Source organism: Nilaparvata lugens, chromosome 3 (assembly GCF_014356525.2).
Source record: "Nilaparvata lugens isolate BPH chromosome 3, ASM1435652v1, whole genome shotgun sequence".
Lineage (NCBI taxonomy): Eukaryota > Metazoa > Arthropoda > Insecta > Hemiptera > Delphacidae > Nilaparvata > Nilaparvata lugens.
In genome coordinates, this window is record NC_052506.1 from 78,411,248 (window position 1) to 78,533,143 (window position 121,896).

Here is a 121,896-nt window from a genome sequence, read left to right on the forward strand (position 1 = left end):
TATGTTATGTGTATATAGCATTAAACAAAGTACAAATTACTGTTTGTAATATAAACTAATATTACAAAAATTGATAAGCAATTACCAGCAAGTACCGGTAGGGTACTCGACCAAGGAGTTTTAATGAGATTCACGTTATAAAGTCAATGGAAATACGGTACTGATAAGACGGAATTTTCTTCAAATCATTGCAAGTGATCAGATGTTGTAGATGTTCATGTAGAGATTTAGGAAATCAATTGAGTTTACTGAACATTCAAATAATCTTGAGTTCATAACGGGAATAATATTATTGAGGTTAATATTATTGCAATAATTTTTGTATCTTCATGATGTTTGAATGAATATGGATAAAAATGTTTTACTAAATATTTTAACAGTTTTAACCATAATGTGTGTATATTTATTTATCATTTCATTTTATTCATATATATTTTGATTTGTTTCAAGTGAATATTTATCATTTTAGATGTCATCCCATATTATATTTATTTTAAAATTCAAAAAACTAGTACAGTACATGTAACATGAGAATCATTGAAAAACCACAGATCATTCATCATCCATGGACCATTCATTGGAATTATTCACAATGCATATGATAATAATTTCTTAAAATGTATGTATTCAGGGCTAATTAGTTTTTTATAAAAGCACTTTTTGATTGGAATGTGTAATTTGATCTGTTATTTTATATCAATAACTTTTCAAAAAAGGGTACTATAATGTTATTTTATAAATAGCTCTTATTTATATATTTTTGGACGAAAATCATAATATAATATGATTTGTAATCGTATCCACTAAAATTAGTAAATAATAGAATCAGAAAAAATATGTATAAGTAGATTAATATAATCTGAGATTAGTTAGGGCTGACCTATTATTATTAGATTTATTTCGAAATTCTATTTTTGTTCATTCTCCCCACAGAATTAATAATAGCATATAATAATTATAGGAGTTTTCTCTGATTCTCCCGATATTGTTGTTACAAGCTCGAAACGGATGTTCAAAAAAAGTCGACCCTGCCAGGATTCGAACCTGGAATCTTCTGATCCGTAGTCAGACGCGTTATCCGTTGCGCCACAGGGCCTCTGAAAAGCATTTCGAAACTCACCCTAGATCCGCTTTACAAACATTTTGAAAACCGGTATTTCAACCTGAATGGAAGATGCGCGGCAGTCGACAGTATTATAGAAATTCAAATGAACGGGGAAAAAACAAAGAATTCCAATGAGAAAATTATAATGGTTATCATCATTAATTTTCTCTAAGATTGACCTTCAGTTCTCAACAACTGTTTCAGAATGAGCTGATAAAAAATTAACTCGGGTGAAGTCGTATAGAAATTAAACTTGAATATTTTTCTTATAAAGTTCAATTGTAAAATAATTATTCTCCTTCCAAGAAAGGATGAAAGAATTATTTATCCTGCTTCAACTCAATAGAAAGTCATAAGTAGAATATTTGTTGTCGAATTCAATTGACCTCTTCAATACATATATAACTACAATAATTATCTCTTCAATTATTATAAGTTCTTTTTCAAATTATGTAGAAATATTCTTTCGAAATAATAACATTAAAAATAATAAATATTTATGAATTTATTCTAACTGAAAGTTGAAAAAGGACTCAGCGCCCGAAAGCGCTCCACAAACGTGACTAGAAGCTAATAACTTTTAATCATAAAAATCAGACTGCCACATTGTAATTTAAGTATTGAAAGGTAATCATTAACAAGCAGTTTGCAATGGGAAGTGAAATATAATAATAAAATGCCTTATTATTGTATCACACAGCAAAAAGCAAAGACAATAAAATTATAAATCTGAGTACCTTTTTTAATTTTTTTTTGTGACGAAATAATTTTTAAAGGGTTCTCAGATTTATATTTTTATTAATATTCAAAAGTAGCCCTAAAGAAAAAATACAATAACATTATAAATAAAAATATAAATCTCAGTAGGTACCCTTTTTAATTTCTTCTTGTGACGAAATAATTTAAAAAGGGTTCTCAGATTTATAACATTTTTATTGATTATCAGAAATAGACTTGAAGAAAAAATACAATAAAATTATTCTAAAGTCTCTTACAACGACATTATTTTGGGGTAATGAAATGCTGTGTCCAAAGAGAGACAAAAATGTATTTGCAATTCATTTAATCTACAAAAATAGGTAATCTTTTCGTCATAGTTTGAAATGAAATGTATCCATAGAGAGGCAATAAATGTTATCGCCCATTACTCTAACAATGTAATTTTGTTAAATGATAAAATATATTTATATGAAAGTCACCAGACTCATTATAATATAATATATAATATAATACATTATTATATAATAATATTCATGTCAGGCGAGGTAGACCTCTCCTAAAATTAACTTCCTAAGCAATACGAAGTACAGTAATACAAATAAATAAAAATATAATACAATTATTTACTCACAAAATGTTTCGGCTATATATTATACATTGGCCCATATGAATAAAACCAGAGCAAATGCTCATGAGCAAGAGCATGGAGTATAAGGTTTTGCTCATGAGCGAAAGGTAGAAGCAAAAGCATTTGCTCATTTTTATATTATGAATAAGCTTTACCTTATGCTCCTGAACTCTGTAGTAAATGCTCACGTATTTTAGAGTTTTTCATCAGCTGATTCGCTTTTGTAGCCTTAGTTTGTTTTTATAGCTCATGGAAGCGCTAAATATGCAAGTAGGGTGCACCGCTTGTGTTTGCGTAGTCTGCTCTGTTTTCTATTTATGAATGGAGTTTTAGGTTAGTTGAGTTTAGAATTTTGAAATAATAGCGTGAAAAAATGTCATCTCTATAATAATCTTCAGCTTATTCTTATAATATCAATAGCCTTCTTATAATCGTCCACACTCTCATCTTCTTAAATGCCTATCTCCTATTTTGTGATGGCTATCTTTATAACAGGTAGCTATCTTTTGTATTTATTCTTTTGTAGAATAATGGTGATATATATCATGGTTGAATCTAATAAGAGTTTTATAGTTCTCAACTATTGGTTGTGATCGTATCTGGTATAGTTTCCTCTTCCTCATACGGATTAGTTGAGCCATTTTACTATGAGAAAAAGGTGATAAGCTGCTCTAGACTAGACTCACCTTTTTTGAAGCATTTGCTTCAAAAGTTGAGCAAATGCTCTAGTTTATTCATACAATTTTGAGCAAAAGCTTTTACTTTTGAGCAAATGCTCAAACTATTTTTTTGATGAGCATGAGCAAAAGGTTTTGCTCACGTTTATTCATAGAAAATGAAGCAAATGCTCCATATTTTAGAAGTATAAGTAAATTCTCAACTTTATTCATATGGCCCATTATCAAGTGAATTACTTGTTGTGAGTAAATATTTTTTAAAAGGGAACGTATTTGGGTTTTCATTCCGTTGTAAAATTGTGAATAAATGAATGAATATGTGAATGTTTGCAGCATACACGGAGCCGAAAGCTGAATATGATAACAACAGAGTTACATGTGACTTTGACAACTACCCGCCTGAGGGTAAAGTGTGTAAGGTGGACATCAGCAAGTGGGCACCCTGTACAAGCAGCGAGGGTTACAGCTACCCTAGTGGGCACCCTTGTATTTTCCTCAAACTCAACAAGGTAAGTTAGCATAATATATGCTAATATATTTTTTTTTAGAATAATAAAAAAGCACCGAGCTCTAATCTATCTTTATTATTTATTGGTTCATACAATAAGTTAATATATTTTTTTAGAATAATAAAAAAGCACCAAGCTCCAATCTATCTTATTATTTATTGGTTCATACAATAAGTTAATATATTTTTTTAGAATAATAAAAAAGCACCAAGCTCCAATCTATCTTTATTATTTATTGGTTCATACAATAAGTTAATATATTTTTTAGAATAATAAAAAAGCACCAAGCTCCAATCTATCTTTATTATTTATTGGTTCATACAATAAGTTAATATATTTTTTAGAATAATAAAAAAGCACCAAGCTCCAACCTATCTTTATTATTTATTGGTTCATACAATACGTACATCATAAAAATTATGAGGAAAGAAAAAAATAAAGTAACCTTGTGCTATTCCTCTCCCAAATTTAGATGAGGTTACATATATCTAATCCAACATCTATTGCATTTCACCTTAATAATAGATGAAAGCCTTAAAGAGTGTCCCAAGAGAGGTATAACAGACGACGACCATGGATTTTACATGAAATTTAGAACATAAATGTCTAGTAAAATTTTCTAATACGTTATCATGTTTTCTGAAATTCATCTAGCTTGCCAATATTGAAACATATTGGCCTATAATAACTTAATAGATTCATATATTCTCCTTCTAATCTAGCCTGCCAATATTGAAACATATTATAACTTAATAAATTATTATAAATTAATAAATCCCTATTGTTACTTAATGAATTCAGATGAATAAATTCATATAGGCCTATTCTCCATTCCAATCTTATCTGCCAATGTTGAAACATATTGGCCTATTGTAACTTAATAAATCCAGATGGATAAATTCATATTTTATTCTCCTTCTAATCTAGCCTGCCAATATTTCAATATTGTCCTGTCGAACCTAATTCATGACTATAATTGATTTATTCATTTATTTGAAAATGACCATTAATATTTTCTTCAATATGTGAATATTTCCTATTTTAGTGACAATGATGTGAAATATTTCTTTTATGTTTGGTGTTGGAGCATCTAAATTTAAAAATCTACTTTGTGAAGATAATTAAGGACTGAAAATTTTGTGAAGTGAACAACAACAAGGCTTAACCTATTTTGGACTATGTGTAATCTTATTTAAATTTGGGAGAGGAATAGCACAAGGTTACCTTATTTTTTCTCTCCCTATCATTGATGTAGGCTACTTATTGTATGAATCAATAAAAGAATAATAATATTCATTTATGATTATTGATTTATTCTTGTGGCTGAGGATAGAGTATTCTGTAAGTCTGGTTACACACCCATATATTTTTGTCGTCCTTATAAGGACTCCTTATGCTGTCCTTATAAATAATCGTCCTATTATAAGGACGAGTTTTTGCCTTCCTTATAATTATATTGCCGTCCAAACATAAACAATTCAATACATTATAATAAGTTATTAAGCGTAACTCGACAATCATATTATATGTGATGAAGTGTTTGTCAAGTTCCATTGATCTGGTAGAATCTATGAGGACGGAAAAAGTTGTACGTCCAAAAATTGATTAGTGTGTAACCGGCTTAACAAGAACACATGAGTTGAAAAAATGTCATTCCAAGTATCGTTCATTTGTTCATTTAATTGTTCTGAGTGGTCTATAAAAATTTCGAATGATTGTTTTTTTCTTTAGGGCTACTGTTGAATATAAATTTAATAAAAACAGAAATCTAAGTAGGCTAAGGTACCCTTTTTGAAATTGTTTAGTCACAACATGATTCGGCTATATGATGCCATTATATCAAGTGATTGGAAAATAATTTTTTTTTTAATTTGTGAATGAACAATATTAAAAAGGGTATTCCGATTTCTATTTTTATTTATATTTTAAATGATGTTTGCTAGATCTAAAATTCTTGCGTGGAAACATTTTTACATCGACTATATAAATGTTTTGTGATTACTATTGTATTTACAATAGTGTTTATTTTGTTCCCATTTAGCATTTGTTCCCAAATTACTAGTGTTTGGGAATTGTAAATTATTAATAATTTTACCTTCCTCAGATCTTCAACTGGAAACCGGAATACTACAACGACTCCTCCAATCTTCCTGAAAAAATGCCAGAGGAACTCAAAAATCACATAAGAAGTGAGAACGAGCACAATAAGAAAGCGGTCAGTTGATATCAAATTCTATAATTTTATAAACAATTTAATAGAATACCTATATTGTAATTTAGAGAACAAATTCTATAATTTTATAAACAATTTAATGGAATACCTATATTGTAATTTAGAGAGCAAATTCTATAATTTTATAAACAATTTAATAGAATATAATTCTAGCAGTTTTATAATTCTATAATTCTAAACAATTTTATAAAATACCTATATTGTAATTTAGAGAGATATGTAACTAATGGTTTGGAGGGTTTTATTGAATACATGGTTAACAAAACATATAGAACAATTTATCTATTTATACATTGATATATATTATGACTAGCAGGTAACCCGTGCACCGCAAGGATCTAATTATTAAGAACTTGCAGACTCAAAACTTTACCTACCTACTATAATCTTGAATAATTCAAAATAGGCCTATCATATAGGATTATTATATTACTGGCTAGGTAACCCGTGCATCGCAAGGGTCTAATCAAGAACTTGAACTGCTGAAATATTGAAGAATTCAAAAAAGGCATATAACCATCCTCGGTAAATTAGGAATCAATGTACAAAATTTCAAGTTTATCAGTTAAGTAGTTCAGACGTGATGATGCGTCAATCGTGAATTTCCTATCCCGCACGTGTATAGGCAAGTTCTCTCATTTCGTATATTACTAGCAAGGTAACCCGTGCTTCGTAAGGGTGTGAATAAAAACTTGACAAACTAAAAACTTGACTTACTGTATTCTTGAAGAATTTAAAATTGGCCTATAACCATCCTCAGTAAATTAGGAATCAATACACAAAATTTCAAGTTAATTAGTTGAGTAGTTCAGACGTGATGATGCCTCTTTCGTGTTTTTCCTATCCCGTACATGTATAGGCACTACCTTCGTAAACAAAGCCGTAACGCATCTGTGTGACGTCAGCACAGGTAGGGCTCCTACATCAATAAAAATTCGTTGATTTCAGCTAGTGTTTTTATTGGTGTTGGAGCCCTACCTGTGCTGACGTCACACGAATGCACTACGACTTTGTTTACGGAGGTACCTTAGTGGTATAGGTCAGTTCCTTCTTTTATTATAGTATAGATTCCATAGTATAGAGGTCCATACTATAATGGCAGTGGAGAAAGATACAAGAACAACGTTGCCGATCCTCTGTTGAGTAACAACACAGTTGAATTCGGTTCTATAATTTTTAATTGAGAACTGAACCTGCACGTGGAGCTCAACAAGAGTTCTATAGTGAGGTCCACGTTATAATGGCAGTGGAGAAAGATAGGAGAGCAACGTTGCCGATCCTCTGTCTTGTCAATCAATGCCTTCTATAGATGTGAGCTGATACAGATTTATTAATGTAATATTAACTGTCCATCATCGTTTAAAATACGGTAATCAATTGAATTTTATTAAGCAAGAAATTTTATTTTTCAATAATTTCATAATAATTCTCATAATTAAGATGAAATAGGTATTTTGTTATTTTATTATAAATTCTACATTGTTAAAAGACGACCTGGCAACAGAGCAAAGCGAGAAAGAGATAGCGCTATCCGCTTTGTTGAATGATAGACAAGGATAGCAATACTATTGCTAATCAAACACTGCCATTATACATATTACACTGCATAGCGGCTTAGCGCAAGATCGTTTACAATATTTATTATATGTGATTGTAAACCAATCATTTCCTTTATTATGTTATGGATCGATCACATTTGAACTGTTGCAAAAAACTTTTTATAATAAAAAAAATTATCATATGTGAGTGTAAGCCAATTATTTCCTTCATTAAGTTATAGATCACATTTGAACTGTTGCAAAAAACATTTTACAATCAAATATTCAAGAAAAAGTGTAATTTTGTTGCAGTTGAACACAGTGTGGGTAAGCTGTGAAGGAGAGAACCCGGCAGACGTTGAGAACATTGGTTCGATCCAGTACATTCCCCGCCGTGGATTCCCCGGCTACTTCTTCCCCTACAACAACGTCGAAGGCTATCTCAGTCCCATCATCGCTATATGGTTCGAGAAGCCTGCCTGTGAGTATATCTGTATATCTACAATGTGATATTTATTTGAATAAAAACGCAAATATGTTGTCAAATTCTACACACAGTTGAACTGTGTAGAATTTCACAACATATTTGTGTTTTTATTCAATTATGGAACGGTTCTACAATATTGACAATGACTCAGTCGAATTGATATTTATTTATTTATTATTGTATAAACAATAAAAACACAATATAGGCCTAATTGATTGATTCATACTATAATTACATCATCAAAATGATAGGAAAAGAAAAAATAAGGTAACCTTGTGCTATTCCTCTCCTAAATCTAGATAAGGTTACACATAGTCCGAGATAGGTTAAGTCTTGTAGTTGTTCACTTCACAAAATTTCAGTCCTTAATATCTGTGGCTTGGTGCAAAAACTACCATTGTCAATTTTTCCCAAAAATGAGTTTAATACACTAATACATCACTAATATCGGTTATTTTCAGTTCCAGAAGTGACAATGTCCTATCTCAAGCAATAAAAAGTTATAAAATTTATACTACCAATGTCATGATTTAGTAAGTTAGTTTTAGTATTTAGTAATTCCACTCTCAGAGTGTGAAAACTACCAATGGAGACATTTGTTTTTAGATTGTCATTCATACTCCGTGCTAGAACTACCAATGTCGACTTCTGCACTTCTAGCACTCGTATCTCCGTATCGAAATGCCGTAGTTCGAAAAAGCAAGGTGAACTTTCAAGATGATTTGTGAGAAAGTTGATATTTTGACATAGGTAGTTCTTGCAACAAGCTACAGAATTATTTTCACAAAGTAGATTTTTAAATTTAGATGCTTCAAAACCAAACATGAAAGAAATATTTCACACTATTATCATCACTAGAATAGGAAATATTCAGATAATAAATAAATAATTTCAACAATGAAAAATATGATTTTCATTCGCATAATTATTAACTAATTTTAATTATTACCGTGGAGGAAAACCTAGACTAAGCCCGTGTACCATTTCTCTCCCAAATTTTGAAAGAAAGTCAAGGGTGGGCACACACCAGTTAGTCAAGACAAGACTAGTCACGATTAGTCACAATACTTCACACAGTTGCTTATGAAGCAACACACACCGATTAGTCATTGCAATTAGACATGTCTTCATAAGCAACTATGTGAAGTATTGTGACTAAACGTGTCTTGTCTTTTCTTGACTAACTGGTGTGTGCCTAGCCTAATGTTGCCCAATGTTGTCTAATATTAGGTTGTGAAATCATACATCACAGATTCGCCACTTAATTTTCAATCCAGGAATGGTTCTCAATAGTTGTCTGTATATCCATAATGTGACAGTGTAATATAGCATACATTTTATTCCTCATAAGAAACACTATAGATTCCAAAAAAATTCCATGGCAGGAGAGGCCTGCCTGTAAATATATCTGACAATATCTGATATGATTGCATTTTATTTCTGACAAGGAACATTCCAAAAATATTTCAAGGCAGGAGAGGCCTGCCTGTAGGAATATCTGTACATCTACAAAGAGACAATGTTTAATTGAAGATGAATTAAAAAAAAAATTGGTCCATTTTATCAATATAGTTTTGAATTCATGTGAAGAATTGCATGATTACAGTGGTATTCTTCGATTTATTAACCAATTTTTCATTTATTTTTCAGCCGGAGTCCTGATCAACATCGAGTGTAAGGCCTGGGCACACAATATCATCCACGACCGCGCCGAGCGACGAGGCTCCGTTCACTTCGAGCTGATGGTCGACTAAACAGCAGTGAGCTAAAGCTCAGTGAGCAAAAGCTCGCCCGCTAGTTCCCAAGCTCATTAGAACATATTTAACGTCGTATAGTACTTACCTACGTTTCTTTCATTTCGCCCAAGCAGTATCGTACTCACACACCGCGTGATCTAATTATCTCGGAAAATGAAATTTGAAGCACGAAAATTAAACTGAAAATAATGCTGAAGTCTTGAAAAATCAGTTACAACACACAGTGATCAATGGAAATGATGCTGAGATATGTAATTAAATAATGTTGAGGTCTCAAAAATTGAAAAAATCAGTTACAACACGCTGTGATTAATTGAAATGTTGCAGGAATATGCAATTAAAATTGAAGTTAAGCACAGAAATTAGACTAAAACTTAAAATTACCGTGAGGCTCCTAAAAATAAACATATTGATGGAAATAATTTATGTAAAACGATACACAAAAAATAAAAAGAAGTTATCACAAAGAAATTATTTTCAATTGAAATACGGTAATTCAAAAAAAAAACGAATAATGTTACACTATTTAAAAATTACGCTTCGCAGCCGACGACTCTTAAATATGTTCCAATAATTGGAATTGTTAAATTGTCTAGAATTTTAAGTCAATATTGGTTGCTAGAGTTGATGAGATCTGAGGTATGGTTTTGAAATTCTGGCTCAAATTGATAAATTATACCAAATTACTTTATTACAGTGATTTGGGTTCATCACAACCTAGTTTTATACCCAATTGGGTGTGATCCACTCTGATCAAAAATTTGGGATTTGAAATTTGAATTTTATTTTTAGATTTAAAATTTTGTTCTTGATTCTTGGATTCATTGAATCAACTAGGAAATTTCTTTCAAGTGTAGCCCAGGCCTATTCTCTCAAGGTCCCCTACTTGAGAGAATAGGCCTAGGCTACACTTGAAAGAAATTGAAATCCAAGTAGTTATTATTATGACGGGAAGACTTTTATCATTCCAAAATAAATCTGACTCTTCATCTGGTGGAAAATCAGTGGCTCTTGTGTACCACTAGACTACTATTTATAGTGAATTAAAAAGGAACTTCAGCCATGTTCAAATTATATCGTTCTTAGATCTATCTAGTCATGATGTTGAATGTAATTTCTGAACAAACGATTACCAGGATGCTTAAAAGCTGCCATTAATTTAGATGTGTTCTGTTCCGAGAGAAAAATTGTACTAGAAGGGCGACTGAGTCCAGTAATTCCAAGAAACTATCAAGCACCAGTATAAAGTGCTTCATTAAAGTAGAAGATATGTGATAGATATTTTCGTTTTAACACTAAATATTAAATCTTTACAATACTAATTTGTTATATTTAGAATATATAAATAGTTATAAGCACATGTGCTATTAAATAGCGAGTGTGGAATTGAGGTATTTTATGTTCTTTCACTGTAAATAATAATTTAAAACATAGGTAATGTATGTGTAGTTAATAATGTATTTTATTCAACAGCCTTTCATTTCAGCAGCTGTTACTCACAAAATTATTGAAACAAGTTACATATTTAAAGACTATTTCATTGAAACACCATACCTTCAGATAATTACTATCATGCTTCTGTAAAACGAATACTCTGTAGATTAGAATAATACTATCACAAAATGACTTATCAGTTGAATGATCAAAACTATCTTAACTAGTCGTATCTATAACAAAGGAATTAAAACATAGGAATAATAGTTTTGAAACATAGGCAAAAGAAGTACAGTAGTTTTCACATGGCTGTAAACATTATTTTAGTTGGCAGCAATTTGATGATTTATCAAAACTGATTGCAGTACTTGATTGTAAACATCTTAAAATGTAATGAGTCATATTGAGAATTGATATCAGTTAATTATTGTCCAGCGTCTATCGAAGTCCTATAATATTATGCTAAAATTGGACAATGAACTTTCAACTCCATTCTACTTTCGACTCTAACGGTCTGTGGTTATTTGAAATTCAAATAGCTTATTTATTGGATTGAGATTGTTATAGGCATATGAAATTAGCCTAATCCTAAATTAGCATACCTTGTAGCCTATTTGGGATATAGTTTCAACTCTTTAATCAGACAGTAAGATAAAATTATAAATTTTCTAGGTACATTTGATTGATAAATTTGACGGTTTTGTAACACAGAAAGACCAGTCGGCATTTCAATAATAAATATACTGCAGATTCAAAATTTCAGGATAATTTTATCTTGAAATATACATAGCAAACTGTAGCATAAATTGCATAGTATAATTATATTGCAGTAAATATACTCATCCTCATAGTTTCATCTCAAAATTCACACTATTAATCTGGAAAATGAGACTTTTGATAGTGAATAAAATTAAAATAAAGCCGATTTCAATTTTTTTATCGAATCACCAAGATACGCGCATGTTACTTTGTGAAACGTGGCATACTGAAGAATTGAAATCCTTATTATACTTCATTCAATAGAAGATGAAATTGTAATAGCCTAGATTGAATTATTGGAGAACATCGGAAGTTTCTCTTTCAGTGTTTATCATAATATTATTCAAAGTGAAATACAAAAATATTCTTAGAGCAAGTGGTGAAGAAATTCGAAAAGCTTTAGATTTTTTTACTTTAAGTATTGTACCAGTATTTCTCAAGTATTTTAGATACTATCTCACCTAATAGGAATTTGTGTTTAAAACTATTTTTTAATTGAAAAGTTATTTATGTTTGTGATTAAAATTAATTGATTACTGTATTAATTATAATAATAATATATAGTACCTATGCTATGTAATTGATGAACTCTGTGTAATTTGAAGATTACATAGATCAATAATTTAAAAATATAAGTTGATGTAGTTAAATCCTGCTATAATAGTATTCATATTTGAAATATTGTTGTGGTAGAAGTGCGATAAGAGTTGATTTGGAAAATTTGAAGAATAGCTGAATAAGATTTCAGATAATATATTTATGTGGAGAAGGTTTTGGAAGTGCTATATATGAGAAGAAATTGAGAAGAATGAAGAATTCATAAGTAACTGAATTTATTACCTTTCCGGAAGCCATGTGTAACGGATTTATCCACTCAATCACACGATCAGTCGCGTGTTGTAATTTTTACAACATCCTATTTTTCATGTGTTATGTACTCTGTTTACTGCCAAAACATATTGAATAATGGTATAATTAATATTTCCATCTCATTGGATTATTTGACAACTATGAGAATTTGCATGATTACCTTTTCGTAGCCCAATAAGGTACACCAAGCATAGCCAACTATTCTGTGTTATTGGTTCGTTGGCAGTCTCTTTCCCTATCATATGCACTGACGCGACTAAATGGAACCATTGCTCGGTTGATACTGCAACTCAGTGCAGTGATGGGGAGAAAGTTTTGGAATGCATTGGTGACTCATTCACTGACACCACCCCATTCAATAGTTTTGTGCAGTAAAAAAGTGACACTGTTGTACTTTTCACAACAGCGCGACTGCTGGAAGGTTAATTAGTTGAAAAATTATTAATCAAGAAGGATTTTGAATTGAGAAAAGATTTTTGCAATGGTAAAAATGGGTTGAAAGTGATAAAAATTATGGAAAACTGTTAAAATAGGTGGTAGGAGGAATTTGAAGGCTATAATGTAATAAGGAGAGTCAAGGATACTGTATGGTACCTTAATCAAAACCTTGAAGGGCTGCATATAGAATGCCACACTTGGCAGAAGAGAGAATGTTTGAAATGATTCTGGCTCAATATCCATCTTCAAATGACCAAAAGCTCCAGTAGAAGATTGATGTGTATCTCTGCTAGCATTATGGATATAATCAATTCAAATTGAGAGTAGTACACAGCTTGATTACAATTATATTGAAAGTAGAGCGCCATCTGTTGAGGCTAGTTTAGTGTACCATACACACTGGTTTGAAGAACTTCTAGTGCCACAATAGTATTTCATTGTTGTTTTCACATGTATTGTTTGTAAAGTTGGGTTCTTAAATAAATCTTATTGATTGTTTAACCACTGATGTCTATTTATTTTGACTTCAATATCCTTATGAACCAAGATTTTGGAGAAATTCATTGTTGAAGAGTTAAAAATATTTCAGAATGTATCAGAATATGTCTAATTATTCATTGAATACTACTATATCTAAATGAATCATTGTTACAGAGATTGCAAAGAGTGTTGCAAAATAGTATAGACCATCATTTCACAAGAGAAATGGAATCTTAGCATACATTCATGGTGATTGATGCACAAGATAGTACCAAGGTACAGTAGCTTACATGATATAGAATAAAAAATATATTACTAAGAATATCCTATGAGTCTAATGTGTAGATAAGTTTCAATTATGTGTATGAAATGATATTCTATCCTTTTTCAACAATTCAGTAAAGTTGCATACAACACAAGATTGTACAATTTTAAATAATAATTACAAAATGAATGTGACATAGAATATTTATATTTTGCTGATTTACAATATTTTAGAGCTTTATTTATGGTCAACCCCAAGCACCAACAAATAATTCAGCACTGACATCTTTGTCAGATGTATAGGCCTATGATTCTAAGGTAGATTGGATAAAGTTTGATCAACTTTTTATTCACATCAAAATATACCTATCCACTTTCTTGAAGAGAATGAATTGTTCTATAGTGAGGTCCACGATATAATGGCAGTGTGTGATTTTCAAAGGTGTTGCTATCCTTGTCTATCATTCAACAAGGCAGATGGCTCTATCTCTTTCACGCCTTGCGATGTTGCCACATCGTTTATCAACAATGTAGAAATTCAATTAATTGACAATATATTCAATCTTAATCATGAAAACTTATTATTACATCTTTAAAAAATATCTTTTTGACAAATAAAATATGATCAACTATTTTCAACAATAATGAACAGTTGAATTCATCAGATATACCAGTATCTGATGTTTGGGTGGCGAGGCTGAGATCATTATAACGTGGACCTCACTATAGTTTCAATCTTCATTTGTAGGACCATTGGCCAGCCAGATGAGCTGGGTAGGTCATCACGTCAATATACAATTTCACACAAAAGATTTTGACACCACTGTCACGTCAAAAAATAAAACATATTAAATTAATGGCATAGATGGCTAAACACGGTGATGGCCGCTAAATGTCAACTATAGACTCCTGAAAAAATTCACTCAATGAGTAGTATGATCTGGCACGCAGCCAGGACTTGAGTCTCCTCTTAAACTCACTGTCACTCAAATGACGCACAGATGGAGGTAGCATAAAACATTTTAATAGCGATATTTGGATAACAGTTTTGAGCCTTACTCAGCCTACATCGAGGAACATTGATTTCGAGGGCATTTCGAAGTGAGTAGGCACTCTGCAACCCCCTCAGATGCACTGTCAGATTGATATTCCTAATACCAACCAGGGAAGCAAAGATAAACTGGCTAAAAACTGTGAGAATCCCGAGTCTGGTGAAGAGTGGCCTACACCATTGCCTTCTTGTGTTTGTTGTAGCTGGAACTCGGCAAAGTGAGACTACTTGGTAATTAATCCAGCTCTGTTGCAGCCTCACTTTGTCAGCTCTATAGAGCAGCCTCTCTCTTTCGTCTTCACACTAGGACTTCGTCCATGGCATGTTGCATTTTCATCAGAAATCACAAAAATGATTGAATGTATCATATTAAACATCCAGAAAATTCAAATCCCATTGAATTCGCTTATCGATTGAAAAGTAATATATTTCAATCTCACTGATATTTTTGATCATCACTGCTCATAGGTAAGGTTGGCACTACTTTCCAGAGAACCAATCAGAAAATAGAATTACGTTTATTTTGCAAAACAGTCTCATAGCAGCCATCATTGCAGTAGGTTATAATACTGAAAAGCGCATTTCCGCATCCGTTGTCAGTAAAGTCAGTGTTTTGTTCAGATATTTTACCAATTGAAAACTAATTTTTAGTCTACAGCTTCAAGACATTCTTTTCACAATCATGGCGATCGCAAGACAGTGCTTGCTTGTCACTATTTTTATTGTTGCTACACTTTTTACCGGTGAGTATTTAGTTTTCAATTGAGAGCAATTTTGATGCATTGTTTGCAGCTTATTGATGATATGTTAACTGCGTCTTATTTTATTAAAGACACAACCAACATACCTATTAGTTCATTCTATTTTTATTTAAATTTCCAGCTTTCTCAGTTTTAACTTGTTTATAAAACATAATAGCTAGATTGCATTTCTTAGTTTGCTATTTATGGTTCATTGTTACGCAATAAGTTTTTTGTGTTGTGTGTATTGTTCTATGATTGAACTAAACACGCATTCATTTCATTTTATGTCCTTTTGAGATTGCTGATAGTATTAATTGAGTAAAAGTAAAGAAAAAAAATCCTGATCATCAAAATTTAGTTTTGATGTGAGTTTTCATAATCTTTTTCCCTGTTGAAATTTCCTGTAGACTTTTAAATTCTCTTCACTTTCATGAATGCAATTCTTGATTTCATGGAATGTATAATATATAAAATTGTAAAATAATATCACATAGATCTACTGTAGGCCTACTTAAGTAATGTTAACATCAGCTCATTACCATTGATTTCTAATATATTTCTGCAAGGTTTCCTTGTTACAAGGAAAATCCTTATTTTAATACTACTTCCTTATACATCCTCTGTGAAACTGAATAAACTAACCTACGTTATACATTGTGTGCATTTACATTGGAAACGATGGTTTAATTTTTATTAATGTATAATTGCTATTAAGGCAATAGGTATTCATAATTAATTTAAATTATGTAACCTGGAAAATATAAATTTTATTTTCAAGAAATAATGTGCATGATCATGACGCTTCGGTGTTCAGTTCAAGTCAAGCAATTCTAGTATACTTTTTTAAGTTTACAATTGTCAATTTTAGCCTAATCTAATTGTACAGTTATGCTATAATCTATAGTGAATAGCAATCTGCTAAGATAAAATTTAAGATGCGAGATTCAAGAAGATTAAATTTACTTAATTTAAAAATCTGGTGTGGCGCAATCACACAACTTTCCTTACCGTTATGGAAATTGATCACGTGACGCTAGTGTTCCCGCGCATCTCAAGTCTACTATTCAAAGATTTGAGCCAGCTGGTGACAGGGCAATAACGCTGGAGACACGAGGTCTGCTATCTCTTCATAGTGAATCATTTAATAGAATCAACAGTTGCCAACAGTTTGCAATTGGATAATCACATTTTCTCGAATTTTCAAGCTTATTTTTAATTTTAGGTGAAAATGTTACTGAACATTAATTGTAGAGATTCTCATGCTCAATCTTTTCCACTCGAAATTTTTTGTTTAAATTGTATCTGAAGCCTGATAATTGAGAATCTAAAATCAAACTTTGCATAGATGGGGCGGAGCTCCTGAAATTTTTACAGATGATAGAGCTTATCAATTAGGCTACAATTTTTGGTATGAGTTTGATCAAAATCGTTGGAGCCGTTTTCGAGAAAATCGCGAAAACCCTGTTTTTGACAACATTTTCGCCATTTTAGTTGCCATCTTGAATCGCATTTGATCGAAATTATTCGTGTCGGATCCTTATATTGTAATGACCTTACGTTCCAAATTTCAAGTCATTCCGTTAATTGGGAGATGAGATATCGTGTACACAGACGCACATACACTCATATACACACACACACACACACACAAACACACACATACATACAGACCAATACCGAAAAAACTCTTTTTTGGACTCAGGGGACCTTGAAACTTATAGAAATTTAGAAATTGGGGTAGCTTAATTTTTTCAGAAAGCAATACTTTCTTTACCTATGGTAATAGGGCAAGGTAAGTAAAAAATTAATTTAGCATCAATCAGTAATTGACAAAATGTCCCACTCTTCTTCGAGCATTACAAAATATTTTTTTTTGGGAAGAGTAAATAAATAGATTTTTAATAAAAAGCTTTGAAAACTACTAATTATTGTTTTAAAGTTCTATAAATATTCCACTCATGCCATCAATCATCATGCTTACGCTCTGTGTTTATAAATTTATGATAATCAAGTTGAATTAAATGTCTTTCATTGATATTATTGATCATAAGATACTCTGCCGGATGACAAAAATAATTTGCTTCCATTTTCGACCTTGCTCAACATTAAACTGGGTCAATGTGGTGATACATTTTCAATCTACATCGAGTTGCGTTTTTATTTATAACTGAAGGCCTGCATGAATGAAACTGAATATTGTTTTCATGCAATAATATTGGCAATGACAATTGATTGCATACTGCTTATGAATTCAAGTTGTGCTTGTTATAGGTCTATTCTTGTTAAACAAAGTAGTAGCTTTTTCTTCAAACAAGTAATTATTTTAAGGTGTGACTACATCATTTTGGAAGATAATGAATTTGATTATAAACTCTGTAGTGATAAAATTTTTTGTATCGATTTTTTCAGTCAAGTTATCTGTTTAACCGAATGATAGTTCAGTTTATGAGTGTTTAGAGTAAACCTTGTTTTTCAAAAGATGATTTCTGTTCTATTTTTTTTAATGAGTAACACATGGCTCTGACTCTGTTGATCTATAGTAAGGTCCACATTATAATAGTAGTGGAGAAAGATTGGAGATCAACGTTGCCGATCGTATGTCTTGTCAATGCCTTTTATAGACGCTAGCTGATGACGGTTTATTGATGTATTATTATCTGTTCATTCTCATTTAAAGTAATGAGTTATATTTTATTAAACTAGAAATTTTATTTTTATTTTCATAATTAGGATGAAATATTTTGTTAATAATTAATTCTACATTGTTGAAAGACGATCTGGCAACAAAGCAAAGCGGAAAGAGATAGCGCTATCCGCCTCGTTGAATGATAGACAAGGATAGCAATACCATTGTCAATCAAACACTGCCATTATAATGTGGACCTCACTATAGTTTTACTCATTGTGTGAGTAGCGGCTGGGCAGAAATAAATACCATTGGTTCTTATGGTGACGTTTACATTCTTTAACTCTGCCAATGTATACACTCCCATTAGAATGAATGCTTTTCTTTCCTCTCAGCAGAGCACATACTTTTATTGTGCATTTACTGATGTGTGAGCACCTGTGTAATAGGCAATGGTTGCTTTTTCTCTATAGTCAGGTCCTCGTTATAATGACAATATTTGATTAGCATTGGTGTTGCTATCCTTGTTTATCATTCGACAAAGCAGATAGCGCTATCCTTTCCTTCCAGATCGGTTTTCAACAATGTCGAAATAAAATGAACGGAATAGCCTATTCAATCTAAATCATTATGAAAATTATTTTATAATTGAAAAATATTATATTTTCTTGAAGAATGAAATATAATTTTGAGAATAAAATATGAAAGAATGAACAGTTAATATTACATCAGATATCCTCTATAGAAGGCAGTGGCAAGGTAGAGAATCGGCAAACCTGTTCTCCTGTCCTTCTCTACTGCCATTATAACGTGGAACTAACTATAATAATTTTGTTGTAATTTGGTTGAGTAGAAGATGGAGACAACCTTGATTTATACAAAAATATACTTACACGTGGAATCCGACATCCGGCTTTCCTTGTCGATTTGAGCAAACATATGCTGAACATAAAACCATAGCAAAGATTTCATAAGAAAATGCAAATTACGCCTTCAATCATCACAGCGTTATAGCCTGGTTTTCATTAGAGTTAGTGGTAGAGTTACATGGGCAAGTACTAACTATCTTGTGAACTCTCCCAATGAAAACGTTCATTGTAGAGTACTAGTTTTTAGTAGAGTAGAGTGAGATAGTACTCTACCACCTGCCTTCCCCCACCACCACTTCCCACTCAACTCTACCACTACTAAGTTAATGAAAACAGTCTCGAGCTAGTAGAGTAGAGTAGAGTATCGACATTTCAAGGTTAGTTTTGTTTACTAGACAACATACTTTACCTACTATTCTCAATTGTAGTGAAAACAGTTACTCGTCCAAGTAAGTAGAGTGGAGTTAGCTCGGTAGAGTTAGTATGCCAGTTACTCGACCACTAACTCTACTAGTGAAAACCAGGCTTATGTGATAGTAGTGAGCTCAAAGATGGCGGCCTGAAAAATATTGTTTCGGCGGCCTGAAAAAATCATCACGTTTTGGGAACTAAGGTCTATAGTGAGGTCCACGTTATAATGGCAGTGTAGGAAGATAGGAGAAAAGGGTTGCCAGATCTCAGCCTTGCCACCCAAACAGCTGATACTGGTATATCTGATGAATTTAAATGTTCATTATTGTTGAAAATAGTTAATCATATTTTATTTGTCAAAAAAAAAAAATTCGCCACACTGCACAGAAAGCAGCTGTTTTCCATTCCCTACGTAGATCTGAAAGACATTGTTTGCAGACGACTCTCGTCTGACGTCAGAACAGGTTTCTTTCCGGCCTAGGCCGTAAAGAGTACCCTTCCCAGCCGCTAACATGGAACTAAGAAAGGTGATCAAAAAACTTTTCATTATTTGTGTTCATTATTCAATAATTAAAACATTTATAGACTAATAATATCATCTTATTGTCATTTGAAAGAATAAAAAGTATAAACTCAACCTCCCACATAATTGAACATCATCTTTTAGGTTATTTAGACAAATCAGAATAAGAAATAAATACTTGGACAATTTCCTGATATTCAAATTACCTCAGATTTGCTAGAGCTATCACCTTCCACTTTTGCTTTCGGAAGTGCTTAGTAAACAACTATTCTCATATATATATATATATATATATATATATATATATAATATATATATATATATATTGTTTATTTTTATGTGTGGCGAAAAATAGCGTTTGCACCACGGGCAAAAATGTTTTTCGGCTCTCAATCTTTTCTAGTCCTCGGCCTACGGCCTCGGACTTGAAAACTGATTTCCTGCCGGAAAAATCTCATTTTCTGCTCTAGGTGCGAAATATACTATTTCAAAGATGTGATAATAAATTTTCATGATTGAGATTAAATATTTTGTCAATTAGTTGAATTTCTATAATGTTGATAAACGATGTGGCAACATCGCAATGCGTGAAAGAGATAGCGCCATCTGCTTTGTTGAACAATAGACAAAGATAGCAACACCATTGCAAATCACACACTGCCATTATAACGTGGACCTCACTATACAATAGGTTGCCTGAGTCAATAAAAGGTTATCCAGTCTTTTTGTTCAGCAAAAGTAAGCTATTTGATCTTCTGCGTGCAAACCCCTTCTATTCTTTGGAGGAGTTTTTCACACATTATTTTTAATAAATTAAATCTCAAGTGTTATGAATATTTTATTGACGTTATGACTGTATGGTCCGATAACAAAAGAATTAAATCTATCTTCGTCTACAATTTTTTTTCTTTACTGTTTCTTCATCCCATATTATACATAAATTTTATGTAATATTTATATTTATTATTATTTGCAGGTGCTATACAAGGCGCTGAACCAATCCCAGATTCCAAGACCCCCCCAACAACCCCCTCTACTAGCACAGTGACCACCTCGACAGCTGCACCTGACACAACAACAATCTCAACCCCCGGACCCGACACCACCACCACATCAACCACCGCCAAACCCGACACCACGACCCCTCCGTCCACCACCGCGGCACCTTCCACCACCACTGTGGCACCGTCGACCACCACTTTGGCACCTTCCACCACCCCCGCACCACCCCAGCCAGCCGTCGGCAACTGGACCATCCACCAGGACAACCACACTTGTGCCATCTTCAGGGCCGCCATTACAGTCAAACTTGCCTTCGACGATAAGGCTAACAAGGTAGGTGAAATTGAAACTAGTTAAGAGAACAGTTAGCATAAGAAGATATCCCTTGCTGTTGTGTATCAAGTTGAGACGATACTGTATCATGTGTGGTGATACTGTATCATATTGAGTTGATACTGTATCATATTAAGTTGATACTGTACCATATGTTGTTGATACTGTACCATGTGTGGTGATACTGTATCACATTGTGTTGATACTATACCATGTGTGTTGATACTGTATAATATTCTGTTGATACTGTACCATGTGTGGTGATACTGTATCATACTGTGTTGATACTGTACCATATTGTGTTGTGTTGATACTGTATCATGTGTGGTGATACTTGCTCATACTGTGTTGATACTGTACCATATTGTGTTGATACTGTATCATATTGAGTTGATACTGTACCATGTGTGGTCATACTGTATCATATTGTGTGGTGATACTGTATCATATTGTGTTGATACTGTACCATGTGCGCTGATACTGTATCATGTGAGATTATACTGTATCATATGTTGTTGATACTGTACACATTGTGTGCTGATACTGTATCATTCATGGTGATACCATAGAGAAAAATCTGGTGTGGTACACTCACACGACTTTCCTTGCTCATTGAACTGTAAGCCCCATTCTTAAAGGAGAATAATTTAGGGGAATAACATAATTACGATTGGCAGAAACATATTTGAAACTACGATAAGAGGATATCACATGGTACCGTATAGGTCTTTAACCTTCCGGCAGTCGCGCTGTTGTATAAAGTACAACAGTGTCAGTTTTGTTTTGCTGCACAAAACTATTGAATGGGGTGGTGTCAGTGAATGAGTCACCTATGCATTCAAAAACTTTCTCCCCATCACTCCACTGATTTGCAGTATCAACCGAGAAATAGTTTAGGTGCCATTTAGGGCCGGCTTCCGAGCTCGGGATTTAGCTAAGTCCTAGACTTTAAACAGCTGGAGTCAGAAAATTGGCTTTCCAAAACGGGGCGTAGTCGTAGCTTTTATAAGAGTAGTTGTAGTTTTTATTTTCTCATTTCTATAAATTGAAAACGTTTTTCCTTGACGAAATTAGACATTCCTTAATCATTCAAAATAGCTGAAACTTTACACTATTTTCTCTTTATTTTATTTTGTGTTCAATTTTCTAGTTTTTCGAAATTTAATTCAAACCTGTCTATGACAATGACTGCGACTACGCCCCGTTTTGGAAAACAAATTTTCTGACTCCAGCTGTTTAAAGTCTAGGACTTGGCTAAATCCCGAGCTCGGAAACCGGCACTAAGTCGTGGCAGTGCATGAGTAGTGCATATGATAGGGAAAGAGATTGCCAACGAACCAATATCACAGAATTTTTGGCTTTGCTTGGTGTACCTTATTGGGCTACGAAAAGGTAATCATGCAAATGTTCATAGGCGTAAAATAATCCAATGGGATGGAAATATTAATTATACAATTAGCCTAATAATTATGTTTTGACAGTAGAGTATATAACACATAAAAAATAGGATGTTGTAAAAATTGCAACACGTGACTGATCGTGTGATTGAGTAGGGCGCGACTTCCGGAAGGTTAATGTTGCAAATTCCAAGCCGATTACTGTCTATTATTACTGTTTTCTTGAGGTGAAAGTGTAAGAACGTCACTGTATGAGAGACTACCAGCCTCACATAATTTCACCAAAAACAGCTACTAAGGACTATTGTCCTATAATATTAAGCAAGCAATTTCTGTTTATATATATATTTGTATGTCACCGGATCTCACACGAAATTTGGAACAAAGTAGGTTTATTATATAGAAATTCGATTGCACTAGGTCGTCTCATCCCTGGGTTAACTCGCTGAAGGACATTAAAAGGATTTCATCCTTTGAAAAACAGCTGAAAATTTCGTCGTCTGTCGATAATAGAAGTGAGTGAGCGAGTGCGTAAGTGTGAGTGAGACCAAATTATGCCTCAGCTGTTGAACTATTCCATCCAATCCGCTGGTCTCAAGAGAAAAAAATCTCGTGTGGCGCACGCACACTACTTTCCTTGCCGTTATGAAAATTGATCACGTGACGCTAGTGTTCACGCGCATTAGAGTCTACTATTCAAAGATTTGAGCCAGCTGGTGATAGGATAATAACGCTGGAGACACACGATGTGTGCTATCTCTTCATAGTGAATGATTTAAGAGAATCAACAGTTGCCAACAGTTTGCAATTGAGTAATCACATTTTCTCGAATTTCGAGCTTATTTTCAATTTTAGGTGAAAATGTTACTGATGATTAATCGTAGAGATTTTCATGCTGAATCTTTTCCACTTGAATTTTTCTGTTTGAATTGTATCTGAAGCCTGATAATTGGGAATCTAAAATCAAACTTTGCATAGATGGAGCGGAGCTCCTGAAATTTTTACAGATATGGGACTTGTGGCAGTTAATACAGCTTATCAATGACTATTTTGGTTTTAAATTTGATCAAAATCGTTGGAGCCGTTTTTGAGAAAATCGCGAAAAACCCTGTTTTTCACAACATTTTTGTCATTTTAGCCGCCATCTTGAATTGCATTTGATCGAAATTGTTCGTGTCTGATCCTTATACTGTAAGGACCTTAAGTTCACACACACACACACACCACACACACACACACACACACACACACACACACACACACACACACACACACACATACAGACCAATACCCAAAACCCACTTTTTTGGACTCAGGGGACCTTGAAACGTATAGAAATTAAGAAATTGGGGTACCTTAATTTTTTTCGGAAAGCTCGGAAATACTTTCCTTACCTATGGTAATAGGGCAAGGAAAGTAAAAATACTAGTAGTTCTGTGAACAGTAGACCTCACGCAGTATTCTCATCCACAAGTATCTGATTGAAACTATAGACCCTTCGGAAATACATCAATAGACTGGCTTCTCCACACATCTGTGTAATCACTTGTCAGCTGATTTATGATTAATAATTCTATAGTCTGATTTTTACTCTAATATTGGCGTATGAAGGAGGCTCCTTTTCCCTTTTATATTATCCTTGAAATGCAAAATTTCCAAAAACCTTGTATATACATCGACGCGCAATTAAAAAAGGAACATAGGCTACCTGTCAAATTTCATGAAAATTACCGCGTTTCGCCGTAAATGCGCAACATATAAACATTTAAACATTAAGAGAAATGCCAAGCCGTCTACTTGAGTCTTAGACCTCACTTCGCTCGGTCAATTATCCGGCAAGAAATTATCGATGAGAGTTAATTTAGACCAATTGTCAAGTTAATCGATAAGTGTCAAGTTGGACCATTGCGGAGCACGGGTTATCTGCCAATCAACAATAAATAAAACAGTGTAAAAACCTCCGGGTAGCAAGTCGTTATTTTCAAACTTGTTTTCGTGTCATAAATATATTGTTTTTTAAACTGCATGCCATATGCTTCTATGAGCAACATTAACGAAAATCGTATGAGTTTTCATTTCCCCTTGTATAATATTGCGCAATGTTGTAGGAGGACTTGTGAAACCTTGCTTTCTTTTCTTGTTGTGGGGCTTCTCTGTGTCATTGAATCCATTCACAAGTTGTGCCGTAATTTGAGCCGGTTGACGTTTCGTGTGAAAGAACTCTGTTATCGATATTTGAATTTCTTTATTTGTTTTGTCTCATACAATCCGAACAAACAAACTCAGTGAGATAATTCTCTTCTCTTTTTCAATGAATTTATTGTAGATAGTAAACTAGTTTTTATCAATAAGTAGCATTTAGGATCAAAACATATTGGAGCGGTGTAGGTAGAGTTTATCAGAAATGGTAAATGAGAGTGTTGAAATAATGAATATTTATCTTAACGTCTCAGCTCTCTTCCACCTTCTACCCTACCTTCGCCGCTCCACTATGTTGTGACTCATTTGAATGTATGCGTTATATTTAACAGTCTCAGCTACCTTCTCTGATACACTATATCAGGCGCTCCGCAACTGTTATCCAATAACTACAATCGGAGGATTGTAATCCACAAACAAACAATTCAGAAGCTATTTTACGACTTGAATAAGGAAATAAAAAAAGAGTTTTATTCCAAACCAACCGCTTTATCTTGACCAAATACAAAAACCTCTAATCTAAGCTGGAGTAACATCAGAGTTGAACTCTGTTCTCTGATGTTCAATAAAAGAAACTCGCACATGGAATTAGGCTTTTTTTTATTGAATAGTGTTTAATTGAAAAGAAACAGCACATAAATTATGGCGACAATGTTAACTTTGAGAATAGAAACAAGTTTTGGACCAGTAGACTTTTGAACCTTTCATATTAGGCTGGTCACACACCGATTAGTCAAGACAAGACTAGACACGTTCAGTCACAATCCTTCACACTGATTAGTCATTGCAATTAGACATGACTCCATAAGCAACTATGTAAAGTATTGTGACTAAACGTGACTAGTCTTGTCTTGACTAATCGTTGTGTGACCAGCCTTAATGTGTATTATTATTAGCACTGATGAATGAAAAAAATTATAATTTAAAGATAACTAATAGTGATTTATCCAATCACAAGATCAAAAACTGCTGTATAATTGACCGAGCGAAGTGAGATCTAATATTCAAGTCGACGGTTTGGCATTTCTCTTAATGTTTAAATGTTTATATGCTTTTATGTTGCGCATTTACGGCGTAACGCGGTAATAGATTTTCATGAAATTTGACAAGTATGTTCGTTTTTAAATTGCGCGTCGACGTATATACAAGGTTTTTGGAAATTTTGCATTTCAAGGATAATATAAAAGGAAAAAGGAGCCTCCCTCATACGCTTATAAGAAGCGTAAAGGTAAATGTACCGTAAAAATCAAACTATAGAATTATTCATCACAGATCAGCTGTCTAGTTGACTATAATACTACCCGTTCAAAAACATCAAACATCTTGAAAATTGTATCTTTCCATCCATCAACGTTGTAGACAGTTGCAGCCAGACAACAGCACTCACACTCACAATCCGGGACGACACGTCACGGTACGATGTAGGACAGAAAGCTCTATGTTTATTTAGGATTTTTTCTAGACATTTTCAATTGATAAATTATTTATTAATTTCTGAGAAAACATAACAACAGGTCAATGTAACTCACTGAGCGCGAGGTCTACTGTTTACAGAACTACTAGTATTAATAGATAGATACAGATCTAAATTTGGAAAGTTGAAGAGAGGAGTGCCGCAGGGAACAATTATTGCCCCGATATTGTTCTCATTATACATCAACGATCTCCCAAGCAATATAGAAGGAGCCAGCAGTGTTATGTTCGCCGACGATGCCAATTTCCTCATTATAGGAGATACTAATCAGGAGTTACAACATCGAGGAGAACAGGTAGTAGATGGCATCCACAATTGGTGTGAAGCAAATGCTCTTAAGGTGAATATCAAGAAGACATGCTACCTCAGCTTCTCCATAACTCATCTCAACACACCAGTCATCTTTGATTTTGGAATTGATCTCCAACAGATCGAACCGGCAAATGTCTGCAACTTCTTGGGAATAAAAATGGATTCTGGATTGAAATGGAATGACCACATTCACAACTTAATGAAGAAACTCAGTAAGGCCACATTTGCAATCTCTAGACTGTCAAAAACAATGCACCAGCAAATAGTATTTTCGGCGTACTACGGTTACTTCCAGCCTCTCCTTACCTATGGGTTGCTGTTTTGGGGCACGTCACCAGAAATGATCAGAGTGTTCAGAGCGCAAAAAAGAGTACTTAGAATAATGCTGAAGAAACCACCTAGAACATCATGCAGAGCATTATTCCGAGCAACAGGGATACTCACTTTGCCTTCTCTGTATATTCTCGAATCCGCGGCTTTCGGCCTCAAACACGCATCATCGTGGTCAAGAGGTGCCGACCTCCACAACTACAACACCCGATCGAGAAACTCATACAGGATACAACAACACAGGACGGCGTTTTATGAAAAAAATCCTAGTCACATCAGTAAGAAGATACTCAACTCCCTGCCTCAACACCTTAAACATATGGACAATTCAGTGAATTTGAAAAGTAGACTGAAAGAATGGTTGAAAGAAAAATGCTTCTATAATTTAAATGAACTAATAGCTTTAAACAATGTATAAAATTTTATTATGTAATTGACGATTGCCATACAATTTTATTGTACATGCAGTGATGGAATAAATTCAAAATTCAAATATTTATTATTTAGTAACAGTCTCATTTCCAATTTAAAGAATAATTAGTAGAAAATGAATCAAACTTTGTGTGACTACCAAGTTATTCTTGTTTTTTCATTCTATTTTTTTGTTTCAATTGATTTATCTGTTTTTTTTTAAACCGTCGACGTAAAACCCGCGATTCAAGGAAACTGGTTGATAACTTTGGTTTTGATTTCCTGTCTAGTGAAGGCGAAAGCATAAATTGGCAGCTATTAATGGCGAAGTCTGAGAAAGCGGCGCTTACTTTTTAATATCACTAGTAAAACAATGCAAAACTCATAATTTTTCATTGATTTTGTAGTGTGAAGTAATGGAAACAGATCAGCTTTAATCAAGATTGAGGCAGAGTAGGTTTTTGCTGTAGTGAGATTCAGGTTTGAGTGTCAGTATTACGTATAAATATGATAGCATAGATTCTCATTCAACCAAAGACCTTGAAGAGGTATAGACCCACAATGCCTATGCCTTCTCAATGATAGCTCTTACTTGAAATTGAAGGCCGCCATTGGGGTATTTTAGCACGAGATATTATATAGTATTCATTTGTAATACTATAGATCACAAAGCCATTGGTGGCATTGGTATGTAATAATCTTAGAGCCTTGTACACACGTCCGTACAGATTCGCGCGAACAATCGTATGTACACATGCCTCGGCATTCACTATACGTCCTTGTGGACGCGTTCCACGTATGCCACGGCATTCAAAAAGCTATCTGATTTGCAGACGACACAATGACATGGTAGATGTGAATTTTCCACAACATGACAACAATGGCGTCATTGCATCATTGAAGATAATTATCACAAAATGCAGCTGTATCATTTTATTTTAATGACTTATAGAATAAAATCGAAAATAAAACTTAACAAACGATGTTATTGGGTTGAACGATTGTAGGTTGAAGTAAGGAAATAAATTGCTACATGACATACGATATGAGATTGACAATTCAAACTTTATTAGGATGTCAAAACATTATCTTGTTAATATACTGAATCTAATTCAACTAGTTATCCAAACAAATGATACCATCATGAGGGAAGCAATAACTTTACAAGAACGATTGGCTCTAACTTGAGATTCTTGGCATTAGGCGATTTATTTGTTGGTTTCCAATATCTATTCTGAATCTCAAAAAACAAGAAAATTTCCTACAATAATTCCAGAAGTTTTGATGACCTAATCAAAGCACTTAACACTGTCCCACAAAAATTGACAGTCTTCCTTAACGAAATTAGCCATAAATTGAATCAAATACTAAATTGCTGCCCATTTTAAACTAACTCTGCTCATACACATGACAAAACAAGATTCTCCAAAAGATTAGCTTCAAGATTTACCTTCAAGGAATACTAGTTCAAAGTTTGAATAAATCTCTCTATAGATAGCCTAGCTATCTAAAACGTATAATATCATATTGAAGATTACAACTTTAACAACTCTGATTGATAACATAAAGCAAACGAAAGATGATTTGATAGCCACACTAAAATAATATGTGAGCTATACTTTTTTGTAGAAACCCTGTAGAGAAGCTATTTTTACTCAAATTATGCAGTTTCTAAATTTGTTAATCATGATACAAATTATATACTCCATGCATGTTTCTTTTTAAATATTTGACAATCCACATATCCTACAAAATTACAAAAATCCTGCAATTCACATTTAGTTATTGGATCACAATTTGATTTGTCATTCATTAACCTAATTCAATGGAATTAGGTTATGACGTCTTCAATGTTTACGTTTTGCCTCACCCGTATGGCAAAAACGCCCACACGTACATTCAATGCTCGCCCGAGGCGCCTTTGAGCACGCCAAAATACCGACAGGGTTCCGGTTCGCCCACATGCCTCAGCGAACAGTGTCCAGACGTACGAATGCAAGCCTATACACGTATGCTCACCCGAGGCAAACGTACGTGTGTACACCGTTTATGGGTTGCCCCCTCAATGGCGGATTTCAATTCCAAGTACGACACTAGCGCTGCATGTGAGTCTATGCATCTTTAAGGTCTTTGCATTCAACCGATGATACTAGATGCGGCTGGGCTTTTCCAAACTTTTCTAGGTTACGATACGATAGTAGATTTTCTTCAATGAAATATAAGCGGTGTAGAAATTTCTTCTTATCTTGCTCTTCTCCTTGTATTTTTTTCTATATTCCTCTTTATCATCTTCTATTTCTTCTGTTATCTCTTGAACCAATTCGTGTTCCTTTTTCGGGTTTCTCATACATATTTTCCTCTTATCTTCTCCGTTTCTCTTATTCTATACTAGCAGGTAACCCATGCTTCGCAAGGGTCAAATTGAGAGCTTGACAAACTGAAAACTTGACCAACTGGAATTTTGAAGAATTGAAATTAGGCCTTTAACCATCCTCGGTAGAATGAGAATCTATATGCAAAATTTCAAGTTAATCAGTTGAGTAGTTCAGATGTGATGATGCGTCATTCGTGTATTTCCTATCCCCAACGTGTATAAGTCAATTCTTTCCTTCATTATATTATAGATCTGATAAAACACTTATTGAAATGGGCTGCTTTTAAATTAATAAAACAAAATAAAACTTGTAGCACCCTTTATTTATTTTAAGTTTTTTAATAAATAAAGGGTGCTACAAGTTTTATTTTGTTTTATTAATTATAGATCTGCTATCGTATGGACATGTATAGTTCTTCTATAGGGATTAACAAATTTTATTAACAAATATCCATATTATCATAGAGAAATAATATCGTAAATAGATATCCCATGGTATAGGACGTTTATGTCGCAACTTTTACTGTTATCTCAAGCCGATAGTCCACATAGTTCTTTCCCGTGAAGCTGTGTGACGCTCGTAGTCTCTTATACTGTGCCGTTCATACACTCTCACCCCAACAAAGCAGTAAAAATCGACAGTAATCGGCTTGAGATAACAGTAAAAATTGCAACATGAACGCCCTATACCATGGGATATCTACTTACGCTATTGTTTCTCTATGATATTTTACAAAACAGTGTGATTCAAGTTATAAAAGTCAGTGAAAATGATAAGACATCATAGTTCCCGTTTTTCTTTTTCCACCGCCTTCTATAGTAGGTTGCTGTGATTAAAGTCATCCGGGTGAATCTGATTTGAATATTAATCAATGTTGATTCTTCTTATTAAATAAATGTTGATGATTAATTTTATCTCAAATGCCAAGAAAATATATCTTCAATATTAACTCGTAATGATAATCCGGGTATGTCTGGTCTGAATATTAATTATTGTTTATTCCTCTCAATAAATAGACTGTAATGTTACAGTTTGTCTGATACATTATCAGACATTATGACATATGTAACATTACAAGATAGATGAATAATAATAATAACTAATTATATCTCAAATACCAAGCAAACATATCTTTCCAATATTAACTCGTAATGATAGATATTCATAATTGAGATTAAATATTTGGTTAGTTCATTATATTTCTACATAGTCTAAAAAACAATTTGTTAATTGTTTGGATTTGGAAAAGGATGTAGTCATCTGCTATGTCAAATGATAGATGAGGATACCAAACTAATATTAATCAGGTCCTGACTTTATAACGTGAAACACATTGTAGGAAAATGGTTTTTGAGATAAAGGTGAATTCCTAAAGATAGTTTATCGTTGCTATAGTGAGGTCCACGTTATAATGGCAGTGGAGAAGGATAGGAGAGCAACGTTGCCGATCCTCTGTCTTGTCAATGCCTTCTATAGACGGTAGCTGATTTAAGTTTATTGATGTAATATTAACTGTTCGTTCTCATTTAAAATACTCAATTATATTTTTATTTAAGCAAGAAGTTATATTTTTCAATAATTTCGTAATGAATTTGCATAATTAAGTTGAAATATTTTGTTAATTGATTATTAATTCTACATTGTTAAAAAACTGAGTTAAAAACGGTTCATTCTTATTTAAAATACTCAATTATATTTTACAATAATTTCATAATGAATTTGCACAATTAAGATGAAATTTTTTGTTAATTATTAATTCTACATTGTTAAAAAACGATCAGGCAACTGAGCAAAGCGAGAAAGAGATAGCGCTATTCGCTTTGATGAATTATATCATATGGAATACAAATTCAAACGTGAACTGAGTTTGTCAACATTTAAAACAAGTGGCATCAGGTACTTGTGGATGAGAATACTGCGTGAGGTCTACTGTTCACAGAACCACTAGTTACTGTCTATTTTTACTGATTTCTTGGGGTGAGAGTGTGAGAACGGCACAGTATAAGAGACTACCAGTGTCACATAGCTTCATGAGAATAACTACTAGGACTATCGGCTTGAGTTGAGAGTGAAATTTGGAACATAAATCCCCTATACCGTGGGATATATTCTTATGGTATCTTTCACTTATGATACAACGTACAAGTATAACTTAGTCCTCGTCTTTTTCTTTAGGGCTACTCTTGAATATAAATAAAAATATAAATCAAATAACGTTATAATCATGTCTGATTTTAGAAGATATTAACAGGATTAACCAATAACATTTCCTGTCCCGTATTTTGATTGATAAATTAGTTCAAGTGAGGTTATGCTTCCATTTCTTACAATTAACACATTCATAAATACCTACATCGTAATTCAATAATTTATTTATTCAATCATTCAACATAACATAGCACAACTTACAGAAAAGTACCAAAGTCTCAAGCCTAGAACGGTACCAATAATAATATAATAATTAATATCGGGGCACCGAGCTTCGCTCGTTATCCTATTATATTAAGCGAGCAACTTCTGTATATCTGTTTATATTTTTTATCTGGTTATTTATGTTCAACGGATCTCGAAAACGGCTCTAACGATTTTCACGAAATTTGGAACATAGTAGGTTTATGATATAAAATTCGATTGTACTAGGTATCATCCTTGGGAAAACTCGCTGAAGGGCATTAAAAGGATAATTCATCCTTGGCTGAAACAGCTGAGACTTTCGTCGTCTGTAGATAGTAAAAAGTGAGCGAGTAATTCTGTGGAAAATCAAAATATCGCATCCCCGAAATTCATAAACTGACGTATATAGCCAGCTGTAAAATGTAAACACGACCTAAAAGATACAGAAACCTTAATGGTTTGAAAGGTAAAATTATCCATAATTGATCAAAAAATAATTATTATATATTTAAAATAAAAACGTATTTTCGCGTTGTTTCCAAATTCATCAAAATTCAGGGGAGAAACAGTTTTGGGCTGTGCATGTTAGTCCTAATAAGTTAATTTTAATTAATAATTTTAATATGTTAATGAAAATGTTAATTAATTTTAATATGTTAATTTTAAAGAATTATGTTTTGCTCATCAATAAATGAATAACGAGCGATGCTCGGTGCCCCGATATTAAATATAAATAACCAAATATAAAAATTTATACAGAAATTGCTCGCTTAATATAATAGGCTATAATAATAGCAAGATAGCTAGTCGGTAACCCAAGTGAAATCGGTAGTAATGAAATGAAAGCTATTTATGGAGCGAGAAATTCATCATTAGAATAACGTGGGATCTGACTATTGAAGTGACATGGATGAAAATATTGGATTAAATGGATTTCTAATGTTGTATTTGATTCAAGAAATATCAATATTGAGAACTGTGTTGTCTAGAATCTAATAATTGTATTCTTCAATCATCTACAAACTTCTAACACTGTAGGTTTGTTTGATTAATTAAATTAAATTCTGAGTATATGTTTAAGATTTAAAATGTTCAATAATTAATACAGTATTTTCCAGTTATCAATTTATTATTTATTTATACATTGATACATATACAATATAATTCTCAACTATGAATGATTGGGGAAGGAACAACAGGCTTAAAGCCCAAAACTGCTCCTTTCCCAAATTTGGATAGAAATTGTCCAAAAATAGGTTATGTTTACTTACACTTTATGATTTTTGTCCAATTTTGAGTCCCAAATATTCATAAACTAGGAATTTAGAAAAGATGAAAACCAAATTAAATAAGAATACTTCACTTAATCACCACTGATAACAATCAATGATGGTTTAGTGAAATTTTTATTTAATTTGAGTTTCAACATATTTAAATTCTAAATTCCTAGTTCATATTAATAATTTGAATTCAAAATTGGACAAAACTTTTGAAGTGATGATATTTTTGGAAAATTTCTATCCAAATTTGGGAAAGGAACAGTTTTGGGCTTTAAGTATGTTGTTCCTTTCCCAATCATTCATAGTTGAGAATTATATTGTATCTATCAATGTATAAATAAATAATTAAAAATTAATAAATATGAATCGAGAACTGTGTTGTTACTACCATAGGTAAGGAATGTATTGCTTTCCAAAAAATTAAGGTACCCTGATTTCAAGTTTTCTATACGTTTCAAGGTCCCCTGAGTCCAAAAACATGATTTTTGGGTGTTGGTCTGTGTGTGTGTGTGTGTGTGTATGTCTATGAACACGATAACTCCATTCCTAATCAACCGATTGACTTGAAATTCTAAACTTAAGGTCCTTATACCATAAGAATTCGACAATAAGAAATTCAATAAAATTGAATTCAAAATGGCGGATAATTACTAAAAAAACATGTTTTCACGGTTTTCTCGAAAACGGCTCTAACGATTTTCTTCTAATTCATACCATGGATAGCTATTTATAATCCCTATCAACTGACATGAGTCTCATTTCTGGGAAAATTGCAGGAGCTCCGTAATATTCTTGAGAAAAATGGCGGATGATTACTAAAAAACCGTGTTTTTCACGATTTTCTCAAAAATGACGACCGATTTTTTTCAAATTCATACCCTGTATAGTTATTTATCAGCTCTATCAACTGGCATGAGTCTCCTTTCTGGGAAACTAATGGGGGGTCCACCCCATCCTTGAGAAATGGACTTTGTAACCTCCTTCTCGTGTAGTTCATAAAAAGAACACATAGACGAGATAGATTTCATCTGTAGAACAGCTGTTTCGACGACTTTGAAAAAAATCATCAAATTTACACAAAGGAAAAAGTACTCTGAAAACAATATTATATATACACATAATATACAGAAGTCTGATCGTAGTTTCAAATATGTTGCCGCCAATCGTCATTATGTTATTCCCCTGAATTATTCTCGTTTAAGAATGGGGCTTACAGTTCAATGAGCAATGAAAGTTGTGTGAGTGTACCACACCAGATTTTTTAGAATCGTATTATAATATTTCATCACCAGCTAACAGAATCAAACTTAGTGCAATGAATAGGGAAAGTAATGAATATTTTATTTTACGGAAGATATGTTTGAAAATAGATGATAATCTTGACCTGTCTCGACCTTGACCTGATCGAATGGAATTTAGTTGGTCGAAACGGCGTTAAAATTGCCATAATCGTAATAATTACAATGATAACCCATACTGCCAACTAGCTATTCACTTTCAACTGTCAGAGATTTGCTTCACAGAAGCTGTTGGTTCTATTTATGAATAACGTCATCATCTTCATTGCTTTCCATTCTATAATGTGACGTTAATGAATTAATAATTAATTCACAAAATATTTCATCTTAATTATGTAAATTAATTATTGACCAAGAATGGACCAAGAGCTGTTGATGTTGGATGTCTACGAGTGAGGTCCACGTTATAATGGCAGTGTTTGATTAGCAATGCTATTGCTATCCTTGTAAAACCTTAAAACCATATTACAAAAAACCAGCGTTTTCCCACCAATCTACTATTCAATATATTTCCAGTAATGAATGTTAAGCAGATTTTCATAAAAACTTTGGTAATTTACATTTTCAATAATGACACCTTTTTCAGAGAGATTCAACACAGTCATCTAACCAGAAACCAAACAATGTCACGTTTATTTAATCCTACCATTAGTATCAGTTTGCAAAGGCACAATTCATTTTATATTTCGCAATGGCTGTATAGAAACCTTCCTCCAGAAATAGTTGAGGCTGGAGCGGGCCGAGTCACTGTAGTGTTAAAGCACAGAATTTCTGAATGGTTAATGTATGTTGGATGGCAGGATGCAGAGAATTTAATCAAATCACCTTATGTTTGAAATTCAAATTTTAATCTGTTTTTCTTACCAAATACATTTTGCAAAAAGAGATTCCGGCTGTTCTGGTGTGATGAAAATAATGATTATTAATAAATTATAAAAATAGGTATTATTACAAGCCGATTGTCTAATTTTCTTCCAATGGATCTATCTTTCTTCATTCTCAAATTCAAATTGATTTTTTTTATATAATTAATCCTAAAAATATATTAAATATGATCTATTTTTATTTCATTTACCGTATGTATCTTATACTTATAGCCCAATATTTTTTATTGTAACACAACTAATCTTAAGAACTGCTCCCACACACGGACGTAATAGTCTATGTGGGTTCTAATATTCATTTTATAATTGTAATTGTGTTGTTAAAATTGTATGATACGTGAATAAAAAATAAATTGAAATTGAAAATAAATTTGTCTATCATTCAACAAAGCGGATAGCACTATCTCTTTCTCGTTTTGCTCTGTTACCAGATAGTCTTTTAACAATGTAGAATTAATAATCAATTAACAAAATATTTCATCTTAGTTATGAAAATTCATTATGAAATAATTGAAAATATAATTTCTTGCTTAATAAAATATAATTGATTTTTTTCAATGAGAATGAACAGTTAATATTACATCAATGAACCTGTATCAGCTACCGTCTATAGAAGACATTGACAAGACAGAGGATCGGCAACGTTGTTCTGTATCTTTCTCCACTGCCATTATAACGTGGACCTCACTATAGAACTCTTGTTGAGCTCCACGTGCAGGTTCAGTTCTCAATTGAAAATTATAGAACCGAATACAACTGTGTTGTTACACAACAGAGGATCGGCAACGTTGTTCTCGTATCTTTCTCCACTGCCATTATAACGTGGACCTCACTATATCAATGCTGACAACTTGACACTTTATCTGTGGTCTGAAATTGTTGGCTCCAATCTTAACTGAGTTTTGAACAAAGCCAATAAACGATGATTGTATTTAGAAACAGGCGGTTTGGTATTTTAGTTGACTGATAACAGATTTTTTTAAGTAGAGAAACAGAATTTGATGTGAAAATGGGTGCTGGCTGATTGTTTGGCTGCTGCCAGTTATCAGTGAGCCTATAATAAAATTGAAGATAATAGCGTTTAGGCTTGTGCGGGTTGAACAATAGAATCAATAAAGCAAGAAGAGCAGCTACTGTATTTGATTTTTACTGTTCTATAGAGAGGTCTACGTTATAACGACAGTGGAGAAAGATACGAGAACAACGTTGCCGATTCTCTGTCTTGTCAATGTCTTCCATAGACGGTCGCTGATACAGCTGAAACAGCTTTATTGATGTAATATTAACTGTTCATTCTCGTTTAAAATTATCAATTATATTTTACCAAGCAAGAAATCATATTTTTCAATGATTTCATAATGAATTTACATAATCAAGTTGAAATATTTTGTTAATTGATTATTATTTCTCCTGAGCGCGGACGAAAATTTTATATTTTTTTGCGCTCAGTAAAATTTGTCAAATCATTTTTTAAATTATAAGTATTATTGTATACATTTATATATATATTTTCCCATTTATACATTCTTGATAAACTAAGCTCATGTTATATGATTAATTCTATTTCATTTTTTGTTTATTAAGGATTTTTCTGATTATATTTTCTGTGATGTATACTATTTTCTTTGAAATTGTAATTGTTTTGATTGACAAAATAAATTTGAATTTGAATTTGGACGGTCGCTGATACAGCTGATACAGCTTTATTGATGTAATATTAACTGTTCATTCTCGTTTAAAATAATCAATTATATTTTACCAAGCAAGAAATCATATTTTTCAATGATTTCATAATGAATTTTCATGATTAAGATGAAATATTTTGTTAAATAGTTATTAATTCTACATTGTTAAAAGACGATCTGGCAACAGAGCAGAGTGAGAAAGAGTTAGCGCTATCCGCTTTGTTGAATGATAGACAAGGATGGCAATACCATTGCTAATCAAACACTGCCATTATAACGTGGACCTCACTATTGATTGATTCACTTTATAGTGTCAGTGTGCCTTATGAATAACGTCAATGCTTGTCGTTAAACCAACGCTGACATTTGAAAGTTTGAGAGCTCTTATGAAACTTTTAAGTATGCTTTGTAGTATTGGGAAGTTTTATCTCCAATATGTCGAGTCTGTGGTGTGAAAGATGGATGAAAACATAATAATAAATAAAAATACTAAGAAATTGTCTAAACCACAGATTTATTGATACTTAGACCGATTTCGGTTGTTACACCATTGTCAATCTCTGATAAACTCCGTTTCTCTGTTTAATCAGAGATTGACAATGGTGTAACAACCGAAACCGGTCTTTCTAAGTATCAATAAATCGGTGGTTTTGACAATTTCTTAATATTTTTATTTAATATGAATAATTACCACAATATCAACTTCTCAACTACACAAAAAATGAAAACATAACTTTTGAAAGATGGATGAAAACATGGCTTTTGATTTTATGGTTCTTGGAATCGGTTTGATGGTCTCACAATACGTTTTTTTGTTTCAAAACTAGTATATATAAATCTACAAATTTCAACCCGTGGGACTTGCGGCTGGTTTCCGAGCTCGGGTTTAAACTCTAAACAGCTGGAGTCAGATAATTGGCTTTGCAAAACTGGGCGTAGTCGCAGTTTTTATGATAATCTTTATTTCCTCATTTCTAATATCGGGGCACCGAGCTTTGCTCGTTATTTTTATTTATTGATAACATAACACAATTCTTAAAAATGATCGTGTTTATATTTTACAGCTTGCTATACGTCAGCTACGTACGACGAAAGTCTCAGCTGTGTCATCCAAGGATGAATATTATCCTTTTAATGTCGTTCAGCAAGTTTTCCCAGGGATGAGACCTAGTGCAATCGAATTTTTATATCATAAACCTACTATGTTCCAAATTTCGTGAAAATCGTTAGAGCCGTTTTCGAGATCCGTTGAACATAAATAACCATATGAATAGCCAGATAACCAGATATAAATAAATATATATATATATATATATATATATATATATATATATATATATATATACAGAAATTGCTCGCTTAATATAAGAGGATAGCTGAAACTTTACATCATTTTCCCTTTATTTTATTTTGTGTTCAATTTTCCAGTTTTTCGAAATTTAATTTAAACGTGACTATGACAATGACTACGACTACGCCCCGTTTCGGAAAGCCAATTTTCTGACTCCAGCTGTTTAAAGTCTAGAACCTAGCTAAATGCCGAGCTCGGCAACCGACCTTCAGACATCATGCGACATGAGACATGATATAATATTGGGTTTCCCTGTTCTAAAAGCTGAATTACTGGTAGTTTCCACTATTATTTTCACCAACCCGAATTGAGAATCTCTGATCAAGAACAATAATTTATTTTCACTGATTAATAATTGATTCATGCGCGAATCTATCCGCTGTTATTTGTGGGTAGCTATCTTGAGACAAGGAAAGGTCATATCTTTATGAACAATAAAAAAGCCAATTTCCCCGGTTTGGATGCGTAATCTGACATTTTTTGAATAACTGTCATTGAAGCAATAGTGTCATTTGTGATTAATTTATCGAGAACAATTGGAATTTTATACATGGTACGACAATGGAACGTTGTTCTAGATTATATCAGTTGTCATGGTGTATGATATAAACAAAAAATCAATTTTAGGGCCGGTTTGATCAAACATTGCCATTATAACGTGGACCTCATTATAGTCTAAAAAATGAACTAATTTTTCTTTCCTAACATACTACTTGTAAAATGAAACAGCAAATTTCTCATTAGATACCCTTACTTCTATTGTTGAATTGGAATGTTACTAAAAATATTTTTTCCTACAGTTACGTTGAAAAGTGGCCATTGCTGCACTGATTACAGAACGCAAAGAATCACTTTTCCGCTCTAGTGCGGGAAAAATTTTTCTGCACTCCAGATTTGCAACATGGCAACACAAAATACTTAGTAGGTTATATGGAGCAACAGTGCGGCAAAATCCAAATGAAGTTGGTAACAGTGACTGGGCTGCTATACTGAGCAGAGGTGCAACGAAGCACAACGCGCAAATTATTAAGTAGATATTATAACCAAGGACAACATTTTTATTCAATTTGACAATAAATTAAGGTTTTTATCAATAATAAAATTACACAGAAAAACATTTGATGGATTTCAGGCAATTTTACCCATAATTACCCACTTTTCATATTCAATGGTAACTGTAGGAAAAACTTAATGTGAAATACGTGCGCAAAGTTCCTCTGCTGCACTCAAGAAACCATTCCGCCCTCGCCTACGGCTCGGGCGTAAACGTTTCTTTCGGTGCAGCAAACTGTCACTTTGCGCACTAGTTGCACAAATAACTATTTTTTGTCAGTCATTCAATTCCAGCTGTTTTCCATACATGAAATCAATCCGGTAAACAGCTGTTTGCAGAACAAATGAACATATGAATCTCATTACAGCATACTCTACTGTGATGAAACCTTATGTTTTCTTTACAGTCGAGTATGTTTCCCAGTTCTGAAATAGGAATAGCAAAACTACTACATAAAACCACCTTCAGCGCTCCAGGTGGAATGTTTTGTCAACTTCCAAATTCCTAATTTGTAAACTAGGTTATGTTTATAGAATGTATGTACTGACGTCACAGCACAAGGAGATGATGTTTTCTATATCTCAATTATTCTTCATCTTTGGATTATTATGACAATAGTAGTTTACGTAACAAGTCCGGTAACGATAATTTACCGTATAAGTATGATTGTTTCTGCCCGAAACGTAGTTGAGGGCAGAATTATCATACGAATGCGGTAAATACGTTACCGTACAAGTTACGTACAACATTTTTTGTCATACTTATCTGAGAAAGAATAATATTGCTGAGAAACAGAAACCATTACCTGCTGCTGCTCGAGCTACTGCATTCTATAAACATGACCTAGCCCGTAGCGCCTAGTTAATAACAGACAGACCCTTCAAGCTCAAATAGAATAATAAAGGCCTAAATTATAAGATTTCAGATGAGTTCTGATAACTTGAAAATCCTTGAATGAGTTCTTTAATTATTTGAGTTGGTATATTAATTACTCAGATGTTAATAGGAATATGTAGAGTCCTAACATACTCGACTGTAAAGAGAACATATGATCTCTTTACAGTATAGTATGCTGTAATGAAAATCACATGTTTTCTTGATCTGCAAACAGCTGTTTACCGGCTTGATTTAATGCATGGAAAACAGCTGCAATTGAGCAAGTATGACAAAAAAATAGTGTACGTTACTTGGACGTGAATGTCTTTAGCAGTGCTCGAATAAAATTTGAGACATAATTCTCGTCTGCAAAAGACCCCTTGCTGTCCTTGTGACGCAAGATACTATTACAAGCTATAATGGGACTATTCCTTATTTAACCAGGCCGAGAGAGTATGAATAGTCTTATTAGCACTTATTGGAATAATATTTTCAGTGTACTATATATTAATATGTGTACACTTATTTTATTTTTTGGACATGTTATTCAGTATCAAAATTTTGAAATAGAATAGTTTTGGGCGAAACCTGTTCTTTCCCAATCATATTTACATGATTTGTAATTGTATGAATAAATGAATATCCAGCATTAAAACTGGAGAATGGTGTACCTACCACACTCATCAAACTTTAAAACAATTGAAAAAGTATCAACTTCATGTTTGTTGAGTTGGAAATGTTGTGCTAATTTCTTCAATGGTTCCAAATTTTCTGAACTTAATATTATTCGTTACAAGTGGTAATTGAGTGGAATATTTCTAATCAATTTATTAATTCAAGCCATCTAAATTCAAAATTTATAGTTTCCATGTTTATTCTGCTCTAGAATTTTATAAAAAATTGTACACGTGAAATTCTAACCTTATCTTGTACTTTGTCACCTTTTAATTTGGAAAAAAAAATAGCACAAGGACTACTGTACCATTTTATTTTATGTTATTACATTAGTGTCATTTGCATTGTAAATAAAAATAAATAAAAAATGTTTGACGGTTGTGTTGCAGACTCAGCACTTTGACATTAAGGTGCCTTACAATGCAACGGTGGGTGACCCCAAGTGCGGCCAGTCGGCCAATGAGAGCATCTCTTTCAGCCTGGAGTTCCCAGCCGGACATGTGGCCATGACCTTCAAGCAGAACCACTCCCAATACTATTTGCAGGAAGTTCACAGCTGGATCAACGCCACGGCTCTGCCTGATTTGGCCAAGCAGACTAGTAAGTTTTTGAATTTATTAAACAAATCAAAGTCCAGGTCCTGTAGCTTTGTCTATCGGCGCAGGGCTACTAGCCTACAATACTACCCGTTCAATAGTATGGAACATTTTTGAATATGTATCTTTCCATATGCAACAGATGCTCTTTTGTATCTTCTCAAAAGCAACGCGTTGCAACCGAAAAGATACACAAATGTATCTTTCCATAAGCAACAGATGCTCTTTTGTATCTTCTCAAAAGCAATGCGTTGCATCCGAAAAGATTCACAAATGCATCTTCCCTTAAGTAACAGATGCTCTATTGTATCTTCTCAGAAGCGACGCGTTGCATCCGAAAAAATGCACAAGCAGCTTTAATGTATCTTTCCATAAGCATCAGATGCTCTTTTGTATCTTCTCAAAAGCAACGTTTGTCATCCGAAAAGATACACAAGGAGCTTTAATGTATCCTACACAAGGAGCTTTGATGTATCCTTCGATGAGCAACATATGCCCTTTTGTATCTTCTCAGAAGCAACGTATTGCAACCGAAAAGATACACAAGAAGCTTCAATGTATCTTCCCATAAGCAACAGATTCTCTTTTGTATCTTCTCAAAAACAATGCGTTGCAACCGAAAAGATACAGAAGGAGCTTCAATTATTTATTTTTCCATAAGCAACATATGCGCTTTTGTATCTTCTCAAAAGCAACGTGTTGCATCCGAAAAGATACACAAATGTATCTTTCCATAAGCATCAGATGCTCTTCAGTATCTTCTCAAAAGTAACGTGTTTCATCCGAAAAGATGCACTAAGAGCTTCAATGTATCTTCCCATAAGCAACAGATTCTCTTTTGTATTTTCTCAAAAGCAATGCGTTGCATCCGAAAAGATACACAAGGAGTTTTTTGGAGTTACGTCCTTTTAACACACAACACAGCCTGTCAGCTGACATTATTTGTTCAACATGCTCTTTCCGTTGTTGGTGATACGTTGCAACTCTCTCATTCATTAAGAATCTCTGTGTGTAGAGAGCTTCCTCCATCTAGGGATCTAGGGCCTCTGAAGCCTGATGTTTTTGAAAATCCCGAATTTCTCCGTGGAATGAGCTGATGCACCGTCATGCTGAACGTAAAGGGACACTTGTTCATGACGGTGCACCAGCTCATTCCACGGAGAAATTCGGGATTTTCTAGACAATTGCTTTCAACTTGGCATGGGCACCTCGCTCACCGGTTTTAACACCGATGCATTTATTCCTGTGGTGTTTCATTAAGGATAAGATTTATATTATAAAATAACACCCACACCTTAAACTTGAAGTGTTTGTAACAAAATGGCTCCTTTCTCAATTCTGTAAGTAATTTCGATAAATATTTATGTTCTTTCAAAGTTGTAAAGTCATTTTATAATCATCCTGTATTTTTGTGTGTTGTGAATAAATTGAAATTGAAAGTCCTGTTGATTCTCTCAAGTGTATTTGTAAATAAAAAGAGAATTAATCAATGTAATAATAATTGTGATTGTTTGTCTAGATGCGACCAACTTCACACTGACATACACAGCTGGGGCGGCGGCCAGCAACCTGCCACTGGAGGCCAGTGTGGGGCGGAGCTATGTGTGTGGCGCCCCAGCCGCTCTGGCCCTCAACAACGGCTCCACCCTGGCGCTCGCCTCCGTCACCTACCAGGCCTACCTCAGCGATGGCAAGCTCGGACCAGGTAAGAACGTCATTTAATCGTTACGACACTCACAATGTCGTTCGATTGGCTATTATTTTTTGAATTTTCAGCTTTTATGGTGTAGCTTGTGCTTATTTGTAAATTTTCGGCTAAAAATGTTTCTAATCCAATATCATTGAAATTATTGAGCTTCCAATTGTTTTTTCGGCTTTCTTAAGGTAGGCGTACACAGATCGTTATCGGACGGACTGCACGGATCGGACGATAAGATTTGATGCCAATTGTTTTCAATTGGAGTGCGCATACCTATCCGCATCGTAAGCATCGTAGATCGGAAATGCCGTCACGAATCCCGAGAGGAGCATTGAAGCCGTTCGGATTGAATGACTCAATGGATCAATCGCACGGCGATAAGTGGTGTTCAGTTTATGTTGTCTGAGGAGTGAGGACATTCAAAAGCTCAAAAAAAATTACTTGCGACATGCGGAAGTAGCTAAAAAATATTACTTCGTCTTCAATTAAATCAGGAAACATATGATTAAATTCTCCGTATTCTATCATTTTCTGATTAATTCTATGGATCCACATTTTTCGTTTTCTCTTCCTACGTCGCTGTACCTCTTCTTCATCTTCGGCTAACAAACAAGTAACAATTATAACTTCTTCGCTACTGCTATCCATCACTTATATACTGTAATATTGTTTATTAAATTCCTAATTCGCACACGACTCGACATACGTCGCAATGAACTAAAATGCCAATGCTCCGATGACGACTAGTGTGTGGAGCACCTAAAAAAAGTACGATCGGTGTGCCGTCCGTCCGATGACGATCTGTGTGCGCCTACCCTAATGGTGAAATTCCTTAGAGACGTGTCGAGACGCGCGCGGCTATAAACAGGCACATTTTTGGTCGGAGAATACTTCAAGGGATAGCAATTTTGGATTTAGGAATATTGTCAAGGTGCAATTCCTTAGAGGTGTCTCGAGAAGCGCACCTATAAGCAGACGTGTCGAGACGAACGCGGCTATAAGTGCTATAAGCAGGCAGCTCGAGACGCGTCGTTAGAGACGTGACGGCTAGCGCACATAAATGCAATAAACATAATATTTATTATCAATTTGTTATATAGACATAATGTTTTATTAGGCTACCCAGCAATCCTGATCAGAATATTTTATTTCGTTTTGTCGCCCGATCAGCTGGATTGAACCTTTAACATTTGTGAGGTTAGTTTATTGTCGTAGTGTATTGAAGTCAACAATAAGACAAGCGCACGATCATCTTGCGAACATGTTGCGAACCTTTCGCGTAACGTCTCGTATAACGTTCGTTGTTTGTTCGTGGCGCGTATATCTACGCTCCCGAAGTTGCAGATTCAAAATTGTTAATCATTTGTCAATTATTCTCAAGGCGTATTCTCGGACCGGAAATGTGAAGTGCGTTGCGTGACATATAGCCTACAAAACATTACTTTACTTTACATTTTGGGCTTCATTACAATTAAAATTTGAAAAGGAATAGTACAAGCTGAGCTTAGTTCTCCACTTTCCATGAGGGTGGAAATGTGTCCCTTCCCCTCTCACTCTGCATTCAAACGGCTAGTATAGGCATTGTTTGAAACGAGGGTACCGGCTGCCGAGAACAAACTAACAAAACGCGTACCCCCAGCCTATAAAAATCAGATTCGAGTTATTGAGTATCATGTGGTGAAAGTCGAAGGCTCATGTTAAGATGCTTACAGGCTTGAGTGCTAGGAACACGCACATTCAAATTTTCATTAGATGATGCTACACTCAATATATCTTGTATCTTAGTGTTTTTGTACAAATACAGCTGTTATAATCAGATGATAAACTAGTGAAATGCGCGTGTGTTCTTGGCGCACAAGTATGTACGCAGCTTTATATCTCGCGGCCTTTCCTGATAAAATGGGAGTCCAGCTTTATCAATTACGGAACGGCTTCTCTACTCCAACATTCGTTGAACTTTTACAAACCTTACAAGACGCATCATCACGTCTGAAGTACTGGACTGATTAAGTTGAAATTTTGTCAATAATTCAGGGCTACTTTTTTGAATTTTTTTATATAGATTCTTAATTTACCACGGATGGTTATATGCCTATTTTAAGTAGATTTCAGTAGGTCAAGTTCTCAGTTTGTCAAGTTTTTAATTAGACCTTTGCGGAGCACGGGTTGTCTGCTAGTTTCTAATAAATCTTGTACAGTATTTTTGAAATGGTTCCTCTGTTGATGGCAATTGAAATTCCTGGCCAGTATTTCTGATTTCTGTCATGTTTTTTGTTGCAGAACAAAACTGCGTGACCGATTCATCCCCAGACATGATCCCAATGCTGGTTGCCGGAGGTCTCATCTTGTTTGTCGTCTTGATTTTGGTCGCTTACATTGTCACTCGTCAGCGTCAAGCCCGCGGTTACCACAGCATGTAAGCTTACAACACAGCATGTAAGCTAGCAGTAACCAGCGCTATCAACATTGTGTTGCTCATCTACAATGTACTTTTGATTTTCCATCTAAGAGTTTGAATCTATTGCAATTATTTGTCTACCATATACTTGTCGAAATTATGTTAGTTGATGGCAATTAGGTTAGGAGAGACTGATCAACTTTGTGATTGTGTTGGAAATCTATGATATTGATTGGAAATTTATTATATTATCTAGTGTAATTGATTAATACAGTACTCTCGTTTCATGTATTTAGTCGTAAGTTCAAGGTCTATATTTTGTTTTTCCAGTTTGATTTCTCTGTAGGCTAGTTAGTAATTGAGGATGGATATAAATATTGTTTCATTTAGTGTTAGTTTATTAAATGTTTATAGATCGCAGATGTATTTCCTTGGTTTTTTATGCATTTATTATTGTCAAATTGTTGCTCAACTGCAGTGGGATTATGTTGATAAATTAGCCGACGTCACAGCAAGACGGATTTGTAGGAAGATGTAGTGCGCGAAATCTATGATAAAATCTAATGCAGTTTATGACGGCAGAGTTGAATGAAATGCAACAAATGGATGAAAAGTTTTTTTGGATGAAATGCCCAAGCGGGGAGTACCAACATTGTCTCATAGAACTGTTATATGAATAAATATAAATGAACTGTTCATCAACTAGATCCAGTCTTCTTGACTTGTTAAGAAAACATGAATCTTTGCTTGCAGTTTGAATAGTTTAGAATTGCTTGCCGTCTTTCAAATTAAATTAGTATTCTCAATAGAAATATACAATTTGAATTAGTATCAATCTGGAATAAGCCATACAATTTTTGTGTATCAAATCTTCACTGGTTTTTTTACGGCTGAATTGAATCTATCTTAGTAACTTGCAATTTTATTGGCTATCATCAATAATTATTCAAACAACTAATTGAGAGTTATTGAGAATTAATACTAATTAATACAACTAATTGAGAATTATTTGCAGATTATAGATGATGATTGTGTAATTTATATAAATTTCGCTAAAAATGGTAATCTGTTTTGAAAAAAAGGAGTTTGATTGGATTTTCATTATTAAGGTGGTTGACAGTATTGAGAAACACCATTTTTATTGTATGGGACAAAAAGTGTGACCAGTTTCAATGACAAACCTTTCTGAGGGTAATCATTAGATTTCGAATAAGCAGACAGTGTTGGTTACAATCTCTTATTGATGAGCTTTTCCTCTTATTACTGAAAAGTTTGTGATAATTTTATCTAGTACTGTTTAATCAAATGTGATCATATTATAATAAATGAATAAAAATATTGTTTGTCAACTTTATATTATTTGTGTCTTTCTATGTGCTTCTACCAATCAGTCTTGAACAACCCAAGGCTAGGCGCACCAGTTCGTCAAGAGAAGACTAGTCACGTTTAGTCACAATACTTCACATGGTTGCTTATGACGCGACACACACTGATTAGTCATTGCAATTAGACATGTCTTCATAAGCAACTATGTGAAGTATTGTGTCTGATCATGTCTTGTCTTGACTAACTGGTGTGTGCCTAGCCTAAGACAAGACTAGTCACGTTTAGTCACAATACTTCACATGGTTGCTTATGACGCAACACACACTGATGAGTCATTGCAATTAGACATGTCTTCATAAGCAACTATGTGAAGTATTGTGTCTGATCATGTCTTGTCTTGCTTGACTAACTGGTGTGTGCCTAGCCTAAAACAATACTAGTCACGTTTAGTCACAGTACTTCACATGGTTGCTTATGACGCAACTCACACTGATTAGTCATTGCAATTAGACATGTCTTCATAAGCAACTATGTGAAGTATTGTGACTAAACGTGACTAGTCTTGTCTTAGGCTAGGCACACACCAGTTAGTCAAGACAAGACATGATCAGACACAATATTTCACATAGTTGCTTATGAAGACATGTCTAATTGCAATGTCTAAACAGTGTGTGTTGCGTCATAAGCAACTATGTGAAGTATTGTGACTAAACGTGTCTTGTCTTGTCTTGACTAACTGGTGTGTGCCTAGCATAACCGGTGTACAACCAGCCTTATCTCGATCTAATGAGGTTCACGTTATAATGGCAGTATTTGATTTACATTTGTATTGTTATCCTTGTTTATCATTCGATAAAGCAGATACCGCTATCCCTTTCTATCTCTGCGACATTGCCAGATCGCTTTTTAACAATGTAGAAATATAATTAACAAAATATTCAATCTCAATTATGAAAATTTATTATTCAATCATTGAGAAAATATATTTTCCTACAGATACCCTGAAAAGTGACCATTTGTGCACTGATTGCAGGCTGCAAACAATCACTTTTCTGCACTAGTGCGCAAAGTGAGTACTTTGCGTACTCCAGATTTGCTGCAGGCTGCAAAGAATCACTTTTCTGCACTAGTGCGCAAAGTGAGTACTTTGCGTACTCCAGATTTGCAGCATGACAACGCAAAATAGTTAGTAGGTTATATGGAGCACCAGTGCAGCAAAATCAAAATTAAGTTGGTAACAGTGAGTGGGCTGCTATAGTGAGCAGAGGTGCAACGAAGCACAACGCGCTAATTATTAAGTAGATATTATAACCAAGGACAACGACAGCACAGTGCCACCACAGCACACACCACACAGCCGCCTCGCCATTCAAACACTACTACATTATTCAGGCAATTTTACCCATAATTACCCACTTTTCATATTCAATGGTAACTGTAGGAAAAATTTAATGTGAAATACGTGCGCAAAGTTCGTTTACTGCACTCAAGAAACCATTCCGCCCTCGCCTACGGCTCGGGCGTAAACGTTTCTTTTGATGCAGCAAACTGTCACTTTGCGCACTAGTTGCACAAATAACTATTCTGTTGTAAATAGTCGCTAGACGATTGAAAGTAATTTAGTAAGTAAAAATTTCTAATTATTCACTTAATAATTGACTGCATGTCGTGTTTAAATACATAAAAAGTGTGTTAATAGTTATTTGTGCAACTAGTGCGCAAAGTGACAGTTTGCTGCACCGAAAGAAACGTTTACGCCCGAGCCGTAGGCGAGGGCGGAATGGCTTCTTGAGTGCAGCAGAGGAACTTTGCTCACGTATTTCACATTAAACTTTTCCTACAGTTACCATTGAATATGAAAAATGAATAATTATGGGTAAAATGATGGCTGAAATCCATCAAATGTTTGTGTGTGTGATGCTGTTATTAATAACAATATTAATTCATTTAAAAATTAATAATCCAATTGAAGTTGAAAATTCTCAGCCAAAATTCTCATTTTTATTCATTCAAGAATCAGAAAAAATACAGATAGAACAAAAAATTCACATTCAACATACACGCCAGCAGCTTGTTGGCTGAACCGAGCTGCAAAATGGCTGAACACAACAAGATGGCTGAACCGACAAGCGCGCGACCTAGCGGAAAGAATCGTACCTAAGTTTGTTTCATCCAGCTAAAAATTACTGAAACACGATTCAGAAATTTAGACTTTTGCTCAAATTACCGAGAAAAATGCTCAATGTAAACTGAGAAATATTTATAAAAAATAACATAGACAACAGTGAATATTTATTGTAGTATTGTTATGTTTTTTATTATTTCTATTCATATGAATATCGAACGGTAATCATTTAACCTCAAAATTCGAATTTATAATGTATATTTGCTACTTTTCTCATTTCTTGCAGTTGAAATAATTATCAATAATAATTATTATCAATAGAAAAGCACTATTATTTATTATTAAATGATGAGAATTCATAAATGATGATTATTTAATTATGATTTAGATGAACATTATTCTTGTTTTGGATTTCTAGATTGGGATTTTATCATAAATGTAGGGTAGCCATTGAAATGATTCTCATCTAAATCTAACCACAGTCATTGTTACCAACTTAATTTTTGTTTTCGTGCACTAATCCTCCATTTAACCCACCAACTATTTTGTGTTGCCATGTTGCAAATCTGGAGTGCAGAAAAGATTTTTCCCGCACTAGAGCGGAAAAGTGAATCTTTGCGTTCTGTAATCAGTGCAGGAATTGTCACTTTTCAAGGTAACTGTAGGAAAAATATCTTTTCGCCACACTTGGATGTAATGAGCTGGTTTATGTGCGTCTTATGGAGGCCGAAAGTGATTGTTTTCCGACCAGGCCGGTAAAACTTTACGGCCCTAGGGCTGTAAAATGACCTTGAATAACAGCTGATCGTGTCCGATCTCACAAAAATCATAGAGATAATCTCATAACGACTGTAATAATCTATATAATTATGTATCGTGAATCGCGGTATCATGTCTATAATATATTTTATGAATTACTGTTTCATAATTTAATCTTTATTATTGTGTTTTTGATATCAAACAATAGAATACGATGATATCTCCATAGCCTCAACAATATAATGTTAGCTGCATTGTCCATTGTCAGAAAGGTACTTATCGCAAGTATTTAAAAGTGAAGAATCGAATTTGAAATCAGAGTACAATAATTGTATCAATATTTAAAAGTGAGGTAGAGTAATAATTGTTTCTTTTTTATTATCGAATTCCACTTTTTAATGCAATACAATCAACAATAATAATAGGAAAATACAGCAGAGATCTAAAGTTTAAGGTAAGCCTACTGGTGAAACTCAGCCTTGACTGAAAAATTCCTAGTAATTTTTCCGTAATTCATTATTAAAACTTTTAGATAATTTTTCTTCAATATCAAACCATATAGAGAAAACATTAGGCCCATTCAAGATTGAATCTTCGAATGTTTTCTCTATGATTTAACTATTTTCAGAGCAATATTTTGTTGTGAAAATGCCGGCAAACCGGCTTTAAGTTTGCCGCTATACACTATATTATAGTAGCCTACATACGTTACCTGACTTACAGGACTCTTCGATCAAGAATATTCAATGGCCGAGAGCGTAAAGGCGTAATACATCAGAACTCAAAGTTCAGTGAATTACAAACATGATCTAGGTTCGAACCTCAGTCAGTGACATTTTTTTTTATGATTTCGACTTTTATTAGCTATTTTTTATATTAGTTACCGTAATTTAAATTTCAATCAATTTTTAGATATATTTTGAGACAAAACTGTGAAATATGCAATTATATTAATTTTTAATCACATTATTCCAAAATAGTAATGAAAATTCTATTCATCCATCTATCCATGAGATATTGCACCAGGCGCAAAGCATGAGCTATAAAAATTCAAACAATTATTTGAAATATTAATAGTATAAAAATATTGTCACTATTGTAAATTATTAATTAGTAATATTAAATTAATTGACAGTGAAAGTTGTCATAACCAAGATTCAAACTATCAAAATAGGCTGTTTGAATTTTATTTATTTTTTAATTATATATTGGGAAGTTTTTTTGGTGTGGCGAAAAATAGTGTTTGCGTCATAAGCAACAATGTGAAGTATTGTGACTAGTCTTGTCTTAGGCTAGGCATACACCAGTTAGTCAAGACAAGACATGATCAGACACAATATTTCACATAGTTGCTTATGAAGACATGTCTAATTGCAATGACTAATCAGTGTGTGTTGCGTCATAAGCAACTATGTGAGTATTGTGTCTGATTATGTCTTGTCTTGTCTTGTCTTGACTAACTGGTGTGTGCCTAACTCAAGTCAGACAACACTAGTCACGTTTAGTCACAATACTTCACATAGTAGCTTATGAAGCAGCACACACCGATTAGTCATTGCAATTAGACATGTCTTCATAAGCAACTATGTGAAGTATTGTGACTAAACGTGTCTTGTCTTGTCTTGACTAACTGGTGTGTGCCTAGCCTAAGACAAGACTATCCACGTTTAGTCACAATACTTCACATAGTTGCTTATGCCGCAACTCACACTGATTAGTCATTGCAATTAGACATGTCTTCATAAGCAACTATGTGAAGTATTGTGACTAAACGTGACTAGTCTTGTCTTAGGCTAGGCACACACCAGTTAGTCAAGACAAGACTAGTCACGTTTACTCACAATACTTTACATAGTTGCTTATGAAGACATGTCTAATTGCAATGTCTAATCAGTGTGTTGCGTCATAAGCAACCATGTGAAGTATTGTGTCTGATCAACAATGTGAAATATTGTGACTAAACGTGACTAGTCTTGTCTTAGGCTAGGCACACACCAGTTAGTCAAGACAAGACTAGTCACGTTTAGTCACAATACTTCACATAGTTGCTTATGGAGTCATGTCTAATTGCAATGTCTAATCAGTGTGTTGCGTCATAAGCAACTATGTGAAGTATTGTGTCTGATTATGTCTTGTCTTGTCTTGACTGACTGGTGTGTGCCTAACTCAAGTCAAGACAACACTAGTCACGTTTAGTCACAATACTTCACATAGTTGCTTATGACGCAACACTCACTTATCACTCATTGTAATTAGACATGTCTTCATAAGCAACTATGTGAAGTATTGTGACTAAACGTGACTAGTGTTGTCTTGACTTGAGTTAGGCACACACTAGTCAGTCAAGACAAGACATAATCAGACACAATACTTCACATAGTTGCTTATGAAGACATGTCTAATTGCAATGACTAATCAGTGTGTGTTGCGTCATAAGCAACTATGTGAAGTATTGTGTCTGATCAACAATGTGAAATATTGTGACTAAACGTGTCTTGTCTTGTCTTGTCTTGACTAACTGGTGTGTGCCTAGCCTAAGACAAGACTAGTCACGTTTAGTCACAATACTTCACATAGTTTCTTATGACGCAACACACACTGTTTAGACATTGCAATTAGACATGTCTTCATAAGCAACTATGTGAAGTATTGTGACTAGTCTTGTCTTAGGCTAGGCACACACCAGTTAGTCAAGACAAGACAAGACATGATCAGACACAATACTTCACATAGTTGCTTATGAAGACATGTCTAATTGCAATGTCTAAACAGTGTGAGTTGCATCATAAGCAACTATGTGAAGTATTGTGACTAGTCTTGTCTTAGGCTAGGCACACACCAGTTGTTAGTCATGACAAGACAAGACATGATCAGACACAATACTTCACATAGTTGCTTATGAAGACATGTCTAATTGCAATGACTAATCAGTGTGTGTTGCGTCATAAGCAACAATGTGAAGTATTGTGACTAAACGTGTCTTGTCTTGTCTTGACTAACTGGTGTGTGCTAGCATAACCGGTGTACACTCAGCCTTATCTCGATCTAATGAGGTTCACGTTATAATGGCAGTATTTGATATACATTGGTATTGTTATCCTTGTCTATCATTCAACAAAGCAGATACGGTACCGCTATCCCTTTCTATCTCTGCGACATTGCCAGATCGCTTTTTAACAATGTAGAAATATAATTAACAAAATATTCAATCTCAATTATGAACATTATTATTCAATCATTGAGAAAATATCTTTCTGTTGTGAATAATCGCTAGACGATTGAAAGTAATTCAGTCAGTAAGTAAAAATTTTTAATAATTTACTGCATGTCGTGTTTAAATACATAAAAAAGTGTGTTAAAATATCTTTCTCTTGAATAAAAGCTAATTTATTATTTTAAAGAAGAATGAATAGTTTATATTACATCAGATATACCGGTATTAGCTATCCTCTATAGATGACAGTGACAAGGTAGAGATTTGACAAAGCTGTTCTACTATCTTTCTCTTCTGCCATTATAAACTGGACCTCACTATAGTCTTATTAATCAATAATCTTGTAGACCCTGCCAGCTTATCACCCGGTTGCATCAGTTAAAATTCAACCGCAGTAAAACAATTTTTGCAAAAATCCATGATGTTTTTTTATTCATGGGTTTCAAGAAATGCAAATCTCCCAGATTTGGTTGATATTCGGGCTATGGATAGAGGTTGACCTAACAAGTGTTGTGCTATAATATGAGACGTTTCGCTACAATACAGGCTGAGTTATTCACTCAAACATAAAATCTCACCTCCACTCTCAGATCAGAGAAATCACTCATCTTCAAATGCTTTATAATTCAAGAATAGGAGTGAATTTTGCTTTTGCCAATATGAAGACATATTATTGTTCCTCTCGTTAAGTACTATCATTTCTGAGAGATTGAGCGATTTTAATTCTTGACCATTTTTGCAAAAATCCGTTGTTTTATTCAAAATGAATTGAAAGATTTCATGAAACTGCAAATCTCCCAGATTATATATATATATTTTTTAAACTCAGAAATGATAGTACTTGAGAGGAACAATAACTATGTCATCACATTGGCGAAATTCACTCATATTCTTGAATTTTAAGCATTTGAAGATTAGTGATTTCTCTGATCATTTTTTGGCCAGGAGAGCGAATCTGACAATATTATGTCATTTTACGGCGGTTAAATTAGAGACGTACGTGCTACCAGGCTATTAATCTTAAAACGTTCGGTGATGAGTGATCATACTCAAGAAAAAACAAAGCATCAATATTCAACACAATACAGATTTATTAATAAACTTTCATAACTAATCTAAGAACTAAGAATTCTGTCTGGATGATTTCAGCAAGGATTTTGTTCGTTTTTCTATCAGTCGCTGAGCGTTGGCTCGTTCTTTCCTGAAATATAAAATTGAAAAATCTTAACTGGCTTTCAAGAAAAAACATACAGATGAAATATAAAGTATTAAATACAGACAAATATTACTCCAAGATGAGAGAATAAATACATACTTAGTGCCGGTTACACAAAAGCCAGTAAAATTTTAACCGTGATTAATATCACGTGGAATTAATCACGGTCAATATTTAACCGGCTTTTGTGCAACCGGGCCACAGCGAGTTGAAACACAGTACAATGAATCTCAATTGAATATTACGATATTTCCACTATCGATATTCAAATTCAATTTTATTAAGCCAAAACACTTTACAACTGGCCATGTCAACAGGTACCGTATTGAAAAATACAGAAAATAAATGAATAGAATAGAACGTCACATAAATAAAAACATTCTTCTACACTTTACATACAGTACAAATAACTGTAATTTTACAGTTGAACAAATTATAACACCCTATCATTTAAAACTTCTTCAACGCCCTAATATTCCTTGTCAACCAGAGATGCATACACATCTTTCTTAACGTTAGGCCTAGTTGACCTTGACAAATTTTTAGGCAGCTTCCTGAAAAGTTGCAAGCCATAAACAATCAGACTCTTATTGTCACATTATAATTTTCTGTATCACAGTTGTTTATGGATCCCTCCCTGATTTATGTTATGATAATCAGAAAACCGATTTATGTTGAGGATAGTCAGGAAACTAATTCTGTAAAATGATTCACATGTACAGTTAGTGGGGTGGGGTTTCACACCAAAGCTGGGCCGGGCCAAGCCGAGAGGAATCCGCTTGCGCGCTAACTATGCAGGATTTAGTCAAGCATTCAAATCAACGCCGGGCCGAGCCGAGCGGATTTGTGCAGTCGGTTTGACGGCCAACTCGAGCGTTTCCTGCCAAGCGGATTCTGCCTTCTTTCAGTTTAGTTCGATCTTCATACGTAGTGAGTTGCGCAGAATTTTGTAATTTCAACTTGAAAAATGTCTTAAAAAGCGAATCGGCATTCGGCTTCAGTGCGAACGCAGGCAGATTCCGCTCGGCACGGCATCGCATGGCTCGGCTCGGCCCAGCTTTGGTGTGGTATCTGTCATATATAATACTCGTGATGCAGCCGATTTGGAGATATCGTACAGCAGGCTTCAAATGAGCTGCTATCACCTCATAAAGAAGAAGAAGAAGAAGAAGAATTATCGGTAGAGAAGATTAGATTTTACAACTGACTCCCAAAGTAAGTGAGAAATGCTCCTATAGTGAGGTCCAGGTTATAATGGCAGTGTTTGATTAGCAATGATATTGCTATCCTTGTCTATCATTCAACAAAGCGGATAGCGCTATCTCTTTCTCGCTTTGCTCTGTTGCCAGATCGTCGTTTAACAATGTTAATTAATAATTAATCAACAAAATAATTCATCTTAATCATGAAAATTCTCTATGAAATTATTGAAAATATAATTTCTTGCTTAATAAAATATAATTGAATATTTTAAACGAGAATGAAAAGTTAATATTACATCAATAAACCTGTAACAGCTACTACCGTCTATAGAAGGCATTGACAAGATAGAAGATCCTCAACGTTGTTCTCCTATCTTTCTCCACTGCCATTATAAAGTGGACCTCACTATTGTACATTATTCTGCTTTCTTGTCAAACACAAATTGTTCAATAGACCAATCTATCCATCGACTGATGAACTACTGAACCACTATTTTATTCTAACAGTCTGGAATTCTTCGACACAATCAAGGACGACATCATGATATTATGATGAAATAAAAATATCATTATAATGATATGAATGAAAACAGTAATAAAGGTACGTTTTCGTTTGTGCAAATCCGCGTTCGGCTGCGTATGCGTATAATCAAAATAGCAACTTTTAAGAGTGCCGATTTGTGTTCGTGAGCTGGAGTATAGGAAAATTTTGTAGGCTGGTACATGAGAAACTCATCAACTACCCTCTGTACTCACCGAGAGATGATGAAACCAGTGGACTTGTGGAACAGTTAGAGACTGTTTCATAGTTTAGAATTGCAGTCCATCTACTGAGCCACATGCAACGAACTGTCTGCAGCCATCTTAAGTTATTTGTGTTTTAATTGTTTCAAACTTTGACGATCGAAGTCTGTCTGGCGAATGCCAGTCATGGACTGAATATACTGAATTACCTATAGTGAGTTCCACGTTATAATGGCAGTGAAGAAAGATAGGAGGAAAACGTTGCCGATCCTCTGTCTTGTCAATGCCTTCTATAGACAGTAGCTGATAAAGGTTGATTGATGTTAATATTAACTGTTCATCCTCGTTTAAAATAATCCATTATATTTTGTTAAGCAAGAAATTATATTTCTCAATGATTTCATAATTAAGATGGAATATTTTGTGAATTAATTATTAATTCTACATTGTTGAAAGACGATCTGTCAACAGAGCAAAGCGAGAAATAGATAGCACTATCAGCTTTGTTGAATGATAGACAAGGAAAGCAATACCATTGCTAATGAAACACTGCCATTGTAACGTGGACCTCACTATATACTTACTTACTTTTACTTCAGTTGGCTCTACAGTCCTGGGTGGACCTTGGCCTCCTCAACACAATGCCTCCAATCGTCTCTTCTCTGTGATCTTTGCCGCCAGTTGTTGGATACGCCCAGCACACGCAGATCACCTATCACATCATTCATCCTTCTCGTTCTCGGTCTTCCTCTCTTTCTCGTCCCCATCATTCGTCTATCCAGCAGTCTAAGTTGTGTCCTTTCCATATTCATTCTCACCATATGTCCAAGCCATTCCATCCTTCTTGCCTTAATAAATCTTGCAATATTTCCTTCCCCTATAGCCTCATCGATTTCGCTGTTATGTCTGGTTCTCCAAACCCCTCCATCACATAGTGGTCCCCAGATCCTTCGATACATCTTTCTCTCGAATGACTTCAGTGCTCTTTCATCCCTGCTCAGCAATGTCCATGTCTCTGCTCCATATGTCACAACCGGTCGGACTAACGTCTTGTACATTTTCACTTTAGTTGCTCTTGATACTATATTGGACCTCACTATATACAGTCTAATATTGCCATTATAACGTGGACCTCACTATACACAGTATAATGTCACCTATATTTTGACACTCAACATTGAATATCACAATAACTGATGGACATACCTTTTTCGGAGCAATTCCTCAGTTTCGGGTGACATCTGAGGGGTGACCTCCTCTGCTGCCCTGATGACAGTCCGTAGCTTCTCCATGGCATCGGCCACATTCAGCTGCTGGTAGCGCGTCCGCTCAGACTTCACAATCAGGTAACCGTCTTTGTTTATCTTCATTTGATTCTGCAACAACATCAACAAGCAACTCATACTTCTATACAGTATTATAAAATGTATATACAGAATAAATGTAAACTGGCAGCGTCTATGAATAATTGCTGCTACTATAATTCTAAAATTATGATTTTATTAAACTGTTGTATTAACACAAGGCAGAATAAAGTTCATTTTCATTTTATGGTAAGCATTTTTGAGGGCACCAAGAATTGAATTACTGTACTACCTTCTATGTTTGTATGTAAAGCTGCGTACAGACTTGAGCGCGACGGACACGCGCATTCAATTTTTTAACAGCTGATATGCTATATGTTTATTATATCTGTACCTTAACATTTCTGTACTAATACAGATATAATCAGCTGATGAAAAGTGAAATGTGCTCAAGCATATATATAGTGAGGTCCACGTTATAATGGTAGTGTTTGATTAGCAATGCTATTGCTATCATTGTCTATCATTCAACAAAGCAAATAGCGCTATCTCTTTCTCGCTTTGCTCTGTTGCCAGATCGTCTTTTTACAATGTAAAATTAATAATTAACTAAAAAAAAATATTTCATCATAATTTATTATGAAAATTCATTGTGAAATTATTGAAAAATATAATTTCTTGATTAATAAAATATAATTGATTATTTCAAACGAGAATGAACAGTTAATATTACATCAATAAACCTAGAAATTCAACATTTTATTTTAGACATTTAAACTTGAAAATGACCTTAGTTAGAGTCGAAACTAGTCGTTGAAATATTTTAAAGTTTTTAACAATAAATGGTACTACAAGGTTTTCATTAATTTGTACAAAAGTAGCCCATATAAGTGAAGTGTTTTTATTAATAAACTTGTACCGTCTATAGAGGGCATTGACAAGACAGTGAGGATTGGCAACGTTGTTCTCCTATCTTTCTCCACTGCCATTATAACGTGGACCTCACTATAGGCTTAAAGCGTATCAGCTTGAGTTAACATTGAACATTGGAACTTGAACGCCCTATACCATGGAATTTCTTATCTTTTCTATAGTTTGTATCATGAAGAAAATATAGCATGAGAAGATATCCCATGGTATCAATCAGAAGATCAATGAGAAGGTATCCCATGAGGAAATACCCAATCAGGCGTATGATGATGATTAGACCTACAGTTTTAGGTAAGTTTCGAACTACCGGGAAGCGATTTTTCAATAATTCATAAATCATATTCAGAGGAGTTGGATCAAGTGGTAACCCTTCCAACGGGAGTAGCAGACGCATGATTCTCAACTTTTCTAAGCAATAGTTTAGCGTTAACACTGAGGTAACTTGCTTCCTATGCAAACCTAGGTCCAAGGTTTGTTTTAATGAATTACATATTCTACAACAAACACTACATTTTCAATAATATTTAGTTTATACTCATAATACAAGAAATCTAATCAACTTTGGTATTGCCCATTCCCGACTCTAATGTAGGCCATAAACCTGGTCCTGAACATAACGATCACAACTCAAAAAATTATCGAATTCGGTGAACACATAAAAAAGGTATTGAATGTCAAAATTTGAGGCTCGATTTTTATTTATACAGATTAATTTTTCATACTTTGTAAAACTCCTTAAATAATTATCTATACTGTCATTTAATGTAGATTAGTGAATAAGCCAGTATATATTGTAACATACATAATAATAAAGAACTCTATTCTATAAGCCGTTTTATTCTGTTAATATTGTACTAGACATTCACCTTTTCTTTGATTCGATCTCTGGTCTCTTTGCTAATCCATTCGGCTGAATCCACATGGAACCTGATATCAACTTTGGTGTTGACCTTGTTCACATTCTGGCCACCAGGTGCACCGCTTCGACTGTACGTGATGCTGATTTTATCTGTAAGTCAACAAATCAATCCTTACGATGGTACAAATTGTACTGAACATGGGAATGCAATTTATATTTTTTGAAATATATTCAAAATCAAAAGAGCGGGTACTATGCTACGAACACGTAAGGCATAAAGACTTAGGCTGGGCGTACACCGGTTCGTTGAGACAAGACTATAGTGAGGTCCACGTTATAATGACAGTATTTTATCAACTTTGGTTTTGCTATACTTGTCTACCTGTGACAAAGCCGGTGGTACTATCCTTTTCTAGGTCCAAAACGATGCCAATTATGTTTTTGATAGTGTAGAAATATAATTAATTAATGAAGAGAATCGGCATCGCTATTCTTCTATCTTTATCCACTGCCATTATAACGTGGACATCACTATAGTTACACACACAAACATTGTTCATTTTATTCTTGTCAATAATATAGCTATCTAGTCTGGAGACTAATGATACAACATTTTTGATGTCCGATTTTCTGCAATCCTTATAGATCCTACCAGATTGAAAGAGGCGTGGCATATATACACATCATGTTTTTGGCACGTATAAAACAATGTACCTAATAGAATTTATAAGGACGGCAAAAAATCGATTAGTATGTAGCCTAATGCCAGTTACCACACATCGATTTTTGTACGTTCGATTTTTTGCCGTCTTTATGAATTCTATTAGATTAAACAGATGATTTCATACAGATTATGTTTGTCATGTTCCGATTAATCTGATAAAATTCATAAGGACGGCAAAAAATCTACAAGTGTGTAGCATTTGGCTCAACTCACACTTACGTGACTCAGGTCGAGAAGAGACTCGACTCTAGTCGAGAGCATGGTGTTTTCAAATGGTGACATCTAGAATCGACTGGTCTGAGTGTCATCATTTTGAAACACATGCTCTCGACTAGGGTCGAGTCTCTTTCGACCTGAGTCGTGTAAGTGTGAGTTGAGCCTAAAAGTGCGTACAGATATACGCGCCGCGAACATGAGCAATTTACTTTTGATCAGCTGATTATATCTGTATTTTTACAGAAACGGTAAGATAAAAAGCTTGGCATCATGTTCGCGGCGCGTAAATCTGTACGCACCTTAAGAGTGTACAAGAAATCAATGAAGTTCTTTCAATGTCTTCAACTTGCAGTTCAACTGTCGGTCCCGGCTGAAGTATGACAGTCGTTTGCCGGCTCAAATTATATATTAGTCATTAGTTTTGAAGTGGAAATTGGACTTTTTGAAGTGAAAGTGAAATCTTAACCTTATTCTTTTTTGAAACTTTTATTTGTAAAAATTTGGGAGAAGACAGTTTTGGGCTATGCCTGTTGTCTTCGCCCAATCATATTAATTTATTATAATTATGATTTCTAATAATTTTGAATGAAATAAATAAATAAATATTCAGACGGTGGGACCTTCCCGCAAGGGACTCCTAACCAACAAAAGCAATACGAATTTACTTTAGTTCAACAACTATTTTTTCTCCTGGTTGAAGAGATCTTCTAAGACTGACCACTTTTGTTGGACATTTCGTTGGTGACACAACATGTATGACGAACATGTGTGTTCACACATGTTCAACAAACTTGTCCTGTCATTAGTGTTGACTTTTACAGTGAACTTACTACGGCCTTCCATTGTTTCTCACACACCATTCTGTCGAGGAAGCTCAGCACTGTATCACAGAATAGGTACAGAATGGAAATTGTCAATAAAACGCCTATCTAACCAATGCTTTTTACAAGGCACAAATACTAGACACGTCACGTGACCTTGGGAAGTTCCAATCCTTGTCGTCTGATTGGCTCAATGAGATCAATTGATCCGGATCATTAAAGTGATCCCAACCTACCATCAATACTATTACAATGCGGCGCTTCCTAACAAGATGGCGGATTTTTGCGTCAAGGTACTAGCCAAGTTTCCATACTGTATGTATTCTGTGACTGTATATGTGCATGACATTGTGCCGGTTAAATTTTAACCGTGATTAATTCCACGAGAACCAATCAGAGAAGCCGTCTCATCAAAAAGGGCTTTTCTGATTGGTTCTCGTGAAATTAACCACGGTTGAAATTTAACCGGCTTCTGTGCAACCGGAGGATGACACCACCCTTGTTGCTAAGGATGATGATGCAACATTCCAAAAGTCTGTACTACTGGATTTTACAAGTAAGGCGCTTCATAGAAGGCATTTTACTGCATATATTGAACAGCATATTATCTTCGAATGATACCATAACCAATCACCATCAGCAGTACTATGATGACAGCAAAATTCAGTAAATTACTGCTTATGAAGCCAGAGCCCACAGGCATTGCTGTAGGCCAGTAGCGAGCTAGTAAACGTTTTTTCAGCAAACCATGTTACACTGCGGTTATAAAAATTTCTTCCCATAATACACCGTGATTCAAAAAGAATACCACAACTTTGAAAATCTGTATTCAATCAAGGAAACATAATAGAAACTTGGGTTATAAATCAAAATGAAGAGTATTAAAATAAGTTTTCCTACAGGTGCCTTGGAAAGTGACCATTCTTGCACTGATTGCAGGCCGCAAAGAATCACTTTTCCGCTCTAGTGCGCAAAGTATTACTTTGCGTACTCTTAATACTTTGCGTATTATCTTGCAGCCATCCCAATCAGCTGTTTACATTGTTGGCGTGTATTTTGAATGCGAATTCATTCTATCTATATTTTTCTGATTTTCAAATAAATAAAAATGAGAACTCATTAAATTATACATTTTGAATATTAGTAATTATTCGTTATTTCAAATATTTCTTTTCATTCATAAATTGATTGGTTGAAAAATTATTTAGAAATTAATATTTACTCAAAATTATTCAAATTTTCAAATTAATTGAGTTTTTAATTTGAATAAATTATCGATTATTAATTTTCAATTAAATTATCAAGTTTAAAATTAAAGTTGTTATTAATAACAAAATTATACAGACAAACATTTGATGGATTTCAGCCATCATTTTACCCATAATCAACCACTTCTCATATTCAATGGTAACTGTAGGAAAAATTTGATGTGAAATACGTGCGCAAAGTTCCTCTGCTGCACTCAAGAAACCATTCCGCCCTCGTCTACGGCTCGTGCGTAAACTTTTCTTTCGGTGCAGCAAACTGTCACTTTGCGCACTAGTTGCACAAATAACTATTTCCCCACTAGAAAACAAGTTCACAAATACTCAATGTGACCCCCTCCAGACACTCGGAGTGATATCAATAATATACTCGAACTCGTTCCACACCCTCAGTAGCATATAGGGCGTAACAGTTTGTATAGCTGCTGTTATTTCTTGTTTGAGCTCCTCAATGTTAGCTGGTAGACGCGGTCGATACACCTTATCTTTAACGTACCCCATAGAAAAAAATCGCAGGGGGTGAGGTCAGGGCTTCTTGGAGGCCAGTGATGGAGTGCTCTGTCTCGAGCTGCTTGGCTGCCGATCCATTGCCTCGGATAGTTTTCATTCAAATAGGCACGGACAGATGAGTGCCAATGGGGTGGTGCTCCAAATGAGGAACTAAAAAAAACATTAGAGCTTCCTCGAATCGATGACTGATAGTGCTTTACTCTCCGTTTATTCTTTGCAGAGTTATCAATTACAGTGTATTAAAATATGACAGATCACACCGCTTCGCATCCACTACACGAGAGAGGAGAAAAGTTTCTCAGCAAGTGATTGTGCGTGGTACTAGCACTAGGCGGTATTCCCACCTGCTAAGCGGGCTCTGTGTGACCTGATATACTTGATAAACAAGGGAGAGATCTTTAAAACTTCGTTCCCGCGGCGGTAGAGAAGTCGGTGTGACATGGCATTAAACCTAGCTCCGCAGTGCAGGCTGGATGCTTGTCTGCCTCGGACTAGGCGCTGAGACAGGAAATAATAGCAGCGTTGGTGGGAATGCGAGCGGCTGCAGTAACATCTTCCACCCAGCAATGGTCGGCGTAGTTCCGCCTAGCGGACAGATGGAAGATCAATCCAGTCGGTTATTTGATCCCTCCAGCCAGGCTCAGCCAAGCAGCCGAGACAATAGAACAATGGAGAGGCGGTCTTATTCGCGTTCATCAGCAGTTTTCTTTCTCACGATTATTTTGATTTTTGTGTTACCTATAATCAATAATAACTCCAGTCACCAGTAAAAAGTTTCCAGAAACGTGAAGTACCGGTACTACCATATTAATGACTTCTCATGATGATTTTTAATTATTTAAAAACATTGTTGACATTCTGAGCCTTCAGGCTAAACTTGGGGTCGCTGAGAACGAATCTGCAATCAGAACTTCTCTATCACGAAAAATATCGGAAAAACCCAGCTGTTGATCTTCCGGAAACCGTTAACAGTCATCCTGCAATGCGGCCGAAACACTTCCAAGCCAGACACCAATCTCAAATGACAACAACGCCAAGCTGTGAGAAACCATCCTGCACTGCGGCGCTAGGTTAAGGGTGGCCACTAAAGAAAGGACAAGTGTGTTGAACAAGAGTAAACACATATGTTTGTCATACATGCTGTGTCATCAGCTTGTATCTTCGATTTATTGTTGTTCTTCGATGTTCTATTTGAGGTTGTATTATCATTATAATTTGAAACTTTCCAGTGGTTTATATTTATCCTTCTATGTTAGAACTTAGAAGTTGCTGTCAAACAATGTTTATCGATCAATGCCTTTCAAGTGAATGTTTTTTCTTCAGACATGCTCCACAAACTTGTTTTATCGTTAGTGGCCGGCCTTACACATTAAGTTCGTTAATTAGGCATTAACATCCTTTTATGTCTAAAACTGCCGGTTCTTACCTAGAGGAATATATCCAGAAAACTTTCCATCATCACTTTTTGGAAGCTGCAACATAAAAAAAATTGTTAATGAATATTACATATTTTACCAGAGAAAAATTGGGATGAATTTATTTTCTTTTGAAACTTCAACTTAGTGTTATAATTTATGAGAAAATAAACAATTTAATCATTATTTTAATTATAACATGTTGCAAGTACCTTCCCAAAAACCATGATACAGTACATAATACATCTTACTGGAAAATTGAAAAAACCAAATATTGAACAAAAAAATTGTTAAAATAATGAATTAGTTTTACCTCTGTTGGTGTAGATAATTTTAAAGAGCTGGTAGGGTATAAACTTTTTAGACCAATGTTACTCTCATAGGTTTGCAGAGCTCTAGATATAGATAAAGGTCGAAAACTGCAAGTGGATGTGATTTGAGAACATTGCTTATTCAAAATTCTAGCGCAGGATAGAACATTAAAAAATACCGGCCGCATTACTGAACTAGAGGTATGGAATTAATATAAAGAAATTAGACTAATATAAAGTAAACATAACCTAAATATATCGTTCTTTTTTTTATTTATAATTATAACCAATGCCACTTGAATTACAAGACTCTTCAAAAGAAGAAAACCCCAGTTGCGTTTCAAGTTTCAATCAAATTTCATTGAAATATTTGAATTATTATATTAAAATAGATTTTCTTTTTATTTTAATTTCTGGGATTCATGTTAAATGTAGTGAATATTTGATTTTTTTCTTGATCCGCTTTGCACACCTTCATGCATATTTCAAACATAACCTATAACTTGATTTCCATTTTCGTTGAATTTCGTTCCATCTTCCTTATCCATTGTCTAAAAAATTGGCTTGTTGTTGAAGTTGTTGATATCTTTGATTTGATTTTGTTACAGTTTAAATAACTTACTAGCTTATAAAAACTTGAAAATTATTGTAATCTTTCATCCTTTAATATGGTAATCCTAAGCAATTTGCCACCACCCTCCGTGGGAATAAGACTGGAGCAACCTAGTACAAGAGTTATCGTTGACAACAGAGAAATTGGGAAAGGCACACTGTTTATAGCAGAATCGTTAGTATTTTTAATAATTTTGATTTATTAATTCAACATGTATGGTTGTCTATTTTTTATTGATTGGATCTTTGTATTAAGTTAAATATGTATAATGCATGTTACTATTTTGTCTGTAAACAAAGCTTTTTTCTGCAGATATTTACCGGTCTATTGTGCGTTTCTTTCAATTGATATGATTTTGAAGCAGCTCTCATAAATAATTCTACTCGATTCTTAATTAAACATTTTTAAATTTTGTTTCGAATCCTCAGTCTTAGCAATTTGTTAGATCATATGATATTGTATTACCGTAAATACCTTCCTCTTCACCAATAACAGTAATGCGTTCGGAGTTACAAATTTTCTAATTTTTTACTTCCATCTGGCAGGCAGCAAGTTTCGAACAAGGCCTACCAGTCGTGCAAAAAGTATACTTGAATGATATAAAATGACTTTCATCTAAGAATGGAATAAAATGGCTTTCTCCTAAGCCAACATTAAAGTCTTGAGTTGAAATCTAGTGTGTTCAACCTTTTTAAATCCTCTGACAGCTTTTTAAAGAACCGCAAGGCCAATAGCACTACTTTAGGTCCCCAAAAGGACCATCTATAGGACCTCGACTTCCACTTTTGTGACCATGGAAAGACACTCTTTTTGTTGGAGCTTCAAATATTTGCTCGCCCAAACACAGCACCCAGTAATTACTGTTGATAGTCATCACACCTGTGGACTGGAAGAGAGGTTTACAATAATCCAGGAAGCTTCTGAATGTAACAATACGGATGGCCCTCTTTTTTTGCAGCTTGAACACTTGCAGTAGCGTGACCCCATAGAGGCTGTTTAGAGCTCAGGATGCTAGAGAAAAGAGCCTGTTATACTACTCGATATTTACTTGATAGGCTACTTGAATCCTTCGTCGTTACCTGGGATGACCAGAAAGACTGTGTCAAGGAAGACGAGGGGCACGTTCCCTCAGATTCTTGTGAGACCATGGACATCGTTGGGGAATAAAGGCTCATCCTCCAGGTCCGTCAGCGAATAGATGGGCCGCTCTACCAGTCGCTCCTTTATCGTGCGTTTGAAAGCATTTTTTTTCAGCATCCTTAACAGACCTGGGGAGCTGATTGAACAATTTAAGAGACGCTATGTGGAAGCTCCTTTGGGTCCCTCGTCCCTGTCAGTCTGCTACGGGGTATATCCAAGTTCCCTGCACCTCGGGTTTGGTGAACATGTATGCTACTCCGTTTTTTCAGGCTGTCCACTTTGTCTTTTACATATATTAATGAGCAATATATGTACTGGCTGAACATTGTCATAATACTAACAGCAAGTGGGTTTGCTCACCAACTGTCAACTTTCTAAGCAAATAGGTGACTAGTTACAGCCTCTTACAGATGCCCTCAATATAATTATTGACCGAGCGAAATGAGGTCTAAGATTCAAGTCGACGGTTTGGCATTTCTCTTAATGTTTATATGTTGCCAAATTTGACAGGTATGCTCCTTTTTAAATTGCGCGCCGACGTATATAAAATGTTTTTGGAAATTTTGCATTTCAAGGATAATATAGAAGGAAAAAGGGGCATACTTCGTACGCCAATATTAGAGTAAAAATCAGATTATAGAATTATTCATCATAAATCTGCTGTCTAGTGGACTATAATACTACCCGTTCAAAAACATCGAACATCTTGAAAAAGTATCTTTTTATCAACGTTAGTAGACAGTTGACTATAATACTAACCGTTCAAAAACATCGAACATCTTGAAAATGTATCTTTACATCAACGTTGTAGACAGTTGCAGCGAGACCTGATAACAGCGCTTACACTCACATTCTGGGACGACACGTCACGGTACGATAGGACAGAAAGCTCTATGTTCATTTAGGATTTTTCCTAGACATTACAAATTGATAAATTTATCAATTTTTGAGAAAACATAACAACAGGTCAATGTAACTTGTTGAGCGCGAGGTCTACTGTTCACAGAACTACTAGTAGGCTATATTTGTAATTGTATTCACAAATAAATAAAAATAATATGGCATACAAATGCAAGAACGCTTTGTAGTCGTGGTGCTCATATTAACAGCATTTCTCCTTGAATTGATATCTGATACCTATTTTACCATTTTATGAATTTTTATTCATTTTTTTTCAGTAGTCTGTCGTGGGTCAACAGTGAGACAAACACAGGCTTCTCTCTGTGTTATCAGAATATATCTTTGCACGCTATTTCTCGAGATCTCAATGCAAGACCCTATGAATGTCTATACGTTATGGTGGATACCTGTTTGGATGAAGGTAAGAGTTTATTGTCAAATTGAAATAACTTCTTATACAAACTAGAATCACAGTTGGAAAATTGGATCGCCGCCAACCTGTCTCCTCGACAACTAAGGTTTTCGCAATTTTGATCTCGAATGTACGAAGAAATTAACTATTAATTAATTTGTAACTATTATTTTTTGATTAATTTATGATTGATCTAAGTTAATCCTAATTTTTAATATGGTATTTTTCTAGTATGGATTGTAAAGGGTTGTGTGGCAGCGAGTCCTTACTTCGACCTTAAATAAAAAGAAGGCAGTTATACTGTATCACATGTGCTGGGCAATCTTCAACGTAAGGAGACCTATGCATTCAAATTCGTTTATTAGGCCCAAAGACCTTGAAGAGGTATGCCTATGCCTTTCCAATGCTAGATCTTACTTGAAATTGAAGGCTGCCATTGAGGTATTTTAGCGCGAGATATTATATACATATATTTGAAATATTATAGATTACAAAGGCCTTTGGTATGTATAATCTTCCAGGTTGCCCCCTCAATGGCAGTTACATAGTTCATGTAATTCTTTCCCGTGAAGCTGTGTGACACTGGTAGTCTCTCATATTGTGCCGTTCATACACTCTCGCCCCAACAACACAGTAAAATTCGACAATAATCAGCAGTAATCGGCTTGAGATAACAGTAAAAGTTGCAACATAAACGCCCTATACCATGGGATATCTACTTACGCTATTGTTTCTCTATGACAATACTCACTCGCACAGTTGCCATTGAGTGCTGTGCAGAGTGGATTTCGCTCAAAATTTCATCAATAACTTTGAATTAATTAAAAATTAAAACAGAATTCCAAATGAAAATGATATCCCAGATGAGATGTTGCAGCGATCAATGAGGAATCGTCAACACAGATTTCAAGAGTGTATTCGTTCAGGAGGAAGCCATTTTAAAGAAGTAATTGTCAAAGAGTGATAGAAGTTATTAATAATTCTCAAATGGCAAGTATTAAACTTTACATTAGTTTGAATAAAATAATTTTTGCTCTTTTCACTAATATTTAATGGCGTTTTTAAAAGTTTACGTTATTCTGTGTCACCCTCTACTTTAATTTTTCTAAATATTTTTTAATTTTTGCAGGCCAAAATGGCGGCAACGATAACGAGGATGATGATGATGAGGAGGAGGAGAAGCCCGAGTACACGGAGATGTACTTTGTGCCGGACGACTCGAGTCGGCTCAACGACATGTTCACGGCGATGAACGAGTGTCAGGCGCTCAACCCGGACCCGGAAGACAGTCTGTCCCACGAGGAGGATGAAGACGAGGAGGACGAGTTCGAGGATGCCGACTCGGAGGGGGAGTACACCGTCTGCAACGGTGAGTAGACAGCTGAGCGATTTCTGTGTCACCACTTTCTGGGCAACTGTTAAGGCCGGTTCGGACGCTCAAGTTCACCATCAGTCTTTTGCTCAAGCAATAGTCGGAACTGTTAAGGCCGGTTCACGGTGAGCTTTTCAGTTCAGGGGTTTCTGTGTCCACCACTTTCTGGGGAACTGTTAAGGCCGGTACAGACGCTCGGTTTACCATCAGTCTTTTGCTCAAGCAATAGTCGGAACATGGAAGTCATTGCGTGTGGACAGTAAAACGGATAAGTCGTCAAGCTTAAGGGTAACCGTCCACTGGAACCGTATTCAACCGATCCGTTCGGCCGTTGGATCGGACGAATCTGCCGGCCGTTAATTCGGCCGAATATGGTCGTCCATTGGAACCGTTTACGTCAGTCCAGTTCAGTAGTTGGCTGGTTGCCAGAGAGTGAAATGGCAAGCTAGTTAGTAGGGAAAATTATTCTTCTTTGTGTGTTTACAAAGATTTCATCCATCGAATGGATTTCGATGAGATTATGGTACTTGAAAGTACCTACTAATTATTATTTATTTATTACATTCCACAATCACAATATCAATATATACGATTATATCTACTTTGTAATTCTACTACAGTAGAATTTTCTACATTTTCCCACTTGAATTCAGTTTTTTTCTCTTAGTTTTTTGTTGTTAGAAACAAAATAGATCTCATAATTTCCCTAACATATTTAAATAACTGTTTAAGTTCACAGGTATTTATTCATTTATCCATATAATCATACAAAAATCATTATTAAATATTCATTCATTAACTAAATATCAACAAAAGTAGAAGTATTTTATCTTAAAAACTTTAAATGATATTGTTTGATGACTTTGAAGGGTTATTTCAAGATGAACGCTATGACACAATTATAGAATATGATGATTTGTTGAATTTTCAGTCATCATTGAAATAGAGCAATGCTTGTAAATAGTTATTTGTATATCTAGAGTGAAAAGTACGACTTTTTCTCCCTGTGGGAAAAAGTTTGAAGCCCGAGGCGAAGCCGAGGGCAGCAATTTTCCTGAGGGAGAAATAGTTATTTGTGCATCTAGGGACTAAAGTGCAACTTTTTCTCCCTGAGGGAAACTGTTGTCGCCCGATGGCGTAGCCGAGGGCGACAATTTCCCTGAGGGAGAATAAGTACTTTAGTCCCGTGATGCACACAACATTTTTCCTCCACCTACACCAATACCTATAACAATGAATAATTTTACTACATCTTCACGCTTTCACACTATTTTTTTAAAAACAAAATTTAGCTCACCTCTGATAATAATTTGTTGATAGTTGCTAGTTGATAGTTGATAGTTTATAGTTTCCTTATGAGTCACAAAATTCCATGTCGCGTATTAACTATTATATATAGATAGTTTATAGTTTATAGTATAGATGATGATTGTTGATAGAGATGATTGTTGATAGTGTAAAAGCCTACTTCTGATAGTAATTGTTTATTGTTATTGTGCACCCATCACAATTTTGAAAGACCGTGTTCGGGGTTGATAGAACAGAACTGGATTGAAACTGGTGCGTTGCAGCCACTGGCATAGGCCTAGTTGAAGTGTGATCAACATCGCTGGAACTGGATTGAAGCTGGTGTGTTGTGGCCATCTCGTAGAGATGCCGATGACGTTAGAGGTGTGTACTTTTTCATATCCACCAACGGTTGAACATAACCTAACAATCGAAATAGAGCTACTTATTTCCTAGAGCTAAAATATTCCAAAGATCGAAATAGAGCTCTTTTACTTTTCCTCTACCGACCACGACAGTGTTGCCACATTCCTCATTCTTCAATCGCGGCGTTGTCGGACTTCTTCCCATGTTAATCTTATGGGTTTATTTTTACTCCCTTGGGAGTAAAAGTGATCACTTTTCCCGCTGGGAATTATTTTTAGTCCCATGGGAGGAAAAGTATTACTTTAGTATTCGATTCCAGGGTGTAAAATGAGACTTTTGATAGTAGGTGGAGGAAAAAGTATTTTTCGCTCGTGATGTACACAACATTTTTCCTCCATCTACATTTTTTTATAGAAACTGCAAATAAAATCATTCTAATAACTTACGTATTGGTGACAATGATTCCTAACAACATAACCTAAATCTAAAACCTAAAAACCGGTCGTTTGATTGGCACTGCCGATTGCGCTATCTATCGGCAAAAGTTGTAACAATTATATCAGCTGAGCAGCTACCAAAAATGGCTGACTCCAGATCACGCGGTTCAGATTTGAATTGCAGATCAAAAATATTTGTTGGCTGGTATTTTGAATAGAATAAAGTTTTTTTTTAAATTGTATAAATTTTTATCGTCTACTAATATTAAGAATATAATAATTATCATACAAACATATATTTCATGAGTTAATGGAATTTCTGGTTGTGGTATTGAATTCAGTTGACTCAATGACAGACACCTCTATTATGCTTTCTCATCTGAGCTTAGACCTTCTAACCTATTACAATGTAAGTTTCAAAATAGAGATGCTCCCCATGTTATTTAAATGGAGTCACTTTTACTCCCTAGGGAGTTTTTCTGTTTTTTACTACCGAGAGCGAAAAAGTGACACTTTAGTATTTGGTCTCAGGGAGTAAAGTAAGTACTTTAGACAGTAGGTGGAGGAAAACATCTTTATAACACAGAACAACTTCGAAAAACAAAAACAAACCATACTGTGGAACAATTTTAGGTTAGCAGCACTTTGTTGTCTCAGCTCGACTAGTTAGTTCGGCCGGATAGAGCCGGAAAATCCCATTCAACTCGGATCGAAGAATTGATCGGCTGGAGACGGCTATGCACGGACGTATGAACCTGTTGCAATGGACGAGTATTCTTTGTTTGTTGGGGGATCGTTCGGACGAGTTCAATAGTTTTCGGCCGATTCTAGTTAGGACGAAAACGGTTCTAGTGGACGGCACACCTTAAGGCCGGTTCAGACGCTCAAGTTTACCATCAGTGTTTTGCTCAAGCAATACTCGGAACATGGAAGTCATTGCGTGTGGACGGTAAAACGGATGGGTCGTGAAGCTTAAGGGTAACCGTCCACTAGAACCGTTTTCGTCCGAACTAGCATCGGCCGAAAACTTCGAACGCGACCGAATGATCCCCCAACAAAGAAAGGAATAGATGCTCGTTAATTGCAACAGGTTCATACGACTGTGCACGGCCGTCTCCTGCCGATCAATTCCTCGATTCGAATTGAATTGGATTTTCCGGCTCTAACGGCCGAACTAACTAGTCGAGTTGAGACAACAAAGTTCCTAACCTAAAATTGTTCCACAGGCTTGTTTGTTTTTGTTTTTTGAAGTTGTTCTGTTTTATAAAGTTGTAACTATGGACAATGAAAAGTTGATAAGTTTGGTTCAAGAGCATGTTCCATTGTGGGATATGCGAGACAAAAGATATCATCGTCGTGATGTTCAATCTGTGGACAAAGATTGCTGAACAAATAGGATCTGAAGGTAATATTATTGTAATGAATAACTAATTTAGTAGTTATTTGTTTATTCAATTTTCAAAATCTCAATATAATAATCATTTATGAAAAATTTTGGTGGCTATGATAGCAGTTTATTCAATAATTGGCAACCTGCTAACTACTGAACTAGACTGACGTAAACGGTTCCAATGGACGACCATATTCGACCGAATTAACGGCCGGCAGATTCGTCCGATCCACCGGCCGAACGGATCGGTTGAATACGGTTTCAGTGGACGGTTAACCTTAAATGTATCGGCCGGGAATCTTTTTCCATCAAACCGTCCGTCTTTTGCCTATCCACCAAAACCTAAATCGCGTAAAAATGAGGATAGAGAAATTGTGATTTCAGATTCGGATTCAGCGCCCTCAAATTAATAAAATTTCTCGCGAGTACTTGAAAATAAGCAAGTTTTTCTCGATTGTATATAACGCCATTTAACCTTTTTTTCTTTTTTGATTCTCATGATACTCTCAGAATCTGATGTTGATATCATGATGCACTGTCATGATATTTTAAGATGTTGTATATTGTTGATATTAATAATACTAACAACAAAATTTCAATCCACCAACAATTACTGTGTCTCGAGATATGGCATGTAAACAAAGTCATTTAGCGATTAGCAGTAATATTATTATCTATCATTATGTTGTTAAATATTTAGAATAACACGATTAAAGAAAAATGTAACATCATCCAGTTGAATCAGCGAAAAAATAAGATATAATAAATTATTACTTATCAACCGGATATATGGGATGACTGAGCTTGTGAGCACAAAAATAGTAAAACGGACCGACATAAGACGGATGCGTGTGAACGCAATTTTACATCCTTCTTTTGCTTGAATCGTACGATCCGTATTTTGCGTGAGTGGAAGACTAACTGTAAACTTGAGCGTCTGTACCAGTCTTTAGACTGGCCACTAACGGTAGGATATGCATGATAAACATGTGTGTAGATGCATGTTTATCATGCATAAACATGAATCTACACAGATGTTTATCATGCACACATACACACATGTTTAGTCATCAGCAAGAGGCTTTAACAAAAAACAGCTATTTGACAGCAGCTTCTAACATAAAATAACAATCATTAACAATGAATAAACTGTTTATTGTTTTTGAAGGGACGGATTCAAGTATCCAAAGGTTCAAAGAACCCCACACGTCAACCGAAGCTCACTGTGTTCCCAAGTAATATGTTAGTTAGGCAAACCAATACCTGTGTCCTTTACAAGAACCTGGAGTTTTTCCCTATACTAACATTCCATTCATCACCTGGTTGCAATCCAGTGTGATATGCTTGGCAGTCTCTTCAGACTGATTAGTCCTCGTGACCTACGCGAGTTCCACTCCTGGCCTTCTTTATAGGTCCTTCCGCTGAGGAAGGGGCGGCCAAGTTTCCTCTAGGGCACCCGGCCACCCTTGACTCAGTCTTTTGACCCACATTTGTGCCTGGTTTTTCACCCATCACTGGTCTCAAGGGTTTTTTCTTTTAGCCCCTCCGAAACTTCGCAGGGTCGAAAGCCTCACCTCTCCCAAGAAGTTTTGCCGAAATGGCCGCCCTTCTTTGAGCAGTGGTGAGTTTTGGCCTCTCCACTCGTGACCTACGTGAGTTCCACTCCTGGCCTTTTTGTAGGTCTTTCCGCTGAAAGAGGGGACGCCAAACTGCCTCTAGGGCGCCCGGCCACCCTCGACTCAGCCTCTTGACCCACATTTGTGCCTGGAGTTTCACTCATCTCTTGTCTCTTGGGTTTTTCTTTTTGCCCCTCCGAAACTGCCCTGATGGGGCAGATCCCGTGGGTTTGAAGGCAAGGCAACTTCTGGAGTTGCCTTGGGGTCCCTTCTGGTCGCCTTCTACAAGCATGGATTCTGTGGGTGAATTCTGGTTTGCAACACATTCTTGAGTACGATGATCGACTCAAAGCTCTCCCAATCCACAGGGGGCATGAATAAACTACTGGAAAAATACAAATTATAATGATACAGTGAAGAGAAAGCAACAGGAAATCGAGGATACTAAAACCTCAAAAAATGTTTTTCAAAGCCTTTTTTGCTGTGATGACAACAGTGCATCATTAAATAATAATTTTCGTATAGATTTTATTGGTGGGGAGTTCACCTCGGCTGAATATATAATTCAATCCGTCAGTAGGCCTTACGACTGTCATACTTCAGCCGAGACCGACAGTTTAACGTGCCCATCCGATAACACGGGAGTGACTTCTGGTGATGAACGGGTTAGGACCGGGGATCTCTAGGCTGCTACGCAAGCACTCTAACCACTAGACCACGGATCACTCCATGTATCATTGTTGAGTATGTACACACATGTTTATCATGCATATCATGTCGTTAGTGGCCAGCCTAAAGCTGCGTTTACACCAAAGTTATTAACAAAATGTTAATAACTTAATCCTTATTAGATTGAACATAACTTATCATACACATGGTGAACATATGTGTTTGTCAAGTTCCGTTCAATCTAATAAAATCTATAGGGATTAAGCTATTAAAATTTTGTTAATAACTTGGTGTAAACGCAGCTTTAGTGGTTCATACTAGCGCGATATTTAACAGGCAATCAATTGCCGAGGAGATATCGACAACAAATTAAGTAACTTACCGATGGAAATCGCGCAGAGGTTCATACAGCAAGCAATCAATCGGCACAAAAGGAATGTGGAGAGCAACAAAGAATCCCCATTCCTGAGTATTTCTGATTTCAGACACAAGTATTGTTTAGTGGGTTTCATTTTTATTGAAAAAAATGTTCTGGAATAATATATTTTCATTAGTTTATTTCTTGTGTAGTTGAATTGTCTTCTACATATAGTTGAGTCAGTTCCAGGAACAATATATTGATGTGCGATTCTGAAAATAATAATAATACTGAGGGTGTTGCCCACATAAGCTCTTAGGCTTGTGCGTGGGTAATGAGTGAGAGTGATAATGATGAGAGATGACGACTACTTTTTAGGTAGTCGGGATTGATGGCTTATCGTCTCCTCCAAAAGACGGGGTGGCTGTATTTATGTGATTTTGCTGTGGTCAAAAACCTTTTGCCCGGGTTGAGATTCGAACTCGGATTCTCTCGATTATTGACCGGCGCGTTATCACTTCAAAGAGCCACTCAAATATAAGCTTATATTTGAGCTTATGTCAGAATTCGTTGAATGAGAAGCATGTATGTTATTTAAAGTGAATGCTTACAGTCTAAGATGAACCTCGAAAAAATCGTAAGTATTTTATCGCTAGGATCGACAGCAAACAAAACTTGATGTGATTTTTCCTGTTTTGAGAAGATGAAAATCAGTCGGCTGCGTACCATTTTAATGCCTTCCTTTACTTAAGTATGTGCGTATCGCTTGGGTGATATCTCCAGGTAGAAATTGCCAGGCAAAAATCACTCCGGTGTGAACCATTTTCAACGCCTCCCTTTACTTTGTCAATGCGTATCGCGTGGTGATATCTCCTGGTAGGAATCGACTGGTAAAAAGTCACTCCGGTGTAAACCCCGCCTTAGTGTAATCCAATAGTGAGGAGATAGACAGAAAAGTCCAGGTCGATATAGTGATAGAGCTGGCATCGCATTTGAGGAGGGTTTCCCTTTAGCTGGTGATTGCAAAAGTATCCAAGATTATTGACTCGACCTTGAACCGATCAATCAAAATGAAAATGAAAATTAAATTGAAATGAAAATAAAAAATAAATGAAAATGAGTTTCTGTTTGGCGTGGGAATGTGCAACACCAGCACGAAACGGTCGTCGCCACACCATAGAATGTGAGTGTTTTTCACTTTAAAGTTATATAAGAATACAATAGTAATAATCCCAGTGAAAACAAGATGGACAACCAACAACGGAAATAAATCATTTGAATTTGAATCGTGGAAAGGATGACCTTGAGACGTCCCGTACTACAATGTGGTCCATATGATAGTGGCAGTGGAGAAAGTTGGGTATAGCGTTGCCGATTCTCTGCCTTGCCACCGTCTTCGATAGAACTTTTTCTTGTAAATAATTATATTTACTTATTAAAATCAAATCAAATTCATTGCCAAATCAAAAAGCCTCAAATCAAATATTGGCTTTGCCTTCAACGCGCCAGAGCGCTATTCAATTACAATAGAAAAATATAAGTAAAAGTATGTGTAAGGAATAAAAATGTAGCTACAAGATAAAATAAGTAAATCATAACATAAAATAGAACGTAAACATAATACAATTCGAGGGAAAAAATTATTTTCAGAATTTTGATAACAAAACAAGATACATGAGAAATTATAAATTCAGTACAGGACAGAATATAAAGTTAAATTCAGTTTGAGAGAAAACTTTTAGGTAGTAAGGGAGGAATAAATAGATAAACATAGGAATAAAACATAACAATAAATGCATAGAAATAAAATACAGAGTGACGAAGAATAACGGGAACTTTTAAAAACGCCATAAAACATTAGTGGGAACGGCAAAAATTATTTTATTCAAACTAATGTAAAGTTCAAGACTTGCCATTTGAGAACTATTAATAAAATCAATCACTTTTTGACAATTACTTCTTTAAGATGGCTTCCTCCTGCACGAATACACTCTTGAAATCTGTGTTGACGAGTCCTCCATTGATCGTTGCAACATCTCATCTAGGATATTGCGGATTTCATTTTGAATTCTGTTTCAATTTTTAATTAATTTAAAATTATTGATTAAATTGTGAGCGAAATCCACTCTGCAGGCATTCAATGGCAACTATGCGAGTGAGTATTGTTCAGTAACCGTGTAATCTCACGATTAGGTTGCGTTTCCTGGTCCCATGATCTGCCCACCGGCGATTTTCTGTTTGTGGAGCTATCTCAAATCAAACGTTTTCACAACTTGACCAATAACTGTGGTTGAATCATAACAGACTATTCAAAATGAAATTAAACATATCCCAGCTGAAATGTTGCAGGAATCTCAACACAGATTTCAAGAGTGTATTCGTGCAGGAGGAAGCCATCTTGAAGAAGTAATTGTCAAAAATTGATAAATGTTATTAATAGTTCTCAAATGGCATGTCTTGAACTTCACTTTAGTTTGAATAAAATCATTTTTGCCCTTCCCACTAATGTTTTATGGCGTTTTCAAATGTTCCCGTTATTCTGGGTCACCCGGTATTTTGGCTACAACATTTTTGGTATTGATCCAGTTCTCAATTCTTATTCTAATTGCTTTAGTAGGTTTTATTTTTATAAATATTTATTAGTTTATTTCTTGTGTAGTTGAATTTTCTTTTACATTAAGCCATTTTGAGACACAATATAATATCTAAGTGCAGATCTGAGAATATAATTAGTTTGATGTGATGTGAAGCGATTTATATGATTGCTCATATATTCAATGATATTTATAATATAGAAATATAAAATATAATTTTCGCCACACTGCACAGAAAGCAGATGTTTTCCAGTCCCTACGTAGATCTGAAAGACATTGTTTGCAGACGACTCTCGTCTGACGTCAGAACAGGTTTCTTTCCGGCCTAGGCCGGAAAGAGTACCCTTTCCAGCAGCTAACATGGAACTAAGAAAGGTGATCAAAAAACAGCTGATCAAAAAACTTTTCATTATTTGTGTTCATTATTCAATAATTAAAACATTTATAGACTAATAATATCATCTTATTGTCATTTGGAAGAATAAAAAAGTATATACTCAACCTCCCACATAATTGAACATCATCTTTTAGGTTATTTAGACAAATCAGTATAAAAAAATAAAAATACTTGGACAATTTCCTGATATTCAGATTACCTCAGATTTGCTAGAGCTATCACCTTCCACTTCTACTTTCAGAAGTGCTTAGTAAACAACTATTCTCATATAAATTATATATTGTTTATTTTTGTGTGTGGCGAAAAATAGCGTTCGCACCACGGGCAAAAATGTTTTTCTCGGCCTACGGCCTCGGACTTGAAAACCGATTTCGAGCCGGAAAAATCTCATTTTCTGCTCTAGGTGCGAAATATACTATTAATATAGCTAATATATTATATATAATCAGCTAATATAATATAGCTGTCTGACTGACATGACTCGAAATTCTAGGGAAAGCTGGTGGCTAGGGTATCGTCTGAGCACTTCCAAAGATGCCTTCAGAGTTCTTGAGAAGATAGCTGATACGGGTATGTCTGATGAAATATTAACTGTTCACAATTATATGCTATTCATCAAGAAAAAATATTTTTCAATTATTAAAAAATACATTTTCTTAATTGGGGTTGATAATTTTGTTGATTATATTTCTACATTGTTGAAAAACGATCTGATAACGTTCAGCGCTAGAAATGGATATCGCTATCGAATGATATAAACAAGGATAGCAACACCAATGTCAATCAAATTCTGCCATTATAACGTGGACCTCACTATAATAATTATAGTCTGACCGTTAATGTAGTTTCACCCTGGGGTGATATTGGCCCATATGAATAAAACCAGAGCAAATGCTCATGAGCAAGAGCATGGAGCATAAGGTTTTGCTCATGAGCAAAAGGTAGAAGCAAAAGCATTTGCTCATTTTTATATGAATAAGCCTTACCTTATACTCTTACCTTATGCTCCTGAACTCAGGAGCAAATGCCCACGTATTTTAAAGATTTTTCATCAGCTGATTCGCTTTTGTAGCCTTACTTTGTTTTTAAGTATGCAAGTAGGGTGCACCGCTTGTGTTTGCGTCGTCTGCTCTGTTTTCTATTTATGAATAGAGTTTTAGGTTAGTTGAGTTTAGAATTTTGAAATAATAGCGTGAAAAAATGTCATCTCTATAATAATCTTCAGCATATTCTTATAATATCAATAGCCTTTTTATAATCGTCTACACTCTCATCTTCTTAAATGCCTATTTCCTATTTTGTGATGGCTATCTTTATAACAGGTAGCTATCTTTTGTATTTATTCTTTTGTAGGGATAATGGTGATATATATCATGGTTGAATCTAGAAAGAGTTTTATAGTTCTCAACTATTGGTTGTGATCGTATCTGGTATAGTTTCCTCTTCCTCATACGAATTAGTTGAGCCATTTTACTATGAGCAAAAGGTGATAAGCTGCTCTAGACTAGACTCACCTTTTTTGAAGCATTTGCTTCAAAAGTTGAGCAAATGCTCTAGTTTATTCATACAATTTTGAGTATAAGCTTTTACTTTTGAGCAAATGCTCAAACTATTTTTTTTTTTGATGACCATGATCAAAAGGGTTTGCTCACGTTTATTCATAGAAAATGAAGCAAATGCTCCATATTTTAGAAGTATAAGCAAATGCTCAACTTTATTCATATCTCAATACTCCGCTTATTAACCAGATGGTGACCCTAGGAAAACACTTTTGAATACTGTATTTCATTCTTGAACATGCAATTTTCGATTTTCCATTGACTTATTACTAACTAGCAGGTTACCCGTGCTCCGCAAAGGGTCTAATTAAAAAACTTGACCTACTGAAATCTAGAAGAATTTTAAAATAGGCCTATAACCATCCTCGGTAAATTGAGTATCTATATGCAAAGTTAATCAGTTGAGTACCTAGTTCAGACGTGATGATGTGTCATTCGTGAATTTCCTATCCCGTACGTGTATAAGGTGATTCATTCCTTTATTGAATGTGCGAAGTGATTTCTATGTTTCAAGTCAATCGGCGTTTGTCTGTTTGTACCGCAGTTACAGTCGCAGTTATGGCCCGATATGGATAAAATTTGGTATACATGTACTTTGAAACAAGGCGCAGAAACGCTTATATTTAAAATGTTTAAATTGAATGAAAAAGACTAAGAAATTTTCAAAAAACCACAGATTTATTGATACTTAGAAAGACCGGTTCCGGTTATTACACCATTGTTTAGCCGATGACATAAATTATAATCTTAGACCTAATACAATAAGAAAATATGAAATATATAACACCAACTCAGCTCTTCTTAGAAGGAAACTTTACTACATTAGCAGTAAATTCATAAATATACTAGAAAGTGGATTTCCACTTAATAATTTCCGAAATAATAAACACAGAAAAAGAGCCATAGAGGCATAGCTAAACTTGAATTATTTCCAATCGTTGACTTTTATACAATAATCAACTTCATATTATAAATTATATTTTTGAACACTTCATACGCTAGATTCATGTTTATATATTACATCCCTGATTAAGGTGATTTACGACTCACACTGGCGCACAAGGAATCTTCCTTTTGCCGGTGTTTTTGCCTCACCTACTGTACTTATGCATGTGATCATAAATTGAATCTTCATTTTAAAACTATTATTTATAATATAAAGGATATCATTTCGTTATTATATCTAATTAAATAAATGTATGTATCTTGGATTAAGTGCAGTATACTTATATTTATTTTTTGTAAAGCTTTTTTGTATTTTGTTTTTGGCAAATAAAATTCATTCATTCATTCATTGTCAATCTCTGAGAAACTAAAACTGAATACAAGAGCAGCAGAATTTATACTAGTAGGCGAGTACTGCTGTTGGTCAAGGGCATGAACGCCTGCCATTGGCCCAGCTAGACAGTCTCCTTCCCACTCAACGGTTTGACAAAATGGCGGCTTAAGCAACAAAATCGCCATGATACCAAAATTTACTTGTCTTTTCTAAGTCTAATTTCTTAGTCTTTTTCATTCAATATGAATAATTACCACAATATCAACTTCAATACTCAACTACACAAAAAATGTTTAAATTCATCCCAGTTTCAAGATGACCGCCCTTTATTCGAAAAATTTACCCTCAAATCAACCTAACTTTTCAATACTTTATCGGATCAGGTTCAAATTGGGCTCATTCTTCTCAGCGCTGTATTATTTCATGTTCAAAATTTTAAAAATTTTGGAATTCGATTTTTTCAGTCTCAATCCAAGTTTAAGATTTTTTATCTTTCCAACCGTGCTTCCGAGCTCAAAAGTGTAGAGGACCTTTATTCTTCAGCGCTCCAAGGTGATCTTATTTCATATATCACATGTTCAAAATTTTAAAAAATTTAGAATTCGATAATTTTTTCCAAGTCCCACATTTCAAGTTTCAGATTTTCATCTCTTTAACGTGCATCCTAGCTCAAAAGTGTAAAGAACTTCTATTTCTCAGCGTCCTTCACCGATCCTATTGCATATATCATCATACTCTAAATCCGATGTGTATGTGTGTTTGTGTGTGAATAGGCGGGAGTGTGTGAGTAGTGGTGTTAGTGAGTGTAGCGAGTTCTACTTTTCTCCGAACTACTAGTTATAGTAAATGACTTTACATTAAAAATTCGTATAAATCTTATTAAACAAGGTACAGAGCTGTTTTTTGTATTGTTTTAAAGAAAAACACTTCAAACAATCCAGCACGCATTTCGAAATCGCTTTAATTCAGCCCCTTCAGGACCGGAAGTTAATTTTTCGGTATAAAAATATATCCATGATATATTTCTTGAACTATAGTAAATGTGTGTGTTCTTTGACTCTAATCCACGTTGTTATGTACTACCTGTTTCGTTGTTGACGCTTTTTCTTTTTTGTGCAGATACCGGTAACTCATCAGTCAGGACCAACGGCTCAAGGAACATAATCGAACCAATGGACATAGAGGAAGGCCAATTCGAGGACGCAGACAGTTCGCCGGAAAATTGAACGATTTTTGAAAAATTGTAAATTTCCAACCCAGTTGGATACTAACTACTGCTCTGTCAACTTGAGAACACTGCAGGTTTCCTTTAGAGTTTAAGCTGTTTTAGATTGTAACCAACCAAAGTTTGTAGGGATTTATCTGTTCTGTTGATTTTTGTAATGAATTGTACGTCATTCATAGATAGGGGAGACTAAGCGATACAATAGTATTCATTATTTGCCTATACAAATGAATACATTAAGGCTTAACTCACACTTACGCGACTCAGGTCGAGAAGAGACTCGACTCTAGTCGAGAGCATGTGTTTCCAAATGGTGACACTCAGACCAGTCGTTTCCAGTCTCCGCGACGTCACCCATTTGAAAACACATGCTCTCGACTTGAGTCGAGTCTCTTCTCGACCTGAATCGCGTAAGTGTGAGTTAAGCCTAAATCAGCTGTAGACTCGTATAGGGTCAAAGCATAGTGGATCAGCGAATGTAGAGTGGTATCAGAGAAGGTAGCTGAGAGAGTTTGAACAATGTCCCTATTTTCACCGCTCCAATATGTTCTGAAACATTGAATTATAAATTAAATATTGAATTATAAACATGCATTATTTTCAACACTCTGATAGACATAGTGGATCAGCGAATGTAGAGTGGTATCAGAGAAGTTAGCTGAGAGAGCTTGAATAATGCCCCTATTTTCACCGCTCCAATATGTTCTAAAACATTTGAATTATAAATTAATTATTGAATTATAAACATGCATTATTTTCAACACTCTGATAGACTTTACCTTCGCCACTCCACTAGGTTTCAACATAGAGAAAAGATAGTACAAGAAGATATCCCATGGTATAGGGCGTTTGTGTTCCAATTTCAAATTTTAACTCAAGCTGATAGTCCTAGTATTTTTTTCTTGTGCAGCTATGTGACGCTGATAGTCTCTCATACTGTGTCGATCTTACACTCCCACCCGGCCAAAACAGTAATATAATAGACAGTAATCGGCTTGAGTTAATGAAAAAACGGCTTGAAATTTAGAGCATAATAAACCTATGTCATGGGATATCTTCTTATGCTATATTTCCTCTATGGTTTGGACCCTTGGACCAGTTATAGAATAGACACGCTGGGAAGTCTAGCCTCTGAAGCCAACATCTACTGCCATATCTCCAAATCGTGACGTCATCATCGGATAGAAAACTTTCAGATTGTGTCTATTTCAGAAGGATGTAAATTATGATCCATTAAAATGGTAAACTCCAGCTGCGCTCCCGCTGAAATAGACCCAATCTGCTATGGAAAACAATGTAACAAACTCTACAGAAAAGTTTTCTATCTGATGCTGACGTCACGATTTGGAGATATGGCAGTAGATGTTGGCTTCATCGACTTTTTGTTTGAATATACAATAGGCCGTGTCTATTCTATAACTGTTCTAAGGTTGGACCTTACAAGATTATGTTTTCGCTGTCGAGCAGTTTTTTAGAAACAATGAATCTGTAGTCACAGTGCAACGTTTTTCCGTCAATATTTTAGAGTTGGACGTCGAGGTGCAGTGCCTGATCGAATACTGTACTTCGATGGGTTGCAGCGTTTAGAAGTACTGGTTCTTTGATGTAAAATAAACCACCTGGTCTTTCCCGTTCAGTTCGTACTCTGGAAAATTAAGACAGAGTAAGTGTCATCAAGTCCTTAGACCATGTCGCCTAGTCGATCGTCTAGGACTAGTAACAACTGCCGTTCTGACTCGGTCTACATTTTCCAGTGTACGAACTGAATGGGGAAGACTAGGTGGTTTATTTTCCATCAAACAACCAGTACTTCTAAACGATGTAACCCATCGGAGTACAGTATTACGATCAGGAACTGCACCTCGACGTTCAACTCTAAAATATTGACGGAAAAACGTTGCACTGTGACTACAGATTCATTGTTTCTAATAAACTGCTCGACAGAGAACACACGATGTTGTACGTTCCAAGGCTCCATAGCGACTGAAATCAATTAATGGCATAGTATGGGCCGTCTGCCAACATTCGTCCAAGGGCGATACCGCCTCCCATCGCCGAGTACTAGCGGTTTGAAAAACATGCGTTTCCTCTGCACAACTCTGTACAATATTCGATTCTCAATTTATTCTATAAACCAATTATAATTTTATCGATAAACAAATTATTCGATACATCAATTTTCGATTTTTCAGCATAAACTACAACATCTGTACACCCTTTTTACAGTGTGTTCAACTTGTGTATAACATGTAATAGAAATACTAGAGGGATTATATCAAGTAATTCAAGTAATCATGCAGTTTATTGATGATAGTAACGTTAGAGAAGAGACTCAACAAACTATCATTATAAATCTGTATTTAAAAATTTAATACATTATTAGGCCCGGTTTTAATACATACAAAAGCCGGTTAAATTTTAAACGTGATTAATATTTCATAAGAACCAATCAGAGAAGGTATTTTTGATGGGATGGCTTATCTGATTGGTTCTCGTGGAATTAATCACGGTTAAAATTGAACCGGCTTTTGTGCAACCGGGCCATAGTATAAAAATGAATAGAATGCTTTCCAAGAATACTGATGATATAGGAAATAATTCAGTGATTTCTAAGAGTATGTGATATTGTCTGAATCTCACAAATATCAATGGCATTATTATTGGATATTAATTTATAAATACCTATGCTACAAGTTAAAAAATGTTGAATGAACTTACAAAATCCTTCTTATATGAGTTTTTCTTGTATATGCTATTTTAAATTGTCATTTCATAGGAAATTCTTGATGAAAATATGAAAGTTCTCTCGATAGAAAAGATAAAAGTCAGACGGTTGAAGTTGGAGTATCATTATTATATTATTGGATTTGAGTTTTTTGATGTTTACATTTCTGTGAGTTGGTCTAAAATTAATTATTTTCAATTCCAGACATTTTTGTTACAACTGGACATGTACCTTGAGAGACTGAACCTCAGCAATCTTCTCATACCCAAGCTTGAACTCAATTATTGTCTAGTAATACCTTACTTCTTCCACAAGATGTTTATTTTTATATCAGCTCTACTTTTTTTCAATTGTTTCTTGATAAGCGAACTGTTACTTGACTTCTACTGAAAATTATGATTGTTCATGATCTGTGAATCATTCTTTTGATTAATATAAGTGTTTTTATAATATATGGTAGCTTTATTCATTTTTATCATCACTATTATCTTAGTCTCTTCATGTATAAAACATGAATAGATTATGTGAAATAAAAAAAATACAGCCGAAATGGTTATTTGTACATGCAGAGTGGAAAGGACGGAAACGATTGTTTCCCCATAGTACGGTCTGGCTGTCAGATAATGCTTCAATGCAGCAGTAAAGAGCCTTTCGTCTTCCAGGGCCTTCAAGGTAGCTGGTAACAGGTTATAGAAATAGGCTCCCGCATAGGCTGGTGAGTTTTCATATTTTTTCAGTCGATGTTGTGGAAAGTCTATGTTTTTGGAATTGCTTGTTCGGTATCCATGCTTGTCGCCGCACTGTGGTGGTTTTGCTTTCCTTGCCAGAATCAAAATTCTTGGGACTTTCATAGACCAGTCATTCCCCTGGAGGGAACACATATACAAAACCCCACAAAAAACTGAATCGTGCATATTTTGTCATTCTTAACCTGTCACATTCAGATGATAAGAAAACACTAATAACAATATATTATTATGTGTATTTTCATTTAAACTATGAGACTATGTTCTGGGGGAACTCTACAGATGCTTATAAGGTTTTCATTATTCACAGAAAGATTTTAAGGATTATATGTGGATTAAAAGCTAGAGATTCTTGCAGAGCACACTTTAAGGCTGTGCAAAGGCTAAAAATAAACTTTTTGCTCGTGATATTTTTCAAAGTTTTTTTGATTTGTATATCATCAAGCTATAGAAATGAAAAAGTTTTCTCAGGAAAACATTTTTTTCTGATCATTACTTTTTGAGATATGAGCGCCTGAATTTTAAATTTTTGGGACAGAACATTTCAAATTCGGTAAGAGATAAATCCATGAGATTTAGAGAAGAGATTCTTCATGGTATTGATATAGCCTAGTCGAACAAAAATTTTGTGAAATTTTTAAGATAGTTATTTAATTTACTAAAAATAACCAGAAATAACTTTCAGTAAATTGAATAACTTTTCCAAAAATTGATATTTTCAGAAAATTTTTGTTTTACTAGATCAGCAATAACATGAAGAGTCCATCCTCTAAATATCATGGATTTATATCGTACCGAATTTGAAATGTTCTGTCCCAAAAGTTCAAACTGCAGTCGCTCATAATATCTCAAAAAGTAATGATCGGAAAAAATGTTTTCCTGAGAAAACTTCTTCATTTTGATAGCTTGATGATATACAAATCGAAAAACTTTGGAAAATATCATGAGTAAAAAGTTTATTTTTAGCCTTTGCACAGCCTTAAATAACTTGGGCTTCTAACACTATTTATATAAATCAATAATTATTAGTTGATGTAAAAATGAATTATAATAAGTTTCAATTATGTAATGACAACCACGAATACAACACTCGTAATAGAGACATAATTGCCTTCCCAATTCATCGCCGCACAGCTTTTGAGAGAACTCCCTTTTATTTATTCTGGGATGGGATATTTTAATAAACTTCCAGCAGACATAAAAAAACAAAGAGTCAGTGCAACTAATCTTATACGTTAGTACACATTGATACATAGATTTAATTAGAGAGTAGATTTTTCGACTTTGTAAATAGATGATTCTTATCTACAATATTTAGTTATAGGATAGCTATAGGAATAATTTATTATTAGATTATACTGACATGTCACCTGTAATTTGAGTGAAACTCAAATTTTGACGTTCTTGTGATAATTATTAATAAATAAATCGTTGCTTCCTGGATGCACAGAGAGATCACGGTGAGTAGTTAATATTTCTTGAAGAGTGGTCTACAGGGATGTGTTATCATGCTCATTCCAAGAGTAGTTCTGAATGCTCTCTTTTGTAATATGACGAGTATTTTTTTGAGGTGTATTTGTGATGCTGAACCCCAGGCCACAATGTCATATCTCATCTTGGAGGCAAACAGGGCATGATATGCAGTTAGTGCTGTCTTTTCACCCGTTATAAAACCTGTAAGTTTAGATAAAAAATAGATTAATATAATTGGAGATTCACATTAAAATGTGAGTATTAAATTACAAAATGACATAAACTTATATCATTAACACAGTTTAATGCGGACTATGTGGGACAGCTTCTAATGCAAACTGTGCGACAGATTAAAATAAATCTTTTCTTCCTGGAATAAGTGTAGGGCTACTATACAGTACAGTTGCCTAGTTGGAACCTCACGTTAAAAAAACTATCTGGTTAGTACAGTATATTGAATATTATAGTAATTTGAATAGCCTCAATATCAGTGAGAAATCCAATAAAACAATATAATATTGTTCATGTTACATGTTAGTCTACTTATTGAGAGCCTAGTCTCTAAAATAAACTGAGTAATCTCAGAAGATTGTAATTACAATCACAGTAACTCATGTATAGTGAGATTTACATCAAGCTTTGAACATTTGATTTGATAGGCAGTAGTGTGATTTATTATTATATGACAGTTAAGTGAAACATGTATTCTTCTTGCTTAAAACTGATTTTTCTTTCACAAAAAATATGTTTAAGTGCTAAAAATTCAGATAGAATATGCGGAAAATCCTCTCAATAAATGTTGTTTGTGGGGATGTAATGAATAAATTATTTATTATTTTTGTTCACTGTTACACTAGAATATAATTATTTGTACAAATTCAAATTTCGAGCCATTCAGAAAAACTCGATATATTGATACTTAAAACATCGATGTTGAATGGATACTAGTCGATACTAGTCTCGATCAAATGTCATCCATTTTTCAGTATCTTGTTATTGTATTTCTGATTGTGCAGTGCATTGTAGATTCTTCCTAAAAATGAAATAAATTACTTATTAAAATCTGAATTTCGTTTTAAGGTGTGTCTATTATGTCAATCTATTTCTAGTAGACATTCAAAATCATCAGTAAGTCAACAAGAAACCAAAAACATTACCATTCCAAGTATCTTCAGTAGCAGTATCATTTTATTGCGTTTTATCTTAAAACGTAGATTCTTCCAGTAATAAGGTATTTTATATAGTTAATATAGGTTTTTTATTATTAAGATTGAATTTTAGTTGTAAACATTTATAGTGTAAAATGATTTTTATCGATTCTCATGCTTCAAAATGTTGGGTATGAACCAAATGTTTATTGTACAGTTCATTATTGCCTTTGAAAAACGCGCGTTATAAAACCAGTTTGACTAGAAAGTCCATGACCCTCAATTATTTCAATCAGTTCAGTTTCTGTTTACGTGATAATAAATTCAAGTTGTTTTGATGTTGTAATTGTGCTATGTTTATTATTAGGTTATACATAACCTTTCTACTAAAAGTGGAGCAATCACTCAAGTGACGCATTGCTAATCTTTTGTGTTTTTATTTTCAATAATATTTTCGGGACTCTTGACACTGAAATGGGCAGAACAAAGAGAAATAGAAGTTCTATTATGAGGGATAAAACTGGTAAGATTGATGCTTTACTTGAAAATTATTAATACATTTTTTACTGTTTGAATTATCATGAGCTATACAGTTACATACCACAGATTCAATTCTGTATGGAAGTTATATTTTGTAATAATGACAGTAACAGTTACCTTGAAGAGATTGTTATGAATATAAATTATGAACATTTTTAGTATACAATTTTACTGAAGTTTACATTTAATTGATCAGGTATCACTAATTAGAATTAGCCAGTCTATTTACTCATGTCGCCGCATACTTTGTACAGTATACTAAGTTATAGTGAGGTCCACGTTATAATGACAGTAATTGATAAACTTTGATGTCTCTATCATTCGACAAAGAAGGTATTACTATCCTTTTATAGCTCCACAACGATGCCAAATCTGTTTTTGGCAATGTATAAATATAATTAATTAATGCAGAGGCAAGGCAACGCTGTTCTTCTATCTTTATCCACTGTCATTATAACGTGGATCTCACTATAGTGATCCACATTCAATAAAATTGTACAATATTACAAAAGTAGGTCTCATTCCATAACTTGAGTGTCATTTACTTTTAACATGAAGAGGAATAATATTTCTGTTGTTTTTTATTCTCTGTTATTTTTAGTAGAATCTAATTGAAATAGAATTGCCATGTAGTGTAATCAACTTTCTTCAATTCTTGACTTAGTGCTATTATTTTTCGAATATTTTTATTTTTTCATATTCTTTGTCTCACTGAATATCACTTCATCTCTCATCCAGGAACGAAGAGCTCATCTTCAAGCATGGCTGACAGTGAGGCAGAGCGAGCGCCGACCAATCAGGAGGAAGTGATCGGCGGCCATGAAGGGGAGTGCGGCGAAACCAAGATGGCGGCCGGCGGCCATGAAGGGGAGTGTGGTGAAACCAAGATGGCGGCCGGCAAGCAGCCGACCAATCAGCGAGCAGCAGCTGATCAGCTGGGCCAGCCCTACACGCTGATCTCACTGCTGACCAGTGTGCTCTTTCTCATCAGTTCGGCGCTGATTGTGTTTGCTGCCTTCAGGAACACTCTAACCTGGTGAGTTGGGGCTTTATCTTTTCATGTAAGGTGTGTGCACACAAAGAGCCGACAAAGCGGTCTTGGGAGGATGTAGTTATTTAGATTTTCATATTCTGTAATAAAGATTATTGACTAAATTTATATCTGTGCCCTTCTACGACCATGGGAATTTGGAATGCCTGATCACTCTAGCACGAACCGTGCACGCCTTCAATTAAGATTTGCCAGTAATTTTCGGCTTTCCCCAAACGCTCTAAAGGCTGTTTGCACAGTTATGCCGCATCCACACTCTCGTGTACAAATGACGCCGAGCGTGAGAGTGTGGATGATCTGTTTGCACAGTTATGCCGCATCCACACTCTCGCCCAATGCTTACAAATGATGGTGAGCGTGAGAGTGTGGATGGGCTGTTTGCACAGTTATGCCGCATCCACACTCTCACCAAATGCTTACAAATGACAACGAGCGCGAGAGTGTGGATGATTGCTATGCCAGGTCTCACTTCCACTGACCTTTGCTTCGATTTTTCTCGAGGCGAGTAATGCGCCGAGCATTTAAATATTTCTTTATGTATCATTGAATTTAAAAAATATAAATAGTATCGATGAAAATAAAATGATAATTCACAATAATCAGTTGAGAAAGTGTCAAATGAGATCTACAAAAGGTCAGATTGCATTGTGGATGGCAAGACCATCATGGTTGGTCAACGACTTGGCAAATCACTTGGCCAGTGACTTGGCGATAGTGTGAACTAGGCATACTGAAATACAAGCTGAAACTGATTTGAATCAGCTGGTGGCGTCGAATGCTGTTTCAAATGGCCCTATCCTTTCACATCAATTATAAATAAATGTTTTCACGAAGGAGTTTTTCCACAATTGTTCAAGGTCGCCAAAATCAAACCTCTATTCAAATCAGGTGATAGAAAACTCACTGAGAACTATAGACCAATCAGTTTGCTTAGTTCATTAACGAAAATAATGGAGAAAGTGATAAAATTTCAAATTATTGAATTCTTTGACTTACATGGGGTATTAGAAGACCACCAATTTTGATTTCAAAAAAATAAATGTTCTGATGATGCTCTAATCCATTTCTCAAATTCTGTGGCAGATTTGTTAAATAAGGGAAAGAAAACTCTTGCGGTTTTCCTTGATCTAGCCAAGGCTTTCGATACTGTGGCTCACAACCAACTACTAAATAAACTGGATCGAGCTAGAATCAAAGGTACAACTCTGAGATTGTTCCAGAGCTACCTTGCACATAGATCACAAATTCTTACACTTGATGACTGTGTGAGTGATCTGCCTCTCTCCGGTTACGGTCTCCCTCAGGGAACAGTCTTATCACCAATCTTATTCCTTCTTTATGCAAATGAGATACTCAGATTAGACCTGAATGGAGGTGTGGTATTCTCTTTTGCTGACGATACTGTGCTGTTGTTTGGAGAGAGCACCTGGCAGAGAGTCTATGGAGCCGCCTCTAGAGGCATCTCCATTCTGAAGAAATGGTTAGATGTTAACTCCCTAAGCTTAAATATTGAAAATACAAAATATATCGCCTTTTCAAGAAATATCTCTGGACATGAGACAAATTGTACACTTAAATTGCATTTAAATTGTAATTTATTAGACGATGCTCCCTGTAGATGTCCTGAGATTGAAAGGACTAGTCAAATAAAATATTTGGGTTTGATAATCGAAGAGGGATTCAAGTGGAGAAGGCATATTGAATACCTATGCCATAAACTAAGGTTTGTCTCCTATAATTTATATAAGTTGAGGTCGATACTTGATTTATCAAAGTTGAGAATGCTTTATTTTCCAATTGTACAATCTCTATTAAATTATGGCTTGGCGGTTTGGGGTGGTACTTATGACACTCTTTTGTTAGCACTATTCATTATACAGAAAATGATCATAAAAAACCATATTAAATAAACCCATATTGTTCCCTTCAAAAATTGCATTCAGTGAATTGAGAGTCATGTCAATCCGTCAACTCTATGTGCTTAGCATATTTAAATATTTCAATAAACATTTTCAAGAATCAATGTAACTCATAGAACAAGATACAATCTACATAGATATGTTACTTATGATTCGAATTTAACGGTTATTCGTAAGCAGCTGGTATACATCGCTCCAAAGATTGTAAACTGCATCCCGAACGAGCTCATCGGTGTACCTATTAAGTTTGTACCAATAAATATTAAAAACTGGATACTTCAAAACTATTATTTCCATCTTTATATTTTATGAGTTCAAAAATTTTTTCAGCTTTTAAAACTATTCATTATTGTCGGGATTAATTCACAATTAATAGCATTTATTTTAAATATACTTAGGCCTACCATTGTTTGAGTAAAAAAATTCCATTTTAAATTATTAGCTTAAGATTTAGAAACAGTTAAGTCTCTACTCCTACTGGCGAACAAGTGTTTCACTTATGCCAGTAGTTCTTCACCTCCAGCCGTATTTTACAGATAGATGATATAGATATTTAGAATAATAATTATTGTTTTTTTCTGATTGTCACATCTTTGTACTGTTTTTGTGTTTTGGTGAAATAAATTGAATTGAAATAGCTCTGTTGAATGTTGAGCGATGCGGCATGCCTATTTTGCATTTTATACCCAATAAAATTATTCAGTGAAGATATAATTTTCAAGAGTTATAATAATAATAACTTTATTCTCGCAAAGAAAGCACAAACAATAATTACAGAAAATGCAAAAAAGAAAATGAAATAATATGTTGGCAATAGAAGTAAAAGTGAGAATAAAATGTCTATATCGTACAGTACCTTTTTAAAAATACAAACAGCCTCTATTTAAATAAACATCAAAATTAACAGAATAGCAAAAGTAAAGGAAAATTAGTATAACAGATCAACAAAAATGAAAGAATAAAGTGGATGTCCATTCAATAATGAAAAAAAACAATATATCTAATAATAAGAAAGAAAACTGTATATAGACATAACAGAACATGCCATTGCACCAATAAATCTTAGTGAAAATAATACTGTATGCAAATAATTTCACGAGAAATTATGTCCGCATACAGGAGTATCAGGAAAGAGAAGAATATCTTAACAACAAATACAACATACTATGTTTTGGAAATTGATTTTCAAATCAAAATTAAATAGAAACAACCCTCAAGAATATTTTTTCAAACAGATTCACAATATTAATGTACTATAATAGTCTAAATTTATTAAATAAAACTGAAAACCGCATTCAGGAGCATCAGAGAAGAGATACAATCTACATAGATATGTTACTTATGATTCGAATTTAACGGTTATTCGTAAGCAGCTGGTATACATCGCTCCAAAGATTGTAAACTGCATCCCGAACGAGCTCATCGGTGTACCTATTAAGTTTGTACCAATAAATATTAAAAACTGGATACTTCAAAACTATTATTTCCATCTTTATATTTTATGAGTTCAAAAATTTTTTCAGCTTTTAAAACTATTCATTATTGTCGGGATTAATTCACAATTAATAGCATTTATTTTAAATATACTTAGGCCTACCATTGTTTGAGTAAAAAAATTCCATTTTAAATTATTAGCTTAAGATTTAGAAACAGTTAAGTCTCTACTCCTACTGGCGAACAAGTGTTTCACTTATGCCAGTAGTTCTTCACCTCCAGCCGTATTTTACAGATAGATGATATAGATATTTAGAATAATAATTATTGTTTTTTCTGATTGTCACATCTTTGTACTGTTTTTGTGTTTTGGTGAAATAAATTGAATTGAAATAGCTCTGTTGAATGTTGAGCGATGCGGCATGCCTATTTTGCATTTTATACCCAATAAAATTATTCAGTGAAGATATAATTTTCAAGAGTTATAATAATAATAACTTTATTCTCGCAAAGAAAGCACAAACAATAATTACAGAAAATGCAAAAAAGAAAATGAAATAATATGTTGGCAATAGAAGTAAAAGTGAGAATAAAATGTCTATATCGTACAGTACCTTTTTAAAAATACAAACAGCCTCTATTTAAATAAACATCAAAATTAACAGAATAGCAAAAGTAAAGGAAAATTAGTATAACAGATCAACAAAAATGAAAGAATAAAGTGGATGTCCATTCAATAATGAAAAAAAAAACAATATATCTAATAATAAGAAAGAAAACTGTATATAGACATAACAGAACATGCCATTGCACCAATAAATCTTAGTGAAAATAATACTGTATGCAAATAATTTCACGAGAAATTATGTCCGCATACAGGAGTATCAGGAAAGAGAAGAATATCTTAACAACAAATACAACATACTATGTTTTGGAAATTGATTTTCAAATCAAAATTAAATAGAAACAACCCTCAAGAATATTTTTTCAAACAGATTCACAATATTAATGTACTATAATAGTCTAAATTTATTAAATAAAACTGAAAACCGCATTCAGGAGCATCAGAGAAGAGAAAAAGATCTTTACAAATACAATATACTATGTTTTGGAAATCATTTTCCAAATCAAAATAAAATAGAAACAACCCTCAAGAATATTTTAACAAACATATTTACAACTAGTAGGTAACCCGTGCTTCGCAAGGGTCTATTTTAAAGCTGCAAAATGAAAACTTGACGTAATAAAAAATTCGAAATTTGAAAATAGGCCTATAACCATCCTCGGTTAATGAAGAATCTTTATGCAAAATTTCAAATCAATCAGTCCAGTAGTTCAGACGTGATGATGTGTCAAACATAATTTTCCTACATCACGTACGTGTATGAGCCAGCTCTTTCCATTATTATAGTAGAGATGATGGATAGATGGATGATTTATCAGTATCTTTGAATGAGAATAAATTTTGAACGGTTTGAGAGATCGGTGCGGTTTTGATGCGACTGAAAATCAGTTATTTTTATTTGAATAGGATCCCCAGTCATACCTATCATCTAGTGTCCCTTTTAAAAGAAATATTCAGCTGCTTCTATACAACAACTGGAAGCATGACAAATTGAAAACTTGACGTAATTAAATCTTGAAGAACTGAAAATAGGCATAAATAACCATCCTCGGTTAATTAAGAATCTATATGCAAAATTTCAAATTAATCAGTTGAGCATATTTCAGACGTGATGATGCGTCAAGCATAATTCCCTATTCCTCACGTGTATAAGCCAGTTCTTTCCTTTATTATAGTATGGAAAACTGAAGAATACATAATACTTGAAAACCTCACAAAATCATATTGATTTTTCCAGTAATGAAAACAAATTCCTTCAAAAAATAATTGATAATAATACGTTTTGAGGGAAAAAATTGAGAACAAAAAAATTGGGAAGAATCGGGGTTCGAACCGAGGAACCATCGCTCCGTAAACTAGCGTTTTACCGTTGCGATACACAGGCGTTCAAAAATGATAGTCTTGTAACAGCATTATAAGGAACCTCCTCATAAAAAAACACACTTTGGGCTGCACAATGTAGCCTAATGGAACTTCATGTACGGTAGCATAGATGAATTTGAACATTAATTCTGAAAAATATAGAAGGAAAATTGAAATTTGGGCTTTTAGGTGCACGAGATTGTTATTTTTAGAATCTATGTTCAAAATTTGGAGATCTAAATCATTCCCGTTTTTCCGGTATGCAATCCACAAATTGACATGTTTTGATGCGAACAAAGGAACAAACACAACCCTCTTATTATATCTCTTATTATATAGATAATTTAGGTAATAGCATAAAGTTATTAAATGAAAACTGAAAACCCTACAAGATTATAGAAAACATGAGTTCTCATTGGACTATTCCCACTCAACCCACCCAATGAGTATGAATAATACAATTAAAACTTTCGGGAATTATATTTTCACTGTCACTGTTGTGAGGAAATCCAGCTTTAAAGCCAGTCAACTTGTAGAAAATCGTTAATAGTTCACTGGCTTCTATTATCTAAACATGCCATTCATTTGTTCATTTAAAGCTGCTAAGTTCATGTTATTGTTTCAACAACTATATTGAAGTAGCCTTTAAACTGTGAGCATTGTTCCTATAGCGAGGTCCACGTTATAATGGCAGCAATGGTATTGCTATCCTTGTCTATCATTCAACAAAGCGGATAGCACTATCTCTTTCTCGCTTTGCTCTGTTGCCAGATCGTCTTTCAACAATGTAGAATTAATAATTAATTATCTGCTCAACAATGAAGAATACATAATTAATTGACAAAATATTTCATCTCAATTATGAAAATTCATTACGAAATTATTGAAAAATAAAATTTATTTCTTAATAAAATATAATTGATTATTTTAAACGAGAATGAACATTTAATACTTCATAAATAGACCTGTATCAGCTACCGTATATAGAAGGCATTGTATTGACAAGACAGAGGTTCGGCAACGTTGTTCTCCTATCTTTCAGTGGACCTCACTATATATATAAGTAAACTGAATCTATAAACATAAATTGGAGGGGGTACTAGAATTGGTGGGAGAGCATTCAGAAACATTTTTGACGTAAAACATTTTTGAATTCATTATTTTTATTCATTTATACAATAAGTACATTATCAAAATGATAGGGAAAGGAAAAATAAGATAACCTTGTGCTATTCCTCTCCCAAATTTAGATAACACAATTCACGAAATTTTCAGTCAAGTACTTTTACAAAGTAGATTTTCAAGTTTATATGCTTCAAAACTAAACATAGAAGAAATATTTCACATTATTGTAACTAAAATAGGAAATATTCACATATTAAAAATATAATTTTGAAGAATAACCGAAAAACAAACTTAATTCTAAATAATGCAGTATTAGTGAAATGCTTATACATTTCGTTTGAAATGTTTGTAGCTTTTTTCAGTTATGGTATGGGAATGTAGACTGTTTTGATGAATGAATAATTAATTATCATTCATTTATTAGATGCTCCAATTTGATATGGGAGCTTTGTGCGTGTTGGATAGCCTTTCAGGCATCTATTTAATTAATTTGAGTTGAAACTTTAATTGCTATGTTGTAACTTTTAAGGGCCGGTCTCCGAGCTCGGGGTTTAGAAAAGTTCTAGACTTTAAACAGCTGGAGTCAGAAAATTGGCTTTCCGAAACGGGGCGTAGTCACAGTTTCTATCATAATCTTCATTTCTCATTTCTATAATTGGAAAAGTTTTTCCTTGAAGAAATGAAACATTCCTAAATAATTCAAACTAGCTGAAACTTCACACTATTTTCTCTCTATTTCATTTAGGGCCGGTTTCCGATCTCGGGATTTGGCTAAGTTCTAGACTTTAAACAGCTGGAGTCAGAAAATTAGCTTTCCAAAACGGGGCGTAGTCGCAGTTTTTATTTTCTCATTTCTATAATTGGAAACGTTTTTCCTTGACGAAATTAAACATTTCTTAATAATTCGAAATAACTGAAACTTTACACTATTTTTTCTTTATTTTATTTTGTGTTTAATTTTCTAGTTTTTTGAAATTTAATTCAAACGTGACTTTGACAATGACTACGACTAAGCCCCGTTTCGGAAAGCTAATTTTCTGACTCCAGGTGTTTAATGTCTAGAACTTAGCCAAATCCCGAGCTTGGAAACCGGCTCTGAGTGCCGGTTGCACAAAAGCCGGTTAAATTTTAACCGTGATTAATTCAACGAGAACCAATCAGAGAAGCCGTCTTATCAAAAAAGCCTTCTCTAATTGGTTCTCGTGATATTAATCATAGTTAAAATTCAACCGGCTTTTGTGCAACCGGGCCTAAGTGTTCAATTTTATATTTTTCGAAATTTAATTTAAACGTGGACTGCGTTTCGGAAAGCCAATTTTCTGACTCCAGCTGTTTAAAGTCAAGAACTTGGCTAAATCCCGAGCTCGGAAACCGGCCCAAAATGTATACAATATACTTCAAATCTTCTGTATTAATTGTAATTTATTGCATTTGGTGATTCTTCCAAAGGTGCATTAATAATAGTTGATAATGAACTGCTCATTCAATTCCAATAAAGGTTTATCAAAATGTTTTTAATAAATCAGTCTTTGTTGACACATTTATTATTGTCTCAAATGAATAGCAGGTAACCCATGTTCCGCAAGGGTCTAATCAAAATTTTGACGAACTAAAAACACTTGATCCACTGAAATCTTAAACAATTTAAAATAAGTGCCCTATAACCATCCTCGGGAAATTAAGAATCTATATGCAACATTTCAAGTTATTCAGACCAGTAGCTCAGACGTGATGATGCGTCTTTCATGAATTTCCTATCCCGTATGTGTATTATGCCAATTCTTTCCTTTATCATATTAAAAATCATAATTATATTATTCTTGTGCTCCATGCACGGTGACTTCGATTTAATTTCGTCTCTATCTAATTAGGTAGTCAGCTTGTAATGCTTCTAAACATTTTAGTTTTTTATGAATCGTAATTATTCGCATATCTTCAATAAAGATTTACTACTAATTTTCTACTCCTCATTTTTTATTTCTTTAATATTTCCACTTCCTCAGCCATGAAGGGTGAACTTCTCTAAGAAGCAAACTGGAGCTTTAGTCGTGTTTCAAACAAAATGAAAATTCAACGGTAACTTGGCGCAGAAAAAATTGTGGAACTGTATTTAATAAAACTAATGACAGTGTCAGGCAATTTTGCAAATAATTATTATCTACGAGATTGATATTTTTAGAATCTATGTGCAAAATTTGGAGATCTAAATCATTCCCGTTTTTCCGGTATGCAATCCACAAGTTGACATGTTTTGATGCGAACAAACGAACACACGAACAAACACAACCCTACTCTCTCTTATTATATAGATTAGAAATATCTATATATTGATACTATGGCTGTACAGTTCTGCACTATTTAATTACTTCATAATTCAGTACAGTGATACTAGTATTTTAGGAGGGAGTGCGTCATCCACTAAAGGTGGCACTTGATAAGGGTCCTATACCTTGTGTAAGTGACCACGGCTTGTTCATCAAGCCGTTTTTCATTAGTTATTGTTTTCATTTGATGTTCTCTTCTGTGATAAAACATTTTTATCAATTTATTCAAATATGTTTTTCAATATACGGTAACTAATTTTAAACTGCAGACCTTTAGTAGGTGAATATCTTTAGTGAGAGACATACACCCTTTTAGGACCGTGTATTGAATATAGCAATTATTATGATTGTCTTTCACCGGGTATAGAAATGATACAGTGGTAAAGTTTTGTTATGTGAAGTCGAAATGAACTGACACGCATTTGAAAAGTATTATAACATTATTATTAATTATTGAAATTGAAGTGAAGAAAATCATATTCATACGTTACAAGAAACCGAACTTGACTTGTCATTATTATAGAATGAAACTTTAGCCCAGCTGGCTTCTCTGGTATAAATTCAAAATGTTTTTATTGCCGTGAACAAATACATGTTATTATTATTAACAAAGTCATCAGGTAAACTTATACATACATTATACATACATTTCACATACTCAAAACAGAGAAACATATACATGCGAACAAGCCAGAGTAACAGAGATGCATTCTACTATATGATCATGTATTGAATAATTAATTTTGAATAGAATTTATTCAGAATATATCAATATCTTAGATAATAATTGAAAATTATGATTTTCTGTTTCAATCTATGGAATGAAATTACTTAGAAAAGTGATATCAAATATAAGGTAATCTCCACCTATGATTTCAGACGATAAGTAATTGGAAAATCCAGATATTTAGCAAGCAGTTAGATAATGAAGCTGCATAACCCACGTTTTAGACATACTTCTACCAAAATTCGGAAAGAGAACAGTTTTGTGTTAGACCCGTTTATCCTTGAAGTATTTGATTTGTGAATTATGCAATGTAAATGAATAAATAATCCTAGAAATCAATCAGTTTATTTTGTTTGTTATTTTAATTTGTAATTCTAGTTTTTTCACGTGATTATAACATCAAATTCAAAACAGACAAATACAGTACTTGGAGAAGTTGTCAATTAATGTTGATATCAGTACTAATTCTGTGTTGCTGAACAATTTTAATTTTCCACTTTCACAATTTCAAAATTATTCTTAACCATCAAAATCCCAAGGAAAATTCTTTTTAACAAAAATTTCCGTTTTATATTAGTTGAATATAGATTTTTATGTACCTAATTTATTTATTAGATGTATTTATTTATCATACATTTACTTATTTATTTGTGTTCAGGCACTTGCAACGCTTCTGGGGAGCCAGTGGCGATTTCTGGCAAGCCGGCTGGGATCGCATTTTGGATGCAGTTGGCGAAGATCCCGTCAACTTTTGGGTTTTCGGTGAGTTTTCGTCCTAAATTCATCAAAATATCTATTAACGCACATTAATTAAGTTTTATCATAAGTCATCGACCAGCGCTGCTGGATAGACTTTGTCGTCAGGGTTTATAAAACATGTCACAAGAAAGTTTCAAAATGTCATCTCACTATCAATAAATTCACTCAGGCTATAAAATGGATGCTCCACCAAGAAATATTTCAAATCTGCTCGGAATTGTCTATCACTTCCACTGTCCCTGACCCACTCTGGCAGCTTATTGAACATGTTGAATGCAATGAAAGGATAACTCTTTTGAGTCCTTGCTAAACGGCATCTTGGCATGTTGATAAGGTGAGTCGGACGGGTTCCATAGCTATGTATCTTAATGTCTACTTCTGGAAAGCGGCCCTTAATGTCTACTCCTGTATTTTATGATTTGAAAAAAAGAAATATTTTATGAATATCTTTCTGTCCTAATTAATACTATGAAAAAAAGGTTTCTTAGAAGTTTATAATCTCGGATAGTAGAAATGATCCCATTAAGATACTAATAATTGACATGAATGCATTTATTAAATATCATTTAGTAACATTTCAATTATGTCAACAAATAAAAAAGTAATTCTATTTTATTAACTGGTGGTTACTTTTGACAGGAACTGTGATATTCACATTTTCGGTGTACTGGATCCTGGGTGGCATCTACACTGTGATGGATATAATCAACAAACCGGCCGCACTGCGCAGGTACAAGATACAGCCGGGCACAAACGAGCCTGTCGAAACTAAGAGGCTTATCAAGGTATTATTTCATTATTTTCATAGAGAAAAGTTGGCATAAGAAGATATCCCTTGGTATAGGTCGTTTATGTTCCAAATTCTACTGTTAATTTATCTGATTACTGTCTAATATCGGGGCACCGAGCTTCGCTCGTTATTTTTATTGAAAAACAGAACACAATTCTCTAAAATGATCGTGTTTATATTTTACAGCTGGCTATACGTCAGCTTATGAATTTCGGGGATGCGATTTTGATTTTCCACAGAATCACTCGCTCACTTTTTACTATCCACAGACGACGAAAGTCTCATCTGTTTCAGCCAAGGATGAATTATCCTTTTAATGTCGTTCAGCGAGTTTTCCCAGGGATGAAACCTAGTGCAATCGAATTTTTATATCATAAACCTTCAATGTTCCAAATTTCGTGAAAATCGTTAGAGCCGTTTTCAAGATCCGTTGAACATAAATAACCAGATATAAAAATATAAACAGACATACAGAAATTGCTCGCTCAATATAATAGGATTATATTACCGTTTTGGTCGGGTGTGAGTGTATGGAAGACTAACAGCATCACATAGCTTTACGAAATAGTTATTTGTATATCTAGAGTGAAAAGTACAACTTTTTCTCCCTGTGGGAAAAAGTTTGAAGCCCGAGGCGAAGCCGAGGGCAACAATTTTCCCGAGGGAGAAAACGTATTTTTCGCTTGTGATGTACACAACATTTTTCCTCCATTTACATTTTTTTATAGAAACTGCAAATAATAGGCCTATCATTTTAATAACTTACGTATTGGTGACAATGTTTCCTAACAACATAACCTAAAATCTGAAACCTAAAAACCGGTCGTCTGATTGGCACTGCCGATTGCGCTATCTATCGGCAAAAGTTGTAACAATTATATCAGATGGGCGTCTACCAAAAATGGCTGACTCCAGATCACGCGGTTCAGATTTGAATTGCAGATCAAAAATATTTGTTGGCTGGTATTTTGAATAGAATAAAATATTTTAAAAATTGTATAAATTTTTATTGTCTACTAATATTAAGAATATAATATCATACAAACATATATTTCATGAGTTGATCAAATATCTGGTTGTGGTATTGAATTCAGTTGACTTAATGACAGACACCTCTATTATCCTTTCTTATCTGAGCTTAGACCTTCTAACCTATTACATTATAAGTTTTAAAATAGAGATGCTTCCCATGTTATTTAAATGGAGTCACTTTTACTCCCTAGGGAGTTTTTCTGTTTTTTACTACCGAGAGCGAAAAAGTGACACTTTAGTATTAGGTTTCAGAGAGTAAAGTAAGTACTTTAGACAGTAGGTGGAGGAAAAATAAATACTGTAGTGAGGTCCACGTTATAATGGCAGTGGAGAAAGATAGGAGAACAACGTCGCCGAACCTCTGTCTTGTCAATGCCTTCTATAGACGGTAGTTGATACAGGTTTATTCATGTAATATTAACGGTTCATTATCGTTTAAAATAATCAATTATATTTTATTAACAGAAAAATATATTTTTCAGTAGTTTCATAATGAATTTTCATAATTAAGATAACTACAACCCATTCAATATATGTTGACGGCTCCACGTATCTTACAAGAATACAAGATCTTTATTTATTAAAATAAAACAAGTTTTTAATAGGCATCGTCAGTTTAAAAATAATTGAGTCAATTTGTCACATAAAATCATTACAATTTAGATACTCAACTGTTGAGTAAAATCCTCTAACCTTAAGCCATCCGGCAATAGTTCTTTTAAAAATGTTCAGCGGCAACAATCTAATGGATAAAGACAGATTGTTATACAGTTTACATTGCTCACTTGAATACAATGAATGGTGTTTTGGAAGCAGTTAATAATCAATACCTTTGCAGCATACTTAAAAAATTAATGTTGGTGTAACCGCCCCTGATGGGGGGTAGAATTAAGAGATCTCTAAATTCTAAAGGGCGAGTCATGGGACTTTTATTAACAACAAAACTTTTGAGTTCTATTGAACTTGTAAAGTTTTATTAAATGAATTAAACTAATTTAAATTTGGACAGTAACAAAAATAATCTATATCGGTTCATAAATAAATAAAATAAATAAATGTTTTATTGTAGCAGCAAAAGAGAACATCAAATGCATTACAACGTCAAATGGTAACAAAAGTAGACACATAATCATGCACAATCTAAAAATTATAGATGACTGCATGTAAGATTTTGCTAACTGCTTATCTGGATTCTAACTGATCATGAAGGTAGCGTGGACTTTACTCATTTCTTCATTTATAAATTTATAATACTAGGAACTCGGTCATTCAAGGGGTTTTAGCATTTGAGGTAGAAAATATAATGACACTCACGATCGTTCAAATTATATATCTAACACTTTTAGAATTTCCACTACACAAGGAGGTTCTCACTAATATTTTCAATAAAAATTACACATTCACTACAAACAATAAAAATACTTCAATTTATCCCGCGATGAAAACTAATGCATTTTAAGAAATTCAGACAACAAACACGTTAATTCAGGGCCCTCGAGACCCGAGGCTACCTCTGGCTTTTAATCTGTTTCGATACGCGGCTTGATTGAGACTGCTCTTTTCCACGCAAATTATGTCCATCCCTTACGGAAATACAGTTCCGTGAGAATACCTCAACCCTGCATAAAATTGGAGTCTTCCCGGACGCAAGTTAGCAAAATCTTAATGTGAGAAATAGTATATTTCGCACCTAGAGCAGAAAATGCGATTTTTCCAGCTCGAAATCGGTTTTCAAGTCCGAGGCCGTAGGCCGAGGACTAGAAAAGATTGAGAGCCAAAAATAAACAATATTATATATATATATATATATATATTATATATATATATATATGAGAATAGTTGTTTACTAAGCACTTCCGAAAGCAGAAGTGGAAGGTGATAGCTCTAGCAAATCTGAGGTAATCTGAATATCACGAAATTGTCCAAGTATTTTTATTTTTTATTCTGATTTGTCTAAATAACCTAAAAGATTATGTTCAATTATGTGGGAGGTTGAGTTTATACTTTCATATTCTTTCAAATGACGATAAGATGATATTATTACAAATGTTTTAATTATTGAATATAATGAACACAAATAATGAAAAGTTTTTTGATCAGCTGTTTTTTGATCACCTTTCTTAGTTCCATGTTAGCGGCTGGAAAGGGTACTCTTTCCGGCCTAGGCCGGAAAGAAACCTGTTCTGACGTCAGACGAGAGTCGTCTGCAAACAATGTCTTTCAGATCTACGTAGGGACTGGAAAACAGCTGCTTTCTGTGCAGTGTGGTGAAAATTGTTTTTCAACAGTAAAATAAATTTCTCACGATAAAAATTCACAAAGAAAATTCAACTAAAGATTACTAAAGTCTCATCATTGATAAAGTCCTAATTCTACACTTTTTTAAATAGAACCAATCAATAAATTTATTTCAATATCATAACCATTACATTGGCATTTATGCCCAGTCCACATTCTCGCCAAGTCGCTGGCCAAATTTGGCCACGTTGGTCTTGTCATCCACACTGTAATGTGACCATTTGTGGATGCTCGGCTGGTCGACAAAAGTCGGAGCGATGACATGTGAAGACAAATAAAGGCGAGCGCTGGCAAAGCACTCTAGCGAGAGTGTGGATGCGGCATTAAACTTATGCAATTTTCTGGCAAATAAAGAATCTTGAATCTTTAATGTTTTGCAGTAATTTGAATTGTTATGTGGTTTCCGCAGGTGATTGGCTCCGTCGTGTTCAACCAGATAGTGGTGGGACTTCCGGTGTCCTATCTGAGCTACTTCCTGATGGCGTGGCGAGGCTTCCCTCCCCTCCGCGAACTGCCCACCTTCCACTGGGTGTGCGCCGAGTTGGCGCTCCACATACTTGTCGAGGAGATCAGCTTCTATTACTCTCACAGGTTCGTCCAAATACATCGACATGAACAGACACAATAATTACAAATACATCGACATAAACAAACACAACAATTACAAATACATCGACATAAACAAACACAATAATTACAAATACATCGACATAAACAAACACAACAATTACAAATACATCGACATAAACAAATCATTTACCCATCCAACTACTTTGAATTCACATACAAAGGAAATAAGGAGGTAGGCTCTTCTTCATGATAAAACGTTACATTCAGTTGACTCTACTTGAAAAAAAAACCTATTTTATCCAACTATCTAATGCATAATTGCAGTAGGTTTTGTTCAATTCATTAGTCTGGGATTTGTTAATATTAGCAACCTCTATTTATTTATTCAATGATGTACTTAGACAATGTAATAATTACATAGTATATTTTATTTCAATATTAAGAATTCATATTCCTATTAGATAGTATCCTGATTATGTGTAACCTTATCTAAATTTTGGAGAGGAATAGCTCAAGGTTACCTTATTTTTCCTCTCCCTATAATTTAAATAATGTACTTATTCAAATCAAATATTGTGAGAATAAAAGAATAAAATAAATTGATTAGTGTATGATGTTTATTTAGATGTTTGATGTTTGTTTATGGATAGTATTTAAATGAAATAAATTGATTCGTTTTTGTTTGCAGACTTCTGCACAGCCGCATGTTTTACAAGCACATTCACAAGCAGCACCACGAGTGGACGGCTCCAATCTCAGTTACCGCCATCTACTGTCATCCCATCGAGCACATATTCAGCAATCTGTTGCCGCCCTTCCTCGGGGTAAGCTCCAGCATAGATAAACGACATGGTGTTTTGTATATAGGAAATGTATCAAGTTGAGATGATAGTGTATCATATTGTGTTGATACTGCATCATGTGTGATACTGTATCATTCATGGTGATACCATATAGAAAATTTAGCATAAGAAAATATCCAGAGCTCGCCTTCACTTCGATTTTTGTCGAGACGAGGCGACGGCGAGTGTCCAGGCGAGTATCCACAAATATATCCCATTCAGGCACTCGTCACATTGCAGTGTGGATGGCAAGACCAATGTGGCCAAGCTTACCAGCTTGGCAAGCGACTTGGCGAGAGTGTGAACAAGGCATTATAGCAATAGATTTAGGCCCGCCGCAAAGTAGACCCACGTTAAACCACGAAAAGCAATCCACGCCGTGGGATATTTTGTAAACATTGCTTAGCTTCTCCAGACATCTGTGTAATACGTCATGCAGACACACAATAAGCTTCGGTTGACGTGTGAGGTTCTTCGAACCTTTGGATCTTTGAATCCGTCCCTTCAAACAATACGTCATGCAATGAATAATCCACTTGTCAGATGATTGATTATGAATAATTCTATAGCAATGGTTTACAAAACATCCCACGGCGTGGGTTGCTTTTCGTGGATTAGCGTGGGTCTTGCTTTGCGGCGGGCCTTATACCCTGTCAGCTGGATTATTAATTGCATGCAATTAATAACTCAATGCAACTTGAATTATTTCCCTTGTATTTCCACTGTCTCCAATAAATCTTCTGACAATATCAGCAGCATCTTGAGAGCGAGTTCTCCAGCCCGGGGAGCTGCTCACTAGTTTAAGGGCCGAGACACACGAGGCAGTTTCTCAGACGAGTAGGCACGGCATGACATTACAGGAACCTCTCTGATTGACCGATTCTCGATACCCCAACCCAATTAGACAATCAGAGAGCTTTCTGTCCTGTCGTGCCGTGCCGACACGTCTGAAAAAACGCCTTGTGTGTTTCACTAAATTCGGAATTTTTCATCTTGTTTGTGATTTGATAAGCTAGTAGTTCATCGAATGTGGAGTTGTATGTAAATTGTTGTAAATTTCTACTGAATCCTATTAGTTTCAGGAAGTGATTGATTAATTGGTACAATCCGGAGTCCGGGTCCTGTACCTTTGCCTATCGGCAGAGGGCCACTACACCACCGTCAAAGTCAGACACATCCATCCTAGCACTGAAAATCAGTCTTGTTTTGGCTGTGGCCACTTTTGTCGTTCTTGTGCTGAAAAAGAAGTGTCTTGTTTTGGCGGGGCGAGTGCGTGACTAATTTCTCTACCTGGAAAACAGTCTCTGGTTGTCGCTATCAGCTTTTGACGCTTATGTCAGAATAGCTTGTAAGTAAACTGGTTTCAATTTTGGCACAGACTGTACTTTCTTTGAAATATTCTTTTTGGAACTTAGTGTGACTGTAGAAGTGTGTGTGTGTCCACCATTGGACAATACTCCTGCGTGACATTGTCTCTTATCTCAACCTTATTTAGTTCTATTGCTTCCTCTCTCATTCTCTCTCTCCCACTCTCTCTCTCTCTCTCCCCCTCCATCGCCCTCTCTCTATCACTCCTGCGCCATTCTCTCTGTCTAACACACTCTCTCTCTCTCTCTCTCTCTCTCTCTCTCTCTCTCTAACTCTCTCTCTTACCCGGTAGTGTGCTAATGCTCTCCTTTCTTCAAAACCCCTCAGGGTTTTGTTATTATTTCTTACAATGCTTCAGACATAATTATCTACAACCTATCTTGAATTTGACTTTCCCATGCCTAGATTTGTAAATTTCTTTGTGTCAATAATATTCATTACTATCAACTCTTGCTTGTAATATTGTGAATTCCCCCATTCCACCGAGTAGGTTTGTATAATATAGTTAATGTAGCATCGTACTGGAGGGTTGATGGTTGAATGTGAGAGAGGGCCGGCCGTGCAAAAAAACTAAAACTGCAATTCAATTAAATCCTCACTTCTTCACTTTCTCACTATAGGCCTATATCCCTCAGAACCACACTCTCTTGTGAAATACACAATCCCCTACACTGAAATAATTTGACTCCTTCAAGTTATGTGCTCCCAACTTGATAATACCGCCCGTTGTTCTCTCAATAATATTTGTTGAACGAGCGTTAGCAAGTTCTTACTTTTTAATCAAGTTCAAAGTTGTTGCCAGTCTGTGGGTTTGCTTGTTTGTTTGAATGCACTACAATAACTTTAGAAAGAGTTGATCAATCAGCTTCAAATTTTGAACACACACTCTTCGAACCTTTTTACAGGAAAAGTTCGTTGAAAAACAAAATATTTTACTCACTTCTTCGTCCTTTTTCAGGATATAAAAGTAACATTGAAAGTACTGCATGGGACAAAATAACTTGCTCCTGTGTGTCTGCCTGACTATTATCCTTCAGTAGCATACGCGTAATATTAATGATACAAATTGTGATGGCATTATTGATTTAACAAAATTTGAATACTGATTCTGAATCATTTACCCATACGGAGAAACCTATGAAGTCCTATGGATTCACGTAGGCCTACAGCGTAATATTAATAGGAAAACAGCTTAATGTTCCTTTTCCAAAGATAATATAACAGTAGGCTCCACTGGGATTCTTATTCAAATTGAAAAACAATTCTGTAGGTAGCTTCAAATTAATTTTGGTCTGCCATCTTCGTTCCGCCACATTGAATCAAAAATTTTTTATGGGAAGGTTTCAATACAAGATTCAAAATAATAAAGAATTTCAAGAGACAATGAATGGTGGAAATCGCTCATAAATATATCAAACCGTTTCAAAGATATTCACATTTTAGTGTTGAAGTTTTTGGATATCTGTGATACAGAAATATTGCTCGCCTAGAACAGGATAGATTATTCATCACATATTCTTATCATTATCGTTCCCTTGTAACCTATTTTAAGCGTTCATATAGTAGCTGCTGAGAGAGATTTATGTGATAGATATACCTGAATAATACTATTAAATACTATATTCGACTAAACAACGAGTGACCCAAATGAAGCGATTCAAATATAAAAAAAAGAAAAATGGGAATGCGAAAAATATTATAATATTTGGAACTCCATAACTTATCATTTAATTAAGAGACATTTATGGGATTAATAATTTATTGAAAAACACTAATAATTTAGCAATATTGCACTAATAGTTTTAATTTTAGATGACTCTCTCCTGGATTATTGAGTTATGTGTTGGATATTCCTCAGTGATTGCTGCATCATCTGAGAAAACCTCGTAAAAGTGATCTCTGTTCGAAATTAACAGAATGCTCAAGTATAGACATTTAGAAGAAAACAAACATTTCATTTAATGTTCATTGAAATCGACCACATCAGTATTATTTACACGTGAATTACCGGTATTGTATTGTTAATGTATTAAGATTTGAGAAGATAATATGAGCATCTTATTGGTTTTTCTCTCAATGATTGAAATGAATGGCTTAATTTCTTTTATATAACATGAAAATATCACAGTTTATTACATTCCAGTACAATTATCTTGTTTCACAATCCATTTCTAAGTAGAACTCATAAGTATCGTAATCTTGCCATACAATTACCATACAATAATTGAAGTTGATTTCATTCAACTTCAGTGGTGCCATTTCACCAAACTGCTAAAGGGGGGGGGGCAAAAACCAAGAGGTATTGGGGGGGGGGAGGAATACCCCCAAAGGATAGAGGGACCTGGGTTTTCCCCATAAATGTTACATCAGAAGATGTTATTATATGCTTCATTTTTTCCAATTTTATACAAATTGGTTGAAGTATCAATACAAACATAGGTATACATTATTAGTTATTAAATTCAATCATGGAATATTTATTAGAAATATGGGTCTACAGAGAGGCCCTAGAGTAGGAATACACTGAAACAGATTTCTTAAAAATCATGGAAAAAGATAAATTTTTCTTTTACAATGACAATTTCATTGGGGATCATATTCTAATTGGAAAATAACTTTCAGTTAGAAAGCTAAAGATACATCAAGCTGTTCCCATAATTCTCAACAACCCTTTACATACATTTTTGATTGTCTGATTGTGCCCTTTCTTTTGCTTTCACTGTGACATCTTGCAACTTGTTAATTCTCACATTGAAATTTATTCAATAACTCACTTATTGTGTGCTCTGATCAATAAGTGTACCCATTCTGTATTCAAACTATACCACAGAGAAAAATATATTATTTATTACTCTGTACCCGTATCCATACTTTCAAGGCAATTTTGCTACATTGTTGATACTGTAGAAGGAATTATACTACTGCTGATAAAGAAAAGTATTAAATCATTATGAGACTCCTCTAAGGATTCGTGTAGATAGACCCGCATTATCATTATTTATCTGATTCTTGAGGGGGGCCTAGGCCCTCTAGGCAGCTGATTATAAGTAAGAATTAATATTGATATTTTCATAATACAGTACACCTGAAGAATTGGCAAAGTTTATGATAAGGGGTGAGGAGGTACTCAGCTCTTCCAACTAACATCGGATTAGTTTTGTGCAGTCTACTATAACAGACGTTCCCATATGGATGTTACTATAGACGTATTTATCATCGTATTCAATTTCTGTTTGTTAGTTTGTATGTCTGATGGAAATCGAAAACGGCTCTAACGATTTTGATTAAGTTTGAAATATAGTATATAGTTTGAAATATAGAGTTTGTGATACGAAAATCATCATTTGGATTAGGACTCATGTTCAGGATAACTCACTGAGGGAACTTAAAAATGATTAGGTACGGTAATAATATTCATCAACCGAGTAGCAGCTGACTGAGAGAGTTTTCCGTCGTCAGTTGAAAACAGTTGATCAAGAGAGTTTTTCATCGTCAGTTGAAAACAGCTGATCGAGAGAGTTTGCCATTGTCAGTTGAAAACGAGACAGATGTGTTGAGTCACCAAGTTTGTTGACGTCATTTTTTTGAAGTTATTGCATGATTCGAGAAAATAGGTGCAGAGAGCAGCCGAGTGACAGCAACGCAACACAAATTTGAATTTGAAACATAATGATTGCGGTAATATTAATCAGGTAAATGCTAAAGTAGTCAGTTCTAATATACCTGAGTAATTGAATTATAACAATTCATTTACTTCTAAATTTCCATCTCTATGCCTTTGTACTCTCAACTCTGTTTCTTTGATATTGTTATCTTCATAGACGTGAAGTAGATAGATAAGGGTGGGTGTCTTCCATGAGTAAAATGAAATGTCTATTTCCGACTTCTGCAGTTGAATACTTGTAGCTAGTAGTTCTGTGAACAGTAGACCTCGTACAGCATTTATAAACAGCTCTCATTGTCAATATGTCACCCCAATTAGCCCTTCGGTCATCGGAAAAAAGAAACCGGTACCGTGACGAGAAATCGTAAGTGTTGAAACGGCCAATGACTGATTGGCGTGTATTGACGATGACAATATTACCTGTTATAAATAAAACCGAGAGCATTGCCAAGCTGTAATCATCAAAAGCTAATTTACAAACATGCCAACATACATATACAGACAAAAGCAAATCCCGTCGTTGAAACGTAGAAAAATCAATCATCAAAATATTATCATGAAAAAATAAAATTTTCCCGCTATTTTGGGAAATGATAACTGTATATCTTCCAGTATTGAAAATGACATTCAAAATGAAAAACAATACTGAATAATTTTATTATATTCAAAATTCTCAATGTTCGAGTAATTAACCCTCCAGTAGGCCTAGACTACATTCAACACAGAACCTATATATTTTGTAGCTTACGGGACCAAGCATTTAATACGAATTTTGGAGGGTGACGAATTATATATCAAGCTCTGCAATATCGAGGCTGATAAAACAAAATACGAGAAAATTATATCATTGATACTGATCCCATCATTGCCCATAATAATTAATTCATAATATAGCCTCTATGAATGAATATTAGAAAATAGTGTTAAATATTAATTTGACATACTTGTGAAAGATTTCAGAGATCAATACAACTGTTCATGAGCGAGTTCTTCAACCAAGGGTGTCTCTAGTTATATTATTATATGTGAATCCATAGAACTTTGAAGTTCACTCCGTATGGGTAAATAATTCACAATCAGAATTCAAAATTCCTAAACTAATAATACCAATTACTTTAACGTTAAAGGTATTGCTATCACAAGTTCTATTATCTAATACATATAGGCTATATGTTGGAAACGAACAATACCTAGACAGGCAGACAGACATTAACGAAAGCGAGTTGATGTAAAATTTGTATATTAAACAGCCGAATTCGGGGCATCTCTCCAGTCACTGCCATTCAGGTACCTCTTCAGCTCCTCTCTCGACAGCAGGCCTCTCCTCAGGTAAGCGCACCGTATCTCGCGTAGTATGGGGCATCTGGCGACGAAATGCATCACATCCTCTTCTTCCTTCCAGTTGCACAGGGAGCACAGCTTCACTGGCTCATTGAACGTGTATCTGTTCAACTGGATCAGCTCTGTTCGCGCCTTGAAGAGCCATTTGATTAGTGCGAAGTCCTCCTGCTCACTGATGTAACCGGTGCCTTCTAGCTCTAGATCGCAGTAAAGGGAGGTGCGCTCACTTCTTAGCCGCTTTATCTTGCTGTCCATTATGAATCTCTCCTTCATCCTCGCCAATAAGCTGCTGATAGAGACATTCTGCGAGAGTATTTCCGCGGCATTGATGCCGTGCTGCCTTTCAAGCACATCCCAGTTATTGACAACAAAAGTCCCTGATTGTGTGATCTCCTCCAACAATAATCTGGGATATCTGGCAATAGGTAGTTTCATGCACCTTCTCATGTATTTCACATGCAATTTAACAGTATACAAGAATAGTGGTAGACATCCAGTTTCCAAGAGTAGGGTGGTAGTAGTCTGGTGCCCACACAGGGAGGCTGAATACTTTTATAATGAAGAGTCGTTGCACCTTTTCTACATCTTTATTGTATTTTATTTCAATATTAAGAATTCATATTCCTATTAGATAGTATCCTGATTATGTGTAACCTTATCTAAATTTTGAAGAGGAATTGCTCAAGGTTACCTTATTTTTCCTCTCCATATCATTTCAATAATTATGTACTTATTCAAATCAAATAAAATATTGTGAGAATAAATGAATAGAATAAATTGATTAGTGTATGATGTTTATTTACATGTTTGATGTTTATTAATTTATGGATAGTATATAAATGAAATAAATTTATTTGTTTTTGTTTGCAGACTTCTGCACAGCCGCATGTTTTATAAGCACATTCACAAGCAGCACCACGAGTGGACGGCTCCAATCTCAGTTACCGCCATCTACTGTCATCCCATCGAGCACATATTCAGCAATCTGTTGCCGCCCTTCCTCGGGGTAAGCTCCATCATACATACAGAACATGGTGTTGTGTATATAGGAAATGTATCAAGTTGAGATGATAGTGTATCATATTGTGTTGATACTGCATCATGTGTGGTGATACTGTATCATTCATGGTGATACCATATAGAAAATTTAGCATAAGAAAATATCCAGAGCTTGCCTTCACTTGCCTTCGCTTCGATTTTTGTCGAGACGAAGCGACGGCGAGTGTCCAGGTGAGCATCCACAAATATATCCCATCCAGGCACTCGTCACATTGAAGTGTGGATGGCAAGACCAATGTGGCCAAGCTTACCAGTTTGGCAAGCGACTTGGCGAGAGTGTGGACAAGGCATTATAGTAATAGATTTAGGCCCGCCGCAAAGTAGACTCACGTTAAACCACGAAAAGCAACCCACGCCGTGGGATATTTTGTAAACATTGCTTAGCTTCTCCAGACATCAGTCTGTGTAATACGTCATGCAGACACACAATAAGCTTCGGTTGACGTGTGAGGTTCTTCGAACCTTTGAATCCGTCCCTTCAAAACAATACGTCATGCAATGAATAATCCACTTGTCAGCTGATTGATTATGAATAATTCTATAGCAATAGTTTACAAAACATCCCACGGCGTGGGTTGCTTTTCGTGGATTAGCGTGGGTCTACTTTGCGGCGGGCCTTATACTTTTAGATCACCTGTCAGCTGGATTATTAATTGCATGCAATTAATAACTCAATGCAACTTGAATTATTTCCCTTGTATTTCCACTGCTTTCAATAAACCTTCTGACAATATCATCAGCATCTTGAGAGCGAGTTCTCCAGCCCGGGGAGCTCACTAGTTTAAGGGCCGAGACACACGAGGCAGTTTCTCAGACGAGTAGGCACGGCATGACATTACAGGAACCTCTCTGATTGACCGATTCTCGATACGCCAACCCAATTAGACAATCAGAGAGCTTTCTGTCCTGTCGTGCCGTGCCGACACGTCTGAAAAGACGCCTTGTGAATTTTTCATCTTCTTTGTGATTTGATAAGCTAGTAGTTCATCGAATGTGGAGTTGTATGTAAATTGTTGTCCGGAGTCCGGGTCCTGTACCTTTGCCTATCGGTAGAGGGCCACTAGACTATAATACTTCCCGTTCAAGAACATAGAACATTTTTGAAAATGTTACTTTCCATAAGCAACAGATGCTCTTTTGTATCTTCTCAAAAGCAACGTGTTGCATCCAAAAAGATACACAAAGAGCTTTAATGTACCTTTCCATAAGAAACAGATGATCTTTTGTATTTTCTCGAAAGTAACGTGGTGCATCTGATAAGATACACAAGGAGCTTTTTGGAGTTACGTCCTTTTATAGTGAGATCCACGATATGATGGCAGTGTTTGATTAGCAATTGTATTACTATACTTGTCTTACATTCAGCAAAGCGAATAGCACTATCTTTTTCTCGCTTTGCTCTGTTGCCAGATCGTTTCTTAACAATGTAGAAATATAATTAATTGAAAAATATTTAATCTTGATTATGAAAATTCATTATAAATCATTGAAAAATATATTAACTTGCTTGATAAAATATAATTCAAAAACAAATTAAAAAATATTTAGTGATAGAGCTTTTTATAGTGTACAAGAATTCCTTTCAAACCTAAACTAGGTTGAACTACTTAGTGTTAGAATATATGTAATAACATGACTTGTCTTATACTCCATGACTGGAGTCTTTAGGACGTAATCTTAAAAAAAAAAAAAAATAATTGATTATTTTTAACGAGAATGAACAGTTATATTACATCAATAAACCGGTATCGGTTATCCTCCATAGAATGCATTGACAAGACAAAGGATAAGCAACGTTGTTCTATCTTTCTCCACTGCCATTATAACTTGGACCTCACTATAGCACAACACACAGCATATCAGCTAACATCGTTCAACATAATCTTTCCATTATGAGTACATAAGATTATTACTTTGTATGTAAAGTGCATTTTTTTGAAATAAATATATTTTGTCTGTCTGTTTGTCTGTCCATTGTTGCCATTATATCGTGGACGTAAAAAAACAAAAAAAAAATAAAGAAGTCATTCTATTCTATTCTATTCTATTCTATTGTTGGTGATGCGTTGCCAAAGTTAGTAGACAGAAGGTTGGTCACTCATCTATTGAATTTATGTTGACATGCAATTGGAGTGGGGGAACTGCAGCCGTGACGTAGGCTGTAGTACAAAGTAGGCAGAATATCGCATTCTTGTAAATCATACGGTGACGTATAGTCAAATTATATAACACAAACATGTTCTGACATACAAGCATGTTCTGTTTATGCTTTCCAATAATTATCAATTAAATAATAAAAGCATTTTGCCATTTAAAAGCAAAATCCCCACCTCCTAACCTACCCTTTCAAACCCTTAAGGTTTCTTCATCTTATAGGTCGTGTTTTTGTAGTTTGGCAATACATCAGCTTGTGAATTTCGGGGAAAGATATTTTAATTCTCGTAGAACATGTGCTCGATACCAGCATGTGTTCAGTGCATTTATATGAATGCAATGCATCGGATTTATCGGGATCGGTTTATTGCAATGCATTGGTTTATCAAGATTGTTTTGTGGGTTAATCTGAAATGATAATAGTATAACGTTGTCTAGTAACGCTTTTCCAGCGTATCAACTTTCTCATGTCACGTCTTTATATTCTTGAACATTTTCAACTTCATTTTTTCATACAAGTTGAATGAACTTAAAATATTTAACAACATCATTAGAATCGATGATTCATTCGCTATAAGTACGGAGAATTTCCAAGTTGTAGGTCAATCTTGAGGGGATTAAACGACGAAGTATTTGAAGATGCAGTGAATAAACTCTATGCTTAATGTGGTTACTCTATCACTTTTTTACTACACGTGACGTCACGCTGGCGTTCCCCCCTCCGCTTTGAATCTTACACCTGTGAGTGATCAACCTTCTGTCTACTAACGTTGATACGTTGCAACTCTCTCATTCATGAATAATCTCTGTGTGTAGGGAGCTTCCTCCATCTAGGGATTTAGAGTCTCTGAAGCCTGATGTTTTTAAAAAGCCGTGACGATTACCCCGCAAACCATACCTTGCCAGTATGCCGTTTCAAAGAGACGGAGGCAAAGCTACTGTATGTTTGGGCAGGTAGTCAGCTGAATTATATTAGTTCTAGGGAGTAATTGGTGTGTTTGTATGTTTGTATTTCAGGTGTTTATAGCTGGATCGCATGTGGCAACGGCCTACCTGTGGTTTGCGATCGCCATTATCTCCACCCTAAATGCGCACTCGGGCTACCATTGGCCCTTCTTTCCCTCGCCTGAGGCTCACGACTTTCATCATCTCAAGTAAGTCACAGCAGTCATACAGGGTGTTTTCGAACTCCCTACCAGGGCATTGTTCCTGGGTAAAAAACATCTCTAAATACCATATTTAAATTGTCCAAAAGTCTTCAGTAACTCACACAGCGGCCATTTTGCTTTTTTCACATATTTTCTTCTAAATAATGATTAAACATACGAAATTGAAACTTAGCACAATCATTTATAACAACTACACAAAGCTAGAAAAAAAATATGATAATTTTTCAAATTCATAAAATGGCGGCCATTTAAAATTTTGTTTCTTAAATAACTCAGCATCCATTGGTTTTACAAAAACTTTACAAGAATAACTTTTTTTTAGTAAATTTAATTGTCTATCGATTGGTACCAGTTTTATAAGATTGGACTAATATTAACTTAGATATGGCAGCTTTAGTGGTTGGTGACTCACCTTTAGAGGGTTATATAACGTTATTTTATTGTTTGAAATGACCTAAAATCGATTACAATTAACATTCAATGCAAATAGAGAATTTTGCATCATTGAGACGATTCTATCAGCATGCCTTGGTTTGCAATGCAACAAACTTTCAGTGGTCACCTATCACTAAGGCTGGCATATCTCAGTCAATATTGGTGAAATCTTAAATTTTCGCAAAAGACCAAAAATGTTTGAATTGCAATTCTGCACCCGAATTGATCAACAAAAAGCCTAAAGTGAGACTTTTTTGGAAAACTCAGAAAAATTTTAGTCTTAATTGGTGCAAAACATTATTTTTATCTCGATAACGGTGTGTTGGAGACGATTTTTGAAGAAGATAGAAAGGGGTTGAAATTCAATTCCACTTAAGAATTGTTGGTCAGAAAGCCTAAATTGAGACATTATTAGGGATTAAGTTACACAGGTGAGGGGGGAGGAGACACCTTCTGAAAAAAATGTTCGATTTTCACTTAGTGTGTTGACTGGGTAGGTACTGTAAAAATTCCATACTGTACCAACCTTTCTAACGTTTATTTTAGTAAACATTTCTAACGTTTATCAAACGTTGTTTTCATAACGTTTATCAGCATTATACATTCTAAACGTTTATAGAGTAAACTTTTATTTTAGTAAACTTTTCTAACGTTTATTAAACGTTGTTTTCATAACGTTTATCGGATTTATACATTTTAAACATTTATTAAACGTTTTTTAAACTTTTTGTGCTGTTTGGGCCGGCTCACAGACTGACATTTTTGGAAAGACCATACTATTCGGGACTCAAGCTGGAAGAAAATTCTGGACTCAATTGTCTGCCTGGAAGAATAAGGTTATGTGGTAGTCATTGGCTATTCTTGTCTTCAATTACTAATGTACTTGTAAAAGCGTGTCCCTATACTACGGTGGAATGTTGCAGTGCATTTACACTTAGAGTTAATACAAATGCATACACTTTGCATAGAAAAATGTTCATAACATTTTACATGCCTCTTGAGCTGTGCTCAGATTTGTGGCTTCATGTAACAAATAATATATAATATAGTTTTATCTCTTTTCTGTATAGGGCTACTTTTATAGAAATAGAAAAAAAAAATCTCAGTACCCTTTATGAATTTTTTAATAACAACATGTCCGAAACATGAGATTTTGTTTTTCTTTCTATTTCTAATATAGATTTAGTACATTGAATTTCAAGTTATTTGGCAAATCTATTAATGCTAGTTGAAGAAATGAAATGAAAGTGTTTGGTTTACAAGAGATGTTGTGGTTTGTGTTTCAGATTCAACCAGTGCTACGGTGTTCTTGGAGTGCTGGATCGTCTGCACGGCACAGATACGGTGTTCCGGAACTCACGCAACTACGCCAGACATCTCACCATGCTCACTCTAGTGCCAGCGCGTGAGCTCTACCCCGACCAACAGCCCAAGTACAAACAGCAAAAGGCAAGTTGCAAAAATGCTTTATTCACTCACAATATACAAAATATTTACAAACAAATCAAATCAAATGAAGTTTTATTCACAAATTCAGTACAGACATAATAAAAAATACACTTGTGAATTTTCCCCACATAGACAAGTCTGTTTGTGGGGAAAGAGTTCTAATGAAACTTAACTTGGTACTAAAGCTGCGTTTACCCGAGTCCGCTAGATGAGTTAATATCATATAATAATGTTGTGTCCTCCATTTTACTTGTAGAAATTCAGAGGTAAAACAGCTTAATTCCGGAAATAATAAGGAAGAAATAAAATTTTTAGGTCTATATCTTAAAAACACACTTAGTTGGTCCGTTCACATACAAAAAATATGTAAAAAATTAAGCTCAGGAATTTTCGCGCTGAGACAACTAGCAAAAATTTCCAACTTAGAAACGTTAAAAGCAGTGTACTTTGCAATGATCCACTCCCACGTTTCATATTGAATTGAAATATATGGAGGAACAAGCATCTCAAACTTGAATAAAATACTCCCATTACAAAAAGAAGCAATAAGAATAATTCTAAATCTTGATAGAGATCAATCATGCAAGCCATTTTTCAGTAAGTTAAAGTTCATGACGGTTGTACATTTATAGGACAATATTATATAATATGAAAACTAACGAATCTTGATTCCCAAGGCAAGTAGATGTGCATAATTACAATACAAGAGATGAAAATAATTTTATAATGAAGAAGCACGATAAGGAAAAGTATGAACAAAGTCCAACGTACATGGGAATAAAATTTATTGGTTGTCTCCCAGGTTGCATAAGGCATGAACGTGATTGATCTAAATTCAATGAATTGTTGAGAGCATATTTGATAGATTTAGCATGCTAGTATAAACGAGTTTACTGTAAAAAAATGAATTTTTAACTGTCACTTTTCTCTTTAGTTTTAGTTTTTTGACTTTTTCATGTACATTTTCATGTATGTTTTGAAAGGAATAAATGATTGATATGTTCACATTGGATCGAAGACAGAACCTGTTGAAATGCCTACCTTCTGGTTCAGGAGGGCCGTGAATTTCACTATATTTTAATTACTGTATTATTATTTATTGAATAAATTTGATGTAATTTGTTTGCTTGTTGTTTCAGGCACTGTAAAACAGCCAACTGAAACATCGATAATAATTTATCACAATATTTATTGAGAAGAGGGTCTTTCATCCATCTTAAAGCGTATAATTTATCATAAGAAATGATGGTAGGGAGTTATCTGTGTACAAGGCTTGTTCAGAAACAGCCGAGACATCTCCACAGTGATCTCTGCTATCACTAACGCCTATCAGTATATTTAATAATAATCATTGTATGTGATAATTGTAGGATATTAGTAATATTGGACAAGTGCAACAATTTCACAAACCTCACAATTTCACGTTTGCCAAGTGTTCCTCCACTTACAGTCGCAAATATTGGTTTTATTCAGTGAAGTAGGCCTACTTAATATATTTTGACAACAGTGCCTTGCTTCATAAAAATGTATAGTAAGATTCACTATAAACTGTCAGAGTTGTTTCATTGAAATGCTGAGAATTTAAAGTAAATCTTACTGTAGGAACTCTGTAAACAATCTGACCGTAAGGCGTGTACACATGTTATTTTATTCATGTATTCTTTATCTACAAAAAAAGAATAAATATTCATTAGAAAGCATAAATGTAAATGTGGAAAATCTTGTTTATGATCATCTATTACTACACATTTTTCAATTGTATTTGAGAAAGTATCAAGTTAATTCGAGAAAGTATCAATTGTATTTGAGAATAGTCATGTAATTGAGAGAATGTCAGATGTAGATGAGAATAGTCAATTGTGTTTGGGAAGTCATCACATGTAATTGAGAATAGTGAATTGAATTTGAGAAATCGTCAAATGTAAATGAGATTATATCAATTGAAAATGAAGAAATTTTCCAATTGACTTGTCGTGACTCTTCTGTAGCGTACAGTACAGGTTTGATTTGAGAAGGAAAGGATACTGTACTACGTACACAGTATTCCAATTACTAACATATAGGCTTTGCATGGTGGCAAATTAATATTTTTAATGGTGAAAGTATTTCCCCTGTACTATTTACGAATGACTATTATTTCTATGTATGTATAACATTCATAGAACGCGACTTTTGTCTCTAAACATTCTATGAAATATTGCACTTGATGAAGATCAAATTCTCTATGTTTACGGCGCAATTGAAATTCATCATCAATCAATTGAATCTCTAGATCAAACAATTCGGCAATTCTTCAATGGATTTTGGGGCTTGGAAATCATTTTTTTTTTTTTGTTCAAAAATGAACGTTTTATTGGAATATTAAATATATTATTTTTATATGAGTACAGTTATGAAAAATATAAATACTTCACAGTAGAAGTACTGGGTTTTTAAAATCATTTCCCAATTACAACTGACAACTTCTCGATTTCAAATCGTATGTTCTCAAATTGAAATGATACTTTCTCAAATAAAATTCACTATTCTCAATAAATTACAAGTGATGACTTCTCAAATACAATTGGCTATTCTAATTTACATCTGACAATGAAAATGACTATTCTCAATTACAATTCATACTTTCTCAAAATAGAGTTGGAAAAGGTGTAGAATCCTTGATATATTTTTATGAAGCAAGCCTTGAGTCTAAATATCATTATGATGATAATGATCATCAGTATTTGTTTAACAAACTGATTACTTGATGCACTATTTCAACTTCCTGCTACTTTTAAATGTCGGTTTTAACAAGCTGACTTCTCGATGCACCTTCAATTTAAAGGTAACTTACTCTTTGAATTTCGATTCTTGTTGAACGGTGATTTTTTATATTCCTGATCTGCTAAATATACTAAGTTCTTAAAGCTGCGTTCACACCAAAGTTATTAACAAAATATTAACTCAATCTTTATAGATTCTATTAGATTGAACATAACTTATCATACACATGATGAACATATGTGTTTGTCGAGCTCCGTTCAATCTAATAGAATCTATAAAGATTAAATTTTTAACATTTTGTTAA

The 121,896-nt window shown here is 34.6% G+C and overlaps 5 protein-coding genes and 1 non-coding gene across 10 annotated transcripts in view; 4 read left to right on the forward strand and 2 right to left on the reverse strand.

Moving 5' to 3' along the window:
* LOC111055260 (sodium/potassium-transporting ATPase subunit beta-2) overlaps positions 1-13,659 on the forward strand; it is a 61,577-nt gene extending 47,918 nt beyond the window's left edge. Inside the window, exons 4-7 of the mRNA XM_022342429.2 lie at positions 3,464-3,639; positions 5,744-5,854; positions 7,723-7,891; positions 9,548-13,659. Of these exons, the coding sequence (XP_022198121.1) occupies positions 3,464-3,639; positions 5,744-5,854; positions 7,723-7,891; positions 9,548-9,651 (560 nt within the window). The 3' untranslated portion in view covers positions 9,652-13,659. The remainder of the gene's footprint in view (positions 1-3,463; positions 3,640-5,743; positions 5,855-7,722; positions 7,892-9,547) is intronic.
* On the reverse strand, positions 1,024-1,096 carry Trnar-acg. Its single transcript has one exon. It is a non-coding gene; the product is annotated as a tRNA-Arg (tRNA).
* Positions 13,660-15,256: 1,597 nt separating the features above from the next.
* Positions 15,257-47,499, forward strand: LOC111058555 (lysosome-associated membrane glycoprotein 1). The gene is made up of 5 exons (XM_039424706.1): positions 15,257-15,693; positions 21,099-21,457; positions 41,842-42,052; positions 43,568-43,753; positions 46,028-47,499. Exons 1-5 carry the CDS (start codon positions 15,633-15,635, stop codon positions 46,165-46,167), a joined length of 957 nt encoding a protein of 318 aa, XP_039280640.1. The 5' UTR covers positions 15,257-15,632; the 3' UTR covers positions 46,168-47,499.
* Positions 47,500-54,636: 7,137 nt separating this feature from the next.
* Positions 54,637-65,534, reverse strand: LOC111058553 (peptidyl-tRNA hydrolase ICT1, mitochondrial). Its single transcript, XM_022346093.2, has 5 exons — positions 65,089-65,534; positions 64,787-64,832; positions 59,832-59,974; positions 57,938-58,107; positions 54,637-54,770 (listed from the first exon to the last, which is right to left on the reverse strand). The coding sequence occupies exons 1-5, from the start codon at positions 65,272-65,274 to the stop codon at positions 54,692-54,694; spliced, it is 624 nt and encodes a 207-aa protein (XP_022201785.2). The 5' UTR covers positions 65,275-65,534; the 3' UTR covers positions 54,637-54,691.
* Positions 65,535-65,571: 37 nt separating this feature from the next.
* LOC111058556 (methylosome subunit pICln) lies at positions 65,572-85,879 on the forward strand. 2 transcript variants are annotated; one of them, XM_022346096.2, is made up of 5 exons: positions 65,572-65,873; positions 68,018-68,160; positions 69,281-69,520; positions 82,595-82,718; positions 85,630-85,879. In XM_022346096.2, the coding sequence occupies exons 1-4, from the start codon at positions 65,755-65,757 to the stop codon at positions 82,699-82,701; spliced, it is 609 nt and encodes a 202-aa protein (XP_022201788.1). In that variant the 5' UTR covers positions 65,572-65,754; the 3' UTR covers positions 82,702-82,718; positions 85,630-85,879. The 2 variants fall into 2 exon arrangements, 1 of the variants encoding a protein (XP_022201788.1); XR_002606558.2 differs by lacking the exon at positions 85,630-85,879 and adding an exon at positions 79,131-79,207 and having other exon boundaries at positions 65,579-65,873; positions 82,595-83,527.
* A 2,743-nt stretch (positions 85,880-88,622) lies between these two features.
* Positions 88,623-120,484, forward strand: LOC111058554 (fatty acid hydroxylase domain-containing protein 2). 4 transcript variants are annotated; one of them, XM_039424709.1, is made up of 9 exons: positions 88,623-88,875; positions 90,071-90,368; positions 100,558-100,661; positions 101,298-101,443; positions 105,188-105,369; positions 113,434-113,569; positions 116,794-116,930; positions 118,667-118,829; positions 119,969-120,484. In XM_039424709.1, exons 2-9 carry the CDS (start codon positions 90,094-90,096, stop codon positions 119,975-119,977), a joined length of 1,152 nt encoding a protein of 383 aa, XP_039280643.1. In that variant the 5' UTR covers positions 88,623-88,875; positions 90,071-90,093; the 3' UTR covers positions 119,978-120,484. The 4 variants fall into 4 exon arrangements, with proteins under 4 accessions (XP_039280643.1, XP_039280644.1, XP_039280645.1 ...); XM_039424710.1 differs by having other exon boundaries at positions 88,627-88,724; XM_039424711.1 differs by lacking the exons at positions 88,623-88,875; positions 113,434-113,569 and adding exons at positions 89,087-89,315; positions 106,037-106,172.
* The last annotated feature ends 1,412 nt before the right edge of the window (positions 120,485-121,896 follow it).

Excerpts from the sequence above, each read along its gene's own strand:
- LOC111058555 (XM_039424706.1), top strand. The coding sequence starts at position 15,633 with ATGGCGATCGCAAGACAGTGCTTGCTTGTCACTATTTTTATTGTTGCT. Across the intron at positions 15,694-21,098 it reads TGTTGCTACACTTTTTACCG|GTGCTATACAAGGCGCTGAA; the intron begins GTGAGTATTTAG and ends TATTATTTGCAG. Across the intron at positions 43,754-46,027 it reads CGATGGCAAGCTCGGACCAG|AACAAAACTGCGTGACCGAT; the intron begins GTAAGAACGTCA and ends TTTTTGTTGCAG.
- LOC111058553 (XM_022346093.2), bottom strand. The coding sequence starts at position 65,274 with ATGCGGCCGGTATTTTTTAATGTTCTATCCTGCGCTAGAATTTTGAAT. Across the intron at positions 64,833-65,088 it reads AATTATCTACACCAACAGAG|CTTCCAAAAAGTGATGATGG; the intron begins GTAAAACTAATT and ends TTTATGTTGCAG. Across the intron at positions 58,108-59,831 it reads GAGATCGAATCAAAGAAAAG|AATCAAATGAAGATAAACAA; the intron begins GTGAATGTCTAG and ends ATGTTGTTGCAG.
- LOC111058556 (XM_022346096.2), top strand. The coding sequence starts at position 65,755 with ATGGTAATCCTAAGCAATTTGCCACCACCCTCCGTGGGAATAAGACTG. Across the intron at positions 68,161-69,280 it reads GGATACCTGTTTGGATGAAG|GCCAAAATGGCGGCAACGAT; the intron begins GTAAGAGTTTAT and ends TAATTTTTGCAG. Across the intron at positions 69,521-82,594 it reads GGAGTACACCGTCTGCAACG|ATACCGGTAACTCATCAGTC; the intron begins GTGAGTAGACAG and ends TTTTTTGTGCAG.
- LOC111058554 (XM_039424711.1), top strand. The coding sequence starts at position 89,267 with ATGGGCAGAACAAAGAGAAATAGAAGTTCTATTATGAGGGATAAAACT. Across the intron at positions 89,316-90,070 it reads TATTATGAGGGATAAAACTG|GAACGAAGAGCTCATCTTCA; the intron begins GTAAGATTGATG and ends TCTCTCATCCAG. Across the intron at positions 105,370-106,036 it reads AGCTTCTATTACTCTCACAG|ACTTCTGCACAGCCGCATGT; the intron begins GTTCGTCCAAAT and ends TTTTGTTTGCAG.